Here is a 144179-nt window from a genome sequence, read left to right on the forward strand (position 1 = left end):
CCTTTAAGATCTAACAGTATTTTCATTCAACATGTATTTACAAAAATCTCCTTTTAATGATATGTTTTATTGACCACAAAGGGTTTTGAAATATAAATTATGAATAGATCTGAATATAAAGCCATTTTATACATTGTATAGTTGGTGCTTTTTAGTACTGCATCGTTTGACATCTAACGTGCTAATAGTTCAATATATGCATAATCACTTTTAATACAACCAATAATTTATATTATACAAATATATGCTCCATAAAAGATACATAAGGGACCCGTTATTTGTGACTTCGTTTCGCTATTCACTAAACTTAGTGCAACTTTTCTTTAATACAGATTTTTTTTTATTCAACCTAATTAAAAAAAAATTGGGATGGATGACCCTTTGCAACCAATCCTGTCTCAGCTTTCATAGTCTGTCTTGCACAAGAAAGGTGAAAGAGACAATCTGATTGGTTACTTAGAAAGAAATCCACTATAATAGTCTTTATACAGTCATGGCCGAAAGTGTTGATACCCTTGAAATTGTTCCAGAAAATTAAGTATTTCTCCCAATTATTACAATTACACATGTTTTGCTATACACATGTTTATTTCCTTTGTGTGTATTGGAGCAACACAAAAAACAGACAGAGAAAAAAAATAGGCAAATTGGACATCATTTCACACAAAACCCCAAAAATGGGCCGGACAAAATTGTTGGCACCCTCAACTTAATATTTGGTTGCACACTCTTTGGAGCAAATAACTGCAATCAGTCACTTCCTATAACCATCAACTTATTACACTTCTCAACTGGAATTTTGGACCACTCTTCTTTTGCAAAGTGCTTCAAGTCTCTCATACTTGAAGACATCTTCTCCCAACAGCATTTTTAAGATCTCTCCACAGGTGTCCAATGGGATTTAGGTCCAGACTCATTGCTGCCACTTCAGAACTCTCTAGCGCATTGTTTTCATCCATTTCTGGGGGCTCTTTGAAGTATGTTTGGGTCCATTGTCCTGCTGGAAAATCGATCACCTAGGACGCAAACCCAGCTTTCTGACACTGGGCACTACATTGTGACCCAAAATCCTTTGCTAATCTCCAGATTTCATGATGTCTTGCACACAGTCAAGAGCAAAACAACCCCAAGACATCTTTGAACCTCCACCATATTTGACTGTAGGTACTGTGTTATTTTCTTTCAAGGCCTCATTCCATTTTTGGTAAACAGTAGAATGATGTGCTTTACCAAAAAGCTGTATCTTGGTCTCATCTGTCCACAAGACGCTTTCCCAGAAGGATTTTGGCTTACTCAGGTACATTTTGGCAAACTGCAGTCTAGTTTTATAATGTTTCTCTGTCAGCAGTGGGGTCCTCCTGGGTTTCCTGCAATAGCGTTTCATTTCATTCAAATGTCAACGGATAGTTTACGCTGACACTGATGCACCCTGAGACTGCAGGATAGCTTGAATTTCTTTGGAACTTGATTGGGGCTGCTTATCCACTATCCGGACTATCCTGTGTTGCAACCTTTCATCAATTTTTCTCTGCCATCCACGTTGAGGGAGATTAGCTACAGTGCCATGGGTTGTAAACTTACTGATTATGTTGTGACCCGTGGACATAGGAACATCAAGAATTCTGGAGATAGACTTGTATCCTTGAGATTGTTGATATTTTTCAACAATTTTGGTTCTCAAGTACTCAGACAGTTCTCTTTTCCTTTTTCTGTTCTCCATGCTTAGTGTGGCACACACAGACACACAATTCCGAGGGGGCACACTATGCGTCTGGAGGAAAGGAGGTTCCTGCACCAGCATAGAAGGGGATTCTTTACGGTCAGAGCCGTGAGACTCTGGAACTCTCTGGGAGAGGAAGTGGTGATGTCCAACTCACTTAATGAGTTCAAGAGAGGCCTGGACGCCTTTCTTGAGAACAATAAAATTACATCTTATGCTTAGTGATAGTTAATTAATCCAGGGATTTAATCTGACTGCCAGATTGGTGTCGGGAAGTGAATTTTTCCTCAATGATGTAAATTGGCCTATACCGCATGGTTTTTTTTTGCCTTCCCCTGGATCAACGCTGCGGAATAGCTGCAGTGCACAAGAAATAGGCTGAACTGGATGGACGCTTGTCTTTTTTCGGCCTTATAAACTATGTAACTATATGTAACTAGATTGAGACAACTTCCTCCCCTTTTTAATCTGGTGTCAGGTGTGATTTTCATATTGCCCACACCTGTTACTTGCCGCAGGTGAGTTTGGACGAGCATCACATGCTTGAAACAAAGTTGTTTACCCTTAATTTGAGAAAGGTGTCAACAATTTTGTGGTTTTGAGATTTTGTGTGAAATTATGTCCAATTTGCCCTTTTTTCTTTCTTTTTTTGTGCTGTTCCAACACACACAAAGGAGATGAACATGTGTATAACAAAACATGTATAACTGCAATAATTTTCTGGGAGAAATACTTGATTTTCTGGAACAATTTCAAGGGTGCCAACACTTTCGTCCGTAACTGTACATGATGTCTACTGTGAGCCCACCATCAAAAATCATGATGATCATCGACAAAGCGTTGACACATTGGAAAACAAAAGTTCTACAAAATACAAGGGACTAATATTTGATCACAGCCAGTGATGGACTCAGTAATGTTATTTAGGTCTTCAGGTGACATCATGATTCCAACTTGATGACAACCAATGGTTTTAGAAGTCATGAAAAACCCAAAAGGCACCACACAATGGAGGTCAGGTCCAGTGTTGAGGCTGAGGATACAATTTCGAGGAAAATATATATCAGTGTTGGTCAGTAACCCCATATCTAGTTGCTCCCAAAGTCAACCTCCACTTGCCAACTCCCGGACTTGGTCAGACACAGTTTAATCCTCGTTGTGCCTTCCTCCACTTGAATCTGTTGATGGAAGTGACCTTCTGTATGTGCTGACAGTATAGATCCTAGAAAGCAAGCATAAAAATGTTTGACTCCTGTAATATAGGTAAAAGATTTTGTGGCTTTCCAGCCAGAGTTGTAGTTGAGCCAAGATTTGTGGAGCGAAGACGATTTGTGGAGCGAAGACGATTTAAGTCACTTTATTTAAATAAAAAACATACTATAAAATGATCAAGTTTTTTATCCAGTGCAATGAATGCTGTAAAAAGTAAAACAGTTCCAGAATTACTGTTTTTGATTCTCCTGTCTCCTAAAAAAACAGAATACCCCAAAATGGTAACAAAAAATACTACATCTTGTTCTGCAAAAAACAAACCCTTACAGAGCTTTGTAAACAGAAAAAGTAGCAAACAATCTATTGGCTCTACTACAGCCTGGTGACCGATTATCTTACGCTGTTCCTGAGTGCTAGCCAACATTGAGCTTTACTACCAATTCAGCTCTGCTGCTGTAAGTGCTGTCAGCACCCTTAACTCTGCTGCATTAACGTACCTGCCAGCCTACTCATCTCTGCAATTCCAAGGTGCTCAACTCTCCTGCCATGAGATGCCTGACTACCTGCTCATCTCTGCTATTCCAAAGTGCTAAACTCCCCTACAACAAGGTGCTAGACTGCCTGCTGATTTCTGCTATTCCAAGGTGCTAAACTCTCCTGCCACAAAGTGCCTGACTGCCTGTTTATCTCTGCTAATCCAAAGTGCTAAACTCTCCTGCCACAAGGTGCCTGACTGCCTACTCATCTTTTCTATTCCAAGGTGCTCAACTCTCTTGCAACAAGATGCCTGCCTGCCTACTCATCTCTGCTATTCCAAGGTGCTAAACTATCCTTAAACCAGGGGCCTCACTTATTACTCATCTATACTGTTCCAAGGTGCTAAACTCTCCTGCAACAATATGCCTGTTTGCCTACTCAACTCTGCTGTTTGTATGTGAGCTTTCTGCACTCTTACAACAAGGTGCCTGATTGCCTTCTCAACTCTGCTCTTCCTGTGTGCTAGCCACACTTCAGCATAAAAGGTTCTATCTGCACATTTTGTTCTCATGAATCTAGCTTTTCCAGCTCCAATGATCCATCCTGCATATTCAGCTCTACTGGTTCTTGCTGTTTCACATACTGGTTGGTTGTGCTGCTCCACTGCATCAAAGCCCCCAGTCCATGTGGCACAAACTGAATTACGGCTTAGTGAATCCACCTCATGAGCTTAGCCCTTAGCATCGGGCTCCACTGCTGGAAGCCCATAGTACCTGGACACGTTGTCAATCGACTGTGCCCAAATGTCCATACACACCTAAAACGGACAGGAAGGGGTGTGGTCTGTTAAAGGGGGATTGGCTGTCCAAAAAAATATTGCACCATACTCTCCAGAAGCTCAAAGGATGGCAAGCATAGGCTAAACTTACTGGTCAAACAAAAAGCGAAAACTACATGTGTCAATCACCACAATATGTTAAACATCATAACATTTCCTTTATGGCTGTGCATATTTCAGAGTGGGTTAACCTTATGTGGAGCGGTACATACGAGGACATATTCAGACACATAGCATAAACAGTTTAGCAACACACAGTATGTTAGATGCATTGGGCAATACGCACAGACAAGAATGGCTTACTACAGTCCCCTTTATTGCCTTAGATGCAATGGTCAGTAGCTGCTGTGGTATCTAGGAAGTCTGACAAAAAGATGCCTAACCCTGGCCATGTCTGCCATGTACTGAAGCCTATTAAGCCAAATGCCAATTTTAAAATTACTGTTTTTGTTTTTGGTAACTACAACCCGTCCTACAAAAAATAAGTCATGAAATATATCTATATACGGAAAAATTAAAAACTTATAACAGATTTTTCTTTTTAATTTTGTGCAAAAGTAGTAAAATATACTAAAAACTAGCAGATATGCTGTTTTTTTCTGCAGCATTTTTTTTGTGCAGAAAATTTGCTGCATTTAATGGTTCAAGCTAACTGGATGCGTTTTGATGAAAACTCATCCCCGCTATATGTTTAAAGACGTTGTGCATTTTTTTTTGGTGCGTTTTTTTCCCTATAGTCTTCTCTAGGGAGCCTGAAAAAACATGAGACAAAATTTTATTTTGAAGTGAAAAATCATAACATTTTTCTGTTGTAAAATAAAAAAAAGTATTAGAAAAATGCTTCAAATCTACTCCAAAAGTACATTAAAAAAAATGGCAGCAATCAGAGTGTGAATTTTAGTGCGGACACCTGCGGAATAAACACAGTGGGGTAAAAAGGCAGCATTTTTACACATGGGAACATGGCCTTAATGTCAACTATACCGCATAGTAAATGCTGAGAGATAAAAACAAAAAATATTCCAAAATTGTGATTTTTTTGTTCATGCCAGCTGCCTATGAAGATCCCAAAATGACACCGATGTACCAATAAAAAACTAACTCTTGTCCCACAAAAACTATTTTTACTGCCAAGCAAACTAAATTGCCAAATGGCTCACTCCTGGTAAGGCTGGGACTAAACGGCAACTTTGACCACAACACAAGTCAAGTCGTATTGTGACCCCGAGGGTACTGTGACAGCGATAAGCAATGTTACCCCATTCATTAATATTGTGCTGCAATGTAGCAGCGACGTCTTGCAATTTTTGGCTGAGCAACTTGTGTTGTCCCAGCCTAAATGTGAACCCAGGTTTAGACTACATTCCCACGACCAAGTAGCGGAATAGTTCCTGCTGTGTTAGTTGAGTATTCCAAAATGTCAGTGCTCTTACTGGAAAGAACCCTTTCCTATATTGATGCTGGAACTAACAAAGAGAATCTATGACAAGATGCCAGCTGCTGCACCCAGTGTCGCCATCCTTAAACTCCTCGCTTCCAACTGCATGGTATCTCTAGTGGCAGCATGAGATTGTGGCATGCACTATCTTAAAGGGCCGTGTACACCTCAGATATCTAGTGGCAATTTTTTTGAACCTGTTCGTTGATATTATACATCTGAATACAATCAGAATGAGATGTCTTCACGGCCCCAGTTTCATAAAAGTTGTCAATAAAATGAAAAAAAAAAAAAAAGACTATACCTGGAATTGGATTTCTGCAGTTTTTTTCTGTTCCGACAGCACGGGAATTTGCAGTCAATGACTTGATAAATAATTGGGTTGTACATAGCGGCTGATTTTGCCAGCAGAGTTGGTACCACTGAAAATTCAATTGGAACAGAATCCGGTTTCCCGAAAGCGGACCAAATCGACACAATGGCGTAAGGAATCCACGCAATAAGGAATCCTGCACAGATCAACATTGCCACCTGGTGGTGATAACGGGAAACACAGCTGATACAGTTGAAAGTTACAAGAAAGCTGCACATCAAGCATCGAAGAAATGTAACAGGAGCATAACTGGAGCAGACACACCATTTACATAACATGGGCAGGCAATGAGGCTCACTGCTACCATTAAAAGTGGATTTAAGTCAGTCCACACCTTTTCAATTTTGAGCTCCAGTGTTGAGGAAATATAGAACGGATGCAAAGACGTGAGATAAAGGTTATTAGTGGGAAACTATCATCAGAAAATGATCTTTTGTTTAAATCAGGTCTTTGTGTTATTTTTTTAATGCTATTTTATTACTTTTTTAATTATCTATACACAGCTGATAACTCAGGATCGACCAATTACAATAGATGATGTTACAGCTCTCCCTTCACAATAACTTTTGCACATGCTCATTAGATGCTTCAATACAAAATATAGGTTTCGAATTTCTTCATTGCTGCTAATCTGCATGTGCTATTTCCTGAAACAACAGGAAGTTAGACACTGAAAAAAGCCCTAGTGGCCAGTGTGAGAATAGCAAGACTTCTATTTTTTTAATACCTTTTTATTTTAAATGAAATATTTTTTTTTTTCATTTTTAAAAATACATTTAACCCCTTTACGACCTCGGGATTTTCAGTTTTTGTATTTTTGTTTTTTGCTCCCCTTGTTCCCAGAGCCATAGCGTTTTTATTTTTTGGGCAATATGTCCGTGTGAGGGCTTATTTTTTGCGGCACGAGTTGTAATTTTAAACGCGATTACTAGTTTTACCATATCGTGTACTGGAAAAAGGGAAAAAAATTCCAAGTGCGGTGAAATTGCAAAAAAAAATGCAATTCCACAGTTGTTTTTTGTTTTTGTTTTCTTTTCACGTTCACTGGATGCTAAAACTGACCTGCCATTATTATTTTCCAGGTCATTACAAGTTTGTAGACACCAAACATGTATAGGTTCTTTTTTATTTAAGTGGTGAAAAAAAAAATCCAAAGTTTGCTTACAAAAAAAAAAAAAAATTGTGCCATTTTCCGAGACCCGCAGAGTCTCAATTTTTTGGGATCTGGGGCTGGGTGAGGGCTTATTTTTTGCGCGCCGGACTGATGTTTTCATTGATACCATTTTGGGGTAGATCTGATATTTCGATCGCCCGTTATTGCATTTTATTGCAATGTTGCAGTGACCAAAAAAACGTAATTCTGGAGTTTAGAATTTTTTTCTCGTTACACCGTTTACCGATCGGATTCTTTTTTTATATTGATAGATCGGGCGATTCTGAACGCGGAAATATCAAATATGTGTATGTGGGTTTATTTTTTATTATTTTATTTTGAATGGGGCAAAAGGGGGGTGATTTAAACTTTTATATTTTTTAAATCTTTTTAATATTTTTAAAAACATTTTTTTTTTTTTACTTTTTGCTTGCTTCTATAGTCTCCATAGGAGACTAGAAGCAGCAACTGTCTGATCGCCTCTGCTACATAGAGGTGATGAACTAGGTAGCGCTCATAGCGATCTTTACATGACACAACCACTGGGGTCTGCTGCAGACCCAGGGTTGTTATGCCCACCCATCAGTGACCCGCGATCACTTGACGGGGTCACCGATGGGCGGGATAAGTGATACGCTTCCAGCAATCTCTGACAGCGGCATTTAACTGGTTAACAGCCGAGGGTGGATCCCGAATCAGCTGACATGTGCCTGGTTCAGTGCGGGTTCACCGCCGGAGCCCTCACAGAACCGAGGGTGATGGCCTGGGGCATACTAATATGCCCCAGGCCAGTAAGGGGTTAAACACACAAACCTGAATTAATCAATAGGTCATTTTCTAATGAAATCTTGCCTTTAACCTGTTCCCCACTCATGATGGCAGTGTTATTCAGCCATCATGTGCCTTTAACAGCCGCGGGTGGCATGGGCATGCGCCGGAAGGGGAACATGTAATTCCATCAGCCCATCAACGCGCACGTTACATGATTGCGGGGTGCCGATGGGTTGTCATGACAGTCGGGGGTCGGCTGAAGATCCGTACATGTCACTATGATACTCCTGTGAACGCCGGTCTGTTGCCAGCATTCATTGGAGATCGTGATTTCTGCTATACATAGCACTGCTAGGTATAGCACAGGCGATCAGATGATCGCAGCTTCAAGCCTCCTAAGAGGACTATTAAATAAAGTAAAGAGTGAAAAAAAAAGTTTTTAAGAATATGAATAAGAAAAAAAACACAAAAACTCAAATCACCCCCCTTTTCCTCCATTAAAGAAAAAGCAAAAAAAGCCCCACATATCTGGTATCATTTCATTCGTAAAAGTCCGAGCTATTAAAATATAAAATAAATTAATCCAATCCGTAGATGGCATAACGAGAAAAAAATCAAAACCAGACATACGTTTTTTTTGGCTGCTGCAACATTGCAATAAAATGCAATAAGAGGCAATCAAATCATCATATCTACCCCAAAATGGTATCCGTAAAATCGTTTTCTCAGGGCGCAAAGAATAATCCCTCACCCAGCCCCAGATCCCGAAAAATGAAAACATTACTGGTCTCAGAATATGGCGAAACAAGAAAAGTTTTTTTAAAAAAAAATTGTGCATTTTTTTTCACCATTTAAATAAAAAAACTATACATGTTTGGTATCTGCATAATTGTACTGACCTGGAAAATCGTATTACCAGGTCAGTTTTACCATATAGGGAACATGGTAAAAAAAAAAAAAAAACTGTTGTGGAATTGCACTTTTTTTTTCAATGCACTTGGGATTTTTTTCCTGCTTTCCAGTGCACTATATGGTAAAATCAAGGGTGTCATTCAAAAATGTACAACTCATCCCAGAAAAAACAAGCCCTCATACGGCCATATTGATGGAAAAATAAAAAGTTATGGCTCTTGGAAGAAGGGGAAGAAAAAATGGTCATGGTGTGAAGGGGTTAAAGGGTTATTCCCTGTATATTTTTATCCCCTAGGCGTTAACTTACTAACTGTTGGGTGTCTGACTGCTGGGTCCACCAGGGATGCCAAAAACAGGACTCTGGAACCTGGGAACTGGTTTCATCAATGTTCCATCTTGAATGGAGCGGAGGGGTGGCATTCATTGTCAATGGGACGTCCTCCTTTTACTTTGATTTTTGGGTAATTTGGAATCCAGCTCTCATTTGGTGGATGATTTTAGTTTCCATTGTCCGTTTATATGTTAATAATTTAAAAACTTTTGTTTATCGAAATCCAATGTGTGAGTTACGTGTTCCCCTAATTTATTGAGCAGTATACATTATCCTCTCATCATATTGACATTGTGACACATATAAAGCCCTGGTAGATCACCTTGGTCAGCTTCATTTCCAATGTGTGGTTGTTCTGGTTCCTGGTATCATATTGTGCCACCTCCTGGGCAGACGACTTGACCTTGGCAATGATCATTGCGTAGGAAAAGACGATGATGGCGGTGGGCAGAACAAGGCAGAAGAAGAATATAGAAAGTACGAAGACCTTGCCCCTCAATGACGCCTGTGCCAGCCACCAGTCTAGGGTACATGACGTCCCGAATGGCTCTGGGGCATAGTTACCCACACCCACCAGCGGAAGAGTCGCCCAAAATGATGCATAGATCCATGCGAAGAATACACTCATGAAAGCGTGACTTCTTTTAAGCCAGGTACCTGCAAAAAAACACATTATTATACCACGTCACCGAGCAACATGAAGAGGTGTCAAATGTGCCGTCCTTCAGGACTAAAGGTAAATCTGCTGCCTCATCCTCAGAGGACTACCCTTATGCAATACAAATACTGGGCAACTATCTCAAAAGGGGAGTCCTCCAAGACCCTCAGAAGAATTAAGTCTCCCAGGTGCTGCAGAAACCTCCCAAAATTATAGTGTAGCCACAATGGTGACAACGTTATTCCAGCCCACCGTTCAGACACACCAGTACTCCTCTCATATGTGTACATGTATGTTCTCTCTGCAGTGTTCTGCTATGTGTCCCCTACCTCTAATGTCTCCGCTTCAGTCCTTCCACCCTCTAGAGCTCTTACAGATGGCACCCTTCCTTGTGCCCTCGCTTCCAGTGTCATTCACTTATTACCCTGACATCATTCCCCCCTTATTATCCCAGCTTCAGATGTTCGTCCATACTACCCCGGCTTCACATGTACCCCCCTTATTACTCTATCTTCAGATGTCTCCCCTTATTACTCTAGCTTCAGATGTCCCCCCTTCCTATTACCTCAGCTTCATATGTCCCTCTTAATTCGCCAGGCTTCAGATGTCCCCTCTTCCTATTACCTCAGTTTCATATGTCCCTCTTTATTACCCTGGCTTCAGATGTCCACCCTTACTATCAGAGCTTCAGATGTCCCCCTTATTACTACGAATTCAGATGTCCTCCTTATCATTTCAGCTTCAGATGTCCCCCTTATTACCCCAGCTTTAGATATCCACCTTATTACTCCAGCTTCAGATGCCGCTCTTTTCTCCCCGGCTTCAGATGTACCCCTTATTACTCCAGCTTCAGATGTCCCTCTTATTACTCCAACTTCAGATGTCCCCCTTATTACCACAGCTTCAGATGCCTTCCTTATCTCCCCGGCTTCAGATGTCCCCCTTATTACTCTGACTTCAGATGTCCCCCTTATTACTCCAACTTCAGATGTCCCCCTTATTACCCCAGCTTCAGATGTCTTCCTTATCTCCTCGGCTTCAGATGTCCCCCTTATTACTCTGACTTCAGATGTCCCCCTTATTACTCCAGCTTCAGATGTCCTCCTTATTATTCCAGCTTCAGATGTCCCCCTTATTACCCCAGCTTTAGATATCCACCTTATTACTCCAGCTTCAGATGCCTCTCTTTTCTCCCCGGCTTCAGATGTCCCCCTTATTACTCCAGCTTCAGATGTCCCTCTTATTACTCCAACTTCAGATGTCCCCCTTATTACCCCAGCTTCAGATGTCTTCCTTATCTCCCCAGCTTCAGATGTCCCCTTTATTACTCCAGCTTCAGATGTCCTCATTATTCCAGCTTCAGATGTCCCCCTTATTACCCCAGCTTTAGATATCCACCTTATTACTCCAGCTTCAGATGCCTTCCTTATATCCTCGGCATCAGATGTCCCCCTTATTACTCTGACTTCAGATGACCCCCTTGTTACTCCAGCTTCAGATGTCCCTCTTATTACTCCAGCTTCAGATGTCCCCCTTATTACCCCAGCTTCAGATGTCCCCCTTATTACTCCAGCTTCAGATGCCTCCCTTATCTCCCCGGCTTCAGATATCTCCCTTATTACTCCAGCTTCAGATGCCTCCCTTATCTCCCCGGCTTCAGATGTATCCCTTATTATTCCAGCTTCAGATGCCTCCCTTATCTCCCCGGCTTCAGATGTATCCCTTATTATTCCAGCTTCAGATGCCTCCCTTATCTCCCCGGCTTCAGATGTATCCCTTATTATTCCAGCTTCAGATGCCTCCCTTATCTCCCCGGCTTCAGATGTCCCCCTTATTAGTCTGACTTCAGATGTCCCCCTTATTATTCCAGCTTCAGATGTCCCTCTTATTACCCCAGCTTTAGATGCCTCCCTTATCTCACCGGCTTCAGATGCCTCCCTTATATCCCTGGCTTCAAATGTCCCCCTTATTACTCAAGCTTCAGATGTCCCCCTTATTACTCTGACTTCAGATGTCCCCCTTATTACTCCAGCTTCAGATGTCCCTCTTATTACTCCAACTTCAGATGTCCCCCTTATTACCCCAGCTTTATATGTCTTCCTTATCTCCCCAGCTTCAGATGTCCCCTTTATTACTCCAGCTTCAGATGTCCTCATTATTCCAGCTTCAGATGTCCCCCTTATTACCCCAGCTTTAGATATCCACCTTATTACTCCAGCTTCAGATGCCTTCCTTATCTCCTCGGCATCAGATGTCCCCCTTATTACTCTGACTTCAGATGACCCCCTTGTTACTCCAGCTTCAGATGTCCCTCTTATTACTCCAGCTTCAGATGTCCCCCTTATTACCCCAGCTTCAGATGTCCCCCTTATTACTCCAGCTTCAGATGCCTCCCTTATCTCCCCGGCTTCAGATGTCTCCCTTATTACTCCAGCTTCAGATGCCTCCCTTATCTCCCCGGCTTCAGATGTATCCCTTATTATTCCAGCTTCAGATGCCTCCCTTATCTCCCCGGCTTCAGATGTATCCCTTATTATTCCAGCTTCAGATGCCTCCCTTATCTCCCCGGCTTCAGATGTATCCCTTATTATTCCAGCTTCAGATGCCTCCCTTATCTCCCCGGCTTCAGATGTCCCCCTTATTAGTCTGACTTCAGATGTCCCCCTTATTATTCCAGCTTCAGATGTCCCTCTTATTACCCCAGCTTTAGATGTCCCCCTTATTACCCCAGCTTTAGATGCCTCCCTTATATCCCTGGCTTCAAATGTCCCCCTTATTACTCAAGCTTCAGATGTCCCTCTTATTACCCCAGCTTTAGATGTCCCCCTTATTACCCCAGCTTTAGATGCCTCCCTTATCTCACCGGCTTCAGATGCCTCCCTTATATCCCTGGCTTCAAATGTCCCCCTTATTACTCAAGCTTCAGATGTCCCCTCTTATTTCCCCCGGCTTCAGATCTCCCCCTTATTACTCTGACCTCAGATGTCCCCTGTGGCACCCTGCTACTACAGGTACCACAGGACCCAACAGGGTGCATGGATGGACTTCTCCACAAGAGGCCCTCACTACATTACAAACACCTCCACTCTTCCACCTCATACCACCAGAGGGAGCCCTGTTAGGGATATATATATATGGAAGGTGGAGTCAGGCAGTTAGTTAGTCAGAAAGTCAGACAGTGTGCTGGCACTTAGACCAGTGAAGAAGCAGCATGTGAGCTGCTGTGTACTGATGGCCCCGAGTGTGGCCGGAGGCAAAGAGGAAAGGAGAAAGGAGTTAAGGGGGCAGAGGAGCTTCACAGGCTCACCCCAGAATACAAACCGGACACCGGGTCCGCGCCTACAGAGTCCTCTACACCCAGTAGGGATTACCGGCATACCAGGAGGATTACAGATCCCTGGTCGACCTGAAGCTAAACCCTTTACAGGACTAGGAACCACGAAGGCCCCAGCGTCCAGGGATAGTGGTTGCCAGAGAAAGATCCTACTACCAAGCGACAGGTGAGAGAACAACAAAACACAGAAGCTAGGCCCAGTTGCAGGCTGGCCAGGAGCTTAGAGAGAGGGAGAAACCGACCAGGAGGCCTTATGCCCGCTCACTGGGGAGAGTCCAGAAGTGCACCCTTCCTACGGAGTACCATGGACCGTACCTGACATCTGCACCAGTAAAGGTACTGAAGTGAATCTCCTGTCTCTGTCAGTTACTCCTGCTGCGCCATCTCATCTGCACTACAACGCCCAGCATCACCATCTGCACCTACACTGCCCTGGGGCTGTGCTCTGCCTGTGGAGAGCCACACCAACCCAGCTGCCCTAACACCTGCCCCGGAGGTCTGCAGCAGCGCTGATATCCGTTACCAGAAACCACAGGTGGCGTCACGAGACAAAAACTGTTACCGACCAAAAACCCCTTTTTCAAGAGAGACCCCAGAGTACGGGCCCGTGAGCCGACTGTCGTGACATCCTAAACAAGGTAAAAGGCCCGGGTACTGGGTCCCCTATATCCCCCTGAGCGAGACATCCCCCTTATTACTCCAGCTTCAGATGTCCCTCTTATTACTCCAGCTTCAGATGTCTCCCTTATTACCCCAGCTTTAGATGTCCCCCTTATTACTCCAGCTTCAGATGCCTCCCTTATCTCCCCGGTTTCAGATGCCTCCCTTATCTCCCCGGCTTCAGATGACCCCTTATTACCCAAGCTTTAGATGTCCCCCTTATTTCCCCAGCTTCAGATGCCTCTCTTATCTCACCGGCTTCAGATGCCTCCCTTATATCCCCGGCTTCAAATGTCCCCCTTATTACTCGAGCATCAGATGTCCCCTCTTATTTTCCCCCGGCTTCAGATGTCCCCCTTATTACTCTGACTTCAGATGTCCCCTTTATTACCCAAGCTTCAGATGTCCCCCTTATTACCCCAGCTTTAGATATCCACCTTATTACTCCAGCTTCAGATGTCTCCCCTTATTATCCTGGCTTCAAATGTCCCCTCTTATTACTCTGACCTCAGATGTTCCCCCATATTACCTCATCTTCAGATGTCCCCCTTATTACCCCGGTTCAGGAAAATCTGTACATATGATATGTATTAAGCGGTCATGTGACATAAATGTGAAGTGACGGTTCGGGCAGCAGGAAACAGCTGAGAGGTTCTTTTTGAGGCAATCAGCACTGCTACATCCTATTTTCAGGTAACCGTCTATTTACCATATTTCAGGTAGCAGATCTTCAAGTATCTGTCAAAACTAACGACCGTCATGGTTATGAGGCTTCCACATCCAAAGAAGAAACCGGTCCATCCATACCACTGGCAGACGCTCCATCCGAATATCCAGCGGTGACTGAAGAAGGACACAATGGAGAACGGCTTTCCTGTCACTGGAGTGGGAAATAAGACGGCAATGTGGATTTTACAAATGTACCTAACATAATCGTGCATTACACTGGCGACCCAAAGATCTCAATAGGAACCATGTAATTCCTCATATCTCCTGTGGGGGAGCTGCAGATAAATTAAACACTTAGAGATCCTTACAGATTACAAATGATCACTGGGGTCTCGACAGCAGCACCCACTGTAATCAGCCTTTAGTCAAAAAGAACAATTCTTACTGGAGACAAAATTTCTATCTCTAGTCAAAGGATAAATAAGGGGGAATTATTGTTTTATAAGGGGGCACTGGGGGCATTAATGCTTTATAAGGGGGTACTCTGGGGATTATTGCTTTATAAGGGGCAGTGGGGAATTATTGCTTTATAAGGGGGCACTCTGGGGATTATTGCTTTATAAGGGACACTGGGGGGATTCATTGCTTTATAAGGAGCACTGGGGGATTATTGCTTTAGAAGGTTCATTGCTTTATAACGGGGCACTGGGGGCATTATTGTTTTATAAGGGGGCACTGGGGGGATTATCACTTTATAAGGGGCAGTGGGGAATTATTGCTTTATAAGGGGGTACTGGGGGCATTATTGCTTTATAACGGGGCACAGGGGGCATTATTGCTTTACAAAGGGGCACTGGGGGATTATAGCTTTAGAAGGTTCATTCCTGTATAATGGGGCACTGGGGACATGATTATTTTATAAGGGGGCACTGCGGGGATTATTGCTTTATAAGAGGGCACTGCGGGGCTTATTGCTTTATAAGAGGGCACTGGAGGGATTATTGCTTTATAAGGGGGAACTGGAGGGATTATTGCTTTATAAGGGGTCTCTGAGAGAATTATTGCTTTATAAGGGGGCACTGGAGGGATTATTGCTTTATAAGGGGGCACTGGGTGATTATTGCTTTATAAGAGGGCACTGGGGGATTATTGCTTTATAAGGGGGCACTGGGGGCATTATTGCTTTATAAGAGGGTACTGGGAACATTATTGTTTTATAAAGGGGCACGGGGGGCATTATTGTTTTATAAAGGGACACTGGGGGATTACTGCTTTATAAAGGGGAACTGGGGGATTATTGCTTTAGAAGGTGGCACTGGGGGATTATTGCTTTATAAGGGAGCACTCTGGGATTATTGTTTTATAAGGGGGCACTGGGGTGTTATTACATTATAAATGGGAATTCGAGAAATTAAAGCCTTTAGAGAAGCGCACTTGGGTCATTATTACTGTCTAGGGGGTGTAAAGGGGACACTACAATGACACCAATATTTCCAAAGTACAGAACTTGGGGTACCACACAACAAGGTAGGGGCAGCTATAGGCTCAGAATTGGGGTATCAGCAGGATGGGAAATTTGTGCAGGTTGGGAACATGGAGACGGTGCTCGAAATGTGAGAAGTGAAATGTGTCTCTGTAGACAAGTTGTAGCTGAGAGAAATCATCACAATTAAGATGTAAGGCTTCTTAATGACTGACGACAGTAATCCCCTAATCCAGAAATTCATTCTCCATTGGCCAAGAACAACACTGTAAATATAAGTGTGTAATTCCTCTCCTCTCAACTAGATGGCAGTGTTGTAGTGCTTACCTTTTCCCTTTATCACCGCAATAAAAAAAAATTATAATATTTTTTATTATTTCCAAAAGTTTCCAGATCCAAGATAAAGCAGAAAACATGAAGTCCCTGGAGATGCTTCTGTATTTTTCTATGGTTGCATTAAATCATTTTGATTGCTTGCTTGCTGTATTGACAAATAGAGAAAATCTAGACAGAGTTTGTGGTCGTATTAACAAGACTTGGGGGGAACTGTAAAAATGTATCTGGCCGTAAAAAATCTGTAAGGCGTGTAATATGTCTGTATGATCAGACATGCTCTTTCGGAAATCATAATGACCCCAATTATTCCCCGCAGAAATCAACTGAGATTTCAAAATCTGGATCCATCTATGACTATGCTTTGTTAACTCCTAAACTACAGATGCATGAACAGTAACACAACTTTAATCTTTTTTGTTATTATACTTTTTTCCATACAAATATCATTTCTAACAAATAGTATAACCACTCTAATTTTGTGCTAATTTCAAATTTCTTCTTTTTGTTGCCGATATTGGGAAACATTGGCGAAAAAAAAAGATAATACGAGTCCGCTCTTCACATTTTTTTATTATTTTTTATGACCCTAAAAAAACACTAAAATACCTTTTAAATTTTTTTCCCCTTTAAGAAAAAATTATTTTTATATATTGAACATGTTTTTGTTTTTTTTTATTATGGGGGCAAGGCTAGTAAGAGCGATTTGGACTAGCAGCATTTTTTTTCCGTGATATATTTATTCACTCATTTATTGCAGACATTGTGTCCCCATAAGGACATAAAACAATTTTGAGGTGCATTTTAACATTTAAATAAATTTTTTCTTATTTGATTTCCCTTGTAACTGGGGCTGGCATATTCACCCCAGTTACAGAGCAAATTCAGCTTCCTGGCTGTGTTGTAGAGCTAATCTTGGTCTGTTAGGACCCAGCATCTTCTGTTTGCTCTCAGCTCCCAGTAATCACATGGTCGCTGGGTCCGGAGGAGGAAGCACTCTTCGTACTTCCTATACTGAATACTTAGAGCTCAATCAGTGAAGAACCAGGAAGGCAGAGATGACAATAAACCAACTCTGCAGTCTCTATGGAGAGTTCGGCTGTGTCAGAAACTGTCTCCCTGCTCACTCTGCAATCATCTTTTGCAACGTCGCCCAGATGTTTTACGTTTATGGTCGGTCTGGAAGTTAAAAAGGAACTAAACTTTTTTTAAAATTGTATTTACTTAACTATTTATCAGCCTTTGCAAAATTATGTGTTTTTTTATATACTTCAGAACCTTAATTTGCCTCTTTCTATACTAAACACCATATTGCAGTGGTGTTTTAATAATGCTCTGTAAGGGGTCATGCAGACATCCATGGAAATCGCTCCGAGCACAGAGTGCAATGCGTGGACTGACCACGGTTCTCCCGACTCAAGTGTCACAGCCTCATAAATATATATGAAGCGGTCATGCTAGGATCATGAGATCTGTGGCCAGTTCATGCCTTGTGGTCCATTTTTGGATTAATTTGCACAGACGTCTGCAAAAGCGATAATGCTGAATCATCAGGCTCCCAAAAATCAGTTTTCCACGGCTCTGTACTCTGTTTACAATCAGAGTACAGGACTTCCCCTGTCTGAGCCTCTCGGCTCCTTTCTCCTATAGGGGAAGCCCCTGACACTGACTCTTTGTAAATACATGTATTGAATTACAGTGTAATGGAATGGAAAAGACTAAAGCTATGTGCACACATTTATTATTTGCAGCAGATTTTTCTGCTGCAAAAACCAGAGTGTTGGCATAAAAAATGCTGCCTAAAATAAGTGAATTTTTGCTTCATTTTACTTGTGATTTTTTCCCCTCATTCATTTGAATTGGAGAAAAACACTGCAAAAATGTTGAAAAATTGGCATGCCGCAGATTTGGAAAAATGCTTTGAAGGTTTCAATCTGCAAGTAAAAAAATATCCAGCATGTGCTCGAGATTTCAGAAATCACATTCACTTTTCTGGTATTGTAAAACATTCAGTTTGTTCCTGCAGTAAAAACGCATGGGGGAAAAAAATTCAGCAAAAATTTAATGTGTGATCAAGCCCTAAAGAGCTCTACATCATATTGTTAACCCGTTAATCACTCCGGATCAGTAGAGCAACTAGCTATATAGCACTTTAGACTGCTGGATCACTGAAGATGTAATGGGACGCATTAATGGGATTGTCTTCTGCCTTACCAGATCCGGCATAACCATTCGGAGTAGTGTAGCACTTTACATACACCCTGGGATGGAGCTGTAGAGGAATGGTTGGGTTTCCCTATAGATGACAGCTTAAGATCATCTGTGGTCCCTCCATATCAAATTAGACAACCCCTGTAAGGCTGCCCATACAGCTAAAAACAAAGTTGGTCTAACCTGATAGTTTCGACACGTAAAGGCACAAGGATCTGCAGGAGTTTTCCGCACGAGAAAAGACGCTGCCAAATACCTTTCCCGGTGGCTTATCTGTCGGATTTACTACCTGACGGCACAGTGTGTCCCTAATGTTACTTGGCTTTTATTTAATTTGCAAAAGTAGAATTTTCTCAAAAAATGAATCCAAAGGTTAAAAAGTGAATGATTACCTGAAATTCCCAGGTCCGAGATGGCTAAGTTAATGGTCATTATTTCAGCCGGTCTGAGCTTCTTCTTTCTTTTATAAGCCATATACAGCACATAACCATTCCCGAGCGTAGATAGGACGCCTGAAAGAAAAGAATATCCCGTAAATCTTCCTGAGGACATGTCCAACCTGTATTTATACCCATGCCGTGGTACCACGCTCACCAGGCACCATACATCTGGTCTTTGGTTACTGTGCTGCAGCGATGGCGTCATGTTGGCACACGTGACCAGACAATCACTGGGAGGTAATGCTTTTCCATCATTTATGGAGTTGTTCCCCCTACACCTATATGCAATTAGAAATAAACATGCAAAAAAATACAGTAGTCCAATGCCAAAAAGTGCAGTCATTGTGGGAGGGGGGAATTTATCAAGACGGGAACAGTAAATGTACGCCAGCTACCAGTTTGAAGAAATTTTACATACAGTGTATATCAGTTGCGAAAGAAGAAAATGTGTAAAATTTGGCATATCTACAATTTTAGCACAGAAATATTAACAAGAATGGATGGCAAAATAACTGGTGTAAAGGTAATGATAAATTTACCCCTTAGTGCATAGTGCGTATTCGGAGGCAATTAGCACATAGCCAAACTGTATGGACAGAGAAGGGGCTCATCTGCCATGAGGAAGTGAAGATGGATCCAGCTCAACACACCGGGCAATTAATTAAAATTCAACAATCTCTATTGGCAAGTCCTTTTAAAAACTTGTAGAAAAGACAAAAAATGGACATCTCAGACGACAAAGCATATATTAATGGGGTGGTGTGTATAAAAAATGCCATACGCGTTTCGAGTAAAAAACGCCATACGCGCTTCGAGTAAAAAACTCTTGAACACTGGCTGTGAAAAAAAATATTCTGAACTGGACTGAAGTATACTAACAAATAATCATGGATACAAAAAACGCATGAGAACAATCAAGAAAATACCAATCACACAGAAGACTAGACTGAATATATGAAAAGAAAAAGGTGAAAACAAAACAAAAAGTGTACCCTGGAAAAACTGAATGAGAAATATGTAATACAATACATATGAACAACTACAGTGGTGGCCAAAAGTATTGGCACCCCTGCAATTCTGTCAGATAATACTCAGTTTCTTCCTGAAAATGATTGCAATCACAAATTCTTTGGTCTTATTATCTTCATTTAATTTGCTTGCAAGGAAAAAAACACAAAAGAGAATGAAGCAAAAATCAAATCATTGATCATTTCACACAAAACTCCAAAAATTGGCCAGACAAAAGTATTGGCACCCTCTGCCTAATACTTGGTTGCACAACCTTTAGCCAAAATAACTGCGAACAACCGCTTCCGGTAACCATCAATAAGTTTCTTACAATGCTCTGCTGGAATTGTAGACCATTCTTCTTTGGCAAACTGCTCCAGGTCCCTGATATTTGAAGGGTGCCTTCTCCAAACTGCCATTTTGAGATCTCTCCACGGGTGTTCTATGGGATTCCGGTCTGGACTCATTGCTGGCCACCTTAGAAGTCTCCAGTGCTTTTTCTCAAACCATTTTATAGTGCTATTGGAAGTGTGTTTTGGGTCATTGTCCTGCTGGAAGACCCATAACCTCTGAGGGAGACCCAGCTTTCTCACACTGGGCCCTACATTATGCTGCAAAATTTGTTGGTAGTCTTCAGACTTCATAATGCCATGCACACGGTCAAGCAGTCCAGTGCCAGAGGCAGCAAAGCAACCCCAAAACATCAGGGAACCTCCGCCATGTTTGACTGTAGGGACCGTGTTCTTTTCTTCGAATGCCTCTTTTTTTTTCCTGTACACTATTTGTTGATGCTTTTTCCCAAAAAGCTCTACTTTTGTCTCATCTGACCAGAGAACATTCCTCCAAAAACGTTTTAGGCTTTCTCAGGTAAGTTTTGGCAAACTCCAGCCTGGCTTTTTTATGTCTCGGGGTAAGAAGTGGGGTCTTCCTGGGTATCCTACCATACAGTCCCTTTTCATTCAGACGCCGACGGATAGTACAGGTTGACACTGTTGTACCCTCGGACTGCAGGGCAGCTTGAACTTGTTTGGATGTTAGTCGAGGTTCTTTATCCACCATCCGCACAATCTTGCGTTGAAATCTCTTGTCAATTTTTCTTTTCCGTCCACATCTAGGGAGGTTAGCCACAGTGACATGGGCTTTAAACTTCTTGAGGACACTGCACATGGAAGACACAGGAACATTCAGGTCTTTGGAGATGGACTTGTAGCCTTGAGATTGCTCATGCTTCCTCACAATTTGGTTTCTGAAGTCCTCAGACAGTTCTTTGGTCTTCTTTCTTTTCTCCATGCTCAATGTGGTACACACAAGGACACAGGACAGAGGTTGAGTCAACTTTAATCCATGTTAACTGGCTGCAAGTGTGATTTAGTTATTGCCAGCACCTGTTAGGTGCCACAGGTAAGTTACAGGTGCTGTTAATTACATAAATTAGAGAAGCATCACATGATTTTTCAAAGGGTGCCAATACTTTTGTCCACCCCCTATTTTAGGTTTGGTGTGGAATTATATCCAATTTGACTTTAGGACAATTATTTTTGTGTTTTTTCATTGAAGACAAATTAAATGAAGCTAATAATACCAAAGAATTTGTGATTGCAATCATTTTCAGGAAGAAACTGAGTATTATCTGACAGAATTGCAGGGGTGCCAATACTTTTGGCCACCACTGTATGTGCGTATACATGTATACATATGAGAAAGTCCTAGAGAAAACCTGTACAAGTAAAGGCAGAAAATATCCCAAAGGAAAAAGAGAGAAAAGGGGGGAAAAAAACAAAAACCTGCAGACAATAAATATGTGCATGAATAAATTTTCAATAAACATTAACTGCAGAAAACTCTATATTAAAAAAAAAAATGTTTTATCCTTTTTCTTTGTCTCTTTCCTTTTGTACTCAGTATTATGCTTTTGATAGTATAACATAATTTCTCATCTGAGATTAAGCCCTAATGGAGCATATGGGTTGAGAGAAAAAAATATATATATTTTTTTATCCTTTTTCTCCTTTCTCTCTTTCTTTTCAGGGCTGAATATTATGCTTTTAGTACTGTAACATAATTTCTCGTCTGAGATGAAGCCCTGATGGAGCATATGTGTTCAGAGAAAATATCCAGAAAGCTTTTTTGTTGCGGACCGCATCAGTATGACTACCGCCTCTAACATGTTTCGGTACTTGTTCTATCGCGTATACACGCATACCAATTTTACTGCGATTATGACATTCCACAAAATGTTTTGAGATATTAGAGATGTTCCTATCTGTGGGCTCTTCAATGTCATAAAGGTGCTCCCTGATTCTAAATTTGAGCTTACGGATAGTAAAACCAACATATTTGAGGTTACAGATCGTGCCTTCGCAACATAAACTACGTGATCACTATTGCAGTTTAAGAAGTTTTTACACTGAATTTTTCACTCTGATCGTAATTGTAAAAATGATTGGTTTTAAACGACACTGTGCAAGTTTTGCACGGAGTTTGTCCACACTTAAATTAACCCTTTAATGACAACCATGTTTGAGATGTGGGTTTTTTGTGATGGTTAACATGCAAACTAGGTGATAATGCATTTCCCAGCATTTTTGCTTTCCTTGGTACTATTCTCACTCCGTCTTTTAAGATGTTTGTAATGACGGGATCATTTTGCAAAATGTGTAGATTGCGTCGCACTATCTGGGAAATGGACCTAAAATACGGACTGTGGGTAAGAACCAAAACTGGCAAGCTGTTTTTTTAATTTGATTTCATCCTAGTTTTATTAAGTCCATCCTATTCCTAGTGTTTGAAATCTGTTGTGCCCTGTTTAAGCTCCAATTGGGATAGCGGCGATCAGAAAAGCGCTATCTGATAGTCCTGGATTCTATGTCAAAGCTGGCACTGGAGCTGCAATTCCGCTTAGGTCTAATAAATTCACCCACAGGAACAGCTTTGGTAACATGAAAAGGGTGGAATGCACGAGCATCCAAAATTGTATTACCTGCTGAAGGTTTTCTGTAGGTTCTAGTTACAATTGTGCAATTATTGTCACCAATAAGTTCCAAATCCAGGAATACCATTTTTTCACCATGATGACTATGTGTGAAATGCAAGTTAAACTGGTTGTCATTAAGGTAAGAGATGAAATTTGGAATCTCTGATACCGCCCCCTCCCAGACAATGATCATATCATCTCTATACCTAGCATATAGTTTTATTGAAGATGAGAATGGATTATGGAAAGTATACATGAAACACTCTTCCCACCATGCCATAGTCAAATTGGCTACGGATGGTGAGAATTTGGCTCCCATCGCCACTCCGCTAATTTTCAAAAAGAACTTTCCATTAAACATAAAATAATTATGGCGGAGTAGAAATGAGAGCACATTTTCTATATACTCTTTAAGTTCAGGTGTGTAAGAATTATTGGACAGCCATAACAGCTATGTGTTGGGGAATGCTGGTGTAAAGAGAAGAAACATCACAAGAAACCCAAGTGTATCTGTGGGACCCTTTGAAATCTTGAAACATACGCAAAACATCACGAGAATCCTGTAAAAAAGCCGGTATTCTTTTTACCAATGATTGTACGGCACTATCTAGCCATGCGCGCAAATGCTCATTTAATGAGCCTATTCCTGACACTATTGGTCTTATGGAAATAGGTGATAACGATTTATGTGTTTTAGGCAGCGCATGGATGATAGGAATAATGGGTGATGTTACCTCAAGGAATTCCGTTTCTTTTTTTGTCAGTATACCCAATGAAAAACCTTCATCAATTACTTTTTTTAAAGTAGGGTCACTAGCAAGGTGGTAAATAAGTATTTTTTGTCCTTTAAGTGTGACTCTAGAGCAACCACATAATCAATATCATTTATGACTAGTGTTGAGTGAGCACTAAAATGCTCGGGTGCTCGAAGCTCGGGCCGAGCTCGCCGTGATACTCGGTTGCTCGACCCGAGCAACGAGCCCAATGTTAGTCTATGGGAGACTCGAGCATTTTTGCGGCGGCTCCCCCGGCAGTCTTTTAAAAGCCTAACAAGTGCCCAAAACGATAGTGACAGTGCTCAAATGACATGGGGACAGCATGGGGATCGCCCCAGGAAGCATTTCTGACCCCCAGGTCACTGCTGTCAAAAACGTGGTCAGAGGTATTAAGCCACTTTTACAGGCTCACAATAAAACGTTCAAAAACGAAAGTGAAAGTGCTTTCCTGTGAAATATGTTAAGGATAGTGTTGAGCGATACCTTCCGATATCAGGAAATAGCGTATTGGATTGGATCGGACCGATACCCAAAAAGTATCAGATATCGCCGATTCCGATACCGGAAACCAATGCAAGTCAATGGGACACAAATATCGGAATAAAAATAAACCCTTTCTTTCCTTGTAGGTTAATTCTACATGAAGTAAAACAACTAAGAATAATGTAGAATGTATTACATGAAAAGCCGGCAATTCATCAGCGCATACACCGGTACCCGACAATTTATAACAGAAAGAATAGAGCTTCACACATAGATTAGATAGATAGAAACATGTCAGTCACATATATAATAAGTACAGTGATAGTGTTGCTTACTGTACTTGTCATTTAGTGTAAAGGATTTATTTAAAAAAATAATTGTGTTTTCATGCACTGTCTCTTTAAAAAAGCCGGCCGGCAATTCAGCAGCGGTACCCGACAATTTATAACAGACATAATAGAGCTTCACACATAGATTAGATAGATAGAAACATGTCAGTCACATATATATGAAGTACAGTGACAGTGTTGCTTACTGTACTTGTCATTTAGTGTAAAGGATTTATTTAAAAATATAATAGTGTTTTCATGCACCGTCTCTTTAAAAAAGCCGGCCGGCAACTCAGCATCTGTACCCGACAATTTAGAATAGAAGGAATAGAGAATCATACATAGATTAGATAGATAGAAACATGTCAGTCACATATGTATGAAGCACAGTGATAGTGTTGATTACTGTACTTGTCATTTAGTGTTAAAATAAAGGATTTATTTAAAAAAAAATTGGCGTGGGGTTCCCCGTAATTTTAGTCTCTAGCGGAGGTTAAGCAGACGGCTGGGGCAGATGTTTGAAGCCTGGGAAGGGGGTAATACCCACGGAGCTTCCCAGGCTACTAATATCAGCCCCCAGCTGAATACCTAGCCTTTACTAGCTATTAAAATGGGGGACCCCCTCAAAAAAATGACGTGGGGTCCCCCCTAATTTAATAGCTAGCAAAGGCTAGGCAGACAGCTGGGGGCTGATATTAATAGCCCAGGAAGGGTGCCATGAATATTGGCCCCCTCCCAGGCTAGAAACACCAGCCGTCAGCTGCCCCAGAAATGGCACATCCATAGGATGCGCCAATTCTGGCACTTAGCCTCGCTTTTCCCACTTCCCTGTAGCGGTGGCAGTGGGGTAATAGGGCTGGGGTTGATGTCAGCTTATAATGCCAGCTGACATCAAGCCCAGGTTAGTAATGGAGAGGCGTCTATAAGACACCCCCATTACTAACCCCATAGTCAAAGTTAAAAAAAAATACACAAACACCCAGAATAAAGTCCTTTAATTGAAATAAACACACAATTCTTTATTGTTCTAAATTAAACTCTACTTACCATCACGCCCATTCCAGCTGAAGCCAACGATCTCCTGCAATAAAAGAAAAATAATAAAGCAACCTCATCCTTACCTTTCCATGGTTCCCAGGACAGCTTCAGCTCTGCTACATCGAGATGACAGGCTGGACCGCAGCAGAACGCTGCCATCCAGCAGACACTGAGAAGCGCAGGCATGCTTGCGCTCCTCAGTGTCTCTCTGTGACGGCATCCAGATGAGCCGAGGTCATGTCCAATGAACTCGGCTCACCTCATGCACGTCACTGACAGCGTGGGAAAATTCTCCTGCACTCAGCACTTCAGCGTGAGAATTTTCCCACGCTGTCAGTGACGTGCATGAGGTGAGCCGAGTTCATTGGACATGACCTCGGCTCATCTTTATGCCGTCACAGAGAGACACTGAGGAGCACAAGCATGCCTGCGCTTCTCAGTGTCTGCGGGATGTCAGGCTGGATGGCAGCGTTCTGCTGCGGTCCAGCCTGTCATCTCGATGTAGCAGAGCTGAAGCTGTCGTGGGAACCATGGAAAGGTAAGGATGAGGTTGCTTTATTATTTTTCTTTTATTGCAGGAGATCGTTGGCTTCAGCTGGAATGGGCGTGATGGTAAGTATGGTTTAATTTAGAACAATAAAGAATTGTGTTTATTTCAATTAAAGGACTTTTTTCTGGGTGTTGTGTTTTTTTTAAATACTTTACTAGAAATTCATGGTGGTCATGTCTAATATTGGCGTGACCCCATGAATTTCGGGCTTAGGGCCAGCTGATAATGCCAAGCTGGCCTTAACCCCTTTATTACCCAGTGAGCCACCGCACCAGGGCCCTGGATGAGTTGGGTACAGCGCCAGAAGATGGCGCTTCTATGAACGCGCCATTTTCCGGGGTGGCTGCGGACTGCAATTTGCAGCGGGTGGGGCCCAGAAAGCTTGGGCCTCCCTGCGCTGCGGATTCCAGCCCCCAGCTGCCTAGCTGTACCTGGCTGGACACAAAAATAGGGCGAAGCCCCACGTATTTTTTTTTTTAATTATTTCATGAAATTCATGAAATAATTAAGAAAAAAAGGGCTTCCCTATATTGTTGTGTTCAATCAGGTACAAATAGGCAGCTGGTGGTTGGGGGCAGCCCGTTCCTGCCTGCTGTACCTGGCTGGACACAAATATAGTGCGAAGCCCCACGTCAATTTTTTTTAAATTATTTCATGAATTTCCTGAAATAATTAAAAAAAATTGACGTGGGGCTTCGCACTATATTTGTGGCCAGCCAGGTACAGCAGGCAGGAACGGGCTGCGCCCAACCACCAGCTGCCTATTTGTACCTGGCCGGACACAACAATATAGGGAAGCCCTTTTTTTCTTCATTATTTCATGAATTTCATGAAATAATTAAAAAAAAAATACGTGGGGCTTCTCCCTATTTGTGTGTCCAGCCAGGTACAACTAGGCAGCTGGGGGATGGAATCTGCAGCGCAGGGAGGCCCAAGCTTTCTGCCCCCCCCTCCCCCGGTGCAAATTGCAGTCCGCAACCACCCCGGAAAATGGCGCGTTCATAGAAGCTGGATGCTGTACCTGGCTGGCATACAAAAATATGGCAAAGCCCACGTCAAAATTTTTGGGAAAATGTAATTAAAAAATAAATAATAATTTAGGGACTGCATTTTTATTAACTCCTCAAATGTCATTTAGTGTTAAAATAAAGGATTTATTTAAAAAAAAATTGGCGTGGGATCCCCCATAATTTTAGGCTCTAGCGGAGGTTAAGCAGACGGCTGGGGCAGATGTTTGAAGCCTGGGAAGTGGGTAATACCCACAGAGCTTCCCAGACTACTATCAGCCCCCAGCTGAATACCTAGCCTTTACTAGCTATTAAAATGGGGGACCCCCCCCAAAAAATGACGTGGGGTACCCCCTATTTAATAGCTAGCAAAGGCTAGGCAGACAGCTGGGGGCTGATATTAATAGCCCAGGAAAGGTGCCATGAATATTGGCCCCCTCCGAGGCTAGAAACACCAGCCGTCAGCCGCCCCAGAAATGGCGCATCCATAGGATGCGCCAATTCTGGCACTTAGCCTCGCTCTTCCACGCTGCCCTGGTGCGGTGGCAGGGGGTAATAGGGTTGGGGTTCATGTCAGCGCCAGCTGCCATGAAGCCCAGGTTAGTAATGATGGGCGTCTATAAGACACCCCCATTACTAACCTACAAAGTGTTAAAAAGAAAAAACACACTACACCCAGAAAAAAATAATTTATTTGAAATAAAACACACAATTTTATTTAATTCTTAGTTTACTAAAAAAAAATAGTTACCTGTCCACGTTCCTGCGCTGATCTCCCATGCACAGCTGTCACATCTGGAGAGCTAACTACTGCTCCCATCGAGCTGATCCTGCTGGCACGAGTGGACCGGGGACAGACATAGGCCGATGGGAGTAGTAGTGTCACATCGGCCTATGTCTGCCTGCACGCACACACCCGCAGACATCGCACAGACACCGCACACACCCGCAGACATCGCACAGACACCGCACACACCCGCAGACATCGCACAGACACCGCACACACCCGCAGACATCGCACAGACATCGCACAGACACCGCGCACACCCGCAGACATCGCACAGACACCGCACACACCCGCAGACATCGCACAGACACCGCGCACACCCGCAGACATCGCACAGACACCGCACACACCCGCAGACATCGCGCAGACACACACACAAGACACCGCACACATCGCACAGACACCGCACACACCCGCAGACATCGCGCAGACACCCCGCACACACTCGCAGACACACGCACAGACACCCACACACACCAATCATGATGGGCTGATCGTCTGGGAGGTGACGCTGTGCGGCCAGCCAATCACTGTAATGCCCACAAACAACATGGCTGCGGCATTACAGGGACTGGCTGGCAATCCCTGCATGTTCATTGGCTCTGTAAAGAGCACCAAACATGCAGGGCGGAGACCCGAGCTCCCGCCCGAGTAACCCGGAAATGCTCGGTGCTCGCCGAACATCCCGAGTAGCGTGATGCTCGGGCGAGTACCGAGCAGTGTTGAGCATGTTCGCTCAACACTATTTATGACCACTACAGAGCCGCCCTTATCGCACATTCTTAGAACCAGATTTTTATTTTTCATTAGGTTTTTCAATGCAATACTTTCATCTTTGGTTAAATTAGGTATTTTCTTCTGAATAGATGTTTCACAGAGATTCTTTAGATCTCTGGTAACAACAATATCCTGGAATCTATCCATTGTAGATTTTCTACTTTGAACTGGATAAAAATCCGGATTCTTTGTAAAAAAAAAATCAGTCACTCTATTGGTCAGAGAGGCATTCTGTGAGGGATTTAAATCTTGCAAAAAGTTGCAAGATTTGTCGCAGGCGCTAATTGCACAACATTTTGCCACCATTTGCACCAGCAGACTAATCACTTTAAAAAAAAAAAGGAGAGGGGTTGGAAAAAGGCGGGGAGGTCTACTACAGAGTGACAAATGTTCTGTAATGGACTCCAGAAAAGATTGTAGGTGAAATTTACACAATCTCTTGGTAAGCGCAGATTTTATTTTTTCGTTCACAGACAGCCCAAAGATGCGCCACCTCTGTTAAGAGACAAGCGCTTCCTAATAAATCTGGCACACCTTACTCCAGCGGGCTATGGAGAAAATGTATTAAATATTTTGCTCCAGGTTTTTTTGCTGTTAAAAAAAAAAAATCACAAATTTTGTTGCATGCTGTTTTTGGTTTAAGCTAAATTTAAGACTATGTTCACACATTGCGTTTTTTTCTCTAGAGCAAAACCTGATCTCTTGCCAGGAGGATTGTTCAGGATTTTTCTTGCATTTTTTTGCTTGTTTTTTGGTGCGTTTTTGGTGTGTTTTTTTCCACTGTCCTTTTGTCTCATATTAATGTACATAAAGTTCAGTGAAAAAAAATAAATCTCATGCTGGTTTTGGCACAAAAATGCTGAAAAACCTGACACCTGCATTTTTGCTGTGTTTTTTCAGCGTTTTTTTTTCACCACCCATTACTTCCAATGGGTGAAAAAACAGTGAAAGAAGTGACATGCTCTATTTTGCAAAAAAACAAGCAAAGCACAAAATCCTGATAAAAAAAAAAAACAAGATGTGTGCATGAGATTTCTGAAATCTCATAGACTTTGCTGGTACTGCAAAACGCAGCTGAAAATTTGCATAAAAAAAAACACATAAAAAAACGCATAAAAAAAACAAAACAAAATGTGAACATAGCCTAAGAGTTCCTATTTTTTAAAAATATGCCAAAAAAAAGGAGTAAAAGCGAGAAATTCAGCCCCAAACAAAAGTGGAAGAGCGGAGTCACACCAGTGTATAACACAGCCCAGTGCTATGCGATAAAACATCGCATAGAACTTGGACCAGTGTAATTCTATGGGGCAGCTCAGATTTGCAATTATTTTATCATGCCGATTCGGCATGGTGCGATTGCATTCGAGAATAGGATCACACTCACCCATACAAGTCCATGGGTGCGTGTGAAACATCGGACTGCACTTGGAAGTCATTTGAGTACAGTGTGATTACCGCAGATGGTGGCAATGTAGGAGATGGAGAAATTACTTTCTCGTCTCCTCCGCACCTCTGCTGCGATTCCCTCATGCGAGAGGCTCAGAGCACAGAACACTGACACTTGGCTCACGCTCGCAGCAGAGTTTTAGCCTAGTGTCATTAGCATCCGATGCTCTCCATGGTCAAAGGAGCTCTCAATGTAAGAGAAACAGACCATCATTAGGCTGAAAAAAAAAAGGTCGAAATCCATCAGAGAGATAGTATAAATGTTAGGAGAGGCCAAATCAACAGTTTGGTACATTTTGCAAAAAAAAAAGAGCACTGGTGAAATTGAGAACTCAAAGGTCTGGACGTCTACGGGAGACTATGGTGGTGGATGATGGTGTGGCGCCCCTGAGGGTTCCGTTGCCACACAGGTACTGCACCTCACCCAGAGGTGTGGTATCTCCTTCTCTCAGGTAAGGAGGGAGTGCTGCCCGGAACCCCAACACCTGCATCCAACACTACACTGCTCCACGCCGCCTGGTAGGGCAACATGCATGTGCGTAGCTGCTGAGCCCTGTCCCTGGCTGGAGCGGGGGGAACCCAGAGGTAGAGTGAGATAAAAAGGGAGGCCATCTTAGGGTGGCAGAACAGAGAGATTAGTCAGTGGAGAATATTCTGGGAGCAGAGTCTCTTTAGGAGCTCGGCTCCACAAGTAGGGCCCAGTCCTAGAGGCCCAAGTGGGGAGCAGAGGAGTAGGCTCCGATCTAAAGAAGGGATCCCAGGGGGTACGGAGAGTGTGGGACGGCACCCGTACACCCCGAATCTGTCAGAAGACAGAGGGATCGTAGGCCGCAAGAAGGGGACCAGCCCCTGGTCCAGCCGTGTTACTCTAAGTCTCGGCTGGGAAAATCGGAGGCTTCTGGCTTATATAGTCAGTTGCTGAAGCCTCATTCTAATCCCCATGAGGGCCAAGCAGGTCCGGGAACTCCAACAAGACAGGAGGGACTTCAGAGCTCCCGAGCAGGATTGAGAGTGGGAAACGCAGGGCAGGAGGGAGAAAGACCCCGGTGAAGACGGTCTAGCTAGGAACACAGGAAAGTGGGGTTCCGTCAGGTGCTCCTAATCTGCCTGAGGAAGTGCTGAACCCCTGCCTGGTGAACGCAGCGCGATGTGGGAGGCTGGCACCCGTACAGTGCACCAGTGGAACTGTCATAAAAACTGTGAGTAAAGACTCGGAAGACTGAACCGTACTGCCTCCGTCCATTCTTTCATCTGTGCCCTCTTGCCTCCCGGCACTGCAACGCCCAGCGCAACTTACACTACCTATGCTGCCCTGAGGCCCGCTCCACCTGTGGAGAGCCGTTCCATCACAAGCTGCCCTACCATCTGCCTCAGAGGACTGCTCCGCAGCGGCGGCTCCCTTTAGCCGCACTCCACAGGTGGCGTCACGAACACTTTACAAATCCCCTATAAATAATAATTCCCCTTTTCGTTGACCGTCCTGGGCCACGGACCGGGCCAGCCACCGTGATACCCCACACCAGCAGCCAGAGGCCCAGCTGACGAGTACCCCACGGCCCTGGGGTCGCGTCAATGGCAAAATCCATTCCATGGTGAAGGAAAACACTTCACAACATCCAACCAAGTGAAGAACACTCTCACTCAGCATCTAAGTTTACGATAAAGAGAAGACTTCATGAGAGCAAATACTGAGGGTTCACAACAAGGTGCAAAGCTTTAATCAGCCTTAAAAATAGAAACATCAGATTAGACTTTGCCAAAAAACATCTAAAGAACTGTCCAGTTCTGGAAAAGCAAAACTAAGATCAACCTGAACCAGAAAGATGGGAAGAAGAAAGTCTTCAGAAGGCTTGGAATTGCTCATGATCCAAAGCACACCACACCCTCTGTAAATCATGGTGGAGGTAGTGTGATGGTGCGGGCATGCATGGCTTCCAATGGCACTGGATCACTAGTGTTTACTTATTATGTTACTGAAGACAGAAGCAGCCGGATGAATTTTGTGTGTACAGGGCTATACTGTCTGTTTAGATTCAACCAAATGCAGCAAGGATGATTGGACGGCGCTTCGCAGTACAGATGGACAATGACCCAAAACCTTGTGAAAGCAAAGAAGTGGAATATTCTGCAATGGCCGAGTCATCATCACATTTCAGCCCCATCGAGCAGCATATCACATGCTTAAGACAAAACTAAAGGCAGAAACACACACAAACAAACAACAACTAAAGTCAGCTGCAGTAAAGGCAGCAAAGCCTCACAAAGGAGGAAACCCAGCGTCTGGTGACATCCATGACTTCCAGACTTCAGGCCATCATTGCTGCAAAGGATTCTCTACTAAGAATTAAAAATGAACGTATTATTTATGGTAAAGTTAATTTGTCCAATTACTTTTGAGCCCCAGAAATGAAGACGATTTGTAGAAAAATTGCTGCAATTCCTAAATGTTTCACAAGAGATTTTTGTTCAATCCGTTTAATTAAACCTGAAAGTCTCCACTTCAATTGTATCTCAATTGTTTCATTTTAAATCCAAAATAGAGGCCTGCAAAGCTGAAATCACGACGATTCGGCCACTGTCCAAATATTTCTGCACCTAAATATATATATATATATATATATATATATATATACTTTATGTATATTGTGCCCACATAGCATCATTTTGTAGGGTCAAATGGTGACAAACAGTGCCCAGAATGAGCTCTATTTTCTCAAGATCATTAATACTAGTTAGAAGTCTCCTCCTTCCCCATAGAGAAAATCCCAAAACTAATCCGTAATCCTTACTTCACATTATTTTCTTCACAATGTGCAATTGTTGTTTTAATCATAGCAATTACCTTCCCATTATGGAGCTAAAAATGACAGCCATCAGCAGGAACTAATGATACTGCAAGTAAGATGCCGTATGGCTAATGTCTTAGGATGAGAACATAATAAGCTGTGAATAGTCTATTAGACTGTAAGTTTATCAAAAGACGAGGCTTCAGAAAAAACATTCTGAACATCCCGTTACTGAGAAATATACAGAGGCAAAAGAGATTGTTTCCTCTAAAGTTTTTCCATTCAAGGACATTGCTAACTCAATGCTTCTCTTAAAAGCAACACGTTCCTTTGGCGTCAAAAACTTTACCCTATCCTGGATCTCGTCATACCTTTCTAACCGCACATCTAGTGTCTCCCACTTCCACGCTACCTCCTCACCCCGCCCCCTCTCTGTTGGGGTCCCTCAAGGCTCTGTCCTAAAACCCCTACTCTTCTCAATCTATACCCTTGGTCTGGGACAGCTCATAAAATCCCATGGCTTCCAGTACCATTTGGATGCTGATGACACCCAGATCTACCTCTCTGGCCCAGATGTCACCTCTCTGCTGTCTAGAATCCCAGCATGTCTAGCAGCCATATCCTCCTTCTTCTCCTCCCGCTTCCCCAAGCTCAACGTGGACAAAACTGAACTCATCACCTCGCGTATCTTCTCCACCTGATCTTTCTATCACAATAAATGACATCACACTTTCCTCTGTACCAGAAATCCGCTGTCTCGGAGTAACCCTTGACTCTGCCCTATCCTTTAAAACCCACATCCAAGTTTTCACCACCTCCTGTCGCCTCCAGCTCAGAAATATTTCCAGAATTCGTGCGTTCCTCAACCCTCAATTTACTAAATACTTATTCGTTCTTCAACTAATCTCCTCCAAGATTTCTCCCGAATATCCCCCATCCTAAGGAATTCTGTGCCTCAACATGTCTGATTAGCCTCCACATTTGAATCCTTCAGACGGAACCTAAAAACCCATCTCTTCAAACAAGCTTACAGCCTGCCATGACCACATTGCCACCTCAACAACACCCGAGCTACCACAAACCCCCAACCTAGTGTCTCCTTCCCCATTCCTGTAGAATGTAAGCCCGCAAGGGCAGGGTCCCCTTCCCTGTGTACAAGTCTATCATTGTTAGTTTGTTTACTGTAAGTGATATCTGTACTTGGCATGTAAACACCCGTTATGTATAGCAACATGGAATCAATATGGCTATATAAATAATAATAATAATTAAAAATAAAGCACATCTTAGCTGAATCTTAGAAGTAAACTAACTTACAGTAAGTCCAGGAGTTCTTGTTCTTGAAGATTCCTTAATAATAGAACTTCACATGAAATGCTTGGTTCCTGGGTTAATTCTTTCTATCTGGGCAAATTCAAGACATCTCTGATTGTCATGCATGGCTTAACCTTTTGGGATCTGAGCTATATCTTCCTAAGATGTGGGTTCATACACATTGACTGCGCTTGCTTTGTATGAAAGTCGTACAGGTGGATTACCTTTATTTTCTCTTGTTGAACGCCTTAGTTCTGTATCCGGGTTTGGTTGGTTCTCCTCACTTGTGTTTGGGCGTGCACTGACTAGCAATTTGTTCAGAAGTAGTCTTATCATTTTAGCTTTTCTCTTAAGTTTTTATTTCCAATTTTGATATCACATTATCTTTCAGGTCCTTTGTCCGGTTTGGCAATTCTTTAACACTTTCTGGATCTCTGTGACTCAGATGTCTATGAGTGCAGATACAGTCATATCATCCTTATGTATAGTCTCACCTGTTCCTTTACTTTATTGAGATAATATAAATGTTAATCTGCTTTGTCTTGAGCTATCATTCACTTTTCATTCAGTATATTACACTTGTCACAAGTGGAAGTTTACAGTTCAGCGGTCATATGCTTCACAGAAAACAGTCCTACTTCTAGACTGGGAACATACAACATGTCTTTTACTAGCATGGCTACATTCTGTCCATTCTTACAGAGCACGTGAGGACTTCATGTTTAGTACTTTCTGATTTTATTCTGATTCCTTCGGAGAGATAGATTGCTTTCTTCTTATTTAAGTCAAGTTCTGTGAAAAAGCTTCTTTCATCTGTCATGTGTGCATTAAAAGCAATATAGAACTATGAGCAGAGAGCGCATACTTAGCATGCATCGGAAATGACTAGCGACTAGCCCAGCCTCTGAAACTAACGTCACTGAAGACGTTACATTTTATGGTGGGAAAAGCAGCTGCAGCAGTGCCCCGTGCCCCGGTCCCATGATGACATCCTGTTTGAGTATCCCAGTACTTAATGGAAATTCTCAAGCAAAATGTTTTCGGAACGGAAGTAAAAAAAATAAAACCAGGGAGATAGAGTAGAGAAGAAAAGATTGAGAATTTTTAATTGAAGTCTATCAGAAAAGTATTAGATTATTAAATCAAATGGCAAAATATAACTTGCTGTGCAATTAAGGTCAATTTACATGCCGATACCCATGCAGAAAAAAAAAGTATTTTTCTGTATTTTTTTTTATTTTTTCTTTCACGTCATTTACTAACAATATTATAGTTTATAGACCTGATTTCTGCTATAAAATACCAAATATATTTTCACCAAAACACTGAATTTGTTAATTTATTTATTTTTTTATTTGTATTTTTAATTTTTCAGAATTCTTTTTAACATTTTTTAAACCTATAATTGGATTTTTCATTAATTGATGACTTAACATAAAAATGTACAAGAATCTAAGCATGCCCTACCAATAGGCATCCTGAACAGAGAGCTGTAGATTTCAATGGAATCAACATTGTCTTCCCAAACAAGGTTTGGGTATATATCATTCCCTGTGGGATGTCGAAAATGATGATTACTTACCAATAATCGGATATTCCAGAATCCATGACAGCACCATAGGAGAGAGGTATCCGCCCCTAGGACAGGAAACCCTACAGGCTTAAAAAGGCAGAGCCCTCTATCATGCCTCAGTGGTTTGCAGAGCATCAGATGAACTCCGTTTGGTTAGTTTAGACAGACATACATACACATATTTTTCAAAATCATGAAATTGACGTGGTGCCTTATTTTTTTTTATATGCGACACCCTGAGATTCGAACGTGCATAATTCACCAAGGAAAGGTGAGAAGGGAGGGAATAAGTAAGGGTGCTGTCATGGGCTCTGGAAAATCCAATTACCGGTAAGTAATCATCATTTTTCCCATTCCCCACGACAGCACCATAGGAGAGAGATTTCAAAGGAATCCCCTAGGGAGGGACCACCGCTTGCAAGAGTTTCCGTCCAAAAGACAAGTCCCCCAGCACCCAAATCTAATATGTAGTGCTTGAAATAAGTGGAGGATGAAGACCACGTGGCAGCCCTACAGATTTGCTTCAGAAAAGTATTTTCACTTTCTGTCCATGAAGTAGAGACTGCCCTTGTGGAGTGTGCTTTAATGTTATCGTGAGGGAAGAACCCCCCCAAAGTGTAGGCTAGGTCAAACCCTGTCCTGACCCATCTTGCTATGGATCCTTTGGACACAGCCTGGCTTTTCCTGAGAACCCTGGAAGAGAACAAACAGGGAGGTAGATTTCCTGAATTCCCAGGTTCATCCGACACATTCTGTTTCATTTATGATGGAGGGACTCTGAAAGTCACAAAGCTTATTTTTATAGGGCAATCAGGCAGCCCTTACTATTCTTAAAGGGCCAGCAGTCGGCCCTCGCTATTTTTAGAGAGCCATCAGACGGCTATGCTTTGTTGTTCCTATTATTAATGAGTGGGTCTCCTATATACTGTTATTGTGTATGCAGTGACTGCAAGGGCGGCCAAAAATTTGGAGGAACTCCAATGCCCCTTGCAAGAGACGTAGAGGTCAGAGAGCCACCTAAAAACAATGTTCACATTATTAGGAAGTGGGTGTCCCATAGTGTTTGCCTATGCAGTGAAGCCACGGCTACCAAAAATTTGGAGGCACTCCAATGCCCCTTGCAAGAGACTCAGAGGTCAGAGAGCCTCTTAAAAACAATATTCCCATTATTAGGAAGTTGGTCTCCCATAGCATTTGCCTATGCAGTGAAGCAACGGCGGTCAAAAATTTAGAGGCACTCCAATGCCCCTTGGAAGAGTTGTAGAGGTCGGAAAGACTCCTAAAAACAATGTTCCCATAATTAGGAAGTGGGTCTCCCATAGTGTTTGCCTATGCAGTGAATGCAAAAGCTGCCAAAAATTTGGAGGCACTCCAATGCCCCTTGCCAGAAAAGTAGAGGTCGAAGAGCCTCCTAAAAACAATGTTTCCATTATTTGGAAGTGGGTCTCCCATAGTGTTTGCCTATGCAGTGAAGCAACGGCTGACAAAAATTTGGAGGCACTCCAATGCCCCTTGCAAGAGACGTAGAGGTCGGAGAGCCTTCTAAAAACAATGTTCTCATTATTAGGAAGTGGGTCTCCCATAGGGTTTGCCTATGCAGTGAATGCAAAAGCTGCCAAAAATTTTAAAGGAACTCCAATGCCCCTTGCAAGACACGTAGAGGAGGTGATATGGTAGATATGGTGGTGAATGATATGGTGATGGAGGATGAGGAGAAGGAGGAGGAGGACAAGAGCAAATAGACAAAATCAGGAAGCGTATACCCATGTATAGGTGTGAAGAGGTGCATGGGAATAGATCTCCCAAAAAAAAGACACTGGATTGAGTTTATGTTACGCTGCTATCATTCCGTGGTGTTGAGAAGTCTGGCCCAATCCAACCCTTGTTCATTTTTACAGAAGTCAGCCTGTCATCATTTTCAGTTGACAGGCGGATGCGCTTATCAGTTATAATTCCACCAGCAGCACTAAAAACCCGCTCTGATAAAACACTAGCGGCAGGGCAGGCCAGGACCTCCAAGGCATAGAGAGACAGTTCAATCCACGTGTCCAGCTTGGATACCCAGTAATTATAAGGCACAGAGGAATCAAGGAGGACTTGGTACGGTCGGCAAGGTACTCCCTCACCATCTTCCCAAACTTTGCGCTCCTTGTGAGAGTACCCCACGCCTCAGGGCCTGTGCGATGGGAGAATCTGAGAAAACTGTCCCAGAACTTTGACAGTGTTCCTCTGCCTCTGCTGGATTGGAGTTGTGTCTTTCTCGCCTGTAGTCCTTGGTTGTCCAACGAACTGTGGCCTCTGCCGCCAGCGTTTTCATATGGGAATTTTTTTTAATAATTCCGCAACAAGGTCCTTCTGGTACTGCCACATTTTAGTAGACCAGTCCGCCTCGGGAATTAGAGATAGAAAGTTCTCCTTGTAGCATGGGTCTAGAAGTGTCACCAACCAGTAATGACTGTCATCCAAAATTTGGAGAAGGTGAGGGTCACAGGAAAGGCAGCGTAACATAAACTCAGCCATGCATGCCAGACTGCTAACAGGCAAGACTGCTATGTCCTCACCAAAAGGATGACTGACCATGCTCTCCTCCTTCTCCTCCCTGTCCTCAGGCCATCCACGCTGAACAGATGGTATGACAGTTGTGCAGGTAGTACCGTCTGTAATGCATGAAATTAGCTTCTCCTTCTCTTCCTCATTGTCACCCAATCCACGTTAGGATGAGATGAGGCTGGGCTGTGTGGAATCACCCTGTATGGTTTCTTGCTCCATCTCATCGTGCTCCGCCTGCAATGCATCCTCTTTGATTGTGAGCAGAGAGAGTTTCAGAAGATAGGGAAACGGGATGGTGATGCTAATTATGGCATCATTGCCGCTCACTATCTTGATGGAGTCTTCAAAGTTTTGGAGGATGGTACATATGTCTGACATCCATGTCTACTCTTGAGGTCTTATGTGTGGAGTCCTGAATACCGACAGCCTTGTTGATGCTGGTAGTCAACAACTGCCCTGTTCCGCTCACAAATTCTTCCCAACATCTGCAATGTAGAGTTCCAACACGTGGGGACATCACATGCCAGTCGGTAAGCCGGAAGCTGCAAACGCTGCTGAAACACGGCAAGGGCGGCGGAAGATGTAGGTGACTTTCTAAAATGGGCGCACAGGCGGCGTACTTTGACAAGCTGATCCAGCAGCTCCGGGTAGGTTTTGAGAAATCACAGAACCACGAGGTTAAGCACATGGGCCAGGCATGGTACGTGTGTGAGCTCGCCTCGCCTCAAAGCTTCCACCAGGTTCCGGCCATTGTCACACACGACCATGCCTGGCTGCAGGGTCAGCGGTGTCAGACACAGATCTGCCTGCTCTTTCAGAGTTGTCCACAACTCTTCAGCATTGTGTGGTTTTTCCCCTAAGCATATTAGCTTCAGCACAGCCTGTTGCCGCTTGGCCGAGGCAGTGCTGCAGTGCTTCCAGCTTGCGACTGATGTGGTCATTTTGGAGATGGATGCTAAAGAGGAGGAGGAGGTGCAGGAGCTGTAGAATGTGGGGGCAACCCTGACTGACCCAAGGCCCACAATCCTCGGCATCAGGAGGACGTGTTCCGTCCCAAGGTTCGACTGGATCCCGGCTTCCACTATGTTAACCCAGTGTGCTGTCAGCGAGATGTACCCTCCCTGCCCACAAGCATTTGTCAATGTGTCCGTGGTTAGGTGGACTTTCCCAGTAACTGCGTTGTTGAGAGCATCGCTAATATTGTGGGACACGTGCGCGTGTAACGCGGGGACGGCACACCGGCAGAAATAGTGGTTGTTGGGGACCAAGTACCGAGGGACGGCCATCACCATCAGGTTGCGGAAAGCTTCCATCTCCACGAGCCTAAAAGGCAACATTTTGAACGCAAGCAGTCGCGAAATGTGTGAATTCAGTAGTGAAGCCAGTGGGGCGTTGGCTGCGTATTTGCGCTTGTATTCCAAGGACTGGGGTAGGGACAACTGAACGCTGCGCTGGGACAAGGACATGGACGTGCTTGCTGATGGTGCTAGTTGAGAGTGTGCAACAACAGGTGCAAGGCAGGAGGCATCTTCACTTACGCCATGGACAGAGGATTGGCTTGCACGCACAACAGCGGAAGAAGCAATGGTTCCACCCGCAGACACTGTTCCTGGACCCTGGGGTTCGGCCCACTTAGTCGGGTGCTTTGCTGCCATGTTATCGGCAGAGTCTTTAAAAAACAACCAGACTTGGGAAGACCTAACAGTTGTACTGGCAACTTCCGTCGTGTTGACGTTACGGGGAACGGTTGCCCGCCTTCTGTCTGCGGCCATCACACTGCTTCTTCCTGCCTGTTGTGGTGCTACGCCTCCCTCCCCCTGAGTGCTGCTGTCCTCGCTCTGTATGTCCTTCTGCTAGGTTGGGTCAGTTACTATATCATCCACCACCTCGTCTTCCACTTCCGCACCCTGGTCCTCCTCCTGACTTTCTGGCAATTGTGTCTCATTATCGTCTACCTCTTGTGACACTTTCCCACCGTCGCCTTCGTGTGACCGTGGCTGCTCAAATATTTGGGCATCGCTACATGCGATCTCCTCTTGCCTCGCTTCAAGTGGACCGAATCTATAAATGAAAAAGTGAACAGCTCTTCGCTTCAGAGTGTCCAAGTCTGGGATCATTTGTCTCCGGGCACTCGGCATGGTGGGAGGAAGGAGGATCAGATTGAGGAATATGCTATCCAGACTCACGGCTACTGAGACTTGACCGTGTGGAAGACAGGGTGGTGGTGGTGGTGGTGGCTAAGGGACTGGAAGCATTATCTGCTATCCAACCAATAACCTTTTGACACTGCTCTGTGTTCAATAGTGGTGTTCTACGGTCCCCTATTAATTGGGACAGGAAGGTTGAGCGAGAAGATGTGGGTGTTTGTTGTGGCACAATTTCAGCAAACCCATGGCCTCGGCCTCGGCCTCTGCATGCACCATCATCACCATCATGTCCACTTCCCCGTCCCTTGCCACGCGCCTTGGTCATTTTAAATGGAGGACAATATTTTCCACGTTCAATACAAATGGCTGGATTTGAACCGCAGTGATATGTGATACGTGTGACGGAAAACCACAGTTTTAAAAAGCCGGCCTGTAGATTATTATTTTTAACAGCGACCTCGTGTCAATAACTTCGCTGACACACTGCAACAAAATTTCAATGTAGGCCAGAAATCGCAGAATTTTAAGCGCAATTATATGTGATCCGTGGACAAACGACAGTTTTAAATAGCTGGCCTGTAGGTAACTATTTTTAACAGCGACCTCGTGTCAATAACTTCGCAGACGCACTGCAACAAAATTTCAGTGGAGGCCAGAAATGGCAGAATTTTCAGCGCAATTATATGTGATCCGTGTGACAGACAAACCACAGTTTTAAATAGCTGGTCTGTAGGTAACTATTTTTAACAACGACTTCGTGTTAATAACTTAGCTGACACACTGCAACAAAATTTCAGTGGAGGCCAGAAATGGCAGAATTTTCAGAGCAATTGTATGTGATCCGTGGCCCCTGATACCTGGGGCTATTTCTACAAATATCTGTAAAAGCACCAGCCGACAGAACTGGAATGGACCCTCTTACTATATGCAGTGCAGTCTGCCACATACCCTGCCTGCCTGCCTAGCACTGATATCTATGCAGCTGGATTAGTCCTCAGAAGGACTGCTAATTGAGATGGATATGTGTAGAATATGTAGTGGTATACCTACATTAACTATGAAGAAGCAAATCTCTCCCTAGCTCAGCAGCACCTCTCCCTACACTGCCTGATTCCTGAGTGACTGTGACGAACATGGCGGCCCCAGGTCTGATATAGACCTGATGACGCTGTGCGGCCAACCACTGAGTCTAATGCCACAAATAACATGGCTGTGGCATTACAATGTGTGGCAGACAATCCCTGCATGTTCATTGGCGCTCTAAAGAGCGCCAAACATGCAGGGAGGGGACCCGAGCTCCCGCCGAGCAACCCCGGAAATACTCGGCGAGTGCCGAGCATCTCGAGCAGTAAGATGTTCGGGTGAGCACCGAGCAGTTGCGAGCATGCTCGCTCATCACTAATACTAATACTATTTCCTGGGATCTATGGAAGGTGTAAACTACCTTTGGAAGAAAAGCAGAGTCAGGAGTAAGAGTAACTATCTGGCAGGAACCGAGTAAAGGGCTGGTTTGCTCATATTTTCCTGAGAACTGCTGGAATTAACTGTGTAGGGGGAAAAGCACAGAGAAGGACCATTGTCCATTTGTGGAGAAGGGGAATGTTTTTTTGGATTTAGGGAAAATAATATTTGAACTTTCCTGTTTAATTCATTTGTGAATAAGTCTATCTCTGGAACGCCCAATGACATACTATTGTTATAGCAGAAGATGAGGTCCCCCAAGTTCAAAGACCCCATCTATGCTATATAAGTCTGACGGTTACTTTAGGTAAAAAACAACAACTAAATGTTCCTTCCTTGTATCAATAGAAACTAACGTGTCCTTGCTAGACATCAGAAGTATCTGATTAAATGTGTCTGATTAAATGTGTCTGAAGAAATGTTTCAACTACAAACCTAGGCGTCACGAGAACAGAAACCAGCTTTTGCTTGCACAGCTAAATTGTATGATCGGACCATATATGGTAAATCCGTTTCTGCCTCCAGGGTGTATATAAACCCTATGCTTTGTAATAAAGTTAGAGTCTGTTGACACATACTACCTGTCTTGTGTCTTATTCTCTCTGGGCCTGTATACTAAAGGATAGAAGAACCAGAAAGCAGTGACCACAGCTGGCGCCTCGAACAGGGAACTGAGTTAATCTGCCCAGGCGTGCTCGACCGGTCCGAGACGTGGGACGAGCGAAGCTCTCTGTTGGTGATATATACAGCGCTGAGGTAAGAATAACTGTTATATTCTACCTAAATTATATCACTACATAGAAGAGACTCCCTCACCCCCGAGCAGTCGGCTCCCAGGTAATTCACAGATTGTTGTCTGGCTCAGGTCCCTTTGAACCAGTAGAACCCCCTCAGATAAATTGTCAGTCCTGCCTTCTATCCTTTGGAAAAACTTAAGAATGAAAGTATGGATCCGATGATTGTGTTGTGGGTGTGTCTCGGGATCGGTGTTTTTGGTCTGTTTTTCTGGTTGGCGTATAAGTCCTGGAGGGCAAGTAGTGGTGTGGTTCAGAAATCTTTGTGGCCCATTGTCTAAGTGACTGAGGAGTCTACTCTGAGTGAGGAGAACCGAAAGAATGGGGAACCAAAATGCCAATAAAGGCATTACAGCCAAAGACTTAGTAGTACGCAGAGAAGGGAAACAGGCACTGATTGGAATTGACAAAATATTGTGTAAGGCGGGAATGAATGAAAATGGAGAGATGAACGGAGAGAAATGGAAATCCTTCTTTAACTCCTATCATGGATGGCTGAAAGATAAGGGTCTGTTGGAGACAGTGGATGTATGGATGAATGCATGCGCTCATTTTGAAGGAAGAATTGAAGAATTAGGAAACGGATGTTACAGACTGACAAAAACCGGAATGACAGATTTTCCTCCCTATCAGCCCCTGACGTCACTCCCACCCCAGTACCAGAATTCCCAGGAACCCAATTGCTGGGTTTGCCACAGATGTGGACAGCACAATCCCTTGACTGTAGATATCTGTGTGGCATGCGGAGGACCAAGACCCCACCCAGCTAGACTATTCCCAATGAGGACGGTAGTTGTGCCAGGAGCACCGGGAGCAGCAGCAGTAGGGGACGCAGTTGTTCCAGGTCAAGAAGCCCGCACAATGTTAATGTATAGACCATGGAGTCCCTCAGAACAATTGGCGTTGATTTCCCAGTTGCCAGATACGTCCCAGTCCCCGATGGGTTTTGCCAGAATGATAAGAACCATACAGGATACGTACAATGCAACTAGGTTGGATTTACAAGGGGTAATTAAGGGAAAATTGGCAGATGAAGCCCGCTATGATAGGTTGACAGACGAAACGTACAAGCAGTATAACAATAGGACCGGACCCGAAGCCGCAGAACTCAATAATGCTGCGGCCGGAGTCCTGTTCACAACAGCATTGGTAAAGGCATGTAGAGACAGGCAGGGAGAAAGGCAGGTTACACTAGAAGACCGAGTTCAGGGTAAGGAAGAGGACCCCAAAGACTACTTTTGGGCTCTAAGGAAGACTTGGTCGGAAATGGGGTTCATTCCTGAAAATAAGACTAGTGAGAGGGTATTAGCAAGTGCTTTCATGAACGGACTAAAGAAAGAGATTGCTGAAAACGTAAAAGCAAATAGACCAGAGTGGAGATCAGTGAAGGCAGAGGATTTGGCCAGGATAGCTCAGGGGGCACAGCATGACATAATACAGGCAAAGAGAGCTGCCAGAATATATATAGTAGAGACGACCCTCAGAAACAACAGAGGCAGAGGACGGACTGCACGAGGGGGACAGAGACTATGTTACGGATGTAAAAAGCCAGGACATTTTAGAAAGGACTGTAGGACCAACCCTTATCCAGATGCTCAGAGTACGGGTCCTCCAGCCAACCAAACAACGCCCCCATAGGATGAGGGTAGCTTGCACATGAACCCCCTCATCTCCTTACCCCCAACTCCCAGTTGTATAGTGCAGGTGAACCTACCAGGGGGACATGAAATCGATTTCCAAGTAGATACGGGGGCCGACAATTCAGTAATTACGTGAGGTGATTGGCCATACACTGACACTGATTTTTCACATCATGTCATTGCCACCCCTTTCAATTCCCCGTCTGTCTGGCTCCCTGTCACTAAAGAAATTCCCCTGCAAATTCAAGGAGCTACTGTACATAGCCAGCTCATGGTATTGCCCCGAGGCCAATGTAACCTTTTGGGAAACGATGTATTGTCTCAATTACAGGCACATATCGAATATCATCCTGATGGCACCGTCACCATGACCCCAGGTTTAAAACCAAGCACCCTTTGCAAAATAATGTCACTAGATATTGCCAGCATAGAAGAGACAAACGATTTTCCCCTGATATTGGAGCAGGCTGTACCCTACGACTTTTGGGCCTCAGATAACACAGATGTTGGTAGGTTAAGAGTTCAACCAGTAATGGTGAATCTAAAACCAGGAGCCATCTTGCCTCAACAGAAGCAGTATCCCCTTAGCTCGGCTCAGGAGAATGCCATAGTCCAGCAAGTCCAAAAATTACTACACAGGGGAGTCCTAGTCAAAACCCAGTCCCCTTGCAACACTCCCCTGTTCCCAGTAAAGAAAAAGAGCGTGCCAGGACAACCAGCCGCATATAGAATGGTCCATGACCTCCGGTTGGTTAACAAAACCACAGAACTTCTAACACCAGTTATGCCCAACCCGCATACTCTTCTGTCACAGATACCTTCTAACTCTCTTTGTTTTTCAGTGGTCGATTTGGCAAATGCATTTTTCAGTGTACCATTACATCCTGACTGCCAGTACCTGTTTGCTTTCACGTTCCAGGGCAGTCAATATACATGGACAGTGTTGCCACAGGGTGCCCAGAATTCACCCACAATGTACACTGCAAGTCTGCAGGAAATACTGGAGGGATGGTCTGAACCACATATCGTTGTTCTGCAATATGTCGATGACCTGCTCATTTGTGCCCCCTCCAGGAAACAATGTCATAATGCAACTATATCGCTTATGTTGTTTCTCTATCACGCTGGCTGCAAGGCTTCGAAAGATAAGCTTCAGTTTTGTAAATCTTCAGTCACCTTTTTGGGACATTGCATTACACCAGGAGCCCGCCATTTGACAAATGCACGCAAACAAGCAGTACATAGTAGGATGAAGTAGGTGCTGGTAAAAAATCCGCGCTCCTCCGTAGTGAAGAAATATGACGAGAGATTGTATAATTAAACAATCTTGTAGTTTATTGTTAAAAGCTACGATTACTACGCGTTTCGTGGACGTCCAGTCCACTTCCTCAGGTACATAGCCCACAAAAACAAGCAGTACAGGCATTCACCGTCCCCATTAATGTTGCAGCCCTCAGAACTTTTCTTGGACTTGTTTCCTATTGCAGACAGTGGATTCATGCAGTCTCTGTTTTAATGCAGCCCATCTATGACTGCCTTACCCCAACACCTTTTGTACTAACACCAGAGGCAATAGACTGTTTTTATTCTCTCAAAAACCGTATTTTGGCCGCTCCAGCTTTGGGTACACCTAATTATGAGCTCCCATTTACTCTGTACCTTCATGAACAAGCTGGACATGCAGCAGGAGTTTTAACTCAAACACACGGTGATAACCAGAGACCTGTTGCCTATTTTAGTGGCAGATTGGATGCGGTAGCCAGAGGTGCACCATCCTGTGTACGTGCTCTGCATGCTGTTGGACTGCTACTCCAAAAATCTGCAGACATTGTTCTAGATCATCCGCTCACCGTGCTTACACCTCATGATGTCTACACTGTATTGTACCAAGTGCAACCCGCTCACCTCTCAGCAGCACGTCATCTCAGGTTACAATGTGCACTGTTAATGCCTCCCAATGTTTCTTTACAGAGGTGTACTACTTTGAACCCAGCAACTTTGTTACCTCTCTCGGATCTGAAGGAGGGGTCAGGTACTGTGCTTTTTAAGGAAGATCCAAGAGAGGATGTTCCTCATGACTGTGTACAAATAAAGGCACAAGAAACGGCAGGTTTACCTACTGTATTTGAACATGAATTACAAAATGCAGATTTTGAATTTTTTGTAGATGGATCCTGTCATCAGGACGATTCAGGAACTTTCCATACTGGATATGCAGTTGTCTCCCTCAATGCAGTAATCAAGGCAGAACCAATGCTCCCACACCAATCGGCTCAAGAGGCCGAACTTAGGGCCCTAACCGAGGCCTGTAAATTAGCAGAAGGTAGTATTGTTAACATTTACACGGATTCTAGGTACGCATTCAGTATAGCGCATGATTTTGGTCCAATATGGAAATCAAGAGGTTTCCTGACGGCAGCAGGACACCCCATAAAGAATGCTGATGCGGTCCAGCAGTTAATTGATGCGCTACAATTACCCAAACAAGTAGCTGTCATAAAGGTAAGAGCACATATCAGATGCACCGACCAGGTAAGCAGAGGTAATGCGATAGCAGATGCAGCAGCAAAAACAGCAGCCTCCAAGCCACAACAAGGGTCAACAGTACGTCAGATAAGTGCCCCTAAAAACCCCTTTGTGTCGGAGGACATCTTTTCCCAAATGCAGGCTCAGGCTCTGAAGGAGGAGGTTGATAAGTGGTTAAAGGAAGGTGCATGCCTGAATGAAGCAAATGGGGTATGGGGGAAAGGGACACGACGATGCCTTCCAAGGGCACTGTACCCAGCGGCTGCCCAGATGCTACATGGGCCGGTACACCAATCTAAAACGGCTGTGATGAATGTGATGCAGAAACATTGGGTGGCACCAGGATTCACCACCTGTATTGAACGACTGATAAAAGGGTGCATGATATGTGCTACACATAATCAGGGTAGAGTAGTTAAAACACCACTCAAACACACCCCCGGCCCCTCTATCCATTCCAGAGACTGCAAATTGATTATATTCAGCTGCCGAAGTCAGGATCATGGGAAAATGTGTTGGTCTGTATTGATTTGTTCTCAGGATGGCCAAAGGCTTTCCCGATTGCCAAAGCCACGGCTGCGGCAACCGCAAAGAAACTGCTTGCGGAGGTGGTCTGCAGGTATGGGGTACCAGAGATAATTGAGAGTGACAGAGGTACACACTTCACTGGTAAAATAATGAATGAAGTCATGTCAGCTCTAGGAATTTAACAAGCATTCCATACCCCATATCACCCACAAAGTAGTGGTAAAGTGGAAAGACTGAATGGGACATTGAAATTAAAAATTCAGAAACCATGGCTGAGACAGGAAAACCATGGCCGGATTGTTTACCGCTTGCTCTGTTTTCAGTAAGATACACGCCCAATAAAAAGACTGGACTCTCTCCATATGAGATATTGTTTGGCAACGTACCCAGCCTAGGGTGTTTCTATCCGCAAGGATTAGAAATGAACAACCATGTGCTAAGTTCCTACGTAAGGGCTTTACACAAAAAGATCAAGCAAATACATGATAATGTTTTCAGTTCTCTTCCAGATCCAGATCAAGACTCTAGCAGCCATATGCTGCAACCTGGAGACTGGGTGGTTATAAAAAGACACGTGAGGAAAAGCCTAGATCCACGGTTTGACGGACCCTTTCAAGTTCTGCTGACCACAAGCACAGCCGTTAAGCTAGAGGGAAAAGAGGCCTGGATCCACGCGTCCCATTGCAAAAAGATACTAGGAGACCCAGCGGACAAGGAATGAAGACATTGTTTATACTTACCTGCATCCTTGCGACCACAGGTGCATGGACTATGTTAGGCACCACAGATGGAGATGACAATAGATTCATTAAACACCATCTTGCTCTAATCGATGAACTAAAGGAGCAAAACCAGACTACTGCTAATTGTTGGATATGTGCACATGCCCCTGTGACGTCCACTAGCATACCCTTTCTCGCTGTCCCAGTCTCATGGGAAGAGAAACTCTTGGGAGAACTGCTCAGATACTTTGGCCAATAATTCCCCACAGAGATTAAAGGTATCGGTGGGTGGTTGGCTGGTATAGTGCAATCTATTTTTCAGGTTTTACTAATGTGTCTTGCGGTTTATTTGGTTTTTAAGCTTTTTCTAATGTGTATTCAGCGTTGTACTAAAAGAAAAAGAAAATATAGAGATTCAGATTGATAAATGAAGGAACAAAAGGACGGAATGTTATAGCAGAAGATGAGGTCCCCCAAGTTCAAAGACCCCATCTATGCTATATAAGTCTGACGGTTACTTTAGGTCAAAAACAACAACTAAATGTTCCTTCCTTGTATCAATAGAAACTAACGTGTCCTTGCTAGACATCAGAAGTATCTGATTAAATGTGTCTGATTAAATGTGTCTGAATAAATGTTTCAACTACAAACCTAGGCGTCACGAGAACAGAAACCAGCTTTTGTTTGCACAGCTAAATTGTATGATCGGACCATATATGGTAAATCCGTTTCTGCCTCCAAGGTGTATATAAACCCTATGCTTTGTAATAAAGCTAGAGTCTGTTGACACATACTACCTGTCTTGTGTCTTATTCTCTCCGGGCCTGTATACTAAAGGATAGAAGAACCAGAAAGCAGTGACCACACTATCTTTTAAAAGATTTCTGAGTTTAGGGACCATTCGTCCTAATCTACCCTGTGACGGTTGAGGTAATCTGCTTCGGTGTTTTCTATCCCTTTCAGGTAAACCGCTGGAATGGATCTTAGATTTTCCTTGGCTAAGGTCATTATTTTGTGTGCCTCTGCCATAAGACCTCGTGACCTTGTGCCCCCCTTCTTGTTTATGTAAGCTACCGACTGCTGTCCTGTTGTCTGACAGAACTCTTAGGTGCTGATCTTTTACACCTGGTAGGATTCCCCGTAATGCCAACACAATGGTTGCTAACTCCTTTCGGTTGGAGGACACATCTACCAACTCTTGTGGCCATCCTCCTTGTAGAATTTTCCCTTCTGTGTGGGCCACCCACCCCCAGGGACTTGCGTCTGTGGTGAGTATTATGGGGTCTCTGATCTCCCATGGAACTCCCTGAGACAGATTTCCTTCATTTATCCACAACCTTAAGGATAGTTGAGGATTTTTTTATATAACCATCCTTGTATTTAGATTCCCTCCTGCTTTCTCTTCTTCTAGGATTTCCCACTGGAGGGATCTGAAGTGGAATCTCAATCAGGTTACGGCTGAGATGCATGAAGTCAGGGACCCCAGGATGGACATAGCTCTTCTTAGGTTAGTCTCTTGGTCTTTTATTATCTCTGAAACCAGTCTTTTTATTGTCCCCTTTTTTCTTCCAGAAGGAAAGACATTGGTTCCTTGAATCTAGCAAGATTCCCAAGAAGATCTGTCTTTGTCTTGGTTTCAGTTGAGATTTTTTTAGATTTATTAGCCACCGCAAGGAGGCTAAAATTCTTCAAACCTGTGTAATTGCTACATTGCATTCGGACTCTGACTCTCCTACAATGAGAAAGTTGTCCAAGTATGGAATGAACATCGCATCTATTTCCCTTATATGTGCTGACATTTCGGCACACTATTTTTGTAAAAGCCCTTGGGCCCCTGGATAGACCAAAAGGAAGGACCTGAAATTGCAGGTGTGTTAAATGTCCCTTGATATTGACTGCTACTCTTAGGTATTTTTGATGACTTCGAAAAATAGGTACACAATAATAGGCATCTTTGAGGTCTATAGTGACCATGAAACATCCCTGAAAGAATTATTTTATTGTTGATTCGATAGTTTCCATCTTGAATCGCTTTCGTACCAGAAACTTGTTCAGACCTTTTAGGTTTATGATGGTCCTGAATGACTGGTCTGGTTTCTTTCTTAGGAATAAGGGACTGTAAAAACCTTTCCCTTCCTCTCCTTTTGGAATATAAGCGAATGCTCCTTTTTAAATTAGAGACAGGACTTCCTGTTCTAAGGCATTTTGACCTAATGCTGAAAGTTGGTTTTTGGTGATAATATAGGTGTCTGGTGGGGGAGAAAGAAATTCTAACTGTAACTCCTCTCGAATGGTGTCTAGTATCCAGAGGCTTAGGCTTAGACCTTCCACCTACCTGGGACCTGGCGTCATTGTCTCCCTGATCTTTTTGGAAACCCGGAAAAAAAACGATCTCCCTGGGGGACTTTCCCTTTATTCCAGGGTTCTTTCCATTTTGAGTCTTTCTGTTTTGCAGCCCCTTTTCTGAAAGGATGGAAAGGCCTCTTGAATTTTGGCGTGTTAGTCTGGGGAAAACCTTTTTTAGAGTCCCCCGCTTTATCCAGGATTTCATCAAGAGAAGATCCAAAAAGATATTCTCCTTCAAAGGGGATACCACAGAGTCTGGATTTTGAATTAAAGTCACCCATCCATTTTTTTAGCCAGAGGGCTCTTCTGGCTGAATTAGACAGGGCACAGGTTCATGCTGTCAGGCGGACAGCGTCTGCTGAAGCATCAGCAAGGAAGTCTGCTGCTTTTGCTATATTAGGAAGGCATACCAGTAGTTGGTCCCTAGGTAATTTATTCCTGATCTGTTCTTGCAGTTGACTTAGCCATACGCTTAAGGATCTAGCCGTACACGTCGCCGCTATGTTCGGTTTGAATGCCGCGGTCCCCGACTCCCAGGTTTTTTTAAAAAAACTCTCCACCTTCCTATCCAGAGGGTGTTTTAAGAGTCCTACATCATTGAAGAATGGGAGGGACGAAGTTTGGGAAATCTTACCGCAACATCTACTTTAGGTGTTTTATCCCAAGTCTCCGAGTCTTCCGGCTCAAATGGGTATTTCCTTTTTATTAGTTTTGGGACGTAAACTTTTCTATCTGTTTTTTTTTTCCATTCCCTTTTGATTAATTGAGCAATGGTTTTATGCACTGGGAAACACTTATATTTCTTGCTCTCCAGTTCCCCAAACATTTGAACCTGCACGGACCTAGGCTCTTATACTTCATCGACTTTCATGGTGGCTCTGACCGCTTTCACTAGTGTGAGAGGGAGATATGTGGACATTGCTGCGGTAACATCCTCCGGCTACAATAGGTCTCTGCTGCCTCTGAAAAGGGACTCTATGGTGAACTTGATGGTGTTTGTGTGAGAAAAGAGGAAGACGGACTGGAGGGAAGGGGGGCCTTTTATTTTATATTGCTCTCCCCCTCCAGACAGAAATAGGAGTGGCCACAGTTTTTTTTTTCCTTCTTTTCTTCTACTGGAGAAGCACTGAGCCAATACAGGCCATGCCCCCAGCTGACGCTCCTGCTCTATCTCGGGGACGCACCAACCATCTACGGGCCGTGCCCCCAGGATGTGTCGCTGTGCCGGTCCTAGCGATGCTCCGCGCCACCAGAAGTGACGGGTCGGATGCCGCGCAGGGTTCCGGGAAGCACTCTGCCGTAGTAGGCCGTGCCCCCGGAAGAGACGTCATCACCGGCCCAGAGGTACACTGCGCAATGTCTCCTGCCGCGCTTCCAGAGAAGGCCTTGTTCCAGAGTGGTGCCGTGGACGCCTCCCACCGTGCTCCTGGAGAGACGTCAGCTCCCGCTCCTTAGGACCAGGTATGATCTTCACTGGTGCTACCAGGGGAGCTATAGGGTCTCCTCAAGGGCAGGAAATCACTGAGGCATGATAGAGGGCTCTGACTTTTTAAGCCTGTAGGGTTTCCTGTCCTTGGGGCAGATCCCTCTCTCCTATGGTGCGATTGTGGGGAATGGGAAAAAAAGCGGGTGCTGTTCTTAGACAAGATCTTACAAAACTATATTTACTATCTCCCTTCTCACCAGGATGGCAGCTTTTCTTTTACTTATCAAATTGCTGGGTTTCAGTAGATTGCATAAAGGTACTTTTCTAAATGAATAATATTGCAAAACATCAGCATTGTTTATAACACACTTAGACTATTTTACATATAGCACTTTCCGCAATATTTTTGGTACAATGGGGCCAATTTATCAACCAGTTTATGGCATTTTAAAACTGTTGTTGTGCAAAAATGTTGGGACTTTCAGAGTTTTTATGCAGGTCTCAGTCAGGTTTAAAAAAGTGGGCAGATTCCAGTCCGGAGTGGATATGGCCGAGCATACCCAGAAAATTCATCATAATTCACTCCACAAAAGTAGCATAAATGCAAGCTAGTGCATGGCACACTGCAGTTGAAAGAAGTGTAAAATTTCCGTCTTAAAGGGAATCTGACAGCAGGTTTTTGATAATTAATCTGAGAACCATAATGTAGGGGCAGAGAGCCTGATTACAGGGATGTGTCACTTGTTAGGCTGTGTGTTATAGTTTCAATACAATGAGTGTTTTACTAGCAGGAGATTATCACTGCAGGACTAGGTATGACATGCCAGGCAGTCCTACTAATCTGTGTAACCCCGCCCCTACCACTGATTGGCCGCTTGCTGACAATTTAGACAAGAAGCTGCAAATCAGTGGTGTTGGCGGGGTTATACACAGCTCAGCATTCTGAGCACTGCTACATTTACAGCAGAGAAAACAGGGATTTTATCAAAACTGCAGCAAGCAGCCCAGTAAGTGACACATCGCTGGAATCAGGGTCTCGGCCCCTACACCATGCTGCTCTCAGATTACATAGCAAAAAAATATGCTGTCAGATTACCTTTAATGAATTTGGCGTGACTTACCAATGATTGTCAGGTATAAAGCAGCAATGATATCTGCTTCCTTTGACAGCTTAGATTGAAAAATGTCTCCTCCCCTGTCGAATAACGGAAGTAAGGCCTCGCTGCCGAAGAAACTTTTGTTGCTCGCCATCCTGCTTTACATGTCATTCGTACCTGTGGGCAAAAACAAGATGTCAATAGATGTGAGCAAGAAATAAAGGACAAAAGAGTATGACTGCAGGATCAGACTACACAGGGTATGTTTGTAGTCTGTAACCATGGTGACACACAGGTCTACATAAGAGCTGTGTACAGAAATTAGTAAGAGATTTATTGCAGTGGTAACTTATAGTCAAATAAACAATAAAATACATTACTTAAGGTTAAATCTTAAGGATATATCTGTAAAAAGAAGTGACCACAGCAGCAAATGACCTTCTGTATTGTAATGTTCTGCTGGCCAGATTTGTTGTCAATCACACAGTTAGGGCTCATTCATATGACTGGTTTTCACTGATAACTCTCATTCCTATGATATTCTATGGGACTGCACACATCAGAAAATTTTCCTCGGACCGAATGGTCCACGAAAAATATCGGAGACATGTCAGATTTTGATACAAAGGTTAGGTCAAAATCAGCAATGCAAGTCTATGGGTCCGTGAAAAAAAAAAATCGGACAGCAATCGGATGCCATCCAAATGCGGTCCGATTTTCACGGACTGTCAGAAAGGAGATGGTGAAGAATTTTTTTCTCTCTCCACATATGAGAAAAACTGATGACACTCAGACCAAACTCTGATCAGCGTCTGATCAGAATAATTGAGCTGTTTTTCTCGTACGTGGAAAATGCTGACGTCTGAATGAGTCCTAAAGTGTAACCTAACTTTTTAAAAAGTTTTAATGTGTTGTTGCCACTGTTTAGAAGTTTCCATCCTTGCACAGAGGAAGGGGCAGAAGCATTCAGCTTATCCATGAGCAGAGTTTATGGGCAGAAGATAAAGTCTATGGCTCCCTATGCTGCTTTGCTGAACACTTCTACTCTTTTCTTTGAACGATCAATTAGGGCCTCGAAGGGGTTTTCCAAACACTGGATAAACCCTGTCCCCAGGGTCCAGTTTGTTTTAAAAACAAACAGAATGTTATTTACTCACCCTCCCCAGGTCCCTCGCTGAGTATCCACCAATTTTCCCGATGTCTATTATTGTTTGCAGCGCTGCAGTTACACAGTGAGTTAATCACTGAGCGCAACGGCTCTGAGCGTCTTATGCCATTACCTCGGTCAGAGCTCAGTTATTGGCTGCAAAGCTGTTGACTTTACTTCAATGGTGCAAACAGGCACTAGGGGCATCAGTGCAGACTCAACACTGGACCCAGGGAGGGCGAGTAAACAACACTGTAAATGAGGTACACAGGTTTTCCAAAACTGTAAAACCCCTTTGAAGGGGTTGGATGATCTATTCTGTTTTGTAGGAATCCCAAAGGATAAGCTGATCATAAGCTCTTCTAGCAATGTGGCCGCAAGTGTTTAATTTCCCTATAGCGCCTCCTCGGGGGGAATGAAGCATTACATGGTTAACAATGAAAACAAAAGAGCAGTCCAAGCATTGACAACTGGGTCTTCCAGAGCAAGAGATGGCCTTTCTGGTCAATTTCTCTTTGGCTTCAAAATAGGGACCCCCATCTCTATTAACATTATAAGATATTTGTAATTTTTTTTTTAAACTGGGCCATCCCTTTAACTCATAAGCAAATGCTTTCCAATGAGCTTTGGTGATATTTCTTGTGCGGCCAGCTATGATTTAGTTAGGTCTATTATCTATAGATTCTAACTAATGACAGAAAAGCTTTAAAATATTATTATATTTGAATTTCGGAATCTATGGGGATCCAAGGTTAAAGAGAACAGTAAACCATTACAGTGCCTTGTGAATGTATTTGGCCCCCTTGAACTTTTCTACCTTCTGCCACATTTCTGGCTTCAAACATAAAGATATAAAATTCAAATTTTTTGGGGAAGAATCAACAACAAGTGGGACACAATCGTGAAGTGGACCGAAATTTATTGGATATTTTAAACTTTTTTAACAAATTAAAAACTGAAAAGTGGGGCGTGCAATATTATTCGGCCCCCTTGAGTTAATACTTAGTAGCGCCACCTTTTGCTGCGATTACAGCTGCAAGTAGCTTGGGGTATGTCTCTAACAGTTTTGCACATCGAGAGGCTGAAATTTTTGTCTATTCTTCCTTGCAAAACAGCTCAAGCTCATTGCGGTTGGATGGGGGGCGTTTGTGAACAGCAGTTTTCAGCTCTTTCCACAGATTCTCGATTGGATTCAGGTCTGGACTTTGACTTGGCCATTCTAACACCTGGATACGTTTATTTTTGAACCATTCCATTGTAGATTTTGCTTTATTTTTGGGATCATTGTCTTGTTGGAAGATAAATCTCCGTCCCAGTCTCAGATCTTTTGCAGATTCCAACAGGTTTTCTTCCAGAATAGTCCTGTATTTGGCTCCGTCCATCTTCCCATCAATTTTAACCATCTTCCCAGTCCCTGCTGAAGAAAAGCGGGCCCAAACCATGATCCTGCCACCACCATGTTTGACAGTGGGGATGGTGTTTTGAGGGTGATGAGCTGTGCTGCTTTTACTCCAAACATATTGTTTTGCATTGTGGCCAAAAAGTTCGATTTTGGTTTCATCTGACCAGAGCACCTTATTCCACATGTTTGGTGTGTCTTGTGGCAAACTTCAAACCAGACTTTTTATGGATATCTTTGAGAAATGGCTTTCTTCTTGCCACTCTTCCATAAAGGCCAGATTTGTGCAGTGTATGACTGATTGTTGTCCTATGGACAGACTCTCCCACCTCAGCTGTAGATCTCTGCAGTTCATCCAGAGTGATCATGGGCCTTTTGGCTGCATCTCTGATCAGTCTTCTCCTTGTTCGAGATGAAAGTTTAGAGGGACGGCCGGGTCTTGGTAGATTTGCAGTGGTCTGATACTCCTTCCATTTCAATATGATTGCTTGCACAGTGCTCCTTGAGATGTTTAAAACTTGGGAAATCATTTTGTATCCAAATCCGGCTTTAAACTTCGCCACAACAGTATCTCGGACCTTTCTGGTGTGATGCTTGGTCTTCATGATGCTCTCTGCACTTGAAACAGAACCCTGAGACTATCACAGAGCAGGTGCATTTAGGCTATGTGCCCACGTTGCGGAAATGAAGCGGAAAATTTGCGCTTTATTTCCGCATGTCCTTTCCCGGAAAAACACATGAGGAATTTCGCAAGCGTTTATCGCGCATTTTTCGCGCGTTTTCGACATGCGGAATTGCCTTGCATTTTTTATTACATTGAAAAGGCAATTCCGCATGCGGAAACGCAAAATTAATTGACATGCTGCGGATTTTTGTGCGCATCAAAAACGCTGCGGAAAAATCCGCAGCATGGGCATAGAACTTGCGGATTCTCATTGGGGACAATGGGGTGCAGATTACCAAGCATTTTACAAGCGTTTCCGCTGCGGAAATTCCGCATCAAATACGCTTGTAAAACGCTATGTGGGCACATACCCTTATACAGAGACTTGATTACACACAGGTGGATTCTATTTATCATTACCCGTCATTTAGGACAACATTGGATCATTCAGAGATCCTCACTGAACTTCTGGAGTGAGTTTGCTGCACTGAAAGTAAAGGGGCCGAATAATATTGCACGCCCCACTTTTCAGTTTTTAATTTGTTAAAAAAGTTTAAAATATCCAATAAATTTTGTTCCACTTAACGATTGTGTCCCACTTGTCGTTGATTCTTCCCAAAAAAAAAAAAATTATATCTTTATGTTTGAAGCCAGAAATGTGGCAAAAGGTAGAAAAGTGCAAGGGGGCCAAATACTTTCACAAGGCACTGTATCATGTCCCCTGCTTCCAGGAATTAAGCAGGTCATATGGGAAGATAGCTGGCTCCCGATGCCCACATACAAATGGATGCTTGCTTGGCCAGGTGTTAATGGATTTTTAAAGAAAATCTGTCACCAGATTTTTGCCATGTAATCTGAAAGTAGCTTGATGTGGTGGCTGAGAACCTGATTCCAGCGATGTATCACTCGATGAAATCAGAAGACTCATAGAAGTTGAAACGGGTTGTGTTTTTAAAAGTTTTTTATGGAAAATGTGATTTGACAGTAAAATCTGTTTTTAAAACCTATAAATTTAATATGGATATATGGACTGTCTGATCTCCACATTCAAACAGAAGAGCCATCCCAAGTTCGTATTTCCTTGTATACCATTGTTATCTTAGTTTAGCATTGTCTGATTGATAGGAGGCCACCAAACTTTCTACTCATACAGCTGAGAATTCTTGGCACTGGTGGTGGTCCTAGATGTCAGACCCCAAACAATAGCACAATGATGTTATATCCTATCTCCTTTAAGCCTGTCAGATCGGGGGACCCAATTTATTTCCAAGTTCTGGAAGGCATTCTGTTCTCCACTGGGGGTGCAGCTGTCCTTTTCCTCTGCCTTCCACCCTTAGTTGAATGGACAGACCGAACGTGTCAATAAGAATTTGGAGACCTACCTCAGGTGTTTCATCTCTGAAAATCAGGAGGACTGAGCATCCTACTTACCGCTGTCAGAATTTGCCATTAATAATCATCGTCAAGAATCCACTGGCAGGTCACCGTTTTTCGGTGCATACGGTTATCACCCACAATTTGGTACCTTCAGGGGGGGGGGGGGAGCTTCGGGAGTTCCATGGCAGGGTGTTCTGATCATGGGAGAAAGGTATAAACGTATGGCTGACAGAAAACGCTTGCCAGGTCCGGACCTGAATGTGAATGACTTTGTATGGTTGTCTACCAGGAATATAAGAGTCAAAGTTCCTTCTTGGAAACTGGGACCTAAGTTTATTGGTCCCTGTAAAATAACTGCCGCTTCGTCTTGAACTTCCTCAGGCCCTTAAGCTCTACAACGTGTTCCACAGGTCCTTACACAAGAAGTATGTGGAACTTCTTGAGCCCTCACCTCTACCACCGCCCCCAGTAACGGTTAATGGTAATCTGGAGTTCCAGATTTCGAGAATTGTAGATTCTTGTCTCCAACGTTGTTCTCTACAATACTTGGTGCACTGGAAGGGTTATGGTCCAGAGGAGAGGATGTGGGTTTCAGCATCAGAGGTGAACGCTCCCAGGTTGATTCGTTCATTCCACACCTCTTATCCTGAGAAACCCGGTCCTGAGTGTCCGGAGGCCACTTGTAGAGGGGAGGTACTGTCACGAGTGTGTCAGAAGTGACAGACAGTTGCCCTGCTGTTGGTTGCAGGAGATTTCTTTGTTTGGCATTACAGACACCTTCTTAGAGGCTGCCTCTCTAGAACCCAGTGGCTACCTTCCTCTATATAATTAACACCCTGGCCTGGGTGTATAAATACCTGCTGCGTGCTAAAGGGAGGTGCCACACTCACTCACATTATCCCTTGAGAAGGCTCGGAGCAAGTGCATTTCTTCTTCCTCTCTGGAGCTATGAGGAAGGGTGTTCATCTCTCTGAAGTTGACTTAAAGCTAAGCTATCTTCACTTGTTTTTCCCCCTTGTTGTCTTTGTGGTCAGTGGGGATCGACTAGCGCTCATCTCCCTCCCTTCCCTAGCCAGGGCTTAACGCTAGGGAAAGGAAAGACAAGGCAAGGTTTGAATGCGGCGATTGGTGTAGAACCAATATAGGGACGTTAGTGGAGACAGGGTGATATTAGATCAGCCTAAGAGGTCTCCACTCCCCTCTTTCCCTAGAGTCTGGGCTTCCTTTCCCTCTTCCCTTTGTGTTGCACTAAGTCTTTCCCACACCTTGAGTGAAAATTTTGCAAGGATCAATGTACAATACGAACCGAGTACAATAATAGTTTGATATGAATACAGCAACTGATTGGTTAATCCGGATGGTGACTAGCAAAGGTTAACCAGCAGGGCTGAGGTTACGCAGGAATCAAAGGAAGTGAACGGATGGGAGAGCACTCCAAACACTCCAAACAACTCAACTCTCTAGAGTCTCAATACTAAGACATGAGGCAACTTGTAAAATCCAATGTGGGGCACAACAAAGGGTGGCAGCCATATGGAAAGGGAGCCAACCCCAACATTGCCAGGACAGGTGAGTAACACCTTCGGCTTTCACCTTTCCATACGGATGGTTGGGTTGGCTTGGCTGAGCATGCAAGTTTATTCCATCAAGTGGAGAGATACAAGTTGCCCCCAAACTTTAGCGACATGTTGAAATCCATCAGGTCTGCCCTCCACCCCTGGTAACATGCTGTCATGGGTTACTTGGGCTTCCATAAAGATTGTATTAGGATCTAACGTATATGGGTGTCTTTATTTGCCCATGATCAGACTTGGCAATGTGACAAAAAACCTAACATGTCATGTAACCAGGCCAGCTAATGGACATGGATTTGGGGTGAAGTTTTCAAGAGAGATATATTTAATCCTATTTTACACATTAAATAACAAATTATAGTAATTGAGTCAAACAGATGACTGAGGGCAATAGGAAGAAATAATATCTATGATTATGCCAATCTAGCAAACCAAAGAAAATGACATCTTACAGATAAAGACTTCAAGAATGCAAAACAAGGCTATGTAATCCAGAATACAGAATATAGGTATAATACAGTAATTAGAATTAGGATTTTTTTATGGTCCATGAATATAAATTACTTTGAGGCTGCGTGCCCACGATGCGAATTTCCGCAGCGGAAACGCATCAAAAAAGCTTGGTAATCCGCACCCCATGGTCCCCAATGGCATTCCGTTATGTCAATGCACATGCTGCGGATTTTTCCGCAGCGTTTCTGCAGCGCTCATAAATCCGCAGCATGTTCATTAATTTTGCGGAAGCGCAGCGGAAGCGCCGCCATTGACTTGCATTGAGACGCAGATAATCCGTGTCTGTACATTTGTACACGCGGATTATATGCGTTTCAATGTGCGGATGGTACCCAGTTCTGGAGGAGAGGAGACTCTCATCCAGACCTGGGTACCATTGTACCTGTAAAAAAAAGAATAAAATAATAAATTAAGTTTATATTCACCTGTCCGGCGGCTTCTCTCTGCTTGCCGGCAGCGCTTATCTTCCAGGACCTGAGATGACGTCGCGGTCATGTGATCGCAGGCTGTCTCGCGAGAGCCCGGCAACCAGGAAGAAGCCAGGACGAGCGCGACAGCACACGCGGCGGGGCATCGGAGGTAAGTATAGCTTTATTTTTTTATTTTTACGGTCACACTATATAATTCCATGCTGTTTGCATGGATTTATACAGTGTGACCTAGTTGTCAAGCACTTTCCAAGTGATGCTATCGCCTGGAAAGTGCTTGTCAGTCTGCATGCGGAAACACATGCGTTAACGCATGTGAATCCGCATGTGAATCCGCATGTATTCCGCATGTATTCTGCAGGAAAAACGCATGCACAATCCGCATGCGTTTTTTCTGCCAGGGAGATGCAGAAATGCTGCAGAAATTTTCTGCTTCATTTCTGCATCATGCGCACATAGCCTGACCATGAGACCCACAAACCACAACTCCAGAAAATGTCTTTTCTGTCCATGGTGCTGAAATTGGTTTTACTTTCCCTACACAGCATTGAGGTCTAAGGACTGTACAAGTACAAATGTCTAAATATAATATAAAAATATGTATGTCCAGGTACAGGCATTACAAAATAGTTATCATGGGGGCAAAGATATTTCTAGATTTCTGTCACCGCCAAAACCACTCCACCTTGGAAAACAAAATATTGCTTTCAACTGGCTTGTAAACGGAAGTGATGGGCATTGTGTTTGGTGACCCTCTAATTCACACCAGTCCTGTAAGGAAAATAAATAATATAGAGGGAGAGATAAGAAAATGTCAAAGTATCTTCTTTCCTCCTAGCAAATTCTTGGATTTTTTTTGCCTCATTTATAGTACATATACAGTACAGACCAAAAGTTTGGACACACCTTCTCATTTAAAGATTTTTCTGTATTTTCATGACTTTGAAAATTGTACATTTACACTGAAGGCATCAAAACTATGAATTAACACATGTGGAATTATATACTTAACAAAAAAGTGTGAAACAACTGAAAATATGTCTTATATTCTAGGTTCTTTAAAGTAGCCACCTTTTGCTTTGATGACTGCTTTGCACACTCTTGGCATTCTCTTGATGAGCTTCAAGAGGTAGTCACCGGAAATGGTTTTCACTTCACAGGTGTGCCCTGTCAGGTTTAATAAGTGGGATTTCTTGGGGTTGGGACCATCAGTTGTGTTGTGCAGAAGTCAGGTGGATACACAGCTGATAGTCCTACTGAATAGACTGTTAGAATTTGTATTATGGAAAGAAAAAAGCAGCTAAGTAAAGAAAAACGAGTGGCCATCATTACTTTAAGAAATGAAGGTCAGTCAGTGCGAAAAATTGAGAAAACTTTCAAAGTGTCCCCAAGTGCAGATGCAAAAACCATCTAGGGCTACAAAGAAACTGGCTCACATGAGGACCACTCCAGGAAAGGAAGACCAAGAGTCACCTCTGCTTCTGAGGATAAGTTTATCTGAGTCACCAGCCTCAGAAATCGCAGGTTAACAGCAGCTCAGATTAGAGACCAGGTCAATGCCACACAGAGTTCTAGCAGCAGACACTTCTCTTCAACAACTGTTAAGAGGAAACTTTGTGCAGCAGGCCTTCATGGTAAAATAGCTGCTAGGAAACCACTGCTAAGGACAGGCATCAAGCAGAAGAGACTTGTTTGGGCTAAAGAACACAAGGAATTGACATTAGACCAGTGGAAATATGTCCTTTGGTCTGATGAGTCCAAATTTTAGATATTTGGTTCCAACCACCGTGTCTTTGTGCGACACAGAAAAGGTGAACGGATGGACGCTACATGAGAAGGTGTGTCCAAACTTTTGGTCTGTACTGTATATATATATGTATATATATATATTTACAATACTGCCCTGGAGCATCTCGGACCAGTAGCCCAAAGTAACCAAGGTTGGTTCAATGAAAAAGTTGAAGAAATAAAGGCACTCCTAGAGAGAAACATCAGCAGTACAAAGCACATCAAAACGACCCTACGTCGCTGGCCAAGAAGACATCAACACAAAAAGGAAGATACAGATAAAGCTATGCAAGATGCAGAACAGATGGTTTAGCAAGAAACCGGACAAAATCCAGGGCTATGCAGACAGCCACGACCTGAAGCGCTTCTATGATGCGCTTAAGGCTGTATACCAATCATCCAACTCCTTATCTCTCCTCAACGCAGACGAAACTAAGCTACTGACAGAAAAGAAACAGATTCTGGAACGGTGGGCTGAGCAAATTAACAGTGATCTTAATTGCCCTGCCAATATCAACAACTAGGCCATTGCTTATCTGCCCCAGGTAGAAATCAACAAGGACCTCAATGTTCTTCCTAGTGAAGATGATGTCAGGAAAGCAGTAAAACAACTTTCCTGTGCCACAGCACCAGGAAACGATGCAATACCTGCCAAGTTATACAAAGCAGGCAGCGCTGTTCTGATATAAATGATTACTAAACTATTGCAGTCCATATGGAAAAAGGAACAGGTTCCGCAACAGCTAAAAGATGCCATTATAATCCACATCTACAAGAAAAAAGGCAACCGCCAATCTTGCGACAAATATTGAGGAATCTCATTTCTGTCCACTTCAGGGAAGATTCTGCCATGTCTCTTGCTCAACAACCTCATCCAGCACCTTGAGCAAGGTCTACTATCTGAAAGCCAGTTTGGCTTCCATGCAGAACATGGGACGGCAGATATGGTCTTTGCAGCGCATCAACTCCAGGAAAAGTGCCAGGAGCAACGCAGCAACCTTTTCGTGACCTTTGTTGAGTTGACTAAGGCTTTCGACACAGAGACAGCCTGTGGAAAAGTTTGGCTACCCAGGCAAGTTCATCACAATCGTTCGGCAGCTCCATGATGGTATGATGGTTAAGGTCCTGAATGATGGAGATGACTCGGAGTCCTTCTCAGTTAAAAATGGTATCAAACACTGCTGTGTACTTTCTCCTACCCTGTTCAGTATGCTATTTTCCACCATGTTGAGAGATGCCTTTGGCAACTGTGAAGAATCCATGTCAGGTACAGGACTGACTGCAAGTTATTCAACCCCATACGCCTGAAGGCTGTTACAAAGTTGAATGAGACTGTTATCCATGACTTCTTGTTTGCTGATGACTGCGCACTCACCATACGCCTGAAGGCTGTTACAAAGTTGAATGAGACTGTTATCCATGACTTCTTGTTTGCTGATGACTGCGCACTCAACGCCAGCACAGAGCAGCAGATGCAGCATGAAATTGACTGTTTTTCACAAGCTTGTGACAACTTTGGTCTCGTTATCAATACTAGAAAGACCAAAGTTATGTACCAACCTGCTCCAGGAAAACCATACCAGGAAACATAACTGTGAAGGAGCACAACTTTAAAGTAGTCGACAACTTCACCTACCTGGGCAGCACACTCTCCCGCGTAGGGACCATAGACACTGAGGTTAACAACAGAATTGAAAAACTATTGCCGCTTTCGGGAAACTCCATAAGAACGTCTGGGATTGAAGGGGACTCAGCTTTACCATTAAGCTAAAGGTCTACTGCACGGTAGTCCTTACCACACTTTTCTATACCAGTGAGACCTAGACTGTCTACAGCCTGCATACCAAACTGAGCCTTGTACATATGCGTGAATGTGTACATATGTATGTGTGAATGTGTGTGTGAACTCCTCTTTTGTTTTATCCACATAGTTTTTAAGATACACAAACATTTCTGGCAATAGTTTTAAATACCCAGAGTAGATATTACCAAAGAAAGTCCCACTTCACACAAAAAGTAGAAAATAATGCAATCTATCGTCTGTCCAGTACATCTCATCTCTTTAATACAGTTCCAATGAATACTAATTATAACTAAAATATATCTATCCAATCATATTATATTTAATCTTTCCATCATATATTAGAAAAAAAATAAATTCGGATGTTTATTGCTTTGATAAATTTTACTCAAAAGCTTGATTCACAGTGAATCGAATGGCTGTGAATTACTGCAGTCTACAACTGCCCTGAGAAGACGTATGTAACACTCTGAAGTGTCCTAGGAAAGGACTGAAAACTTTTTAAGTTCTTCAATGCAAACACAACCATAGTAATATCCAAGTGTCCTCACCATACAGCATATGGCTATGGATAAACAGATGGCAGCTTTTTATCATTGCTGTGCTGTCACACACACTATCTGTACAGTTTATTCAGAGTTTTAATGCTTTCTTCTTTTTCTTATTTTCTCTGTTACTAAACTGTTAGCTGTGACGTCCTCTCATTATCCAGATTCACCACAAGATGTCTGCTGCCTTCACTGCCTCTGCTTTTACACAGGCTATGATAGTACCGCCCTATAGCTGTGCTATATCAGGTGATGTGATAGCTGCAAAGCATTATGGGGAGGTCTTTGCAGATGCAAATGCAGTCAATGGAGCCTTTTCTGTCTTCTGCTTTATATAAAATGGTGTTGGACATTTTTTGGGCGATCTGTGAGAATCAAAAATCCAATTGTTTGGATTTGACAGGTCCAGAACATTTCCTAAAGTTTGACTTGAACTAATATAAAATCAATTTGTTCATCTCTCTCTTTATTTCTCGCTCTATCTATATACATTTATATATTTATTTACTGCGTATATGTTTATATCCACCTACAAACCATATCATTGTGGCATTGCACTTTCCAACAATCTTGCAAAAAAATGTAAAGTGCTGCGGAATATGTTGGCGCTGCATAAATAAAAATTATTATTCGAAAAATTGTTATTAATTGGCTATCAAAATTAGAGCATTCAAGATATAGAGGGTTGCCAAAAACTTCTGTACAAACATTTTATTTATTTATTTTACTCACTTATATATCTCCCCAAATCCTGGCCTTCCTCACCACATCCCTACAGTCACTTCCACCTCCTATCCACAATCTATCACAAACTCTCACAACCCTTCTAACCTCATACACATCCTCCCAGCTCCCGCTTCCCCAGTCCCACTAACAGGAGCTCTATGGAAAGCACACTCCGTCTGCAACCAACTTTCCTACATTCACGATCTTTTCATCACTAACAAACTTTCCTTCCTCGGCATCACCGAAACCTGGCTCACCCCGTCTGACACGGCCTCTCCAGCTGCACTTTCGTATGGTGGATTGCACCTTTCCCACACCACCTGCCCCATTGGCAAGCATGGTGGAGGAGTATGTTTTCTCCTGTCAGATAACTGCTCCTTCACCCAAATCCCACTGTCACCCTCCGTTACTCACCTCTCTTTTAAGATGCACTGTGTGTGTGTATCTACTCCCCCTCCAACCTCCAACTTGCTGTCATTTACCGTCCCCCAGGACCAGCCACCACCTTTTTAGACCATTTTACCACCTGGCTACTTCATTTCCTTTCCACTGACATTCCTTGGGTGTCCCCCAAGGTTCAGTTCAAGGACCCCTGCTCTTGTCCATCTACAGCTTCGGCCTGGGACAGCTCATAGAGTCTCACAGCTTTCAGTATTACCTCTATGCTGATGACACACAGATCTACCTCTGGACCCAATATCTCCTCCCTACTAACCAAAATCCCACAATGTCTGCCAGCTATTTTATCCTTCTTCTCTGCTAGATTTCTAAAACTTGGATAAAACAGAATTCATCATCTTTCCACCATCTTTCACCCCCCTCATCTGACCTATCTATCAACGTCAATGGCTGTTCACTCTCCCCAGTCCCGCAAGCTCGCTGCCTTTTGGGTAACCCTGGACTCTGATCTCTCCTTCAAACCACATATTCAAGTCCTTTCCACTTCCTGCCTGTTCTAACTCAAAAATATCTCCTGGATCCGCACATTCCTCAACCACAAATCTGCAAAAATCCTAGTGCATGCCCTCATCATCTCCCGCCTCGACTACTGCAACCTCATGCTCTGTGGCCTCCCTTCCAACACTCTTGCACCCTTCCAATCTATCCTAAACTCTGCTGCCCGACTAATCCACCTGTCCCCCTGCTATTCCCCGGCCTCTCCTCTCTGTCAATCCTTTCACTGGCTCCCCATTGCCCAGAGACTCAAGTCAAAACCCTAACCTTGGCATACAAAGCCATCCACAACCGGTCTCCATACATCTGTGACTTAGTCTCCTGGTACATACAGTGGGTACGGAAAGTATTCAGACCCCTTTAAATTTTTCACTCTTTGTTTCATTGCAGCCATTTGGTAAATTCTAAAAAGTTCATTTTTTTTCTTATTAATGTACACTCTGCACCCCATCTTGACTGAAAAACCACAGAAATGTAGAAATTTTTGCAAATTTATTAAAAAAGAAAAACTTAAATATCACATGGTCATAAGTATTCAGACCCTTTGCTCAGTATTGAGTAAAAGCACCCTTTTGAGCTAGTACAGGCATGAGTCTTCTTGGGAATGATGCAACAAGTTTTTCATACCTGGATTTGGGGATCCTCTGCCATTGTTCCTTGCAGATCCTCTCCCGTTTCGTCAGGTTGGATGGTGAACGTTGGTGGCCAGTGATTTTCAGGTCTCTCCAGAGATGCTCAATTGTGTTTAGGTCAAGGCTCTGGCTAGGCCAGTCAAGAATGGTCACAGATTTGTTCTAAAGCCACTCCTTTGTTATTTTAGCTATGTGCTTAGGGTCATTGTCTTGTTGGAAGGTGAACCTTCTGCCAAGTCTGAGGTCCAGAGCACTCTGGAAGAGGTTTTCATCCAGGATATCTCTGTATTTGGCCGCATTCATGTTTCCTTCAATTGCAACTAGTGATGAGCGAGTATGTTTTGTTAACCCTTTTGCCGAGTATGCTTGGGCAAGCACCGAGTATTTACAGCTGCTCGGTGTTATGTTTGAATCACTCCCGTGTGCTTGTGTGTCACCCTGGCCTGGATGCCACAAATATAATAAAGCTGTGTCTGAGAGCAAGGGGGAGGTTCTCTGGTCAGGGGAACATTAGCATGCAATACCTCCTGTCTCAGGCCAGTAGGGGGAGCAGGCTGCCCCTATAAAAGCTGGAACTGGGGGCTGGGTTAGGGAGAACTGGACGACCTGTCTCTGGATTGAGAGTTGTCCCAGAGCAGTGAGGGACAGTTGTATTGCACCTAAGAGGAAGTGTGGCAGTAGGAGAGCCACAAGCCAGAGACAAGAGGCGAAGTGAGCCTGTCTTGGCAGACAAAGAACTCCATTTTACCAGACTTTGGTGTCTGAGGCTGTGAGGATTCCACGTCCTGCAGCAGATAACCAGTCCGCAGGGGACTGTATGTTCCTTGCCACAAAAGAAGGGACCAGCAAAGCCGTACCAGGCCGGGAGCAGAAAGGAACCCACGTTGCAGGCCATACAGGCGAGAATACACGGTGAGCTCTGACCGTGGGCTGTTACCCTATCAGGAGGAGATAGCCAGAAGGAGCGCAGAGAGCACGGTAGGCCTACACCCTCACCCTGACCAGGGCCAATTTCCCAATTGCTCTCAGACATCCAGGTCCCCTCCTAGCCGGGACTGTTTGTGGGTCAGTTCACCTGTTCTAGTAAAGACCCTGGACTGCAACCTGTTGTCTGCGTGATCCTTGCTCCTCCAGCACTAACGGTACTGGGACGCCCAACACCATCACCCCCATCTTCCATTATACTGCCCTGGGGCCGCACTCTTCCCGTGGGGAGTCACACTATCCCAGCTGCATACATCATCAGCCCCAGCGGTCTGCCTTGCAGCGGCGGTTCCTAATAACCGCAATCCACGGGTGGCATAGTCGGACATCACTTAAAACTTATAAAGGGACTACCACTGGTCTGACCACCCTGAGCCACGGACCGGGTCGCCACTACTACCCCCATCGTTCCCCTATTGCCCGGATCCGAGTGCCCCACGGCCCAGGGGGCGAGTCACTTGATTTGCAACTGTTTGACAGCTTTAATACAGTTATATGAAAAAGTTTTGGCACCCCTATTAATCTTAAGCTTAATGTTTTATAAAAATTGGTGTTTTTGCAACAGCTATTTCAGTTTGTTATATGTAATAACTATTGGACACAGTAATGTTTCTGCCTTGAAATGAGGTTTATTGTACTAACAGAAAATGTGCAATCTGCATTCAAACAAAATTTGACAGGTGCATAAGTATGGGCACCCTTATCATTTTCTTGTCTTAAATACTCCTTCCTACTTTTTACTGACTTACTAAAGCACATTTTTTGGTTTTGCAACCTCATTGAGCTTTGAACTTCATAGCCAGGTGTATGCAATCATGAGAAAAGCTACTTAAAGTGGCCACTTGCAAGTTGTTCTCCTGTTTGAATCTGCTCTGAAGAGTGGCATCATGGGCTCCTCAAAACAACTTTCAAATGATCTGAAAACAAAGATTATTCAACATAGTTGTTCAGGGGAAGGATACAAAAAGCTGTCTCAGAGATTTAACCTGTCAGTTACTATTGTGAGGAACCTAGTAAGGAAATGGAAGAACACAGGGACAGTTCTTGTTAAGGCCAGAAGTGGCAGGCCAAGAAAAACATCAGAAAGACAGAGAAGAAGAATGGTGAGATCAGTCAAGGACAATCCTCAGACCACCTCCAGAGAGCTGCAGCATCAACTTGCTGCAGATGGTGTCACAGTGCATCGGTCAACTATACAACGCACTTTGCACAAGGAGAAGCTGTATGGGAGAGTGATGCGAAAGAAGCCGTTTCTGCAAGCATGCCACAAACAGAGTCGGCTGAGGTATGCAAAAGCACATTTGGAGAAGCCAATTTCTGTTTGGAAGAAGGTCCTGTGGACTGATGAAACCAAGATTGAGTTGTTTGGTCATACAAAAAGGCGTTATGCATGGCGGCAAAAAAAACCACAGCATTCCAAGAAAAACACTTGCTACCCACAGTAAAATTTGGTGGAGGTTCCATCATGCTTTGGGGCTGTGTGGCCAATACCGGCACCGGGAATTTTGTTAAAGTTGAGGGACGCATGGATTCCACTCAGTATCAGCAGATTCTTGACAATAATGTTCAAGAATCAGTGATAAAGTTAAAGTTACGCAGGGGGTGGATCTTTCAGCAAGACAATGATCCAAAACACCGCTCCAAATCTACTCAGGCATTCATGCAGAGGAACAATTACAATGTTCTGGAATGGCCATCCCAGTCCCCAGACCTGAATATCATTGAACATCTGTGGGATCATTTGAAGAGGGCTGTCCATGCTCGGCGACCATCAAACTTAACTGAACTGGAATTGTTTTGTAAAGAGGAATGGTCAAAAATACCTTCATCCAGGATCCAGGAACTCATTAAAAGCTACAGGAAGCGACTAGAGGCTGTTATTTTTGCAAAAGGAGGATCTACTAAATATTAATGTCACTTTTCTGGTGAGGTGCCCATACTTATGCACCTGTCAAATTTTGTTTGAATGCAGATTGCACATTTTCTGTTAGTACAATAAACCTCATTTCAAGGCAGAAACATTACTGTGTCCAACATTTATTACATATATCAAACTGAAATAGCTGTTGCAAAAACATCAATTTTTATAAAACAATAAGCTTAAGATTAATAGGGGTGCCCAAACTTTTTCATATAACTGTACATATGAGGAATATGTAAGAAATAGAGATTCCTCACATGTATTAAAGCTGTCAAACAGTCGCAAATCATGCACAAGGGAGTGATTCAAACATAACACCGAGCAGCTGTACTACTCGGTGCTCGCCTGAGCATACTCGGCAAAAGAGTTAACTAAACATACTGGCTCATCACTAATTGCAACCAGTCGTCCTGTCCCTGCAGCTGACAAACACCCCCATAGCATGATGCTGCCACCACCATGTTTCACTGTTGGGATTGTATTGGGAAGGTGATGAGCAGTGCCTGGTTTTCTCCCCACATACCACTTAGAATTATCCTCAAAAAGTTCTATCTTCGTCTCATCAAACCAGAGAATCTTATTTCTCATAGTCTGGGAGTCCTTCATGTGTTTTTGAGCAAACTCTATGCGGGCTTTCATATGTCTTGCACTGAGGAGAGGCTTCTGTCAGGCCACTCTGCCATAAAGGCCCGACTGGTGGAGGGCAGCAGTGATAGTTGACTTTGTGGAACTTTCTCACATTCTCCCTACTGCATCTCTGGAGCTCAGCCACAGTGATCTTGGGGTTCTTCTTTACCTCTCTCACCAAGGCTCTTCTCCCACGATTGCTCAGTTTGGCTGGACGGCTAGGTCTAGGAAGACTTCTGGTGGTCCCAAACTTCTTCCATTTAAGAATTATGGAGACCACTGTGCTTTTAGGAACCTTGAGTACTTCAGAAATTCTTTTGTAACCTTGGCCAGATCTGTGCCTTGCCACAATTTTGTCTCTGCGCTCCTTGGGCAGTTGCTTTGAGCTCATGATTCTCATTTGGTCTGACATGCACTGTGAGCTGTGAGGTCTTATATAGACAGGCGTGTGCCTTTCCAAATCAAGTCATATCAGTTTAATTAAACACAGCTGGACTCCAATGAAGGAGTAGAACCATCTCAAGGAGGATCACAAGGAAATGGACAGCATGTGACTTAAATATGAGTGTCTGAGCAAAGGGTCTGAATACTTATGACCATGTGATATTTCAGTTTTTCTTTTTTAATAAATTTGCAAACATTTCTACATTTCAGTTTTTTTCAGTCAAAATGGGGTGCAGAGTGCACATTAATGAGAAAAAAAATGAACTTTTTAGAATTTACCAAATGGCTGCAATGCAACAAAGCGTGAAAAAATTAAAGGGGTCTGAATACTTTCCGTACCCACTGTACCTGCACGCAACCTCCAATCCTCACAAGATCTCCTGCTCTACTCCCCTACTATCTCCTCTTCCCACAATCGTATACAAGATTTCTCCCGTGCTTCCTCCCTACTCTGGAACTCTCTACCCCAACTTATCAGACTCTCTCACCTACCGTGGATACCTTCAAAAGGAACCTGAAGAACTACCTCTTCCGACAACCCTAGAACCTGCAGTAACCATCACTCCACCACTCTGCTGCACGACTAGCTCTACCCTCACCTACTGTATCCTCACCCATCCCTTGTAGACTGTGAGCCCTCGCGGGCAGGGTCCTCTCTCCTCCTGTACCAGTCACCGTCACATTTTGTTCAAGATTATTGTAATTGTTTTTGTATGTATTCCCCTTTTTAACATGTAAAGTGCCATGGAATAAACGGCAATATAATAATAAATAAGAAGAAGAAGAAGAACATGATATAACCGCTTTAACACTAGTTGAGTATGTAATTATGACTACGCATGGTAGTAACATATGGTTCATGTTTTAGTATTCAATTTATTTTAGCTAAATATTTAAACAAAATTGCTGTGAGGTGCAATACTACAATAATATGGTCTGCAAATGGATATTGATCAAGGAGTTTTTTCACACATTCTAATGAAATATAATTATAGTAGAGGTGTCACCTAGTCATTGTACAGTACAATCCTAGCCTGTATACGTATTATGTCCTGTGAATATTTTAATACTTTTATATATCTATGTAATTGATCACATTGTGTCCAACACATGTTGGTGCCATATGATATGCATACTTGTTGCTATGGAATGTTAGTAATACACGCCATACACAGCTGGTTTCCTTAAAGTCCAGGAATACCTTTACATGGCCAGTATGTTCCTCTGTTACTGAGAAATCAGCATTTGAATTGATATGCAAATGAGACTTAAGGGCTATGATAGATCTGAAGCCTTTGTCACTCCAGCTCTATTCCCCACACTGACTCAAACTGACAGTGTCTCTGTCAGAGGTAACATCATCCTGCTGTGACTAAGACAAGTGATGTGCCATGTATTTCATAACATTTTACACCTCTTGCCCCCTCCTGCTTTTCTGACAACCTCTATGCTGTGAAATATTAGGCAAACGAGCCGACAATCTACAAACAGATCTTCGCCCTTAATTGCATTTCAATTTAAATGCTGAATTCTCAGTAATGGAGGAATGGATTGACCATGCTGGACTAGTTTTTGAAAGTGCTACTTGCAGTCCAGTTCCTTACCCCTAAAGTTACAATTTTAAAAACTTTTACTTTACAGGCAATTAGAATTTTAATCACTCCAGAGGCACCGTACAGTGGATTATTATAGGCACAAATTAATTATAACAATTAGCTACTCTCCAGCTAGCCCGGCTTCCAGAGACAAAGCAATCGCCTTGTCACATGTTTATATGCTTCCTGAAAAGATAGTGCGACACACATTACAATGCTTTTTGCAAATGATTCCAGAAGACAGCAACCTCTGGAAATGGGAGGATCCGTAAATGTGAAGCGACATTGTCACAAGGTTATACTACTACGGGTATGCCAGAAACCTTACAGAGCTGTAAGGTCACAGGGGATAAAATCACAAGACGAAGAGTTGAACAAATTGCAACATGCTACAAAGATTATATTGTTCTGGCTGGATAATACGGAAATCAGATAAAGTTAACTGAATTCAATAGTTCTAGAGAAAAGTAAAAAAATGAATGCCACCATTTAATACCATGTAATTCTAGTACGCAATGTAATACATATAGATTATACATATTTTGCTGTTTCGTTTTGGCCCCATAGGTTACTTAGAACTCTGAGTGGTTTAGAAATGTCCAGTAGACAGTATATGGTTGTTTTTGCTACTTGCAGGAATGTTATGCTAATTATTTATATGTCCCAGGTGGAAAAACTAATGCTTCAGTGTCACAGGTGGAAAAAGGTAAATGTTGAGAATATTGTTTACCGTCATTACACTATAATAGTTTTCTGTCAGTACTCTTAATGTGACAGATGGAACACACTAAAATAAATAGTGCACATCTGTAAGACTATGTTCACACGTAGTTTAAATGTTGCATTTCCTCCTGCTGCATTTCTTTTTTTTTTTTTGCACAGAAAGTCTGCTGCATTAAACTGTCCAAACAAAGTAAATGTGATTTCATGAAAACTTCTGACCACAGTGCATCTAAAGGTTGAACTGTGTGGTTTTTTGGTGCATTTTTTTTTCTCTATAAGCTTTCTATGGGGAGTCTGGAATAAACGCTGGCAAAAAAACACATGTATCTTTAAGTATAGAATCAAAGCTTTTGTGTATTATAAAAATGCATTAAATCTTTGCTTCAAATTTTGAAAAAAAAGCAAAAAGGTAATAATCACAAAAAATTGTTTTTGCGTAGTATGGAGCGGATATTTGCTGAAAATTGGCAGATAAAAACAAAAAAAATTTAGCCTTTACACTACATGTGAATACAGCCTCAGCATTACATTTCTATTAAATTTTTTAGAGGTTAAATGAAAAAAAATCAATTATGCTATTTTATTACGCCATTTACCGATCACCATAACTAATCTGTTCACTGTATTCTATGGGTTGCTACTAGTGTTGAGCGAGCACTAAAATGCTCGGGTGCTCGAAGCTAGGACCGAGCTCGCCGTGATACTCGGGTGCTCGACCCGAGCAACGAGCCCAATGTTAGTCTATGGGAGACCCGAGCATTTTTGCGGCGGCACCCCCGACAGTCTGTAGAAAGCCTAAAAAGTGCCCAAAACGATAGTGACAGTGCTCAAATGACATGGGGACAGCATGGGGATCGCCCCAGGAAGCATTTCTGACCCCCAGGTCACTGCTGTCAACAACGTGGTCAGAGGTATTAAGCCACTTTTGCAGGCTCACAATAAAACGTTCAAAAACGAAAGTGAAACTTTTTTCCTGTGAAATATGTTAAGGAACATCCTTTCCAGGGTAAAGACTTGTGAATAAGGTAAAATAAATGACCAAAAACAAAAATACTCCTCCACACCTTCGGCTATGTTCACAAGTAGCATTTTTTATGCGTTTTTGCACTTTTGTATTGCTTTCAACTATGACAAATGCATTCACCGTGAAATGTCATTTTAACATTTTACAACCTTATCTGGCCATGTGCTGTGTGACACATGCATAAAGTGCTGAAAAGACAAGGGAACAGCATGGGGAAGACCCCTGGAAGCATCTCTGACTCCCAGGTCACTGTCTAAAAGTGTGCCCATCATAAGTGATCCTTACCGCATCAGAAGATGCAGACATGCAACTATCCCCATGCAAGTTCTAGTCCCAGGGCAGTGTTCAATTGTACCTCCCCCATTCCTTGCAATACAAGCTCAAGTATGCAGCCTGCCACCCACCCACCCCCAGGCTGCAATACCATACTGCTTGCTTGCTTGAACTTGAAATTGGGCCTTTTAGGCATGTGGAGGCGGAATCTGGCCACCACGTCATGGCTGTGTTGGCGGCTTGGAATCCATACTCAGTCCCCAGCCGCCCGGTGGCCGGGTGTCCATACTCGGTCCCCAGCCGCCCCGCGGCCGGGTGTCCACACACGGTCCCCAGCCGCCTGGGGGCAGCCGGGTGTCCATAAATGGTCCCCAGCCGCCCCTATTTCTCCTTGGAACATCCCCCCACACACTTTTCTTAGCCCGGCCTGCTTTAGGCAGCATTGGACGAGCCCGCCAGAGAACCAGACTCCTCCGGTGGGCCCTGACTTCTCCATCGGTGGAGTTGAGAGTGCCAAGGTGAGGAGCATGATGATGATGACAGAAGTTAGCATCTGCTATGTTTTCTTTTAATGCAAGTGTAAGTGTGCAGCCTGCCACCCACCCACCCCCAGACTGCAATTCCATACTGCTAGCTTGCACTTGAAATGGGGCCTTTTAGTTTGGAGGAGGCCGAAGCTGGCCACTACCTCATGGCTGCTTCGGCAGCGAGGTATCCATACTCAGTCCCCAGCCGCCCATATTTGTCCTGGTGTGCCTTATACATAAGATTAAGCGCGTATACCAAAACATTACCTGTGCCCTCCCCAGTGCATTTAGTGGGAAGGAGAGCCTATTCCGCTGTAGTGTGTGCATGCCAAACCCCTGTTCATGGTACATGCGAAGATGCCTCCCACCTTGCACCTGTCGTTGCAGACTTGCAACTATCCCCATTCAAGTCCTTGTCCCAGGGCAGTGTTCAATTGTACCTCTCCCATTCCTTGCAATGCAAGCGCAAGTATGCAGCCTGCCACCCACCCACCCCCAGGCAGCAATACCATACTGCTTGCTTGCACTTTAAATTGGGCCTTTTAGGCATGTGGAGGCGGAATCTGGCCACCACGCCATGGCTGTGTCGGCGGCCTGGTATCCATACTCAGTCCCCAGCCGCCTGGTGGCCGGGTGTCCCCGGTTGCTCCCCAGCCTCCAGGGGGTGGCCGGGTGTCCATACTCGGTCCCCAGCCACCCCTATTTGTCCCGGTAACCTTTCCCACACTTTTCTTAGCCTGGCCTGCTTTAGGGCAGCATTGGCCGAGCCCACCGGACTATCAGACTCCTCCGGTGGGCCCTAGCTTCTCCATCAGGGGAGTTGAGAGTGCCAAGGTGAGGAGCATGATGAGGATGATAGAAGTTAGCATCTGCTTTGTTTTGTTGTAATGCAAGCGCATGTATGTAGTAGCGGCTAGGCCTGAGGTGGTCAGCGTTTTGGCGCATATCCTACCTCCTCCGAGGATTGCTGGATGTTTTCCTGCTACTATCCAAGTTCTATGACTCCCGTTAAAACAAAGCTTCAGGTGATAAATGATGGATGAGGTAGTGGCAAAGGAGAAAGAGCAGGAGGAACAGGGACCATTCACATCAATATCAGGCCAGTCAACCAGATATGTCTTGTAGGATATGTTTCTGTAACAAAAGGAGCAGTTCGGCTACACAGTTATAGGGCATACAGTGAGTGCAATGCCTACCAAAAATTTCGAGCCACTCCAATGCCCCTTGGAAATGACATGGAGGTCAGAGGGCGTTAACTAAACCTTTTTTTCCATTTATAGCAACTGGGTCTCCCGTGCACTGCTGGCCTAAGCAGTGAATGGAAGGCTTTCCAAAAGTTATGAGGAACTGCAATGCCCCTTACAAGAGCCATGTGTGGCACCCCAGTGGTCTGGTCACCACAGTAATAGAGATATTACGTCGGAGAGCAAGTGGGAGGTTTCCTGGTCAGGATCCCTTAAACATGCAACATCCTCCTGCCCCAATCCTGGGAGGGGAGAATTCTGCCCTTATAAACTGGATCTGGGGCGGGGTTGAGTGAGTCAGAGAACAGTCAGAGTCAGAGTGAGAGCAAGGGAAAGTAACAGCAAGGAGCTCTGTAGGAGCTAGGAGCTAAAGACCAGGGACTGGAAGCTGAGCAGAGCTCGCCCTGGCAGAACACAATAGGAACCGGACACAGGAGTCCGAAGCTGTGAGGACTTATATATCCAGCAGCAGAAACCAGCCGGCAGGGGATTTCAGGTCCTCTGGCCACAGAAGCCCGAAGGCTCAGTCACAAGCAAGGGACCAGCACCGCTGTCGTGGAGCAGAGGCTAACAGAAGGCCCCAAGTCACCAGCCATACGGGTGAGCACTACACGGTACACTCAGGGACGTGGGCTACTTCTACCCGCTTACAGCAAGGTAGCCAGGAAGAGTGCAGACAGACGGGGAGGCCTACAACTCCACCTGGCCAGGGGAACTCCTGCTTGCTCACAGACTGACCAAGCCTCTTATGCTAGCCAGTACTCCCGGGAGGATCTACCTTAAAATCATCAGTAAAGACCCTGAACTGCACTGCAAAGACTCTGAGTCATTCCTGCTGCGCTCGTGCACCATCACCCCCATCATCCACACTCACTGCCCTGAGGCTATACTCCTCCCGAGGGGAGTTATCCCATTCTATGCTGCGCACACAACACCAGCCTCAGCGGTCTGCCTCGCAGCGGTGGTACTCCCTGACAGCAATACACGGGTGGCGCAGTCGGACAATTAACCTCAAAACCTAAGAAAGACTGCCACTGGTTTGACCAGCCTGAGCCACGGGACCGGGTCACCGCCACGGAGACTACAGACCCCAGAGACACGGCACCGGGTATCCCACACACGTGTGGGGCGAGTCACATGCAGTACAGCATATTACAAACATAAGTCCCATTATTGGGGAGTGGGTGTCCCATGGTATTTGCTTATGCTTTCCAAGCAAAAGCTGCCAAAAATTAGGACGGAGCAACTTGCAATGCCCCTTACAAGAGCCATGCAGTACAGCATATTACAAACATAAGTCCCATTATTGGGGAGTGGGTGTCCCATGGTATTTGCTTATGCTTTCCCAGCAAAAGCTGCCAAAAATTAGGACGGAGCAACTTGCAATGCCCCTTACAAGAGCCATGCAGTACAGCATATTACAAACATAAGTCACATTATTGGGGAGTGGGTGTCCCATGGTATTTGCTTATGCTTTCCCAGCAAAAGCTGCCAAAAATTAGGAAGGAGCAACTTGTAATGCCCCTTACAAGAGCCATGCAGTACAGCATATTACAAACATAAGTCCCAATATTGGGGAGTGGGTGTCCCATAGTATTTGCTTATGCTTTCCCAGCAAAAGCTGCCAAAAATTAGGACGGAGCAACTTGCAATGCCCCTTACAAGAGCCATGCAGTACAGCATATTACAAACATAAGTCCCATTATTGGGGAGTGGGTGTCCCATAGTATTTGCTTAAGCTTTCCCAGCAAAAGCTGCCAAAAATTAGGACGGAGCAACTTGCAACGCTTCTTACAAGAGCTATGCAGTACAGCATATTACAAACATAAGTCCCATTATTGGGGAGTGGGTGTCCCATAGTATTTGCTTATGCTTTCCAAGCAAAAGCTGCCAAAAATTAGGACGGAGCAACTTGCAATGCCCCTTACAAGAGCCATGCAGTACAGCATATTACAAACATAAGTCCCATTATTGGCGAGTGGGTGTCTCATAGTATTTGCTTATGCTTTCCCAGCAAAAGCTGCCAAAAATTAGGACCGAGCAACTTGCAATGCCCCTTACAAGAGCCATGCAGTACAGCATATTACAAACATAAGTCCCATTATTGGGGAGTGGGTGTCCCATAGTATTTGCTTATGCTTTCCCAGCAAAAGCTGCCAAAAATTAGGACGGAGCAACTTGCAATGCCCCTTACAAGAGCCATGCAGTACAGCATATTACAAACATAAGTCCCATTATTGGGGAGTGGGTGTCCCATAGTATTTGCTTATGCTTTCCAAGCAAAAGCTGCCAAAAATTAGGATGGAGCAACTTGCAATGCCCCTTACAAGAGCCATGCAGTACAGCATATTACAAACATAAGTCCCATTATTGGGGAGTGGGTGTCCCATAGTATTTGCTTATGCTTTCAAAGCAAAAGCTGCCAAAAATTAGGACGGACCAACTTGCAATGCCCCTTACAAGAGCCATGCAGTACAGCATATTACAAACATAAGTCCCATTATTGGTGAGTGGGTGTCCCATAGTATTTGCTTATGCCTTGCAAGCAAAAGCTGCCAAAAATAAGGATGGAGGAACTTGCAATGCTGGCACCCTGGTGGTATAGTGGTGGTGGAGGCTGAGGATAAGGAGAAGGAGATTAAACAGCCGAAACGAGGAAGCGTATACCCATGTGTGGGTGTGAAGCGGTGCATGTGAATACACCTCCCGAAATAACACAGTGGATTTGACTTTATGTTACTCTGCTGTCATTTGGTGGTGATGAGAAGTCTGGCCCAATCCAGCCCTTGTTCAGTTTGATAAGGGTCAGCTTGTCAGCATTGTCAGTTGACAGGCGAGTGCGCTTATCAGTTATAATTCCCCCAGCGGCACTAAAAACACGCTCCGATAACACGCTAGCGGCAGGGCAGGCCAGGACCTCCAAGGCGTACAGAGCGAGTTCATTCCAAGTGTCCAGCTTGGATACCCAATAATTAAAAGGCACAGAGGAATCACGGAAGACGCTGGTACGATCAGCAAGGTACTCCCTCACCATCTTTTGAAACTTTCCACTCCTTGTGAGAGTACCCCGCGCCTCAGGGCCTGTAAGCTGGGCGGGTGTCAGAAAACTGTCCCAGAACGTTGACAGTGTTCCCCTGCCTCTGCTGGATTGGAGTTGCATCTCTCTCGCCTGTACGCCTTGTTTGGGCAACGAACTGTGACCTCTGCCGCTAGCGTGTTCAGATGGGAATTTTTTTAAGAGTTCTGCAGCAAGGGCCTTCTGGTATTGCCCCATTTTTGTAGACCTCTCCACCTCAGGAATAAGAGAGTGAAAGTTCTCCTTTTAGCTGGGGTCTACAAGTGTCACCATCCAGTAATGACTGTCACCCAACATTTTGACAACGCGAGGGTCACGGTTAAGGCAGCGTAACATAAAGTCAGCCATGCGTGCCAGACTGGTAACGGGCAAGATTTCCGTGTCCTCACCAAGATGACGACTGACCATGCTCTCCTTCTCCTCCTCCTCCTCTTCCTCCTCCCCCCTGTCCTCAGGCCACCCACGCTGAACCGACGGTATGACACTTGTACAGGTACTACCGTCTACAACGCATGATAGCAGCTCCTGTTCTTCCTCCTCCTCCTCCTCTCCCTCATTGTCCCCCAATGCACGTTGGGATGAGATGAGGCTGGGCTGTGTGTAATCGCCCGCTACGGCTTCTTGATCCATCTCATCATACTCTGGCTGCAATGCCTCCTCTTTAATTCTCTGCAGAGAGAGTTGCAAAAGACAGGCAAGTGGGATGCTGACACTAATGATGGCATCATCGCCACTCACCATCTTGGTGGCCTCCTCAAAGTTTGTCAGGATGGTACATATGTCAGACATCCAGGTCCACTCCTGAGGTCTTATGTGTGGAGTCTGACCTGAATATCGACGGCCTTGTTGCAGCTGGTACTCCACAACTGCTCTCTTCTGCTCACAAATCCTTTGCAACATGTGGAGGGTAGAGTTCCAACGTGTGGGGACATCACACACCAGTCGGTGTGCCGGAAGCTGCAAACGCTGCTGCAACACAGCAAGGCCGGCGGAAGCTGTAGCCGACTTGCGAAAATGAGCTGACAGGCGGCGTACTTTCATGAGCAGATCTGGCAACTCGGGGTACGATTTAAGAAACCGCTGAACCACGAGGTTAAGCACATGAGCCAGGCATGGTACGTGTGTGATCTCACCTCGCCTCAGAGCCGCCACCAGGTTACGGCCATTGTCACACACGACCATGCCGGGATGTAGGTTCAGCGGTCTCAGCCACAGATCTGCCTGCTCTTTCACAGCTGTCCACAACTCACAAGCAGTGTGAGGTTTATCACCTAAGCTTATGAGTTTCAGCACAGCCTGTTGCCGCTTGGCGGAGGCAGTACTGCAATGCTTCCAGCTTGTAACTGATCTGGTGATATCTGAGATGGAGGCTGAACATGAGGAGGAGGAGGAGGCGCAGGAGCTGTACACGGTGGGGGCAACTCTGACTGACATTGGGCCCGCAATCCTCGGTGTGGGAAGGATGTGTTCCGTCCCAAGGTCCGACTGGGTCCCGGCTTCCACTATGTTTACCCAGTGTGCCGTCAGAGAGATGTACCGTCCCTGGCCACAAGCACTTGTCCACGTGTCCGTTGTCAGGTGGACTCTCCCAGTAACTGCGTTGTTGAGGGCACGGCAGATGCTTTGGGACACGTGCTTGTGTAGTGCGGGGATGGCACACCGGGCAAAATAGTGTCGGCTGGGGACCGAGTACCGAGGGACGGCCACCGCCATAAGATTGCGGAAGGATTCCGTCTCCACCAGCCTAAAAGGCAGCATTTCCAATGCAAGCAGTCGTGAAATGTGCGAATTTAGGACTGTGGCCTGTGGGGCGTTAGCTGCGAATTTCCGCTTTCGTTCAAAGGTCTGGGATATGGACAATTGAACGCTGCGGTGGGACGTGGACGTTGATGCTGTTTCTTGAGAAACTGCCATAACAAGTGAAGACTGAGAGGAGGGGGCATCTTTACATGCAGTATGGACAGGGGATTGCCTTGCACACACAACAGGGGGTTCTATTGCACGCACAACAGTGGAAGAAGCAGTGGTGACACCCGCTGACACTGGTCGTGGACCCTGGGTTTGGCCCCACAAAGTTGGGTGCTTTGCTGCCATGTGCCTGATCATGCTGGTGGTGGTCAGGCTGGTAGTTTTGTCACCCCTGCTGATGCTGGCATGGCAGGTGGAACATATGGCCTTTTTGGGGTTATCAGCAGAGTCTTTAAAAAAATTCCAGACTCTGGAAGACCTACCGCTTGTACTGGCAACGTCCCTCATGTTGGTGTTACGGGGAACGGTTGCCTGCCTTCTGTCTGCGGCCACCACACTGCTTCTTCCTGCCTGTTGGGGTACTCTGCCTCCCTCCCCCTGTGTGCTGCTGGCCTCACTCTGCATGTCCTCCTTCCACATTGGGTCAGTTACTAGATCATCCACCACCTCCTCCTCTTCCACTTGCGCACCACGATCCTCCTCCTCACTTCCTGGCAATTGTGTCTCGTCATCGTCCACCTCTTGCGACAGATTGCCAACGTCGACTTCCTGTGGCCGTGGCTGTTCAAATATTTGGGCATCGCAACATGGGATCTCCTCTTCCACCACTTCAAGAGTATCAGGCGAGGGGCCCAAATATGGAAATGGACCAGTGAACAGCTCTTCAGAGTGTCCAAGTGTGGGATCACTTGCTGTCTGACGACACTCGGCATGGTGGGAGGAAGGAGCATCAGGGTGAGGAGGAGTATGCGGTCGAGACTCACGGCTACTAAGAGTTGACCGTGTGGAAGACAGACCGGAGGTGGTGGTGCCCAGGTAACTGGAAGTATTATCTGCTATCCAATTAAAAACCTGTTCACACTGATCAGTTCTCAATACTGGTGTGGTTCTGTGCTTCCCTAGTAATTCGGTCAAGAAGTGGGAGCGAGAAGATGTGGCTGTTGGTTGTGGCACATTTTCACCTTGGCCACGGCCCCGTCCTCTGCACGAACCATCACCAGAACGTCCACTTCCACGTCCCTTGCCACGCGCCTAGCCCATTGTAAATGAAGTAAAATAGCTTACACTTGCACTATCAATGGAAAAAGGGTAATAAAGAGTAGATTAGAACCGTGGAAGAGGAAAACAACAGTTATTGTTTACTGGGGTATACCACACTTTTTTAAATAGAGATATTTGCGGCTGAACAGTGAGCGACACACTCAAACTGCTTTTTTTTTTAGATACCAAAGGCCCAAAACTGGATAGTACAGCGATTTGACCCGTGGAACTGCGAAACCACACTGGGATGTCGGGCCTACACAAGACTATTTTCAACAGATATATATAGAGATATTTGCGGCTGAACTGTGAGCGACACACTCAAACTGTTTTTTTTTTTTTAGATACAAATGGCCCAAAATGGATAATACAGAGGTTTGAACCGTGGAAGCGCAAAACAACACTTCTGTTTCTCTAGCCTACACCAGACTATTTTCAACAGTTATATTTGTGTCTGAAAAATCAGAGACACGCTTTTTTTTTTGGGGGGGGGGGGACACACCAAAAGGTTAATAAGACGGGTATTTGTACAGTGTGAAGAAGGAAAAAAAAAGGAGGATTTAGATGAAAAAAAAAGGATTTTTCCTGGCCCCCGACACCTGGTGCTACGTCCAGCAATTTCAGCAACAGGAGCACACAGGACTGTAATGCAGCGTTTGCTGGTATAACCACTGTGTCTCCTATACAGCCTGCCTGCCTGGTATCTGGGATGGATATTAGTCCTGAAAAGGACTGTTTGTTTGTTCTGGCAGCCTTTACAGACCCTACACTAACTATTTCGCAGTTTATATCTCTCCCTAAATCAGCAGCGCTGTCCCTACACTGTCTAATCCGGAGCGACTGTGTCCAAGATGGCGGCGCCCCGTTTTAAATACTCGAGGTGATGCTGTGCGGCCAGCCAATCACTGTAATGCCCACAACCAACATGGCTGCAGCATTACAGTGACTGGCTGGCAATCCCTGCATGTTCATTGGCTCTGTAAAGAGCGCCAAACATGCAGGGCGGAGACCCGAGCTCCCGCCTGAGTAACCCGGAAATGCTCAGTGCTCGCCGAACATCCCGAGTAGCGTGATGCTCGGGCGAGTACCGAGCAGTGTCAAGCATGTTCGCTCAACACTAGTTGCTACAATTAAAGGATACCAAATATGTCTGCATTATTTGCTGATCTGTGATATATTTTCAGTGCACTGAAATGTCATTATTGTAATTATTGTTCCTTTTATATTATTAATTTAAATGGAAGAAAAATATGTCCATCTTTTATTTTACATCTAGAATACAGGTACATAGATATGCACTAGTATACAGAGTTGTAGCTCTATGTACCAGTACAATGTGCCTTTTAATAAAGAATACCTGTTACATTTGAGTATATACTCCTATACTTGGCACTGCTGTCTTGGCATGGCTCATTGCTGCAGCTGCAGACTGCCATGCAAGAGGTTGGGTGTTTAATTCCCAGAGAAGACTTAACTTCAGGAAAAGTGAAGCATGAGTTTATGAAATGAATGCAAGTATGTACAGAGCACAGACATGTTGACTCCTCCCTTGGAGTCTGAGGAGCAGGAACTACAAAGCAAAAAACTCCACAGTAACACAGCCAGTTAGCCGACAGGAAACATCGCAGGCACAGAGTGAAAGTAGGGACATATACCCCAACATAGGACTGTCTCACTGGATCCATGATGATTGGGAGCTTAGTAGTCAGTGAATAATACAGGGATTCAATTGATAGGGGTAGAGAGAAATAGAAGAGGTGATAACAGCAGTGTCAGACTGATGATGATTGATCAGTGATATGATGTAGCTGTACCTGCCTAGCATTTATTATTACATCTGTTTTCTCAAGGGTTGAATAACTGGAGTTAAAAGGTTGTCAAAAGTAAATTATGGTATTGTACAAAATGCATGGCAAGAGAAAAAATGTGGTAGCTGCTTGCAGCAGAAACTCCACCACCAGTTCTAAGAAATGCAGGTCACAATTTTCCTCCTTTGCATATCATTTATTTTAGCCACAGCAGGATGATGTTACCTCTGACAGCGACACCATCAGTTTGAACCAGTGTGATGCACAGAACAGTGTACCAGATCACAAATGATTAAGAGGGATCATTTTTGTTTTTTAATATCCAAAAATACCTTGAAAGATTTGTCAGTGAACTGTGGTTTTAAATGGCTGTGGCTAACCATTTGGTTACTATCAATTTCTATGGTGAGCTCACTTTGACATTATGATGTTATCAAACACTACACAGTGAACGTATAGTATACACACATCCGATTCCAACCCACGGGTATATATACTTCGGTATGGTCACCACCAAGCTCCGCAATAATCCAAGAAAATCCAGCTGTCACCACCAATCTTTTCTACAGGCCAATTGGACAACCTTTACTGGTAACGTATAGCCTCATGAGGCTTCAGGGGTGCGGTTTACAGATCAAGAGGAACAAAGCTATAAAATGTTATATATTTAATCCACAAAGTAGGCTGTGTATATAAAATATACAAAAGTTATTACAAAAAGGGACAATACTATACAGTATATACAATCATATAAAATAAAATGGATATACAAAAGAAAATTACTAGACCTGTGGTCGCAGGCTGGTGCAGATCTTTAAGGAGGGGAGCTCTCCAATTTTAAATGGTACAATTAGTGATGAGCGAGTGTATTCGTTATTCGCACGGATAGTACGGTATTCGGGTTACTCGTTATATTGCAAGTATTTGTGTAATCACCTCACTATATTCAGATGTCCCGCCCTGCAGTTTTGGCGCCTCCTTTGCAGCCACTAAACATGCTGGGCTTCTTAACCAATCACAGTAATGCCGCAGACATCTTGGTTGTGGCATTACTGTGACTAGCTGGCCGTCCAGCGTCATAGGGTCTATTTAAGCCCTGCTGCCGCCATTTTGTGCACATTGCGTCTGGAGCCTGCGTTCTATAAGCATAGGGAGAGATCGCTGAGCTGCTAGGGAGAGTGTTTAGGCCTCTTGATAAAATAAAAGCCCTTTTAAGGGCTACCTGCAGTGTACACTAGTTCAGTGTTTAAAGGAGCCGCTCACTAGCTCCATAATACCACCAAAAATAGCTCTTTTCAGAGCTGAAGACACACAACAAAGTCAGAGTACAGGGAGGGAGAGATTGTGTATTAGGTAGTGTTCTTCCAGTGTCCATCTTAAACAGGGGTGGATTAAGAGTAGCAAGGGCCCCGAGCAGTTTAGAAGGCGTGGGCCCCCCCAACACACACCCGATATATCACATGACATGTCACATGATCCCCGTTTGAAAGATCATGTGATAGTTTATGTGGAATTAATTCTGCACAATATTAATATGTTAGTTATAATTATTTTTTTTACATTGATTGTATGACTTAATATTGAGAACAATTAAGTATTCTGACATCCCCCTATCTACAGTATGAGACCCTACATACAATATGAGCTGCCATATAAACCTCGTATACACAGAAGGCCACAAGTAGCCATCTATACACAGCAGGAGGCCGCACGGCGCCATCTATACACAGCAGGAGGTCACACGTAGCAATCTATACACAGCGGGATGCCGCGCGGCACCATCTATACATAGCGGGAGGCCGCAAGTAGCCATCTGTACAGAGCGGGAGGCCGCACGGCTCCATCTACACACAGCGGGAGGCAGCACGTAGCCATCTGTACATAGCGGGAGGCCGCATGGCGCCATCTATACACAGCAGGAGGCCACACAGTGTCATCTATACACAGCGGCAGGCCGCACGTAGCCATCTATAAACAGCAGGAGGCCGCATGGCGCCATCTATACACAGCGGGAGGCAGCATGTAGCTATCTATACACAGCGGGAGGCCGCACGTAGCCATCTGTACACAGCAGGAGGCCGCGCATCGCCATCTATACACAGCGGGAGGCAGCACGTAGCCATCTGTACATAGCGGGAGGCCGCATGGTGCCATCTATGCACAGCAGGAGGCCACACAGTGTCATCTATACACAGCGGGAGGCTGCACGTAGCCATCTATACACAGCAGGAGGCCGCACGTAGCCATCTATACACAGCAGGAGGCCGCACGTAGCCATCTATACACAGCGGGAGGCCGCACATAGCCATCTATACACGGCAGGAGGCCGCACGTAGCCATCTATACACAGTAGGAGGCCGCACGTAGCTATCTATACACAGCAGGAGGCCGCACATAGCCATTTATACACAGCAGGAGGCCGCACAGTGTCATCTATACACAGCAGGAGGCTGCACGTAGCCATCTATACACAGCAGGAGGCCGCACGTAGCCATCTATACACAGCAGGAGGCCGCACGTAGCCATTTATACACAGCAGGAGGCCTCACAGTGTCATCTATACACAGCAGGAAGCCGCACTGTGTCATCTACACACAGCAGGAGGCTGAACAGTGTCATCTATACACAGCAGGAGGCTGAACAGTGTCATCTATACACAGCAGGAGGCCGCACGGCCCCATCTATACACAGCAGGAGGCCGCACAGTGTCATCTATACACAGCAGGAGGCCACACGTAGCCATTTATACACAGCAGGAAGCCGCACTGTGTCATCTATACACAGCAGGAGGCCACACAGTGTCATCTGTACACAGCAGGAGGCCACACGTAGCCATCTATACACAGCAGGAGGCCGCACTGCACCATCTACACACAGCAGAAGGCCGCACGTAGCCATCTATGCACAGCATGAGGCTGCACAGTGTCATCTATACACAGCAGGAGACCGCACAGTTCCATTTATACACAGCGGGAGGCCACACATAGCCATCTATACACAGCAGGAGGCCACACAGTGTCATCTATACACAGCAGAAGGCCGCACGTAGTCATCTATACACAGCAGGAGGACGCACGTAGCCATCTATACACAGCAGGAGGCCGCAAATAGCCATCTATACACAGCAGGAGGCCGCACAGTGTCATCTATACACAGCAGGAGGTCGCACGTAGCCATCTGTACACAGCGGGAGGCCGCACGGCGCCATCTATACACAGCGGGAGGCCGCACATAGCCATCTCTACACAGCGGGAGGCCGCACGGCGCCATCTATACACAGCAGGAGGCCGCGCGGCCCCATCTATACACAGCGGGAGGCCACACATAGCCATCTGTACACAGCGGGAGGCCGCGCTGCGCCATCTATTCACAGTGGGAGGCAGCACGTAGCCATCTGTACATAGCGGGAGGCGGCATGGCGCCATCTATACACAGCAGGAGGCCACACAGTATCATCTATACACAGCGGGATGCCGCACGTAGCCATCTATACACAGCGGGAGGCCGCACGTAGTCATCTATACACAGCAGGAGGCCGCACATAGCCATCTATACACAGCGGGAGGCCGCACGTAGTCATCTATACACAGCGGGAGGCCGCACGTTGCCATCTATACACAGCGGGAGGCCGCAGGTAGCCATCTATACACAGCGGGAGACCGCACGTAGCCATCTATACACAGCAGGAGGGCGCACGTAGCCATCTATACACAGCAGGAGGCCGCACAGTGTCATCAATACACAGCAGGAGGCCACACAGTGTCATCTATACACAGCAGGAGGCCGCACGTAGCCTTCTATACACAGCAGGAGGCCGCACAGTATCATCTGTACACAACAGGAGGCCGCACGGCGCCATCTATACACAGCAGGAGGCCGCATGGTGTCATCTATACACAGCAGGAGGCCGCACGTAGCCATCTATACACAGCAGGAGGCCGCACATAGCCATCTATACACAGCAGGAGGCCGCACAGTGTCATCTATACACAGCAGGAAGCCGCACAGTGTCATCTATACACAGCAGGAGGCCGCAAGTAGCCATATATACACAGCAGGAGGCCGCACGTAGCCATCTATAAACAGCAGGAGGACGCACGGCGCCATCTGTACACAGCAGGAGGCCGTACGGTGCCATCTATATACAGCAGGAGGCCGCACGTAGCCATCTATAAACAGCAGGAGGATGCACGGCACCATTTATACACAGCAGGAGGCCGCACATAGCCACCTATAAACAGCAGGAGGACGCACAGCGCCATCTATACACAGCAGTAGGCCACACGTAGCCATCTATACACAGCAGGAGGCCACGCGGCGCCAACTATACACAGCAGGAGACCGCACGAAGCCATCTATACACAGCAGGAGGCTGCACGGCGCCACCTATACACAGCAGGAGGCCGCACTTAGCCATCTATACACAGCGGGAGGCCGCACGGCGCCATCTATACACAGCAGGAGGCCGCACGTAGCCATCTATACAGAGCAGGAGGCCGCATGTAGTCATGTATACACAGCAGTAGGCTGCACAGCACCATCTATACATAGCAGGAGGCTGCATGGCGCCCCACAGATACAGCAGGAGGCCGCACGGCGCTATCTATATGCAGCAGAAGGCCGCATGGCGACCCCCAGATACTGCAGGAGGCCGCACAGCGCCATCTATACACAGCAGGAGGCCCCATGGCGCCCCTCAGATACAGCAGGAGGCCGCACCGTGCCCCCCAGATACACAGGAAGGCTGCATGGCGCCCCCCAGATACAGCAGGAGGCCGCACCGTGCCCCTCAGACACAGGAGGCCACACCGTGCCCCCCAGATACACAGGAAGGCCGCGCGGCGCCCTCCAGATACACAGGAAGGCCACATGGCGCCCCCCAGATACACAGGGAGGCCGCACGGCGCCCCCCAGATACACAGGGAGGCCGCATGGCACCACCCAGATACACAGGAAGACCGCATGGCACCACCCAGATACAGCAGGAGGTCGCACGGTGCCCCTCAGATACAGCCCGCCCGAGCAACCCGGAAATACTCGCCGAGCGCCAAGCTTGTCGAGCACCATGATGCTCGGGCGAATACCGAGTAGTGGCAAGCACGTACGTCATCACTAGATGGCAATGATACTATTCTACATGCAGAATATTCATCCTACCTGTAGACAGAAAATGCCTCTGCTGACTCGTATCTCTCCTCTCCTCACACCTGCTTGCCCTGACTCTTGCTTCTCCATGAATCTTTGGTCTCCTTTGCCTTCTCAGCCTCCCCAGAGACACTCTAAACTCTGTTGAGCTCCTCTGTCTTTTCCCCTGCCTTAACTTGATTATTTCTCCTGAGTTTTTGTCTCCTAATTCTTCCCCATTCTTTAACTCTGTGGCGCTCCCCTTAATTACATTTCTCCTTTCTTTTCTGCCTCCCTCTACTATTTTGCCATCCCTAACTTTTAAAGACTTTTGTGATCCCCTATCTCTTCTGATTCCCTTGACTCTAATGCCTCCCCTGACTTTTTGTCTCCAGACTTTTCTGCCTTCCATGACTCTGTTGTGCTCCCCTGTATTTGTTTCCTCATTTCTTCTGTCTCTCTTGACTCTATTGCCTCTCCTAAGTTTTTGTCTTTCAATTCTTCTATTCTTCTGCCTTCTTGACTCTTTTGCCTCTTGTTTCCCACTGCTTTTCCAATGTTTTTTGTTTCCAGACTCTTTTGCCTCTCCTGACTTATTTTTGTCTGCCACCTCTTCAGCCTTCTTTGACTGTTGAGCTCCCCTGACTCTTTCCTCCTCCTTTTTCTGCGGCCTTGCTTGACTCTTTTGCCTCCACTGACTTTTTTCCTGGTTTCTTTGACTCTCCTGCACTCTTGTTTTCTTTTTCTATCTCTCCTGCCTCCCCTGACTTTTTTTCTTATCTCCACTGACACTTCTGCCTCTATTGCCTTTCTTTCCAACCTGACTATCCTTTCCCCTAACTCTTCTGCCTCCCTTGATTCTGTTGTGCTCCCACAAATTTGTTTCCCCATCTCTTCTGCCACCCTTGACTCTATTGCCTCTCCTAATTTTTTGTCTCCCAATTCTTCTGCCCTCTTTGACTCTTTTGCCTCCTATTTCTACTGTTTTTTCCATATTTTTTGTTTCCAGACTCTTTTGCCTCTCCTGACATTTTTTTTTATCTCCCACCTCTTCAACCTTATTTGACTGTTGTGCTCCCCTGAATTTTTCCCTTTCTCTGTCCGCTTGCTTGACTCTTTTGCCTCCCCTGACTTTTTCTCCAGATTCTCTCGCTTTCTTTGACTCTCCTGCACTGCTGTTTTCTTTTTCTATCTCTCCTGCCTCCCCTGACTTTTCTTTATCTCCACTGACATTTCTGCCTCTATTGCCTTTCTTTCCACCCTAACTATCCTTTTCCCTAACTCTTCTGTCTCCCTTGACTCTGTTGAGCTCCCTTGAATTTGTTTCCCCATCTTCTCTGCCTCTCTTGACTCTATTACCTCTCCTATTTTTTTGTCTCCTAATTTTTCTGCCTTCTTTAACTCTTTTGCCTCCCCTGATGTCTTTTGTCTCCCACCTCTTAACCCTTCTTTGGCTGTTGTGCTCCCCTGACCCCTTATCCTTTTCTCTGCTGCCTTCTTTGACTCTATTTGCTCTGACTTTTTGTCCCCAGACTCTCCTGCTTTCTTTGACTCTTCTGCACTCCTGTTTTCCTTTTTTCTATCTCATCAGCCTCCCCTGAATTTTTTTTGTCTCTCCACTGATTCTCATGCCTCCATTGCCTCTCTTCCCACCCTGACTATCCTTTTCACTTCTGCCTCTCCAAAAGCTATCATACCCAATAACCAGTTTTTAGTAACCAAATAGAAAAGCGTAAAGGGCTATTCCCACCTCAGCCGTTCATTGTCAGGACAGGAATAACATTACATTACACTTAAGTTTTATAAGCAGAAATCACAATGTTACACAGTATAGACCCATAAATCACTTTAAAGTGCATTCAATATCATATATAATTGCATACATAGCAACTCCCTACTGTTTGTCTGAACACGAGGTAATCAAAGCTGAAAACATGAAATGTGCAACCAATACTAAAATAAAAAAATACATAATGAAAACATGACATAATACCTAATGCCAGGTTACTCATATATACTAGCACAAGGGGCTTTCAGCTCCTCATGGGTCATATATGCACCACGTTAGTCAGTTTTTTCCAACACCAGTTTGTTTTATATAGAAAATATGAGTTTTCCATTTAAGATAAATTATCATAACATAAAATAATAACAACAAACATTTTGTAGTTGAAGAACTTAAAAGGGTTTTCTAGTTTTGGAAAACTCCTGTCCGCGGGCTGCAATTTAATTTACAGTAGAAATAACAAATTGCCTCCAGGTCCGACGCTGAGGTGTTATTGTCCGCAGCACTGACATTATGTGACAGCGCTGCAGGCGATCACTGAGCTCAGCAGCTCTGCCAAAGCTGACAGAGGGAACTGCTGAGCTCATTTATTATCTATTATCTCTTTATTATCTATCTATCTCATATCTATCTATTATCTATCTATCTCATATCTAGCTATATATTATCTATCCATCTACCTCATATCTATCTATATATTATCCATCTATCTCATATCTATCTATATATTATCCATCCATCTCATATCTATCTATATATTATCCATCTATCTCATATCTATCTATATATTATCCATCTACCTCATATCTATCTATATATTATCCATCTATCTCATATCTATCTATATATTATCTATCTATGATCTATCTATATATTATCCATCTATCTCATATCTATCTATATATTATCCATCCATCTCATATCTATCTATATATTATCCATCTATCTATGATCTATCTATATATTATCCATCTATCTCATATCTATCTATATATTATCCATCTATCTCATATCTATCTATATATTATCCATCTATCTCATATCTATCTATATATTATCCATCTACCTCATATCTATCTATATATTATCCATCTACCTCATATCTATCTATATATTATCCATCTACCTCATATCTATCTATATATTATCCATCTATCTCAAATCTACCTATATATTATCCATCTATCTCATATCTACCTATATATTATCTATCTATGATCTATCTATATATTATCCATCTATCTCATATCTATCTATATATTATCCATCTATCTCATATCTATCTATATATTATCCATCTATCTCATATCTATCTATATATTATCCATCCATCTCATATCTATCTATATATTATCCATCTACCTCATATCTATCTATATATTATCCATCTATCTCATATCTACCTATATATTATCTATCTATGATCTATCTATATATTATCCATCTATCTCATATCTATCTATATATTATCCATCTATCTCATATCTATCTATATATTATCCATCTATCTCATATCTATCTATATATTATCTATCTATGATCTATCTATATATTATCCATCTATCTCATATCTATCTATATATTATCCATCTATCTCATATCTATCTATATATTATCTATCTCATATCTATCTATATATTATCTATCCATCTATCTGCTATAATGGCCGTTGATTACCGCACAGAACAGGATCCATTGTAGTTCAGATGAAGCCCCTGACGTTACACAATGTCTCATGGATCCGGAGATGAAGCTCATTACACAGGTGATTCATGAGGAAAGCTGAAGCTACCTGTGGAGAGTGGAGCGTTCACATGGTGCAGCCCGGAGCCTGCGGCATCGGTCCTGGCCGGTCACACCTTCCTCACTGCCTCCTCTTCCTTCCAGACATTCCGGGGCCACAAGTTGCTGCTGGTGAGTGCTGAGTTCTCTGCGGACTCCTGGTCTCTCCGTGTCCAGCAGCCGCCGCAGCCTCCTTATATAAGAGCAGCCCGGAAAGAAGGAGCCTCCTCAGGGAGACAGCGCTGTGTCTGTGCCGGCAGTGACGGCTGGCAGCCTCTAGGAGGCGCTGCTACTACTGTCCCAGCATGTCAGCCTGGAGCAGGAGGAGGGGGTGCTGGTCAGTGCTCTGCTGTATGCTGTGTAATAACGGGGGGCTGTGTATACATGATTATTATTAATGGAAGACCACATTATGTTTGCAACTCTGATATATTAATAGCTGTATAGTAATAATTCATATTATTAGTGTTAGTCACACTGTCCCCTACTTATTCCCATGTATTAAATATCCACATTACTATAGATCTGCAAAAAATGCTGCAGTATTTCATGCTTTTATCAATGCTTTTACAACTGTTTAAAAATAGTAATCCAAATAATATATTTAGTAGCAGTAGTCTGAATTACTTCTCTTTTTTTCCATTTTCCAGCTGTTTTCTCTTTTGTTCTTATTTCTCATCAGTAATATTATTGATAATTAGCATTAATAGCAGCTTCCATTATTTTTACAGCCCTGTTATATTAATATCAACAATAATAATAATACTTATTATTATTATTTGTAGTAGTAGATTTCACACTGTTTAATGCCCTTTTTTCTCAGTTAATAAATATAACTTGTATTACATCTGCAAAAATGCTGCAGTATTTTATACTTTTATCAATATTTTTGAAAAATATTACAATTTGAGAGTCCTCAGTGGTTGATACCTTTTAATGGCTAACTGAAGAGATGGTAACAAATAGCAAACTTTGGAGATAACTCAGGTCTCTTCAGTGGGCTCAAATTAACACAAAATCTGAAACGTCACATATTTATACACAACAGGACACAGGAATAATAAAGTAATGAGACAGGTGACGTGAAGCAGAACTATCAGTATGGGAAGGGGAGAAACAGTTGTGGCCATAAATATTAGAGGAGATCATAGACAAGAAGGCTGAAAGTTTTATTATCCAGTGATTGAGGTCTGGTACAGGTTTGTGATGTCCCCACAGGTCTGTGGAGCACATTCCTTAATTGATGTAGAAAGACATAAATCCATGCAACACATTCATTCCTGCTCTGAACGTGTCAAGGGTCATCATAAGTTTGTGCTCCCACATTCTTCTGTCTCTCTGAGACGTGAAGTTACCTTTCAAAACCAGCAATTTCATGCAGTGATCACAGTTACAAAAATGTTTGGCCACAGGAAGATCTATTCTTTTTTTTATTGGGTGGCAATGAGAATTCATCCTTGTTCTAAGTTTTTGGCCGGTCTCCCCTACACTACACTAGTTGTGATACAGCTGAAAGTACCTAGGATCTTGTAGTCCTGATGTGAGATGGGATTACAAGATTCCAGGTACTTTCAGTTGCATCACATCTAGTGGGGTGTACTTAATTATATGTACTAAATGTCCAGCTGGGGGTCTGTATGTGGGCGAGACATGGCAAAAACTTAGAACAAGGATGAATTTTCATTACCACACAATTAAAGAATAATGAATATATCTACCTGCGGACGAACATATTTGTAGCCTGGCCCCTGATCACTGCATCGTGGATAAGAAATTGCTGGAATTAAAAGGGATCTAAGGGGTAAGGTTTCTCCTTGTGGAGAGTGACATGCCAGGTCTGGTAGACCAGTATGAGGAGACTTAAACGCCATGAATGCTCCTCTGGGAAATTAAATAAATAAATTGTCTCTTCAGAGAGGAAGAGGACTTAAAATCTAGTGCCACCTATTGGAAGTACCAATACTGTTATTGAAAGGAAACGTCACATCTCAGAGAGACAGAAGAATGTGGGAGTACAAACTTATAGTGACCTGTGACACTTTCAGAGCAGGAATGAAGATGTCACATGGATTTATGTCTACATTAATTATGGAATGTGCTTCTCAAACCATTTGGGGGCATCACAACCATGGACCAGACCTCAATCACAGGACAATAAAACTTTCACGCTACTTATTTATGATCTCCAATTTTTACGGCCACAACTGTTTTCTCCCTCTCCCATAATGATAGTTCTGCTTCACATCACTTGTCTCATCTATAGCATTATTCCTGTGTCCCGTTGTGCATAAATATGTGACTCCTCACATTTTGTGTTATTCTATGCCTGATGAAGAGACCTGAGTAGTCTCGAAAGTGGTTACTTGTTACCATCTTTTCAGTTAGGCTTTAAAAGGTATCAACCACTGGGGACTCTCAAATCTTAATATTTTTCTATCTACTGGCAAACACAGTACAAAGAAACATTTTTCCTGTATCAATATTTTTATATTTGTTCAATAATAGTAATGCAAATAATATATTATTATTATTATTATTATTATTATTATTATTATTATTATTAATCTTGAAGGGAATCTGTCAGCACAGATGACTGTTCAAACCAAGCACAGGCACTCGGTGCACCCTTGGCGTAGCTAAGCTATTCAGTGCACCTTCATCCTGCCCCAACTCTAGTAAAAACCGGAGCTGTCAATCAAAGAAGAGGAAGACGGATATAAATAATACAGTGGCATGTAAAAGTTTGGGCACCCCTGGTCAAAATCACTGTTATTGTGAACAGTTAAGCAAGTTGAAGATTAAATGGTCTCTAAAAGGCATATTGTTAAAGATGACATATTTCAGTTGTATTTTAGGCAAATAAATATATATATTGTCTTTTTTTTTTCATTTTAAAAAATTACAATAAGGGAAATGGGCCTATGCAAAAGTTTGGGCACCCTTGGAGATTTGTGTGCTTTGATAATTTTGACAGAGGTTTCTGACCTTAATTAGCCTGTTAGGGTTATGGCTTGTTCACTACCATCGTTAGGAAATGCCAGGTGATGAAAATTTCCCAGCTTTATAAAAACCAAGCCTCCTCTAACTTTATGCCAAAAAACAGCAGCCATGGGTTATTCTAAGCAGCTGCCTAGCACTCTGAAAATGAAAATGGTGGAGGCCCATAAAGCAGGAGAAGGCTAAAAGAAAATAGCAAAGTGTTTTCAAGTTGCCCTTTCCTCAGTTTGAAATGTAATTAAGAAATGGCAGTTAACAGGAACAGTGAAGATCAAGATAAGGTCTGGAAGACCAAGCAAAATTTCAGTGACAGTTGTTCGTACGATTGCTAGAGGCAAATCAGAACCCCCGCTTAACCTCAAAAGACCTACAGAAAGATTTAGCAGACTCTAGCTTTGTGGTTCATTGTTCTACTGTTCAGAGACACCTGCACAAATATGACCTTCATGGAAGAGTCATCAGAAGAAAACCTCTCCTGCAGCCTCACCATAAAATTCAGCATCAGAAGTATGCAAAAGAACATCTAAACAAGCCTGATACATTTTGGAAACAAGTTCTGTCGACCGAAAAGGTTAAAATAGAAGTCTTTGGCCACAATGATCAAAGGTATGTGTGGAGAAAAAAGACCACCAAATTTCAGGAAAATAACATCTCGCCAACTATTAAGCATGGAGGGAGATCAATCATGCTTTGGGGTTGTGTTGCAGCCGATGGTACAGGGGACATTTCACGGGTAGAGGGAACAATGGATTCAATGAAATTTCAACAAATTCTTGATGCAAACATAACACCATCTGTAAAAAAGCTGCAGTTGAAAAGAGGATGGCTTCTACAAATGGTTAATGATCCTAAACAAACATCAAAATCCACAATAGGCTACCTCAAAAGGTGCAAGCTGAAGGTTTTACAATGGCCCTCACAGTCCCCTCTTCTGAACATCAATCAAAATCTGTGGCTAGACCTCAAAATAGCAGTGCATGCAAGATGACCAAGGAATCTCATAGAACTGGAAGGATTTTCCAAGGAAGAATGGATGAAAATCCCTCAAACAAGAATTGAAAGACTCTTGTCTTGCTACAAAAAGCTTTTACAAGCTGTTATACTTTCAAAAGGGGGCGCTACTAGGTACTAACCATGCAGGATGCCCAAACTTTTGCATTGGTCCATTTTCCTTTTTTCGTCATTTTTAAAATGTAAAAGATTAAAAAATATATATTTTTTGCCTAAAATACAAAGGAAATCTGTTATCTTTAACTTCAGGCCTTTTAGAGATCATTTCATCTTCAACTTGCTTAACTGTTCACAATAACACTAACTTTGACCAGGGGTGCCTAAACTTTTACATGCCACTGTAATAAAAAAAAAAAACTAGTGCATAGGAAAGTGCACCGAGTGATTGTGCTTGGTTTGAACATTCATTTTCTGCTGACCTTTAGTTACTAATAATTTATACAATGCTGTGATAATCTCCAAATGACTAAATATAATTGCATTTTGACACAATTTCCATGGCATGTGTTGTTTTCATCAGTCGCGGAACGATGTGTCGTCCATGGATGAAGCGTTATCCTCAGCAGTCACATTAAGTTGCATTTGCACAACAGCTTGAGAGGCGCAAATTGGGGACCTGTGGTGTAAGACACTCATGAGACGCCTAATTATATAGTTAAAGAGGCTTTTCCAACTTTCGAGAATAAAGCCACATCAGTGATCAGCCTTGTGCTGGCGTCCTTAATTCCCACTGTTCATTGTGGGATGTGATTACTGGAGAGGATCTCACTTAGAATATACTGTATAATGAAATGATCAGGGTCCCTTCGACTTTTCGTCCCAACCTTACTTTTTTTGAAAATTTTTGGTCATAGAATATATAATATAAAATACGATCTTTATTTACAATGTTAAAGTAGTGGGCAATCGGTAGCAATTGGTAATGAAACATGGTCCTCTTTTTTGACTCATTTTTTGAACCCCTGCAGAAGTACCACCTATACAGTTCTCTGATTGTGGTCGTGGTTAGTGTTGAGCGATACCTTCCGATATCAGGAAATATCGTATTGGATTGGATCGGGCCGATACCCAAAAAGTATCGGATATCGCCGATTCCGATACCGGAAACCAATGCAAGTCAATGGGACACAAATATTGGAATGAAAATAAACCCTTTCTTTCCTTGTAGGTTAATTCTACATGAAGTAAAACAACTAAGAATAATGTAGAATGACATGAAAAGCCGGCAATTCATCAGCGGCATACACCGGTACCCGACAATTTACAACAGAAAGAATAGAGCTTCACACATAGATTAGGTAGATAGAACCATGTCAGTCACATATATATGAAGTACAGTGACAGTGTTGCTTACAGAACTTGTCATTTAGTGTAAAGGATTTATTTAAAAAAATAATAGTGTTTTCATGCACCGTCTCTTTAAAAAAGCCGGCCGGCAATTCAGCATCTGTACCCGACAATTTATAACAGACAGAATAGAGCTTCACACATAGATTAGATAGATAGAAACATGTGGGAAGGGAAGCAAAAGGCCAGAAAAAGCCATACAGCTGACAAATACTATTGAGATCTCTGCTACTGGAAGTGGAAAAGAAGAACAAAGACAAAAAAATCTAAATAATAAAAATATGGGAGGAAGAGAAACCAATCACAAACTAAAATGTTTTTATACAAATGCACAAAGCATGGGCAACAAACAAGGAGAATTGGAACTACTAATGCAGGAAAAGAAATATGATGTCATTGGAATCACTGAAACTTGGTGGGACGATACACATGATTGGAATAAAAGGCTAAAAGGATACAACTTATTTGCAAGAAACAGACTTGATAAACGAGGAGGAGGTGTTGCATTGTATGTTAGAAAAGCGTATATCTGCACAGAGATTGAAGCTTCAGAGACTGGGAGTTCTGTGGAAACTGTTTGGGTAAGAATACAAGGAGAGAACAACGGAAAGGACACCATTGTAGGCATTTACTACAGGCCACCTGGGCAAGCTGAAGATATGGATGAACTCTTTATGTATCAAATGACCAAGTTCTCCAAAAAATATGACGTAGTGGTCATGGGAGAATTCAACTATCCAGACATTTGTTGGGAATCTCTCTCAAGTAAAACTAACAGGTCAAGCAAATTCTTATCCTCTCTTGCTGACAACTTTATCTTCCAAAAGGTAGGGGAGAAAACAAGGGGATCTGCTACTTTGGATCTAATTCTTATAAACAGGGAGGAAATGGTTGAGGAGGTAAAGGTGGCTGGGACCCTAGGAGGCAGCAATCATGCTATTATAGAATTTTGGATAACTAGAGGAGGAAGACATGTGAAGACTCAAACTTCAAGGTTAGATTTTAGAAAGGCAGATTTTAAGAGACTCAGAAAGAGAATAGGAGGGATCCAATGGCTGGATGTCCTTAAGGACAAAAATGTCCAGGAAGGATGGGAAATTTTTAAAAATGAGATTCTCAAAGCACAATCGTTAACAATCCCGAAAAGTAGGAAGAATGGGAAGCATTTAAGGAAACCAGGATGGATGAACACAGAACTTAAACACATGCTAAAAAGAAAGAAAGAAATGTTTATTAAATGGAAAGAGGGAGGCATATCTAAAGAAGATTATAATGCAGTCTGCAGATCCTGTAAGGCACGTATCAGGTTAGCTAAAGCTGACAATGAATTAAGGCTTGCAAGAGATGTCAAAAGCAATAAAAAAGGATTTTGGGGGTATGTCAAAAGTAAAAGAAAAGTCAAAGATGCTATAGGATTTTTACAGGATGAAAATGGAGAAATGGTAAGAGAGGATGTTGAGAAGGCCGAACTTTTTAATTCCTATTTTGCATCTGTTTTCTCTCAGAAAGAAAATGTAACATCAACTGATCTTCACTGTCCTTTTAAAGGAATAGAGGAATCCAAGTTATCAGTAAACAGAAAGATTGTGAGGGAATATTTAGCTAACATAAATGAGTTCAAGTCTCCAGGTCCAGATGAATTACACCCCAGAGTACTGAAGGAGATTGTAGAAGAAATTTTAGAACCACTCTCCATAATCTTTGAAAATTCTTGGAGAACAGGAGAAGTCCCAGAAGACTGGAGAAGAGCAAATGTTGTTCCTATCTTCAAAAAGGGGAAGAAGGTGGACCCAGGGAACTATAGGCCGGTGAGTCTGACTTCTATACCAGGAAAGATCTTTGAACAAATTATTAAACAACATGTATGTAAGTAAATGGATAAGAATGAAGTGATTAACCAGAGTCAGCATGGGTTTGTAACTAACAAGTCATGTCAGACTAACTTAATTTCCTTCTATGACAGAATCACTGACTGGGTGGATCAGGGAAATGCTGTAGATATAGTATATCTTGACTTCAGCAAAGCATTTGACAAAGTATCTCACATCATCCTTATTGAAAAAAATGACCAAGTATGCAATGGACCAGGCAACAGTTAGGTGGATTCATAACTGGCTTAGTGATCGGACTCAAAGAGTGGTTGTAAATGGCTTCACATCCAGCTGGATGAATGTCTCAAGTGGGGTACCACAGGGCTCCGTCCTGGGACCTGTATTGTTCAACATCTTTATCAATGATTTAGATGAAGGAATTGAGGGTAAACTGATTAAATTTGCTGATGACACAAAGCTAGGAGGGATAGCTAATACTAGAGAAGAGAGAGAGAGGATTCAAAAAGACCTAAATAAACTGGAGCAGTGGGCAGCAACCAACAGAATGGTTTTTAACAGGGAAAAATGCAAAGTACTACATCTGGGCAATAAAAATGAAAAAAGCATATACAGAATGGGAGGAATAGAGCTAAGCAACAGTACATGTGAAAAAGACTTAGGTATACTAATAGATCATAGACTGAACATGAGTCAACAGTGTGATGCAGCAGCAAAAAAGGCAAATACAATTCTGGGATGTATTAACAGAAGCATACAGTCTAGATCACGTGAAGTCATTATCGGTCTTTACTCCTCTTTGGTCAGACCTCATCTGGAATACTGTGTACAGTTTTGGGCACCACATTTTAAAAAAGACATAGACAAACTGGAGCAAGTTCAGAGAAGAGCGACCAGAATGGTGACTGGTCTGCAAACCATGTCCTATGAGGAACGGTTGCAGGATTTGGGAATGTTTAGCTTGCAAAAAAGAAGACTGAGAGGAGACTTAATAGCTGTCTACAAATATGTCAAGGGCTGTCACATTGTAGAAGGATCATCTTTATTCTCATTTGCACAAGGAAAGACTAGAAGCAATGGGATGAAACTAAATGGGAGGAGACACAGATTAGATATTAGAAAAAACTTTTTGACAGTTAGGGTGATTAATGAGTGGAACAGGCTGCCACGAGAGGTGGTGAGTTCCCCTTCAATGGACGTCTTCAAACAGAGGCTGGACAGACATCTGTCTGAGATGATCTAGTGAATCCTGCTTTGAGCAGGGGGTTGGACCAGATGACCCAGGAGGTCCCTTCCAACTCTACCATTCTATGATTCTATTATTCTATGTCAGTCACATATCTATGAAGTACAGTGACAGTGTTGCTTACTGTACTTGTCATTTAGTGTAAAGGATTTATTTAAAAAAATAATAGTGTTTTCATGCACCGTCTCTTTAAGAAAGCCGGCCGGCAATTCAGCAGCGGTACCCGACAATTTAGAATAGAAAGAATAGAGCTTCACACATAGATTAGATAGATAGAAACATGTCAGTCACATATATATGAAGTACAGTGACAGCGTTGCTTACTGTAATTGTCATTTAGTGTAAAGGATTTATTTAAAAAAATAATAGTGTTTTCATGCACCGTCTCTTTAAGAAAGCCGGCCGGCAATTCAGCATCTGTACCCGACAATTTAGAATAGAAAGAATAGAGAATCACACATAGATTAGATAGATAGAAACATGCCAGTCACATATATAATAAGTACAGTGACAGTGTTGATTACTGTACTTGTCATTTAGTGTTAAAATAAAGGATTTATTTAAAAAAAAATTGGCGTGGGGTTCCCCTTAATTTTAGGCTCTAGCGGAGGTTAAGCAGACGGCTGGGGCAGATGTTTGAAGCCTGGGAAGGGGGTAATACCCACGGAGCTTCCCAGGCTACTAAAATCAGCCCCCAGCGGAATACCTAGCCTTTACTAGCTATTAAAATGGGGGAATCCCCCCCAAAAAATAACGTGGGGTCCCCCCTAATTTAATAGCTAGCAAAGGCTAGGCAGACAGCTGGGGGCTGATATTAATAGCCCAGGAAGGGTGCCATGAATATTGGCCCCCTCCCAGGCTAGAAACACCAGCCGTCAGCCGCCCCAGAAATGGCGCATCCATAGGATGTGCCAATTCTGGCACTTAGCCTCGCTCTTCCCACTGCCCTGTAGCGGTGGCAGTGGGGTAATAGGGCTGGGGTTGATGTCAGCTTATAATGCCAGCTGACATCAAGCCCAGGTTAGTAATGGAGAGGCGTCTATAAGACACCCCCATTACTAACCCCATAGTCAAAGTTAAAGAAAAACACAAACACCCAGAATAAAGTCCTTTAATTGAAATAAACACACAATTCTTTATTGTTCTAAATTAAACCATACTTACCATCACGCCCATTCCAGCTGAAGCCAACGATCTCCTGCAATAAAAGAAAAATAATAAACCAACCTCATCCTTACCTTTCCATGGTTCCCACGACAGCTTCAGCTCTGCTACATCGAGATGACAGGCTGGACCGCAGCAGAAAGCTGCCATCCAGCCTGTCAACCCGCAGACACTGAGAAGCGCAGGCATACTTGCACTCCTCAGTGTCTGGCTGTGACGGCATAAAGATGAGCTGTCGTGGGAGCCATGGAAAGGTAAGGATGAGGTTGCTTTATTATTTTACTTTTATTGCAGGAGATCGTTGGCTTCAGCTGGAATGGGCGTGACGGTAAGTATGGTTTAATTTAGAACAATAAAGAATTGTGTGTTTATTTCAATTAAAGGACTTTATTCTGGGTGCTGTGTTTTTTTAAATACTTTACTAGAAATTCATGGTGGTCATGTCTAATATTGGCGTGACCCCATGAATTTCGGGCTTAGGGCCAGCTGATATTGCCAAGCTGGCCTTAACCCCTTTATTACCCAGTGAGCCACCGCACCAGGGCCCTGGATGAGTTGGGTACAGCGCCAGAAGATGGCGCTTCTATGAACGCGCCATTTTCTGGGGCGGCTGCGGACTGCAATTTGCAGCGGGGGTGGCCCAGAAAGCTTAGGTCTCCCTGCGCTGCGGATTCCAGCTCCCAGCTGCCTAGTTGTACCTGGCTGGGCACAAAAATAGGGCGAAGCCCCACGCATTTTTTTTTTTAATTATTTCATGAAATTCATGGAATAATTAAGAAAAAAAGGGCTTCCCTATATTGTTGTGTCCAACCAGGTACAAATAGGCAGCTGGTGGTTGGGGGCAGCCCGTTCCTGCCTGCTGTACCTGGCTGGACACAAATATAGGGCGAAGCCCCATATCAATTTTTTTTTAAATAAATCCTTTATTTTAACACTAAATGACATTTGAGGAGTTAATAAAGATGCAGTCCCTAAATTATTATTTATTTTTTAATTAATTTTTCCCAAAACTTTTGACGTGGGCTTCGCCATATTTTTGTATGCCAGCCAGGTACAGCATCCAGCTTCTATGAACGCGCCATTTTCCGGGGTGGCTGCGGACTGCAATTTTCAGCGGGGGGGGGCAGAAAGCTTGGGCCTCTCTGCGCTGCAGATTCCATCCCCCAGCTGCCTAGTTGTACCTGGCTGGACACAAAAATAGGGAGAAGCTTCACGTATTTTTTTTTTTAAATTATTTCATGAAATTCATGAAATAATTAAGAAAAAAGGGCTTCCCTATATTGTTGTGTCCAACCAGGTACAAATAGGCAGCTGGTGGTTGGGGGCAGCCCGTTCCTGCCTGCTGTACCTGGCTCGACACAAATATAGTGCGAAGCCCCACGTCAATTTTTTTTAAATTATTTCAGGAAATTCATGAAATAATTAAAAAAAATTGATGTGGGGCTTCGCCCTATATTTGTGTCCAGTCAGGTACAGCAGGCAGGAACATGCTGCCCCCAACCACCAGCTGCCTATTTGTACCTAGCCGGACACAACAATATAGGGAAGGCCTTTTTTACTTAATTATTCCATGAATTTCATGAATTTAAAAAAAAAATACGTGGAGCTTCGCCCTATTTTTGTGTCCAGCCAGGTACAACTAGGCAGCTGGGGGCTGGAATCTGCAGCGCAGGGAGGCCCAAGCTTTCTGGGCCCCACCCGCTGCAAATTGCAGTCCGGAGCCGCCCCGGAAAACGGCGCGTTCATAGAAGCGCCATCTTCTGGCGCTGTACTCAACTCATCCAGGGCCCTGGTGCGGTGGCTCACTGGGTAATAAAGGGGTTAAGGCCAGCTTGGCATTATCAGCTGGCCCTAAGCCCGAAATTCATGGGGTCACGCCAATATTAGACATGACCACCATGAATTTCTAGTAAAGTATTTAAAAAAAACACAAACACCCAGAAAAAAGTCCTTTAATTGAAATAAACACACAATTCTTTATTGTTCTAAATTAAACCATACTTACCATCACTCCCATTCCAGCTGAAGCCAACGATCTCCTGCAATAAAAGTAAAATAATAAAGCAACCTCATCCTTACCTTTCCATGGTTCCCAGGACAGCTCCAGCTCTGCTACATCGAGATGACAGGCTGGACCGCAGCGGAACGCTGCCATCCAGCCTGTCATCCCGCAGACACTGAGAAGAGCAGGCATGCTTGCGCTCCTTAGTGTCAGGCTGTGACGGCATCCAGATGAGCCGAGGTCATGTCCAATGAACTCAGCTCACCTCATGCACGTCACTGACAGCGTGGGAAAATTCTCACGCTGAAGCGCTGAGTGCAGGAGAATTTTCCCACGCTGTCAGTGACGTGCATGAGGTGAGCCGAGTTCATTGGACATGACCTCGGCTCATCTGGATGCCGTCACAGCCTGACACTGAGGAGCGCAAGCATGCCTGTGCTTCTCAGTGTCTGCGGGATGACAGGCTGAATGGCAGCGTTCTGCTGCGGTCCAGCCTGTCATCTCGATGTAGCAGAGCTGAAGCTGTCGTGGGAACCATGGAAAGGTAAGGATGATGTACAGCAGGCAGGAACGGGCTGCCCCCAACCACCAGCTGCCTATTTGTACCTGGCCGGACACAACAATATAGGGAAGCCCTTTTTTAAAAAAATTATTTCATGAAATAATTTAAAAAAAATTGACGTGGAGCTTCGCACTATATTTGGACACAACAATATAGGGAAGCCCTTTTTTTCTTAATTATTCCATGAATTTCATGAAATAATTAAAAAAAAAAAAAAACGTGGAGCTTCTCCCTATTTTTGTGTCCAGCCAGGTACAACTAGGCAGCTGGGGGATGGAATCTGCAGCCCAAGCTTTCTGCCCCCCCCCCCGCTGAAAATTGCAGTCCGCAGCCACCCTGGAAAATGGCGCGTTCATAGAAGCTGGATGCTGTACCTGGCTGGCATACAAAAATATGGCGAAGCCCACGTCAAAAGTTTTGGGAAAAATTAATTGAAAAATAAATAATAATTTAGGGACTGCATCTTTATTAACTCCTCAAATGTCATTTAGTGTTAAAATAAAGGATTTATTTTAAAAAAAAATGGCGTGGGATCCCCCATAATGTTAGTCTCTAGCGGAGGTTAAGCAGACGGCTGGGGCAGATGTTTGAAGCCTGGGAAGGGGGTAAAACCCACGGAGCTTCCCAGGCTACTAATATCAGCCCCCAGCTGAATACCTAGCCTTTACTAGCTATTAAAATGGGGGACCCCCCCAAAAAAAATGACGTGGGGTCCCCCCTATTTTAATAGCTAGCAAAGGCTAGGCAGACAGCTGGGGGCTGATATTAATAGCCCAGGAAGGGTGCCATGAATAATGGCCCCCTCCCAGGCTAGAAACACCAGCCGTCAGCCGCCCCAGAAATGGCGCATCCATAGGATGCGCCAATTCTGGCACTTAGCCTCGCTCTTCCACGCTGCCCTGGTGCGGTGGCAGTGGGTAATAGTAGTGGGGTTCATGTCAGCGCCAGCTGCCATGAAGCCCAGGTTAGTAATGATGGGCGTCTATAAGACACCCCCATTACTAACCTACAAAGTGTTAAAAAGAAAAAACACACTACACCCAGAAAAAAATAATTTATTTGAAATAAAACACCATTTTATTTAATTCTTAGTTTACTAAAAATAATAGTTACCTCTCCACGTTCCTGCGCTGATCTCCCATGCACAGCTGTCACATCTGGAGATGGTGACAGCTGTGCATGGCTGCTGTAAGCTCACACTGCCGGGAACACGTCCGCTCCCGGCAGCGGGAGCCACTGACTGAGGTCACCGGAGTGCATTCAGTCAGCGCAGCTCCGGAGACCTCCTTTACGGCACTGCTGTACCATGGGAATTTCTCACGATACAGCAGGGCCGTAAAGGAGCTAACCGGAGCAGCGCTGCCTTAACTCCGGTGAACCCTTACGGCCCCGTCATTCTAGCGGCGGCAGCGGTTCAGAGCGGTCACATTCTATGTGGCTGCTCTGAACTGGAGATCTTCGTGGGACACTCGTGGACTACTACGGAGGGGTAAGGATAAGGTTGTGGTTTATTATTTTATATTTTATTACAGGAGATCGATGGCTTCGGGGAATTAGGTGTCTAGGTGAGTATAGGTGTAGTTTTTTATTTTTTACTTTATTTTAGGTGGCGATCGGCGGGGACAGGTAATGTATGAACTAATTTATTGTAGGTAACCACTGGCCACCAATGAAATGTATTTAACATTTATTGGGGACACAGTAGGGCAATTTATATAGCAGGATCAGGCTGATGGGAACTACTGCTCCCATCGAGCTGATCCTGCTGGCACGAGTGGACGGGGGACAGACATAGGCCGATGGGAGTAGTAGTGTCACATCGGCCTATGTCTGCCTGCACGCACAGACACCGCACACACACCCGCACAAACATCGCACAGACACCCCGCACACACACCCGCACAAACATCGCACAGACACCGCACACACACCCACACAAACATCGCACAGACACCCCGCACACACACGCAGACATCGCACACACACTAATCATGACCGGTCTGATGGTCTGGGAGGTGAGGCTGACCTGTGCGGCCGTGGGAAAGTTCATGTGAGTTCATGCAATGCAGTCAAGCATGAACTCACATGAACCCTCCGAGGGCACCGCGGCTACTTCAAATGAACAGCTGATCGGCATCAGCTGATACCTCAGCTGTTCATTTGAAATAACCGGCGGGAAAGCGCAGCACAGAACGGGAAAGCCGGCGGTGAAGTCTTTTCACTGCCGGCTTCCCCGCCCGGGTCCTTCGCTCCTTGGTGCTGCGCTCCCCGCCCGGTCCTAATTTACGATTGGGATTGGAGGTGGCGAGGGGAGCGGAGGATCGGGGTGGGAGGCTGCGGGGAAGCAGTATGGGGCCGTGTGATTGTTTAAAAGCCGGCGGCTTTTTACCGCGCGCCGGCTTTTAAACAATCAGGAGAATTCTCCCACGCTGGGATGGCATTCTGATGACAGGCTGGATCTCAGCTGAGCGCTGCCACCCAGCTTGTCATCCTTCAGAGACACTGCAGAGCGCAGGCATTATGGGAACTTCCGATTCCGGTATTCGATATTGTAAAAGTATCGGAAATAAGTATCGGAATTCCGATACCGCGAATATCGGCCGATACCTGATATTTCAGTATCGGAATGCTCAACACTAGTCGTGGTATTATTAGGGTGTGATCAAATCTACTTCCATTGCAGATACCGTCACGTTTGACAGGCAACTCTTCAGATCCAGATGGACCCCATTGCACGTTAATAGGGGCTATTTGGTGCTGTGGATACGTTTGTCAAAGAATTAAACTAATGCTGCTTTGTGGTTTTTGTTAGAACAGGAAACCATTACAAAGATGTAATGAAAGACTTTTTTCCTTCACGCTCAGACTCCTGTGCACCAGGCAGAAGCTCTTCCACTTCAGTTATTCAGCTTGTTGGACAGTTCTTTGCTAATCCAGATACCATTAGCGGCTTGGTTCCTGCGTGGCTCCACCCTGTGTAGTTCCTGATTGGCTTCATCCTGTGATCTCCTGGTTAAACACCCTATATAAACCTGGCCTGGCACCTCCTTGTGACATTATTGAGCTCTAGTGATGAGTGAGCATGCTCGCTACTGCTCGGTACTCGCCCGAGCATCTGACTGAATCAGGCAGTGTAGGGAGAGGTGCTGCTGAGCTAGGGAGAGATTTGGCTGTTTATTAGTTAGTGTAGGTATTCTACAAGATTGTCTACATATCCATCAAAACTAACAGTCCTTCTGAAGGCTAATCCAGCTGCAGAGATATCGGTGTTAGGCAGGCAGGGTATATAGCAGACTGCAGCGCACATAACAAGAGGGTCCATTCCAGTTCTGTCTGCTTTTATGGTTTATATTTTTATAATAAAATAGAGTTCCAGTTCTGTCTGCTGGTGCTTTTACAGATATTCGTAGAAATAGGCCCAAGTATCAGGGGTAGGAATATTTTTTTTTTTATCTTAATCCTGATTATTTGATTAAAAAGCAATCCAGAGAACACCGTTTTTCTGCGCCATTTGCTTGTTGGCACTGCAGAATACAGCCAGGTCCTTTCCATATTACAACGCTAGAAATCCAGCTATTTAAAACTGTGGTTTGTCCATCACACGGATCATATTTAATTGCGCTGAAAATACTGCCATTTCTGGCCTCCATTAAAATTTTGTTTCAGTGTGTCAGCAAAGTTATTGACACCACTTTGCTGTTAAAAATAGTTACCCACAGGCCAGCTTTTAAAACTGTGTTTTCTCCGTCACACGGAACACATATAAGTACACTCCAAATTCAGCCATTTGTAGTGAGCGTGGAAGATATTGTCCTCCATTAAAAATGGGCAAGGCGCGTGGCAAGGGAAGGGGAACTGGACGTGATGGTGATGGAGCATGCAGAGGCCGAGGCCGTGGGCAAGCTGAAATTGTGCCACAACAAACACCCACATCTTCTCACTCGACCTTTCTGCCCCAATTCATAGGGGACCGCAGAACAACACTATTGAACACAGAGCAGTGTGACAAGGTTATTGGTTGGATAGCTGATAATGCTTCCAGTCACTTAGCCACCACCACCACCCTTTCTTCCACACGGTCAATTCTCAGTAGCTGTGAGTCTGGATCGCATATTCCTCACCCTGATCCTCCTTCCTCCCACCATGCCGAGTGCCCAGAGACGACTGATCCCACACTTGGACACTCCGAATATTTGAGCAGCAACGGTCATACGAAGGCGAAAGTCAGGAGGAAGACCAGGGTGTGGAAGTGGAAGACGAGGTGGTGGATGATATAGTAACTGACCCAACCTGGCAGGAGGACATGCAGAGCGAGGACAGCAGCACAAAGGGGGAGGGAGGCAGAGCACCCCAACATGCAGGAAGAAGCAGTGTGGTGGCCGCAGACAGAAGGCGGGCAACCGTTCTCCATAATACCAACTCAACGGAAGATGCCAGTACAACTGTTAGGTCTTCCCAAGTCTGGTTGTTTTTTAAAGACTCTGCCGATAACCCCAAAAAGGCCATTTGCACCACCTGCCAGGCCAGCATCAGCAGGGGTAACAAAACTACTAGCTTGACCACCATCAGCTTGATCAGGCACATGGCAGCAAAGCACCCGACTTTGTGGGCTGAATCCCAGGGTCCAGGAACAGTGTCTGCGGGTCACACCACTGCTTCTTCCGCTCTTGTGCGTGCAAGGCAATCCCCTGTCCATAGTGAATGCAAAGATGCCTCCTGCCCTGCAACTGTCGTTGCACACTCTCAACAATCAGCAAGCACATCCATGTCCTTATCCCAGCACAGCGTTCAGTTTTCCATATCCCAGTCCTTGGAACGCAAATGAAAATGCACAGCCAATGCCCCACAGGCCTCACTACTAAATTCACACATTTCGCGACTGCTTGCACTCGAAATGTTGCCTTTTAGGCTCGTGGAGATGGAAGCTTTCCGCAAGTACTTGGTCCTCAGCCGCCACTATTTCTCCCGGTGTGCCGTCCCCCCATTACACAAGCACGTGTCCCACAACATTAGCCATGCCCTCAACAATGCAGTTACTGGGAAAGTCCACCTAACCACGGACACATGGACAAGTGCTTGTGGGAAGGGACGGTACATCTTGTTGACGGCACACTGGGTTAACATAGTGGAAGCCGGGACCCAGTCGGACCTTGGGTCGAAACACATCCTCCCGACGCCGAGGATTGTGAGCCCTAGGTAAATCAGGGTTGCCCCCACAATCTATAGCTTCTGCACCTCCTCCTCATCCTCCTCTTCAGCCTCCATCTCCGAAATGACCACATCAGTCACAAGCTGGAAGCACTGCAGCACTGCCTCAGCCAAGCGGCAAGAGGCTGTGCTGAAGTTTATATGCTTAGTTGACAAACCACACAATGCTGAAGAGTGGACAGCTCTGAAAGAGCAGGCAGATCTGTGGCTCACACCGCTAAAACCTACAGCCAGGCATGGTCGTGTGTGACAATGGCCGGAAACTGGTGGCAGCTCTGAGGCGAGGCGAGCTCACACATGTACCATGCCTGGCCCATGTGCTTAACCTCGTGGTTCAGTGGTTTCTCAAAACCTACCCGGAGCTGCCGGAATTTCTTGCCTGTTTGCCTATTTTGGAAAGTCAGCTACAGCTTCTGCCGCCCTTACCGTGCTTCAGCTGTGTTTGCAGCTTCCGGATCACTGACTGGTGTGTCATGTCCCCACGCATTGGAACTCTACACTGCAGATGTTGGGAAGGTTTGAGAGCAGCAGAGGGCAGTTGTTGACTACCAGCATCAACAAGGCCCTCGGTATGCAGTTCAGACTCCACACATAAGACCTCAGGAGGGAATATGGATGTCAGACATTTCTACCATTCTCCAAAACTTTGAGGAATCCACCAAGATGATGAGCGGCAATGACACCATAATTAGCATCACCATCCCGCTTCTCTATCTTTTGAAATGCTCTCTGCTCACAATCAAAGAGGATGCATTGCAGATGGAGCACGATGAGATGGAGCAAGGAACCATACAGGGTGATTCCACACAGCCCAGCCTCATCTCATCCCAACGTGGATTGGGTGACAATGAGGAAGAGGAGGAGGAGGAAGAGCAGGAGCTAGTTTCATGTGCTATAGATGGTACTACCTGCACAACTGTCATACCGTCTGTTCAGTATGGATGGTCTGAGGACAGGGAGGAGGAGGAAATAGAGCATGGTCAGTCGTCCTCTTAGTGAGGACACAGAAGTCTTGCCTGTTAGCAGTCTGGCACGCATGGCTGAGTTTATGTTACGCTGCCCTTGTCGTGACCCTCGCGTTTTCAAAATTTTGGGTGACAGTCATTACTGGTTGGTGACACTTCTAGACCCACGCTACTAGGAGAACTTTCTATCTCTTATTCCTTAGGCGGACAGGACTACAAAAATGGGGCAGTACCAGAAGGCCCTTGTTGCGAAACTATTAAAAAAGTTCCCATCTGAAAACGCTAGCGGCAGAGGTCACAGTTCATTGGACAACCAAGGAGTATAGGCGAGTGAGACACAACTCCAATCCAGCACAGACAGGGGAACACTGTCAAAGTTCTGGGAGAGTTTGCTCAGCCCCTCCCATCACACAGGCCCTGAGGCGCGGGGTACTCTCACAAGGAGTGCAAAGTTTGGGAAGATGCTGAGGGAATACCTTGCCGACCGTACTAACGTCCTCCGTGATTCCTCTGTGCCTTATAATTATTGGGTATCCAAGCTGGACACGTGGAATGAACTGGCTCTCTACGCCTTGGAGGTCCTGGCCTGCCCTGCCAGCATTTTATCAGAGCGGGTTTTTAGTAGTGTTGAGCCACCCCCGTAGTGTTCGGGTTCGGTTCGGTTCGTCGAACACCGGGATGTTCGAGGAACTGTTCGTCGAACTGTTCGTCGAACACCTTAGAACACCGTCGAACACCGTTAAAACCAATGGCAGGCAAACAAAAACACATAGGAACACATAGAAAACACCTTCAAAGGTGTCCAAAAGCTGACAAACTGCTCAGAAGACACTCTCTTTAAAAAAGCCGGCCGGCAATTCAGCAGCGGCATACACCGGTACCCGACAATTTAGACATGAAGGAATAGAGCATCACACATAGATTAGATAGATAGAAACATGTCAGTCACATATATATGAAGTACAGTGACAGTGTTGCTTACTGTACTTGTCATTTAGTGTAAAGGATTTATTAAAAAATATAATAGTGTTTTCGTGCACCGTCTCTTTAAAAAAGCCGGCCGGCAATTCAGCAGCGGTACCTGACAATTTATAACAGACAGAATAGAGCTTCACACATAGATTTGATAGATAGAAACATGTCAGTCACATATATATGAAGTACTGTGACAGTGTTGCTTACTGTACTTGTCATTTACTGCAAAGGATTTATTAAAAAAAATAATAGTGTTTTCATGCACCGTCTCTTTAAAAAAGCCGGCCGGCAATTCAGCATCTGTACCCGACAATTTATAACAGAAAGAAGAGAGAATCACACATAGATTAGATAGATAGAAACATGTCAGTCACATATATATGAAGTACAGTGATAGTGTTGGTTACTGTACTTGTCATTTAGTGTAAAGGATTTATTAAAAAAAATAATAGTGTTTTCATGCACCGTCTCTTTAAAAAAGCCGGCTGGCAATTCAGCATCTGTACCCGACAATTTAGAATAGAAGGAATAGAGAATCACACATAGATTAGATAGATAGAAACATGTCAGCCACATATATACGAAGTACAGTGACAGTGTTGCTTACTGTACTTGTCATTTAGTGTAAAGGATTTATTAAAAAATATAATAGTGTTTTCGTGCACCGTCTCTTTAAAAAAGCCGGTCGGCAATTCAGCAGCGGTACCCGACAATTTATAACAGACAGAATAGAGCTTCACACATAGATTAGATAGATATAAACATGTCAGTCACATATATATGAAGTACTGTGACAGTGTTGCTTACTGTACTTGTCATTTACTGCAAAGGATTTATTAAAAAAAATAATAGTGTTTTCATGCACCGTCTCTTTAAAAAAGCCGGCCGGCAATTCAGCATCTGTACCCGACAATTTATAACAGACAGAATAGAGCTTCACACATAGATTAGATAGATAGAAACATGTCAGTCACATATATAATAAGTACAGTGACAGTGTTGGTTACTGTACTTGTCATTTAGTATTAAAATAAAGGATTTATTATTAAAAAAAATTGGCGTGGGGTTCCCCGTAATTTTAGTCTCTAGCGGAGGTTAAGCAGACAGCTGGGGCAGATGTTTGAAGCCTGGGAAGGGGGTAATACCCACGGAGCTTCCCAGGCTACTAATATCAGCCCCCAGCGGAATACCTAGCCTTTACTAGCTATTAAAATGGGGGACCCCCCCAAAAAAAATGACGTGGGGTCCCCCCTAATTTAATAGCTAGCAAAGGCTAGGCAGACAGCTGGGGGCTGATATTAATAGCCCAGGAAGGGAGCCATGAATATTGGCCCCCTCCCAGGCTAGAAACACCAGCCGTCAGCCACCCCAGAAATGGCGCATCCATAGGATGCGCCAATTCTGGCACTTAGCCTCGCTCTTCCACGCTGCCCTGGTGCGGTGGCAGGGGGTAATAGGGTTGGGGTTGATGTCAGCTTATAATGCCAGCTGACATCAAGCCCAGGTTAGTAATGGAGAGGCGTCTATAAGACACCCCCATTACTAACCCCATAGTCAAAGTTAAAAAAAAACCACAAACACCCAGAATAAAGTCCTTTAATTGAAATAAAGACACAATTCTTTATTGTTCTAAATTAAACCATACTTACCATCACGCCCATTCCAGCTGAAGCCAACGATCTCCTGCAATAAAAGAAAAATAATAAAGCAACCTCATCCTTACCTTTCCATGGTTCCCAGGACAGCTTCAGCTCTGCTACATCGAGATGAAAGGCTGGACCGCAGCAGAACGCTGCCATCCAGCCTGTCATCCCGCAGACACTGAGAAGCGCAGGCATGCTTGCACTCCTCAGTGTCTGACTGTGACGGCATCCAGATGAGCCGACAATGAACTCGGCTCACCTCATGTACGTCACTGACAGCGTGGGAAAATTCTCCTGCACTCAGCGCTTCAGCGTGAGAATTTTCCCACGCTGTCAGTGACGTGCATGAGGTGAGCCGAGTTCATTGGACATGACCTCGGCTCATCTGGATGCCGTCACAACCAGACACTGACTAGCGCAAGCAAGGGAAGCCTGGGGCGGCTGACAGCTGGTGTTTCTAGCCTGGGAGGGGGCCAATATTCATGGCTCCCTTCCTGGGCTATTAATATCAGCCCCCAGCTGTCTGCCTAGCCTTTGCTAGCTATTAAATTAGGGGGGACCCCACGTCATTTTTTTTGGGGGGGTCCTCCATTTTAATAGCTAGTAAAGTCTAGGTATTCAGCTGGGGGCTGATATTAGTAGCCTGGGAAACTCCGTGGGTATTACCCCCTTCCCAGGCTTCAAACATCTGCCCCAGCTGTCTGCTTAACCTCCGCTAGAGACTAAAATTACGGGGAACCTCACGCCAATTTTTTTTAATAATAAATCCTTTGTTTTAATACTAAATGGCAAGTACAGTAACCAACACTGTCACTGTACTTATTATATATGTGACTGACATGTTTCTATCTATCTAATCTATGTGTGAAGCTCTATTCTGTCTGTTATAAATTGTCGGGTACAGATGCTGAATTGCCGGCCGGCTTTTTTAAAGAGACGGTGCATGAAAACACTATTATTTTTTTTAATAAATCCTTTGCAGTAAATGACAAGTACAGTAAGCAACACTGTCACAGTACTTCATATATATGTGACTGACATGTTTCTATCTATCTAATCTATGTGTGAAGCTCTATTCTGTCTGTTATAAATTGTCGGGTACCGCTGCTGAATTGCCGGCCGGCTTTTTTAAAGAGACGGTGCATGAAAACACTATTATATTTTTTAATAAATCCTTTACACTAAATGACAAATACAGTAAGCAACACTGTCACTGTGCTTCGTATATATGTGGCTGACATGTTTCTATCTATCTAATCTATGTGTGATTCTCTATTCCTTCTATTCTAAATTGTCGGGTACAGATGCTGAATTGCCAGCCAGCTTTTTTAAAGAGACAGTGCATGAAAACACTATTATTTTTTTTGATAAATCCTTTACACTAAATGACAAGTACAGTAAGCAACACTGTCACTGTGCTTCTTATATGTGTGACTGACATGTTTCTATCTATCTAATCTATGTGTGAAGCTCTATTCTTTCGGTTCTAAATTGTCGGGTACCGGTGTATGCCGCTGCTGAATTGCTGGCTTTTCATGTTTCACTGTGAGCACTGTTCCCATCGATTTGGGCAATCACTGTAATGCCACAACCACCATGGCTGTGGCATTACAGTGAGTGGCAGACAATCCCTGCATGATTGGTGCTCTAAATAGCGCCAGACATGCAGGACACGCTTTTGGTGCACGAACAGTTATCGAACATAACCTCGAACAGCCGAATTTTTTGCAAATCGTTCGGGTTCGTCGAACAACTCGAACACCGCCCAAAACAGCTCGAATTTGAGATTGGTGAACAGTTCTAGTCGAACACCGCTCATCTCTAGTTTTTAGTACTGCTGATGGAATTATAACTGATAAGTGCATCCGCCTGACTCTTAAAAAATGAACAAGGGCTGGATTGGGCCAGACTTCTCAATACCACCAAATGATAGCAGCGTAACATAAACTCAAATCCAGTGTCTTTTTTTGGGAGGTGTATTCCCATGCACCTCTTCACACCTACACATGGGTATACGCTTCCTGATTTTGTCTATTTGCTCTTGTCCTCCTCCTTCTCCTCCTCCTCATCCTCCACCACCATACTACCAGGGTGATCGTGGTCCGTGAGGCAACACCCACATAATTTTTTTAATGGGTGTTTATGATGCCCGTAAAAAAAAAAATATATATACAGTATGTTCATGCATACCCCCCAGGGGTAAATGTTTGTCAGCCCATACACTTAGTGCATGGGCATTACAAGTATAGGAGACCCGCTCTTTTCTAATGGGAACATTTTTTTATGAGGCCCACCTCCACGTCTTTTCCAAGGGGCATTGGAGTGCCTCACAATTTTTGGCAGTCCTTGCATTCACTGCATAGGCCAACACTATGGGAGACCCAATTCCTAATAATGGGAACATTGTTTTCAGGAGGCACTCTGACTTCCACTGGGCATTGGAGTGCCTCCAAATTTTTGGCAACCCTTGCATTCAATGCATAGGCAAACACAATGGGAGACCCACTTCCTAATAATGGAAATATTTTGTCATGAGGCCCTCTACGTCTCTTTCATACATGGGTATATGCTTCCTGATTTTGTCTATTTGCTCTTGTCCCCCTCCTCCTTCTCCTCATCCTCCACCACCATATCATTCACCACCATATCTACCATATCACCTCCTCTACATGTCTTACAAGGGGCATTGGAGTTCCTATAAAATTTTTGGCAGCTTTTGATTCACTACATAGGCAAACACTATGGGAGACCCACTTCCTAATAATGAGAACATTGTTTTTAGGAGGCTCTCCGACCTCTGCATCTCTTGCAAGGGGCATTGAAGTTCCTCCAAATTTTTGCAGCCCTTGCTTCATTGCGTAGGCAAACACTATGGGAGACCCACTTCCTAATAATGGGAACATTGTTTTTAGGAGGCCCTCTACGTCTCTTCCAAGGGGCATTAGAGTGCCTCCCAATTTTTGGCAGCCCTTGCATTCACTGCATAGGCAAACAGTATGGGAGACCCACTTCCTAATAATGGGAACATTGTTTCAGGAGGCCCTTCTCTAAGTCTCTTCAAAGGGGTATTAGGGTGCATCCAAATTTTCAAAGGGGTATTGAGGTGCGTCCAAATTTTGGGCACTCCTGACACTCACTGCATACGCAATAACAGTATAGGAGACCCACTCTTTAGTAATGGGAACAACAAAGCATAGCCGGCTGATGGCTCTCTAAGAATAGTGAGGGCCGACTGCTGGCCCTTTAAGAATAGTAAAGGCCGCCTGATGGCCCTATAAATATAGGCTTTGTGACTTTCAGAGTTCCTCCATCATAAATGAAACAGGATATGTCTGATGATGTCTCACACACCACATGGCCAGATAAGGTTGTAAAATGTTAAAATGACATTTCCCAGTGAATGCATTTGTCACGGTTGAAAGCAATGCAACAGTGCAAAAACGCATAAAAAACGCTATGTGTGAACATAGCCCAAGGTGTGGAGCAGTATTTTTGGTTTTGGTTATTTATTTTGCCTTATATACAAGTCATTACCCTGGAAAGGATGTTCCTTGACATATTTCCCAGGAAAATCCATTTTGGTTTCGTTTTTGTATGTTTTATTGTGAGTACGTAAAAGTGGCGTAATACCTCTGACAACATTGTTCACAGCAGTGACCTGGGAGTCAGAAATGCTTCCAGGGGTCTTCCCCATGCTGTTCCCATGTCATTTGAGCCCTGTTCCCATTGATTTGGGCAATTTTTAAGCCCTCTGCAGACCGTCAAGGGGAGCCACCTGAAAAAAGCTCGAGTTTCCCATAGACTTACATTGGACTCGTTGCTCGGTTCGAGCACCCGAGTATTCCAATGTGCTCGACCCGAGCAACAAGCACCCGAGCATTTTAGTGCTTGCCCATCACTATTGAGCTCCCAAGCAGCAGGAGCAGATGATGATGATGACCACCACCACCATGCCATACCATACCACAGTCTGCTGTGTACCGACCTTTGGCTTCCCTACTGACGATAATCCTTCAATACTGTACTGTCACTCCTGTGTACAGACCTCTGGCTTCCCTACTAACTATGCCACCTGCTAATCCTCCAATACCGTACTGCCATTCTTGTGTACCGACCTCTTGCTTCCCTACTGACTACGCTACCTGCTAATCCTCCAATACCGTACTGCCATTCCTGTGTACCGACCTCTGGCTTCCCTACTGACTATGTTACCTGCTAATCCTCCAATACCATACAGTCACTCCTGTGTTCTGACCTCTGGCTCCCCTACTGACTACAGTACCTGCTAATCCTTCAATACAGTACTGCCACTACTGTGTACCGACGTCTGGTTTCCCTACTGACTATGCCACTTGCTAATCCTCCAATACTGTATGGTAACTTCTGTGTACTGAACTCTGGTTTCCCTACTGTTACGCTACCTGCTAATTCTCCAATACCGCATTGCCATTCCTGTGTACCGACCTCTCTCTTCCCTACTAAGTACACCACCTGCTAATCCTCCAATGCAGTTCTGGTACTCCTGTGTACCAACCTCTGGCTTCCTTTGACTATGCAATTAACCTCTGCTCCACTTAGTGGTACCAATAGTAAAATCTCAAATCCAGACCAGATCATCATATTATATGATAAAATATATAAAGTCAATCAAAACTACAACTCTTCTTGCAATAAAAGCATTCCTTATTTAGTGTATGACCATGCAGTGATGGCGTCCACCCTGTGGCTCATAAAGGAGGTTCCCTGGCTTGTATCTTTCCTCTATGAGTATATGTGTCACCCTGGCCTGGATGCCACAAAATGTAATAAAGCTGTTTCTGAGAGCAGGGGGGGAGGTTCTCTAGTCAGGGGAACATTAGCATGCAGTGCCTCCTGTCTCAGGCCAGTAGGGGGAGCAGGCTGCCCCTATAAAAGCTGGAACTGGGGGCAGGGTTAGAGAGAACTGGATGACCTGTCTCAGTACTGAGACGTGTCCCGGAGCAGAGCAGGGACAGAAAGTTGTATTGCACTTAAGAGGAAGTGTAGCAGGAGGAGAGCCCCAAGCCAGAGACAAGAGGCGAAGTGAGCCTGTCTTAGCAGATAAAGGACTTAATTTACCAGACTTTGGTGTCTGAGGCTGGGAGGATTCCACATCCTACAGCAGATAACCGGTCCGCAGGGGACTGTATGTTCCTTGGCCTAAGAAACCTGGAGGCTCTGCCACAACAGAAGGGACCAGTAAAGCCGTACCAGGCCGGGAGCAGAAAGGAACCCACGTCGCAGGCCATACAGGCGAGAGTACACGGAGAGCTCGGAAATGTGGGCTGTTACCCTATAAGGAGGAGATAGCCAGAAGGAGTGCAGAAAGCACGATAGGCCTAGACCCTCACCCTGACCAGGGCCAATTTCCCCATTGCTCTCAGACATCCAGGTCCCCTCCTAGCCGGGACTGTTTATGGGTCAGTTTACCTGTTTTAGTAAAGGCCCTGGACTGCAACCTGTTGTCTGTGTGCTCCTTCGCGCCTCCAGCACTACCGGTACTGGGACTTTCACCACCATCACTCCCACCATCCATTATACTGCCCTGGGGCCGCACTCTTCCCGTGGGGAGTCACACTACCCTAGCTGCACACCTCATCAGCCGCAGCGGTCTGCATGCAGCGGCGGTTCCTAATAACCGCAATCCACGGGTGGCGTAGTCGGACATAACCATCAGCGCATAACGGACTACCACTGGCCTGACCACCCTGAGCCACGGAACCGGGTTGCCACTACTACTCCCATCATTCCCCTACTGCCCGGATCTGAGTGCCCCACGGCCCAGGGGGCGAGTCATATATGTACCAAGAGATTCTTGGAGATCCAGCATTTGTTAAAGGAGATGGTGGTGAGTTATTACCAACCCCCTGAGCTGGATTGTGGATTTGTCATTATTTCTTGGAGTAGAGCGGTGGGGTCGAAGGAGTGCGGCCCATGACGTTAACTAATACAGGACAGAAGAGCTCAGGGTTTGTAAGCAAATGTTTCCCAATAATTTTTGAGGAAGGAAGACTATTCTCCCTCCAGAATCATTGGCACTTTGTCATGAAGGTCTGAGCTGTATGACTGGCATATGACAATGAAGAGCTTCTTCATCATGTTCCAATACGGGCACCAAATCATCACTGGCTGGAAAATTCTGCACAAGTTCATCCTTTATAGAGTGAAACCTCTCTCTGAAAACTCCACCCAAAATTGATGTAAAAAATGGGCACTTAGTGGGGTCATCCTCTCACAGATGAAGCCAATTACATAGGACATGAGGGGAGTGAAGGAACGGTCTCCACAAAGAGGTTGTTTTCAAGAGATGTCTCACTTAATACTGAAACCATTCATTCATCCCACCTGTTTCACTTGGACTATGGAGGCTAATTTCAGCGTAATCTTGTTGAAACATGCTGGATTCCTACAATTTAGCATTTAGGGGAATGTATTAGAATATTATTAAATATTCTGGATTATAGAAATGTTATATAGTCAGAGGGCCAAAACATCACCCCTTGACCAGTGTTGGACTGGCCCACCAGAGAACTGAAGAATCCTCCGGTGGGCCCTGACTTCTCCTTCATAGTGCAAACTTTGCAGCTGCTATGGGGCTCTTGAGTGGGGGAGAAAGGTCAGTCCTCAGAATCAAATTCTCTGGTGGGCCAAATGTTTTTCAGTCTGACACTGCCCTTGACTATCTGCCAGCAGGTCTCTTTAATTTTGAATCTTGAGTCTTATCTTTAATTTAGATACCTGGGTCTTTAGTTTTGGTGATCTTAACCGCTTCCCGACAGCCCACTGTACATAAACGTTGGCGCTGCCTGGGCTCTGTGCAGCGCCGACATTTATGAACGGTCGGCGGTCCCGCAGCCCTCAGGACCCCCAGGGTCCTGCAAGTGCTGCGGTTGCGGTTCAGAGTGACAGCTCTGACAGGGGACATCATCGGGACCTGATTGGATCAGGTCCCAATGATGTTAACCCTTTGCTAACTTCTATATGCCGTGATCTATAGTGATCGCGGCATATAGAAGATAGTGAGAGGAGAGGGGGTCGTCCACTTACCTCTCCGACGGCCCCCTGATGCCTTCCAGGACCTGCCGTTGTTATGGCAGCTGGAGGTCACATGACCGCCTCCAGATCTGCCATATATGGTGTCCTGCTGAGCTCAGCCTGCAGCTGAAGTCCAGCAGGAGACAGACAGTGTGAAACTGTCAGCAAAGATCTCATGCAATGTAATACATGTCTATTACATTGCATGAGAACAGTGATTAGAAAAATAAAAATTAATGTCCCATACAGGGACTAAGTAAAAATGTAAAACAAAGTCTAAAAAATCTTTTCAAACTGTTAAAAAAAAATCACAAAATAAATAAAAATAAATAAATAAAATATTAAACCAATAAATTTGTATATTTATGCAAAAACAAAAAGAGTACACATATTTGGTATCGCCGCGTCCGAAACAACCCAATCTATAAAACTGTCACACTAATTAACTCCTTCTGTGCACACCGTAAGAAAAAATAAATAAAAAACGCAGCAAAAAACTATGCTTTTTCATCATATCGCCAAACAAAAAGTAGAAAAAAATGTGATTAAAAAGCAAAATGGAAATAAAAATGGCACCGCTGAAAACGTCATCTTGTTCCGCAACAAAAAAGCCACCATACAGCTCCATCAGCCAAAAAATAAAAAAGTTATAGCTCTCAGAATAAAGCGATGCAAAAAAAATATTTTTTCTATAAAATTGTTTTATTGTGTAAAAGCGCCAAAACATAAAAAAATATACAGTAAGTGTAGTATCGCTGTAAATGTACTGGCCCAAAGAATAATACTGCCTTATCACTTTTACCACACGCAGAACGGCATAAAAAAAAACCTCAAAAAACAATTCCTGAATTGTTGGTTTTTGTTAATTTTACCTCCCAAAAAATGGAATAGAAAGTGATCAAAAAATGTCACATACCCAAAAATGGTACCAATAAAAATGTCAACTCGTCCTGCAAAAAACAAGCCATCACATGACTCTGTCGGCCAAAATATGGAAAAATTATAGCTCTCAAAATATGGCGATGCAAAAATTAGATTTTGCAAAAAAAAGCGTCTTTTAGTGTGTGACAGCTGTCAGTCATAAAAACCCGATATAAATCTGGTATCTCTGTAATCGCACCGACCCGAAGAATAAAGTAATCTCATCACTTATACCACTCGAGGAACGGCGTAAAAAATAAATAAAACCAATTCTTCACCTGCTACTGATTTGTTTATTATGTCTCCCAAAGATCGCAGTAAGGCTCTGCTCACATTTATCCTGCGCTCTGCACTGAGCACTTACACCAGAGTTTCCGTGTAAATCTCTGAAATACGTGATTCAGACGGAACCCATGACGGAAGATTCCCTGTAATGAGGCTGATATAGGCCACTGTGGATGCCATCTGGCCTGTGATCCCACGGTGTCATTTTTTTTTAGGCGTGCATAAAAGTGTGGTTGGCCACAGTTTTGTGCACTTCTGAAAAAAAGGACACCGCTAAACAGAGGCCAGACGGAGTCCAGAGTAACTCTGCTGCCTCATTACAGTGAATGGATCCCGCAGGGGTTTCATCTGAATTACATCACTTGGAAATTTAGATGGAAACCCCGATGTAAGTGCTCGGCCTAGAGCGCCAGATAAATGTTTCGTAAAATGTTCCCAATAAAAGTTTCAACTCAGTCCTCAAAAAAAGCTAGTCCCCACTCAGGTCCATCATCTGTTAAAAATATAAGGGACTTCCAAGTTACTGGTAGCAGAAAGGCTCTGGAAAAGCGAAATGGCCCTTGCCCCCCAAAAGAAATTCAGAAAATTTTGTGCTCCCAAATCCAAATGCCTATTCTACAATAATTTGTTCTCCAATTGTCAAATAGCGCTCCGTCCCTCCCAGATCTCGCCGTATGGCTGAGCGGTACGATACAGCCACATATGGGGTATTGCCACTTTTAGAAGAAATTGTGTGACACATTTCGGCACCATTTTTACCCATTGCCCTGTGTGAAAATGTAAAATCTGAGGGTAAAACATTTTTTGTGGTAAAAATACAATTATGTTTTCTTCACTGCCCAATGGTATAAATTAAAAAATTAAAAAATACCCACTACTTCCCTAGATGAATTCCTTGAGAGGTGTAGTTTACAAAATGGGGTCACTTGTTGGGGTTTCTGCTGTTTCGGCATGTCAGCGACTCTTCAAATGTGACATGGTGTCTGCAACCTATCCCAGCCAACATAGCGCTCCTTTCTCTTCCGAACCCTGCCGTACACCAAAGCAGTGGTTTTCCCCCACATATGGGGTATCGGCGTACTCAGGAGAAATTGCACAACAAATTTTATGGTGCAATTTCTCCTGTTATCCTTATGATAATGCAAAATTAGGGAATGAAAAACATTTTTTGTGGGAAAAATGTGAACATTTTATTTTTACGGCTTAATATTATAAACTTCTGTGAAGCACCTGGGGGTGCAAGGTGCTCACCACACATCTAGATAAGTTCCCTAAGGGGTCTAGTTTCCAAAATGGTGTCACTTGTGGGGGGTTTCCACTGTTTAGGCACATCAGGGGCTCCCCAAATGCAACATGGCGTCTGCTAATTATTCAAGCTAATTTTACATTCAAAAAGTCAAATGGCGCTCCTTCCCTTCCAAACCCTGCCGTGTGCCCAAACAGTGGTTTTCCTCCACATATGGGGTATTGTCGTGTTCAGGAGAAATTGCTCAACAAATTTCAAGGTGCAATTTATCCAATTACCCTTATGATAATGCAAAATTAAGGGATGAAAAACGTTTTTGTGGGAAAAATGTGAAAATTTTATTTTTACAGCTCAATATTATAAACTTCTGTGAAGTACCTTGGGGTTCAAGGTGCTCATCACACATCTAGATAAGTTCCTTAATGGGTCTAGTTTCCAAAATGGTGTCACTTGTGGGGGGTTTCCACTGTTTAGGCACATCAGGAGCTCTCCAAACGCAACATGGCTAATTATTCAAACAAATTTTACATTCAAAAAGTCTAATGGCTCCTTCCCTTCCGAACCCTGCAGTGCGCCCAAACAGTGGTTTTCCCTCACATATGGGGTATCAGCGCACTAATGAGAAATTTCACTACAAATTTTGTATTCCATTTTTTCCTGTTACCCTTGTGAAAATAAAAAAATTGGGTCTAAAGTAACATTTTTGTGAAAAAAAGTTAAATGTTCATTGTTTTCTTCCACATTCCAAAAATTCCCGTGAAACACCTGAAGGGTTAATAAACTTCTTGAATGTGGTTTTGAGCACCTTGAGGGGTGCAGTTTTTAGAATGGTGTTACTTTTGGGTAGTTTCTGTCATAAAGACCTCTCAAAGTCACTTCAAATAAGATGTGGTCCCTAAAAAAATGTTTTTGTAAATTTGGTTGCAAAAATGAGAAATGACTGGTCAACTTTTAACCCTTATAGCTTCCTAACAAAAAAAAATTTTGGTTCCAAAATTGTGCTGATGTAAAATAGACATGTGGGAAATGTTATTTATTAACTATTTTGTGTGACATATCTCTCTGATTTAAGGGCATGAAAATTTAGAGTTTGAAAATTGCAAAATTTTCAAAATTTTCGCCAAATTTCCAATTTTTTCACAAATAAACGCAAGTGATATCGAAGAAATTTTACCACTATCATGAAGTACAATATGTCACGAACAAACAGTCTCAGAATCAGGGGAATCCGTTGAAGCGTTTCAGAGTAATTACTTCATAAAGTGACAGTGGTCAGAATTGAAAAAATTGGCCTGGTCACGAAGGCAAAAACAGGCTCTGGTGCGAAGTGGTTTTAAAGGAGTATTTCTATCTGATGATTACATATTGCTAGGATATGCAATCACTTTGTGATTTGCAGGGGTTTCTTACCTTACATGTTCCCATCATTGTTCTCTTCGAGCTGCTTGGTTGCATGACTACACAGCTCGAGCACACTAGCTACTCCAGGATAGTCTGCTCCTTTGCAGTCTCCTTAAGATTCTCAGTTAAAGATCGAGCAGAGCTTTCATAAAGTCCTCTCCCAGTTTTCTAGACCATAACTTCAATTGTTTAGCTGTACAGTTACAGATGCATAATCCTCACTATCCCTCTATATATTAAAAGGAACCTGTAGCACGATTAACCTGCTGATTAACCCTATATCTGCAGGTTAATATCATTTATATGACAGGTTCCCTTAAAATCTAGGGAAGAAACAAGAAGCTGAACACTCAGTTTTTAGCTTCTTACTGCAATGGAAGCTATTTGAGAGAATGGACATGGAGAGCAGCCTGTGGTATAGAGCAGTGATTTTCAACCAGTGTTCCACGGCACACTAGTGTGCTGCGACACATGGTCGGGTGTGCCGCGGGGAAAGTTCCCCAAACTATGGTGCCCCCTGTGTTTTGTTTCCCGGCAATGCGCTCGATGCGCAGTCACGCCTTCTTACAATGTAGGAGACGTGTACAATAACACATGCGCAAGCTTTGAACCTCGCGCGACTTAATGACGTCGCCGAGGCCGGCGCGTCATCCTGAGAGCGGAGAGACTCTCGCATTTGCCCGCCGCCAAGGTAATGCCCGCCAATAATGCTGACTATATGAGCTTTTGCCTGAGTATATGAACTGTTGGCAGAATACTCAGCATATGAGCTGGTACTTTTAGTACTCCAGCAGTATACTGCATATAACAATGAGAAATGTAAAATGAGAAATACTATAGTCATGAGGCTGGAGTACTACAAGTACCAGCTCATATGCTGAGTATATGAGCTGGCACTTGTACTCTGGCCTCATGGCCATAGTACTTCTCATTGTACCCCTTTATATTGCAGTATATGAGCCACATAATAATCAGCACCATATACTGTGGCGCTGTACAGTGCACATCACCACAGTATATGATGCTGATAATCATGTGCTCATATACGTGGGACTGTATTTATGAGGTTACATGGGATTGAATATATGAGGGGGTTATCCTTTTTTATTTCACTTTTTTAAAATAAATAATTTATTGAAAGGACCTCTGCCAGGCATATTTCACTCTTGAGGGCTAAAAAAGTAGCTCTTGTGGTGGTAAGAAGCTGATTTAAAACCCCCAAGAGTGAACTCCGTGAGAGTTGTATGTATGGAATAATAAATGATATTAGTACCGTTCTTCAGCAGTCATGTCCTGCTTGAATTGACTCTAGTGGTGTAGCACTTGGCAGCCGGCTCTATTCTACTTATAGAGAAAGCTGAGTGCTACGTCACTAGTGTCAATTCAAGCAGGAAATGCAGACCGTAGTAATATAAGTTATTATCACACACATACAGCTCTCGCAAAGTTCACTCTTGGGGGGTTTAAATCAGCTTCTTGTCACCACGAGAGCTGCTTTTTAAGCCCTCAGGAATGAAATATGCCTAGCAGAGGTCCTTTAAGTGTGGCAGATAATGTAATACTCTTCTATTTTAGTGTGTGGCTGCGCACACTATCTCAGCAGTGATGGAGAAGTATTTGAGAATGGAAAAGGCAAATGCCGAACAGGACCCTGGACACAATTCTAACCCAAATGAAGGCCCTAGTATGAGAGAACGACAAAAGAAAAAAGACAAGACGGTGAGCTCAAGGCAATACAGTGAAAGCTATCTTTCATTTGGATTTACTTCCACTGGGGATGCGACAGCACCAACACCACTGTGCTTGGTGTGTGGTGAGAAGCTTTCCAATAGCGCTATGGTGCCAAGCAAACTTAAACGCCATCTCCAAGCGAAACACCCTTCCGTTCAAGATAAACCGATGGAGTATTTTGTACGCTTACGTACAAACAATGAGAAAGGGGCAACTTTTTTGAGAAAAAGCACAAAGGTAAATGAGAGAGCCCTCAAAGCTAGCTACCTTGTTGCTGAACTCATAGCTAAATCAAAAAAGTCCCACACTGTGGCAGAAACATTAATACTACCAGCTTGTAAAGCTATTGTAAATGAGATGCTTGGTCCTGAAGCAGCTAAAGAGATAGCTAAAGTGCCTCTCTCTGATAACACAATTGCCAGACGGATTGATGACTTGTCTGCGGACATTGAAACAGTTGTTTTGGAAAAGGTGCGCATCAGTAAGAAATTTGCCTTGCAACTTGATGAGTCGACGGATATCAGTGGACACTGTCAGTTGTTGGCCAATGTGCGTTTTGTGGATGGTGAAGCCATTAGAGAAAACTTCCTATTTTGCAAGGCACTGACAGAAAAATCAACAGGAGAGGCAATATTCCAAGTCACATCGGAATATCTTGATAAAAGTGGACTTACATGGGAAAACTGCACAGGTGTCTGCACTGATGGAGCCGCAGCCATGGTCGGGCGCATCAAAGGCTTTGTAAGTAGGGTTAAAGAAAGAAACCCAGATGTTCTTGCTACCCACTGTTTCTTGCACCGTGAGGCCCTCGTTGCAAAGACCTTACCAGCAGATCTAGCTCCTGTGTTGGATGATGTTGTGCGCATAGTGAACTTTGTGAAGACGCGACCTTTGAGATGTCGCTTATTTGCGTCTTTGTGTACAGAAATGGGAGCGGAACATAAAATCTTATTGCTCCACACGGAGGTCAGGTGGCTGTCACGCGGCAAAGTGCTGGCCCGTGTGTATGAGTTGCGAGAGGAACTTAAAATATTTCTTACAAACGAGAGGTCCGATTATTCAAAGCTGCTTGCAAGTGATGAGTGGTGTGCAAAGCTGGCATACCTGGCTGATATATTTCAATATCTGAATGAACTAAACACACGGATGCAAGGTCGAAATGAAAACCTGCTTACAAGCACTGATAAAATGAACGGATTCCGTTTAAAGGTGCAGCTCTGGCAACAACATGTGCAGGGTGGCAACCTTCTGATGTTCCCACTCAACGAGAAACTGCATGATGACAATACTGCTGCAATGTGCGAAGCGATTGGCAGACATTTGAAAACTCTTGAGGAGAAGTTATCGTTCTATTTCTCTTCAGCCTTCACAGAATGCCTTGACTGGGTTAGGGACCCATACAGCTCATTATCCGTTGCTGGAAAGGACATGACTTTAAAGGAGCAAGAGGAACTCGTTGAACTGAAGCAAGATCGCGGTTTAAAGCTAAAGTTTCCTGATCTTCCTTTGGACAGTTTTTGGTTATCTGTTGCCAAGGAGTTCCCCATTCTGGCCAACAAAGCTATTTTGACATTGCTCCCATTTTCAACCACATATCTATGTGAGCTGGGCTTCTCAAGCTTGACTGCGATAAAAACTAAAAACAGGGAGAAACTGAGAACTGTTGAGGAAGAGCTTCATGTGTGTCTTTCCACCATTCCTGCCAGGATATCCCTTTTGTGTTTATCGAAACAGGCCCAGGTTTCACACTGAGTGAGTAAAATAAATTTAGAATCTATATTATTAACTATATGTATAATATGACTGTTTTAGTGTCATTTTGTGCTATTTTGGTTGGTGGTGTGCCCCAGGATTTTCTAAGTATAAAAAGTGTGCCGCGGCTCAAAAAAGGTTGAAAATCACTGGTATAGAGGACCATAGGGAACAGACTGTGGGAAAGGGGTAAGTCATGGGGAGCAGTTGGTGTGAGAAGGCGCTAGCAGTCTGTATGAGACGCAAGGACTATGGAGAGATGGTGTATGTGATAGAGGACCACAGTGCACAGTCTAGTCTGTGAGAGGGATAATTCATGGGGAATAGTCTCTATTAGAGGTGGGGGCTATAGGGAGCAGTCTGCATGAGAGTTAGAGACTATGGGCAACAGTGTGCATGAAAGGTAGGGACTATGAAGAGCAGTCTGCGTGACAGGTAGAGACTATGGGAAGCAGTCTGCATGAGATGTAGGGACGATGGGGAGCAGTCTGTGTGAGAAGTAGGGACTATAGTGAGCAGTCTGCGTGAGATGTAGGGACAATGGGGAGCAGTCTGTGGGAGATGAGACGGGAAGCTGTTTGACCATTCTAGTATCAACATTAATTCTACAGGAACTGAACATCCAAAAGGGAGAGAGAGAGAGATATAATAGAGATAATGCTGATCTATAAAGGACATCGCTCTCAGTAAATAACGGCCAAAGATATAGCTGTTAATGCAAAATACTGTATCTTTATTGAACAAAGTACAACATGTAATATATAGCAGTAAAAGACAAATAAGAGTGACTAGGATGAGAGACCAAATAGGCGTTACGATCGAAAATACCCCAAAGAGAGAAAGGAAAACCTTAACCCAACTGCAGATATCTCCCCATAGTAAGTACCCAGGTGTTATATATAATCAGGCAATGTGGTCTGTGTCCGACTTGTTGGAGAGACACCTAGGCTATGGATCTAAAGTTAGACAAACAGTACAGCAAGCAGATCAAACGTATCTAAAGTGATCTGCTTATAGTAATCAGAATAGCCACACATTACCTTGTGGCTTTGGGGTATTTTTGATCGTAACTAGAGATGAGCGGTGTTCGACTAGAACTGTTCGCCAATCTCAAATTCGAGCTGTTTTGGGCGGTGTTCGAGTTGTTCGACGAACCCGAACGATTTGCAAAAAATTCGGCTGTTCAAGGTTATGTTCGATAACTGTTCGTGCACCAAAAGCGTGTCCTGCATGTCTGGCGCTATTTAGAGCACCAATCATGCAGGGATTGTCTGCCACTCACTGTAATGCCACAGCCATGGTGGTTGTGGCATTACAGTGATTGCCCAAATCGATGGGAACAGTGCTCACAGTGAAACATGAAAAGCGGCAATTCAGCAGCGGCGTACACCGGTACCCGACAATTTAGAACCGAAAGAATAGAGCTTCACACATAGATTAGATAGATATAAACATGTCAGTCACATATATATGAAGTACAGTGACAGTGTTGGTTACTGTACTTGTCATTTAGTGTAAAGGATTTATCAAAAAAAATAATAGTGTTTTCATGCACCGTCTCTTTAAAAAAGCCGGCCGGCAATTCAGCATCTGTACCCGACAATTTAGAATAGAAGGAATAGAGAATCACACATAGATTAGATAGATAGAAACATGTCAGTCACATATATATGAAGTACAGTGACAGTGTTGCTTACTGTACTTGTCATTTAGTGTAAAGGATTTATTAAAAAATATAATAGTGTTTTCGTGCACCGTCTCTTTAAAAAAGCCGGCCGGCAATTCAGCAGCGGTACCCGACAATTTATAACAGACAGAATAGAGCTTCACACATAGATTAGATAGATAGAAACATGTCAGTCACATATATATGAAGTACAGTGACACTAACGTCTTTGCTCATGTAGATTACCAGAGATACTAACATTAACCTCATCATTGCACTAGACTTTCAAGGACGCAAAGGTCACATGGTTTAACGCTAACAATGACCCGATACCTAACTGTCCCGCTCACTAGTTATAAAGATGCTGCTGCCAACCCCAGTTTAATTTTGTATAATTGATGGCTCAGTTAATCCTATATTATTATTACTTTGTTACCCACAGACATTTTTTAGAAAACAGCAGTGGGCGATGTATTTTGTCCACCCATTACAAAGTACAGGGCTGTCCCGGCTCCTTGTGGCAGCCATGCTTCGTTATCAAGGCTCTTGGTGCTGCTCAATCTGTGATCTTGCATATTACACAGAGATTACAAGTTCCTATCACTGACGTGTCATGCAGTCACTCCGCAGAAAACCTTCATAGATGAGAATAATTGGGGTTAATAAGGGATAAGAGCTCTCCGGAATGCTGCAATATCTTTCATTAATATCCAGACACTTTATGTTGGTTCAGCATCTGATTCCACTTAATGTCTGAAAGCACTAAGGCCCCGATTCATCAAAGCAGAACTCTGGTATCAAGCGATTTCAAAAGTCATAAACTTTTTGTGCAAGTCAGAGTTGCACAAAAATGTTGTGACTTTTGGCATTTTCAAGCCAGTTTTTCAAAGCTTATGTATAAGGCAAAATGTAATCCCACGTTCTATTAATGTTGTTGTTACTCACCTGTACCTGCTCCAGGGCCAAGCTTTGCTCCCTTTTACCATAGTTGTCTCCCTCTGTGTTAGTCCATGCTGGGATTCTAAGGTAACTCAGCAAGCGCCACTGATATCATCAAACCATGCCTTTAAGGCCAGCCCAGGTGGCTGTACGCGGCCTCAGTATTCAGGTGGTATAGCAATCTACTACCACATGTTTGGAGTTAAGCCGCACTTCTAACTTGGTATACAGGGGCACTATAAGGCCATTACTGGTCTATGGGGCCCGGTGAGCAGAAGCAAAGAGGGGGGCCCGACTGGGCAATACACGCTGCACAGCCTGCACTGAAGCAGCACAGCTGAGCCACTTTATAAATGGCCTGGCATACTGCATGACACACTAGGGCCCAGGCTAATTACTTTACTTTGCTTTATTCAACCCCGGGGCCCCAGTCACTCACAGCCGCAGCTACTTACATTGTATGGCCGCAGCAGATAGAGACGGCTGCATCTGACATCAATGACGTCAGACTGGCCCACCCTCTGTTCCTAAGCTGCCAGTGCGCCCGGGGCCCTTGCAGCACACTATATCCAGGAGTTGAGGGCCTAAAAGTGATGAAGTGCGTGCACCCCTCCGCGCACCCATTTCGTCATCCGACCTCCCATGCGCCCACCCATTTCCCCATCCGACCTCCCTTGCGCCCACCCATTTCCCCCATCCGACCTTCCATTCGCCCACCCATTTCCCCCATCCGAACTTCCATTCGCCCACCCATTTCCCCCATCCGACCTTCCATTCGCCCACCCATTTCCCCATCCGATCTCCCATTCGCCCACCCATTTCCCCAACCGACCTCCCATTTGCCCACCCATTTCCCCATCCGACCTCCCTTTCGCCCACCCATTTCCCCCATCTGACCTCCTATTTTCCCACCCATTTCCCCCATGCGATCTCCCATTCCTCCACCCATTTTCCCCATCCGACCTCCCATTCGCCCACCCATTTCCCCTATTTGCCCATCCATTTCCCCCATCTGACCTCCCATTCGCCCACCCATTTCCCCCATCTGACCTCCCATTCGCCCACCCGCTGGCCCACCCACACACTACTCTTCTTGTTCGTGCAGTGTGAAGTTGGAGGCCATCTCTGTTTGCTGCCTGCCTGCAAACTACTAAGTACTACTAAGTTCAATCCTATTCACTGCTGCCTGCCTGCAATAAGGTACAGTTGCCTGTCTTAAAGGGGATATTCTATCAACTTAATACTTATCCCCTATTCACAATATCTAGGATAATTGGGATAATTAATAGGGCCAGTTCACATGGCGGTTCTTCAAGGAGATGTTTGGCGTGGACAGTCACACCGACATTCTGCTGAATATCCACGGCGGCCGCTTCCTTGATGCATCCCATTAATCTGTGGAAGACAGAGTTGAGGATTGCAAAAAAGCCGGATTTTGGCCGCAGCCATGCTGAGAACGGACCTATCTGCACCAAAATTCTGTTTGAAAATCTGGCCCTTACAATTAAGTGGCTGCACACATACCCAATCAGCTGTTCCGCTCATTTCAGGGGGTGATGAGCTTTACTGAGGCCCCATTCTTGTGCTCAGTTGGGGGTCCCAGAAGTACAACTCCCTCTGATCCCGAGAACAGTGGCCCTGTAACTCTAATCACCCCCTGAAATGAATGGAGCAGCTGGTGTATCAGTGGAGTCCGCACATTTGGCTTTGCTGCATCTAGTGCTTCCTTCTTTGCTTTTCCATCTACCATCTTGCAAATACAGCTGCACTGATCCTCAGTGTTAGACGTGCCAGCTGATATGTTCAGCTTCACTGTATCATCACCTACGGTCCACTAGTCTCCCTGATCTATGGCTTAGAGAATTCACCTGACCAGGTGAGCCCATAACATGCTCCTACTACTATGGGAAATTATTAGTAGATGTTTCTGTATACATCCTTTTTCGGAGATATAAGGAGGTAGATCCATATGCTGTACTTGTGTGCATTAAGAATCAATGATGTAATAACAATAATAATTTTTATTTATGTAACGCCAACATATTCCGCAGCACTTTACAATTAAGCGGGGACATGTACAGACAATAAATTCAATACAAGGTGAGACAGTTTAAATAGTTACATTAGGAGTGAGGTCCCTGCTCGCAAGCTTACAATCTACAAGGAAATGGGGGACACAATAGGTGAAAAATGCTTGTTATTTCAGGTCTAGCAGTTATAATAAATAGGAATTTTCATATAAGGCTGCATGATGCGTTCATCAGCCCGTATGTTTAAGTGCAATAATCAAGTATTGAGTGCAGTTATCGTGTGCATGGAGGGTGTGGAGACAGATGAATAGTAGGGAACAGATTCTGAATAATATTTAGAAGGAGGGAATATGGTAAAGTTAGTCCACTGAGTTGAAGTGGTAGGCTTGTTTAAAGAGATGGGTTTTTAAAGCGCGCTTGAAGACATGGGGGCTAGGCATCAGTCTGAACATCTGGGGTAGAGCATTCCAGAGAACTGGTGCAGCACGAGAGAAGTCTTGGAGACGGAGGTGCGAGGTTCGGATTATGGGGGATGTTAGTCTTAGGTCATTTGCAGAACGGAGGGCATGTGTAGGGCAATAGACAGAGATGAGAGAGGAGATATAAGGCAGTGCAGAACTGTGGAGAGCTTTGTCGGTGAGAGTGATGAGTTTATATTGGACCCTGTTGCGTATGAGCAACCAGTGTAATGTCTGGCACAAGGTGGAGGCATCGGTGAAGCGGTTGGACAGAAATACGACCCTGCCGCATTCAGGACGGACTGCAGAGGAAAAAGTTTGGTAAGAGGGAAACCGATTAGTAAAGAGTTGCAGTAGTCCAGACGAGAGTGAATAAGAGCGACAGTAAGAGTTTTAGAAGTTTCAAAGGTGAGAAAAGGTCGGATTCTGGAGATGTTTTTAACATGCAGGTGACAAGAGCAAGTGAGTGATCGGATATAGGAAATAAAGGAAAGTTTATTGTCGAATATGACCCCAATGCAGCAGGCATTCTGCTTGGGAGTTATGGTTTAACCCGATAAGGTAATTTCAATGTTAGGTAGAGCTAGGTTAGTAGAGGGGAGAAACACAAGAAGTTCAGTTTTGGAGATATTCAGTGTAAGATAGAGGGAGGACATGATGTTAGAGACAGCAGAAAACAATTCTTGGTATTTTGTATTAGGGTAGGGGTGATGTCAGGGGAAGAAGTGTATAATTGGGTGTCGTCAGCATAGAGATGATACTGGAACCCAAATCTGCTGATTATTTGTCCAATAGGGGCAGTGTATATAGAGAAGAGGAGGGGGCCTAGGACTGAGCCCTGCGGGACCCCGATAGTAAGGGGACGTGGAGAGGAAGAGGAGCCGGCAAAAGATACAGAGAAGGAGCAGTCAGAGAGATAGGAAAAGAGCCAGGAGAGAACAATTTTCTTGAGGCCTATAGAGCGGAGTATAGTGAGGAGGAGCTGGTGATCCACAGTGTCAAATGCCGCAGAGAGATCCAGGAGAATCAGCAGGGAGCAGTGACCTTTGGATTTAGCTGTTAGTAGATCATTAGAGACTTTAGTGAGGGCAGTTTCAGTGGAGTGTAAGGAGCGGAAACCAGATTGTAGAGGGTCAAGAAGAGAGTTATCTGAGAGATAGCGGATTAGACAAGGGAGTGGACCAAGCGTTCCAGGAGTTTAGAGATGAATGGAAGATTAGAGACAGGTCTGTAGCTAGCACTGCAGTTCTGGTCCAGGGATGGCTTTTTAAGTAAAGGGGTTATGATGGCATGTTTAAATGAGGAGATTGTTAGCATTGTTGTGGTAAATATTTATACTTTGCTTTGATTATTATTTAGACAATTCATATATCTTTGATAATTTTGTATTTTAGCATTAGCTTTATAAGTGTTATTCATAAAAACAATAACACAGATATAGAGGTGTTATGATATAGATATGATATCTGATATAGAGGTGTCTTTGTGTTAGGCTTTCTTTGTTACAAAATACATAGGAAAAGCTGGGCAGAGACAGTTCTCAAGGAATTCAACAGTTTCCCTGATTTATGACCTTGTTATTCTCAACTTACACAGTTTCTCCGTTAGGTAATGTAAACCCTGCAAAGCCATCCCCATTTTCATATCTCTGTAGTTGTAAAGAAAGACTTGTTACTGGGCATCTGAGAGCAGACAAGCCTTGTACACAGACAGAACTGGTTGTGTGCTCTTGTCTCCGATCGATTGACTCCCTGATTTGATCAAAACTGGCAAACATGTGAAACCTTTTGAGTTTGTCCTAAAACATTTGATATAGATTTCCACATCAGCTTATACCATCATTCTTTGGTATATGGTAGAAGCAACCAGCAGACCTCTTAGGTTGTCACATACTGTATATAAAAAAGGTAAAAGTGACTTATTTGTGAGGATTGTAGGAAAGGTGTTTCCATTTACAAACTGTAAAATTCTCTTTGTTATTGTTTGTTAGATTCAAAAACTTCATTCGATATATTGACTTCATGGTAAACTGCATAGGAGCAACCAATGCCAAACAGCTCCTGCAAAGGAAAATAGAAATAGATAGAAGCATATCATCAAAAGTGGCACAGATACATATGACGATAAGAAAATAGTGTATAAATACAGTGTTGGACTGGGTTACTAAAAGCCACCAGTAACATTGGGGGCCCCCTGTTCAGATGTATGTAAGTATTACTTTGACCTCATTCACAAATTGCTTCTAAATAATAATAAACTGGGGAGTTTTCTAATTGAATTATTAGATGCCGACTTTGTCTTTACATAGAGAATGAAGTGTATTGTGACAGCTAATGCTCACATTGTGGGCTGAACGGCCCACTCCTGCACAGTGGCCCATCCAGGGATTCACCTGTTCCCCGATGGGCCAGTCCGAGCCTGTACACAGTGGCATGTAAAAGTTTGAAGATGAAATGATCTCTAAAATGGCTAAAGTTAAAGATGAAACATTTTCTTTGTATTTTAGGTAATATATGTTATGATCTGCAGCATGAACTAAGGAAACATAGGTGAAAGCTGTCCCTAAGGTAAAACTAAGCTGAATCCCTACGATGTAGCGGGCTGCCTGTTCCTAGTGAACAGACCCACCTTAGTCCTGAGCTAGTCTGAACGAAGACCTATAGCATTAAGGGAGGGGTCCCTAATAGAACTAAGGACTGGGACAAAAGTGGGACACCTCCTAAACAGAGAAGTAGTTGCAGAACACAAAAAGACAAACTGACAAAAAGGTACTAGAGGTCCCAGAAGGACCAAGCGAACTGACAGAGAAAGGCACAGAAGCACCTGGCTAGAGAAACAGTCAAACACTGAAGTCCAGCACAGCCAAAAGGGCGGAGCTGGAATATAAAGGCAGATGACCGCAAAACACAAGATGGAAAAAACAAACAGGAGGGTTCTAACAATATATATATTTATATATTTTTTTCATCTTCTACATTTTAAGACTTACAAAAAAGAAAATGGGCTGATGCAAAATTTTGGTCATCCTGCATGGTTAGTACCTAGTAGCACCCCCTTTTGAAAGTATCACAGCCTATAAATGCTTTTTGTAGTCAGACAAATATTTCAATTCTTTTTTGAGAGATTTTCATTTATTCTCCCTTGGAAAATTCTTCCAGTTATGCGAGACTCCTGGGTCATCTTGCATGCGCTGCTATTTTAAGGTCTAGGCACAGATTTTCAAAGATGTTTAGATCAGGGGACTGTGAGGGTCATTGTAAAACCTTCAGCTTGCGCCTTTTTGTTCATCTATGGATTTTGACGTGTGTTTAGGATCATTATCCATTTGTAGAAGCCATCCTCTTTACAACTTCAGCGTTTTTATAGATGGTGATATGTTTGCATCAAGAATTTGTTGAAATTTCATTGAATCCATTCTTCCCTCTACCCGTGAAATTTTTCCCATCCCATTAGCTGCAACACAAGCCCAAAGTGTGATTGATTCACCCCCATGCTTAATGATTGGCGAGATGTTGTTTTCCTGAAATTCTGTGCCCTTTTTTTCTCCACACATACCTTTGATCATTAAGGCCAATGAGTTCTATTTTAACCTCATTGGTTCACAGGATTTGTTTCCAAAATGCATCAGGCTTGTTTAGATGTTCTTTTACATACTCCTGATGCTGAACTTTATGGTGAAGACGCAAGAGAGGTTTTCTTCAGATGACCCTTCCATGAAGGACATATTTGTGCAGGTGTCTCTGAACAGTAGAACAATGTACCACAACTCCAGAGTCTGCTAAATCTTTCTGAAGGTCTTTTGCAGTCAAGCGGGGGTTCTGATTTGCCTCTCTAGCAATCCTACAGGCAGCTCTCACTGAAATTTTGCTTGGTCTTTCAGACCTTATCTTGATCTCCACTGTTACTGTTAAATGCCATTTCTTAATTACATTTCAAACTGAGAAAAGGGTAACTTGAAAACACTTAGCCATCTTCTTATAGCCTTGTCCTGCTTTGTGGGCCTCTACCATTTTCATTTAGAGTGCTAGGCAGCTGCTTAGAAGGACCTATGGCTGCTGTTTTTTGGCACAAAATTAGAGGTTTTTATAAAGCTGAGAAATTTGCAGCACCTGGCCTTTCCTAACGATGATAGTGAACAAGCTATAACCCTAACAGGCTAATTAAGGTCTGAAACCTTCGTCAAAGTTATCTGAGCACAAACTTTTGCATTGGCCCGTTTCCTTTTTTTGTAATTTTTAAAATGAAAAAAATGACTATATATATTTTTTTCTTTTTAATAAAATAAAAAGGAAATGTGTCATTTTTAACTTTAGTCCTTTTATCATTTCATCTTCAACTTGCTTAATTGTTCATAATAGCGGTAATTTTGACCAAGGGTGCGCAACCTTTTACATGCCACTGTACATCTATATAAATCATTAGTCAAATCGCACATTGTATATCATGTACATATTTAGGCTCCTTTGTGCAAGCAGACATAGCAGAGCTGGAGCAGGTTATCGGACAATAATAAATGTAACACATGGAATAGGTGACCTGCTGTTTCCAGATAAATTATAAAATTAGATTTAAGGTAGGGAGATGGTGTTGTGGCATGAACCTCATTTTGATTCTGCTGTAGAGCCCCCATTGTACATTATTATTCAGTTATGTACTATATTTAATTGGCTGATTTGGCCAATATGAGAAAGCTTTAAATTTTAGAGAAGAGATGATTTGCACTCTTTTATTTATCATGGAACATTTCCTGTAGGTCTCCATAGACCATCTGAACCTCTTCAATTAGAACTGTGAATTGTTGTAGAAGCCCCTTATATGGGATGTATGGGTTTATATTACCAGCTGCAATTTTCACTGTGAAATCTTCTCTGATGTAAAGGAAAAGAATGTGACAGACCACCAGCTGACTGCGGCTGGGGGGATACTGAAACACATCAGTGTAACAGATCAGATACTTCTATTGTTTGATGCTTCTCTATAAACACAAAGTTTCTTCATTCTTGCGAGAAAATGTTTAAAGGGCCCCGGGCAAAACTGACAGCAGGGCCCTGAATGCCACTAGGTGCACATTGATATTTACACATGATATGATGTGTTTTTCCATAGTTTATATTAGTTAAAGACTTAAGTTTTACATTACATTTCTACAAAATCTTTTAATGAGGACCTTTCACCAAATTTTTCATGTTGAGTTGGACACACAATAAAATAGTGGAATAAATCAAAATATTTGGGACCTAATGAGGCAACTTAAGTGTTACGCTCGTGCCCGGACTGACTGGCGTGAGCGTGATTAGTGATCCCATTGTACCATGAGCCGAGGAGTGCCTGGAGGGGCATAACTAAGTATCAACCCAATCCGACCAAGGTCACACGGCGGCTTAGTCGACTCCGTGGACCAAGGAGGAACCGAGCAGAGGGACCAGGTGCGACTCCAGGTCAGACCCCGGTCACAGTTGTTGACCCACACCGGGGAATGCAGGAACAGGCAGGTTAGACTGGCATACAGGCAGGTGGGTATTGGCAAGTACGGCTGGTATGCAGGCAGGTGGGTACTGGCAAGTACGGCTGGTATGCAGACAGGTGGGCACTGGCAAGCACAGCTGGTACGCAGACAGGTGGACACTGGCAAGCACGGCTGGTATGCAGACAGGGAGGTACTGGCAAGCACGGCTGGAGTGCAGACAGGGAGGAACTATCAGGTTGGAGCGCAGGCTGGATAGGGTCCAGTGCAGGCTGGGAGACAGGTACAGAGCCGCAGATACGGTAGACAAGCAGAGTAAAGCGAAACCGCCGGAGCGGAGGATAAGGCAGAGCAGAGAGGAACTGCTGGTGCGGTGAGCAAGCAGAGTGGAGCGAAAACCGCAGGTGCGGTAGGCAAGGCAGAGCAGAGCGGAACCGCCGGAGTGGTGGACAAGGCAGAGCAGAGAGAAACCGCAGGTGCGGTGGACAAGGCAAAGCAGAGTGGAACCGCCGGAGCGGTGGGCAAGGCAGAGCAGAGAGAAGCCGCCAGAGCGGTTGGCAAGGCAAAGCAGAGAGAAGGCGGTGGAGCGGTGGGCAAGTCAGAGCAGAGAGAAACCGCTGGTGCGGTGAGCAAGGCAGAGCAGAGAGAAACCGCCGGAGCGGTGGGCAAGTCAGAGCAGAGAGAAACCGCCAGAGTGGTGGGTAAGGCAGAGCAGAGGGAAGTCGCCGGAGCGGTGGGCAAGTCAGAGCAGAGAGAAACCGCCGAAGCAGTGGACAAGACAGAGCGGAGCGAAACCGCTGGTGCGGTGGACAAGGCAGAGAGGACAGGGCTCTGTTCACATGGAACAGACAGGAAACTACAGGAAGATGGCTAGAACACAGGAGGAAGATACGGAGGAAGGGAAAATGGACAAGCAGAACCAGATACACACAAGGTACTTGCTATGAAGTAGCGAGTGGACACAAAACTCACAAACAGAAATACAGAGACAATGAGTTGGAGTTAGGTGCAGGTTCAGATACTGCAGGAAAAGGGAAGGTACGGACATAGAGACAAACAGGTACCAGGCTAGGATACAGTTCAGACAGGAACTGCTACTGCAAAGAAACAAGAGCGAGTCTGGGTATACAGCCCCCAGAGTGGTGGAAACAGACGAGAAGTTACAGGTAACAGGCCTGGGTATACAGCCCCCAGAGTGGCGGAAACTGACTAGAAGTCAGAGATAACAGGTCTGGGTATGCAGCCCCCAGAGTGGCAAAAACAGACTAGAAATAGGACAGGATCTGGCAATTAAGTAGCAAAGACTAACAGTGAAGGTGTTGCTCAGGCACCTCCTTCTGGGTGGAGGGGGTTTAACTATCCAGTGACTCACAGCAATAGGCTGGAGACACATTAGGGGTGCGCCCACAGCAGCTATAAGAATCAGGAAGTAACCGGGCCGCCGCCCTAAGCAGTCAGTCAAGAGACATGCACACAGCATGAACTGGAGCAAGGTTTGTAGGCTGGACTGACAGGTAAGATTGCGGTCTTGCATAGTGGGATGTGGTGCACTATGCAAGCATGCCACCAGGGATGTTACATTAAGTTAATTGGGTGTTATTAGATAGTTTTCACTGGGGGTGTGTACTTCTTCCTCCTGTATGATGCTGACGAGTGATAAGCGAGCTTACTAGCCACTGCTCAATACTCAATCAAGCATCGGGGTGCTTGGGCATGCTCGGTACTCCATAGAGTATCGTGGGTACTCGGCGCCATGTTTGAGTCCCCGCCTCGCATGGTTGGCACCTGTTAGCCAATAAACATGCAAAAATTGCCTGCCATACACAGTAATTCCCTAGCCATGTTGGATACTGGCATTACTGTGTTTGGCCGGCTTCATCACGTCATGGGGTCTTATATAAAACATGGTGACACAATGCTCGGCACACTGTGTTCAGGAAGCAGTTCAGGGTGAGTGGTTATAGGAGGGAGTTTAGAGCAGGGATAAAATCAGAGTTTAATACTATTGCTAATGCAGTACTTGTATACTGCTCCTGCAGCATTAAAACAACAGTCCTTTTCAGGGCTAAATAGTTTCCTTTCTGTAGTAAAACCGCTGTTACCTGCATTCAGTGGAGTGAAAGTTTAGGATTAGATATATCCTATTATTATTATCCTAATATTACTATTTCAGTACTTGTCTACCACTGCTGTGCTGTTAAAACAACAGTCCTTCTCAGGGCTAAACTTAATTTAAAATGCGCAAGGCATGCAATAAGGAACGGGGAAGTGGACGTGCTGCTGATGGTGCACGCAGATGCCGAGGCCGTGGGCCAGATGAAACTGTGCCTGCTATGGGAGCACAATAAGCATGCTCAACCACGAGACCTAGCTTCCTGTCCGACATTGCAGGGGGCGCGGGAAACACTCTTGAAGCCAGAACAGTGCGAACAGGTGGTTGATTGGATGGCAGATAATGCTTCCAGTATGTTTCCCAGCACCACCCTGTCTTCCACCCGGTCCAGTCTCACTAATCAAGAGTCTGGACCACATAATCCTCACCCTGATCCACCTTCCTCCTACCATGGCGAGTCCCAGGAGACAAGTGATCCTACTCTCGGAAACTCCAAGGAGCGCTTTCCATTTCCATTTATTTATTTTGGCCTCTTGCACTGCACGTTTCAAGAGAGTCATGAGGAGATTGTGTGGGGTGATGCTCAAATATTTAAGCAGCCACGGTCAGAAGAAGATGATGGTGGGGAACGGCAATTAGTGTCTCAAGAGATAGATGAAGATGAGACACAGTTGGCAACAAGTGATGTTGTAAAGTCAACAAGTCAGAAGGACCAGAGTGTGGAAGTGGAAGATGAGGTGGTAGACGATGAAGTCACTGATCCAACCTGGGAAGGTCTCATGCAGAGCTAGGCCAGCAGCACTGCAACAGGCAGGAAGAGGCAGTAGGGTGACCAGAGGGAGAAGGCGGGCAACTGTTTCCCAGAGCATCCACACGTGGCAAGTTCCCAAACCAACAATTAGGTGTTCCCCAGTCTGGCGCTTTTTTCAAGAAAGTGCAGACGATGAAAGAATGGTCATTGCAACCTGTGCCGTACCAAGATTAGCAGGGGCCTGACCCCTACCAGCGTGACCACTACCAGCAGTGCTCAAGCACATAACATCAAAGCACCCAACTAGATGGGACGAAAGCCTGGGTCCTCAATCAGTGTCTGCGGGTGACACCACTGCCTCTTTACCTGTGCTATGTGCTTGCCAATTCCCTGTCCGTGACGCAGGCAAGGATGCTTCCTGCCCTGCACCTGTCATCACACATTCACAAGCACCATCAGCAGCCACGTCCAATTCCTTGTCCCAGTGCAGCGTTCAGCTGTCTTTACCACAGGCCTTGGAATGAAACCGAAAATACCCAGCCACCCACAGGCTCTGCTTGCCCTGGAAATGTTGCCATTTAGGCTTGTGAACACTGAAGCTTTCCACAACTTCATGACTACGGGCATCCCCCATTATTTTTCCCAGTGTTCTGCCCCCACCTTACACCAGTGCGTGCCCCATAACATCGCCGTTGCCCTGACCAATGCATTTACTGGGAAAGTCCACTTAATGACTGACACATGGACAAGTGCTTGTGGCCGGGGTTGCTATATTTCCCTGACGGCACACTGGGTGAACCTAGTGGAGGCCAGGACCGAGTAGCATCCTGTGACAGCAAACATGCTACTGACATTGAGGATTGTGGGCCCTGGTTCAATCAGGGTTTCCTTCACCTCCTACACCAGTTCCTGTACCCCCTCCTCCTCCTCATCCTCTATCTCAGAATTGTCATCCATATCAGTCGCAAGCTGGAAGCACTGCATCACTGCCTCGGTGAAGTGGCAACAGGCTGTTCTGAAACTAATTTGTTTAGGTGACAAACTGCACACCGACACCGAGTTGTTGAGAGGTATAGCAGACCAGACAAATCTGTGGCTCTCGCTGCTGAACCTACAACCAGACATGGTTGTGTGTGATAATGGCCGTAACCTGGTGGCGGCTCTGAAGATTGGCAAGCTAGCACATGTACCAACTTAGTGGTTCAGGGGTTTCTGAAAACCTACTCAGATGTGCCTGAGCTACTTGTAAAGATATGCCACGCCCATTTCCGCAAGTCACCTGCAATTTCCGCTGGTCTGGCAGTGCTGCAGCAGTGCTTGCAAGTGCCAGCTCACCGACTGGTGTGCGACGTGACCACGAGCTGGAACTCCACATTGCACATGTTGGCAAGGCTTTGTGAGCAGCAGAGGGCAGTAGTTTAATAGTAGCTACAACATGCTCGTCAGTATTCCGATCAGCCCTCGCACATAATAACTGATGAGTGGGCATCTATGTCTGACATCTGTGAGGTTCTACAAAACTTTGAAGAATCAACCAAGATGGTGAGCTGCGTAACAATCCCACTACTTAAACGCCCGCTGCTCACAATGAAAGAGTAAGCTTTGCGTGTAGACCAGGTGGAGTCCTTCGAATTTAGCCCATCCGAGTGTCTGACCTGCTCGATACGAATACCGAGCACTCGAGCATTTTAGTGCTCGCTCATGACTAAGGCTTGCATCAATAATGCTGACCAATCATATGCAGGAAGGAAAAAAGCAGTAAAAGAACATGCCCCTAAAATAGCTTAAAGCACGTTTCTCAGTGTGTGAGATGTAATGATAAATCACTGATCTCCTGGTGAAACCTCCTACTCGATTATAAAGTGCTGGGATACTTTTCAGATACAGTCTTCGTGGGGGAGGAGCAGCACAGCTGAGTTTAGCTGTTCACCTTGCAAACCATTCTATCACCTCCCCTCCTCTCATAGCACTGCCAGCTCTGCTGTACTGCCCTTCCCCCACACTGCCTGTCCAGAGATGAGTCATACTTATATCTGTTGTGCGCACAGTATCTTGTAATCACTCTACAGTGATGTCAATACATTTAACACAAGAGTATTTATTGTGCTCTCACTGCACAGCTGTTACAAGTTGCCCCTTAGCACAAAAAACATAAGTGTGCCTCATCTTTGGACAGGCAGTGTGGGGGAAGGGCAGTAGATCTGACAGTGCTATTGTAGGAGGAGAGCTGATGGAAGGGTTTGTAATGTGCTGCGCCTCCACCCAAAAGGAAATTATCTGGAAGGTGTGAGTCATCTGTGCTCTAATCTCCCAGCACTTTCTAATCATGCAGGAGGTTAGACCATGAGATCAGAGCTGTATCATTACATCTCACACACTGAGAAACCTAAGGCATGATGGGGGCATGGTATTTTTACTTCTTTGTTGCTGCCTGCATATGATTGGTCAGCATCATACAGGAGGAATAAATACATGCCCCCAGTAAAAATATCTAATAACACCCACTTGGACTTATCAAAAGTAAACTCACTAGGTGCCAAATAATTTGATTGCTAATATGTCCGCAACGCAGAGGCGAAAAGAACAAAACCAAAACATTTTATTCCACTCCGCAGCAGCTATTACATCGTATGTCCAGTTCAACATAAAATATTTGATGAAAGGTCCTCTTTAAAGGGAAGGTATCATCAGAAAATGATCTATTGTTTAAATATTTTTTTCTGTTATATGTATTTTTGAAAAATTTTCATTACATTTTTATTTTCTACATCAGTATATATACTGTATATAAACAGATGCAATTAAAATAATTGTCATTAGGTCT

The 144179-nt window shown here is 44.2% G+C and overlaps 1 protein-coding gene across 3 annotated transcripts; it reads right to left on the reverse strand.

Moving 5' to 3' along the window:
* Window positions 1–584: 584 nt before the first annotated feature.
* OPN5 (opsin 5) lies at window positions 585–92841 on the reverse strand. Of its 3 annotated transcripts, none has more exons than XM_073674097.1 (7): window positions 92607–92839; window positions 53123–53275; window positions 18966–19085; window positions 14587–14757; window positions 9548–9882; window positions 5990–6216; window positions 585–2942 (listed from the first exon to the last, which is right to left on the reverse strand). In XM_073674097.1, the coding sequence occupies exons 2-7, from the start codon at window positions 53250–53252 to the stop codon at window positions 2867–2869; spliced, it is 1059 nt and encodes a 352-aa protein (XP_073530198.1). In that variant the 5' UTR covers window positions 53253–53275; window positions 92607–92839; the 3' UTR covers window positions 585–2866. The 3 variants fall into 3 exon arrangements, with proteins under 3 accessions (XP_073530198.1, XP_073530199.1, XP_073530200.1); XM_073674098.1 differs by lacking the exon at window positions 92607–92839 and adding an exon at window positions 19168–19291 and having other exon boundaries at window positions 53123–53258; XM_073674099.1 differs by lacking the exon at window positions 53123–53275 and having other exon boundaries at window positions 92607–92841.
* Window positions 92842–144179: the final 51338 nt, after the last annotated feature.

This window comes from Phyllobates terribilis, unplaced genomic scaffold (genome assembly GCF_046119375.1).
Source record: "Phyllobates terribilis strain yellow unplaced genomic scaffold, ASM4611937v1 Scaffold_3__8_contigs__length_932513732, whole genome shotgun sequence".
NCBI classification, from domain to species: Eukaryota; Metazoa; Chordata; class Amphibia; order Anura; family Dendrobatidae; genus Phyllobates; species Phyllobates terribilis.

Excerpts from the sequence above, each read along its gene's own strand:
- OPN5 (XM_073674097.1), bottom strand. The coding sequence starts at position 53,252 with ATGGCGAGCAACAAAAGTTTCTTCGGCAGCGAGGCCTTACTTCCGTTA. Across the intron at positions 6,217-9,547 it reads TGGAAATGAAGCTGACCAAG|GTGGCAATGTTGATCTGTGC; the intron begins GTGATCTACCAG and ends TATCACCACCAG. Across the intron at positions 2,943-5,989 it reads CTGCAGAAATCCAATTCCAG|GATCTATACTGTCAGCACAT; the intron begins GTATAGTCTTTT and ends CTTGCTTTCTAG.